Source organism: Rattus rattus, chromosome 1 (assembly GCF_011064425.1).
Source record: "Rattus rattus isolate New Zealand chromosome 1, Rrattus_CSIRO_v1, whole genome shotgun sequence".
NCBI lineage: Eukaryota > Metazoa > Chordata > Mammalia > Rodentia > Muridae > Rattus > Rattus rattus.
Genome location: NC_046154.1, coordinates 24,560,683 through 24,685,808, shown reverse-complemented (window position 1 = coordinate 24,685,808; position 125,126 = coordinate 24,560,683). Strand labels below are relative to the sequence as shown.

The following is a 125,126-nucleotide window of genomic DNA, read 5'->3' as shown; positions in this document are numbered from 1 at the left end:
GACAGAACACGTGGTCTTAAGATCAAACCAGGGAAAGGGGGATTGGAGAGATGGCTCAGAGGTTGAGAGCACTGACTGCTCTTCCAGAGGTCCTGAGTTCAAATCCCAGCAACCACATGGTGGCTCACAGCCATCTGTAATGGGATCTGATGCCCTCTTCTGGTGTGTCTGAAGACAGCTACAGTGTGATCATATACATTTTAAAAAGAGTTCTCTCTCCTCAGCTTTCTCCTCCTGAATTGGAAGGACAGCAACAACTGTGGTGTCAGTCTATCCTCAGGAAGCGCCCGAGTGCCCAAGGGCTTTTCATCCTCAAACTCCACGTTGAGACTGCAGACAATAAAGAAAAGCTCTGTCAAGCTTAAAAAATAGTTAGCTGGGCAGTACTGGCACACACTTTTAATCCCAGCATTCAGGAGGCAGAAGCAGGTAGATCTGAGTTCGAGACCAGCCTGGTCTACGGTGCGAATTCAAGAAGGACAGCTAGTTCTACACAGAGAAACCTTGTCTCAAAAAACTGAAAAAGAAAGAAAGGGAGGAAGGAAAAGAAAAATGTTTTGATTTGATTTTTAAAATAATTTTTAAATTTTATTTTATGTATGTTGTGATAGAATCACAGCTTGCTTCCGGACAGACCACACCAGGTCAATGTAGTTCTACATGGGAGAGGTTTATTGTGGGAAAGGGAGTGATGGAGACAAAAAGGGGGAAAGAGAGAGGAGGGAAGCGGGGCAGGACGGGTCTGCCTTTTATTTAGACTGTGATGTAACCACCGCTCACAGGTTAAAGGTAGGAGGTAAACCAAATGGACGCTGGGAAGGTATGGCCATTGCCATGGCAACAGATGCGCGGGTCCCGATCGCCTATGGGTGGTGTCATCGCTGGGTTCAGAGGTGAAAGCTGGTTCCTGATAGCACCAATGTAGCAGTGTTTTGCCTGCTTGGATGCCTGTGCACCATGTACATGCAGTGCCTGCAGAGGCCAGAAGAGGGCGCATGATTCCCTGGAACTTTAGTTACAGATGCTTGAGAGCTGCCCTGTGGGTGCTGAGAACTGAAGGCTGGTCCTCTGGTGCTGAGCCATCTCTTCAGCCCCTGCATTCATCTCTGACCTATATATGCTAAAGAAACGGGAGGCTAACCACCAATTCCCATCCAATGTAATGGGGTTTGTACTGGGTCTTTTTCCCTTGTGTATTTACATCTTCCATCTCCCAGAAATGTGGTTTCCATTATTCTCCCTAGCCCTCCTCACTTGTGTTAAGCATAGAGAACTGGAAAGATTGCTGTCCCGTTATAGCAGAAAACAAAAGGATTTCACAAAACAATGTGGTAGATCAGAAGGACATGGATGCCAGCTCGCCTGGGCTCCTAGCTGCCATTTGGGTGACAACATGGTCATTTGATCACCAGCACAGATGAGAGTAACACTTTGTAAGCTACTCTATAGGATGCTGTGAGTTCAAAGCCATATAAATTCGGACTCTGGGCCACTGAGATGGCTCAGCAAGTAAAGGTGCTTGCCGCCAAGTCTGACGATGCAAGTTCAATTCCTCAGGTGGAAAAAGAGCATCAACTCCCAGAAGTTATCCTCTGCTGTCTGTATGCATACCAGTATAAATGTCTTTTTTAAATCAGGCACGGTGGCACATGCCTTTACCCACAGTCTTTAAGAGGGAGAGGTGGGTGGGTTCTATGAGTTCAGGCTGTCTCTTGATGTACGGAGTTCTAGGACAGACAAGAGATCTTACTCAGGGTTACCATTAATGATTGTCTTAGGGTTTCATTCTGTGAAGAGTCACCATGACCACAGCAACTTATTTTTAAAGATTTATTTATTTATTTTAAGTATTAATGTACACCGTCACTCTCTTCAGACACACCAGAAGAGGGCATTGGATCCCATCACAGATGGTTGTGAGCCACCATGTGGTCACTGGGAATTGAACTCTGGATCTCTGAAAGAGCAGTCAGTGCTCTTAACCGCTGAGCCATCTCTCCAGCCCGACCATGGCAGCTCTTATAAAGGACAACATTTAACTGGGGCTGGCTTATAGATTCCGAGGTTCAGTCCAGTATCATCATGGCAGGAAGCATAGCAGCATCCAGGCAGGCACGGTGCTGGAGGAGCTGAGAGTTCTACCTTTTATTCAGAAGGCAGCTAGAAGACTGACTTCCAGGAAGCTAGGAGGAAGGTCTCAGAGCCCAACCCCACAGTGACACACTTCCTCCAACAGGGCTACACCTGCTCCAACAAGGCCACACCTCCTAATAGTGCCACTCCCTAGGCCAAGCAGATTCAAACCACCTCAATGATGAAACACCGTGACGTGACTGGAAGCAAGTTGGGAAAAAAAGGGTTGTTTTGTTTTTGTTTTTGTTTTGTTTTTGGGTTTGTTTTTTTTTTTTGGTTTATACCTCCAGATTAATATTCATCCTTGAAAGAAGTCAGGACAAGAACCCAAACAGGACAGGAGAGGATCTTGGAAGCGGGAGCTAATGAAGAGGCCATGGAAGGGTGCTACTTACTGGCTGGCACATCATGGCTAACTCAGCCTGCTTCCTTATAGAACCCAGCCCCTAGCCTAGAGATTGCTCCACCCACTGTGGGCTGGGCCTCCTCCCATCCATCACTAATTAAGAAAGATTCCCTATTGACTGGCTTACAACCTGATCTTAGAGGCAGTTTTTAAAGAATGTTTTTAATTAATTAATTAATTAATTTATTTATTTATTTATTTATTACACTGTACTCAGACACACCAGAAGAGGGCATCGGATCCCATTACAGATGGTTGTGAGCCACCATGTGGCTGCTGGGAATTGAACTCAGGACCTCTGGAAGAGCAGTCAGTGCTCTTAACCGCTGAGCCATCTCTCCAGCCCCCAGAGGCAGTTTTTTAATTGAGGTTACCTCCGGTCAAATGACTTTACTTTGTATCAAGCTGACAGACAACCAGCCAGTACACAAGGTTACATAGTAAAATCCCTGTTTCTGAAACAAAAAGCAAAAACAAAAAGCCATCCACCACCACTACCAAGTAGCTAGGGGATACAATCTTACAACTGTACAACTTAGAGGGTTTTGGGGAGGAGGATCCCAATTTCAAAGTCTGTCTAGCCTAGGAGAGCAAGATTAAGACCAGCCTGAGTGGGGTTGGGGATTTAGCTCAGTGGTAGAGCGCTTGCCTAGGAAGCGCAAAGCCCTGGGTTCGGTCCCCAGCCCCGAAAAAAAAAAAAAAAAAGAATCAAAAAAAAAAAAAAAAAAAAAAAAGACCAGCCTGAGTAACTGCATTTACTGCTCTCACAGAGGACCCAGGCTTGGTTCCTAGCACCCACAGGATGCCTCACGCTCATGTGTAACTTCCGTTTGCATAATGCCAATTCGGCAGTGTCTGCAGCCCTCTTCTGACCTCCTTATACACTTGCTGCGCATATATATATATATATATATATATATATATATATATATATATATATGCAGGCAAAACACATCCACAAATCTAAAAATAACTGATATGGGGGTGGTACACCAGAATACTTACCTAACATAAGCAAAACTCTAATGCTGAAAAAAAGAAGAGGAAGAGGGGAAGGAAGAAGAAAGGAGAGGGAGGAGGACAAAGAGGATGCTGAATGGAGCGTGGTGGTGCACACCTGTTATCTCAGCACTTGGGAGGGGAAGGCAGCAGGATCGAAGAATTAAAGGTTAGCCTTGGCTAACATAGCATTTTCAAGGTGAGTCTGGAATACATGAAACCCTGTCTCAAAACCCAAAACAAATAAATTTGTGGATAAAAAAGTGAGTGAGAGACATGGGTCAGCAGACAAAGGCATTTATCTTGGACAAGCCTGGATACCTGAATTTGATCCCTGGAACCCACAAAAAGGTGGAAGGTAGAACTAACTCCACTTGATACACACACACACACACACACACACACACACACACACACACACACACAAACTATTTTTATTTTGCCTTTTGTCCTCATATCCAATAAGTTAAAAGCAGCAGCAGCCTCCCGCAAGCAGGTAGGGTAACTCAGACTCGCAATCCTAGCACTTTGGAGGCTGAGGCAGCACAGTGCAAATGCAAGGCTAGCCTGGGCTACAACGTGAGCCATCAACACAAAACAAGCAACAATAAAAGGACGAACAGCAAAGCATCACCCTTCCGGTGACAGTCCTAGGGAAGAGGTGAGGCCTGAATATAATCTCTAGGACGCCTGCCCGAACCACCTCACTGAGCTCCGTCAGTCCATGTGCATCTGCGTTTTCTCACTGTGGCTGTTCCTTTCGCTCCCTGACTGTCCTTTCGTTTCCAACAGGACCTGAGCTGAGGATATCCGCCACTACAGTGAGAGCAGTGTGCCCACTTGTCTTTGGGGATGAAGAGAGTCAGGTGCCAGTCTCATAGTCTACGCAGGACTTTGCTCTGTCCTCAAATCAGTACCACAGGAAGGAAGACCTTATGGTCTCACCTAAGATACCAAGGCTCAGCTGGGGGTTGCGGGGAGGCATGGGCCTTTAACCTAAGTACTAGGGAGGCAGAGGCAAAATTTGAGACCAACCTGATCTACAGAGCAATTTCTTGGGACAGCCAGAGCTACACAGAGAAACCCTGTCTAGAAAAAAAACATAAAATTGGGGGGGGGGGCTCCCTGAACACTGGAGACGAGCTGACAGTCACACTGTGAGTGGGAATTGTGGAGCCTAAACCAGATGCCAGGGCAGAGGATGCCAGATCTCTCTTTATCCACAGCACCAGGTTGCCTAAGAATGTGGCAACAGGGAGCCTGCTAGGCAAGGCTAGCCAAGGTCAGGAACCCGACACAACTGAGGCCCTCCCATGTCCCTTGTCCCTCACCTCTGACCGCTTGAGACAAATGTCCAAGACAGAGGAGTCATGTGCTAGCAGAGATGTGTTTCTACCCATACCACAGGTGGGCCATACCTGCAGACCAGGTATGTGGTGGGGGGGTGCCTCTTAGCCACCAGTTCTGGGAAATTCACACTTCGGCTGCACAATTGATCCAGGGGAACAAACAAAGATGACTTTGAGGTCAGACGCACCTGTGCTCCATCCCCGTCGGAGTGACTTTGAGTAGGTCACTTCACCTCCAGAGTGTCACAGAGTTAAGAATGAAGTCTTCAGTGTTACAGTGGACCGAGACTCACACCAAGTGTGTGGGGGTGGGGGGGTTGGGGGGGGTCCTTACTAAATGTTAGCCATGTAGGCCCTCGGTTTTGCAAGGGCAGATCCAGCCTCTGTGAAGCTATGGGAATGCAGGGTGGGAGCAGGGGCTCTGAAAGGTCTTCTTCCCAAAGGGGTTCATGTCCTGGAGTCCCAGGAGGGCAGCCTCCTAGACTGTACAGTGAACAAAGTCCCCCAGGGACCTGGCTCCCTTCCCTACAGCCTGTTCCTTACCGACAACAGGAGCAGAGCCCCAAGGTTAGGCAAACAAAGCAGCGATAAGCCACTTCCAGGCTGGGTATTGTATTCAAGGCTTTAGCCAGCTCCCTGGCTGGCTCCTTGGCTCCGTGAGAACCCTGGTCTTGTGTGCATGAAAACGGCCACCAATAGAAACAACAGTCGCGGCCAGCCCCTGGCTGGTTGAACGCTTGAGACCTTGGTGCCCTGGTACAGCCTGGGTTAATAACCCTGTTTATACACTTGAGTCATCCGATAAAGGGCATCCAGGCAGTGGGCAGGTGGCCCTGTGCCCTGCAATGGCCACTTCATTGACTAAAGCGATAGCAAGGCCACGTGGAGCTTCCAGTGCCCCTCCCCCACCACTTCCCCACCAGTCCTGCCAGGGTCAGCGTGTATGCATTGTGTGTGTGTGTATGGTTTTTTTTTTTTTTTTTCAATGAACATGACTTCTGGAGTCAAGGTTGTTTGGCCAGTCCCCCTCCCGCCCATCAAGGATATAAATAGCACTCCGTAGAGAGGGCCACAGAGCCAGGAAGAAACGGGAACAAGATACCGACCATGAGCTCCAGCCAATCAGGGGTCTGCCCATGCCAGGGCTCTGCAAGCCGCCCCACTATTCTCTACACACTTCTAAGCCCCGGTCCCAGGACCAGGCCCATGCCCCCCGCATCTCGCAGCCACTGCCTGTGCCAGCAACACCGGCCTGTGCGCCTGTGTGCTCCACACCGCACCTGCAGGGAGGCCTTGGATGTCCTAGCCAAGACTGTAGCCTTCCTCAGGAACCTGCCGTCCTTCTGCCTCCTGCCCCATGAGGATCAGCGACGGCTGCTAGAGGGCTGCTGGGGCCCTCTCTTCCTGCTTGGGTTGGCCCAGGATACTGTGACCTTTGAGGTGGCCGAGGCTCCAGTCCCCAGCATACTTAAAAAGATCTTGCTAGAGGAACCCAACAGTGGTGCCCAGGGTGCCCAGCCACCAGACCCACCACAACCCTCACTGGCTGCCGTGCAGTGGCTGCAGCACTGCCTGGAGTCTTTCTGGAGCCTTGAGCTGGGTCCCAAGGAGTACGCATACCTGAAAGGCACTATCCTCTTCAACCCAGGTGAGCTTCCGGACACTCCTGGATGGTGGCCAAGGTGGGAGGGGACAGGGCCCATCCAGGAAAAGTGCTTTCTTGGGACTTGGCATCCATTGTACCTTTGGGTCCTTTTTAGCCTCAAAAATAGATACCTCATAGGAGAGGCACAGAGAGGTTAAGCCACTACCTGAAGGTCACACAGCTGGGACTGCAGACCAAGCTAATGCAGAGATTACTTTTTGCCATGGTTCCTGAGAAATTTGGCCTGCATCTTAGGGAGTGTGGGAGGGTAGACGGGGTGGGGACATGGCTGCTTGGCAGATATATCTTCAAAGCCAGGCTGCATAGTGAGGTTCTGAAGGTCCACCATGGGTTCAGGGAGGCCACTCAGAGAAGGAGAGAGAGAGAGTATGGGAGTGGGGTGAAGTCAAGCCAGGAGAAGAGTGATGGGGTGACAGGGAGAACTGGGACACAGTTTCACCATGTCACTCTGGCTGGCCTAGAACTCACTGCGTAGACCAAGATGGCCTAGCTTGGGAGAATATTCCTCGTGGCTTTGAGGAAGACACGAGACGGGCCTTGAAATTAAAGTACGATGTCACGTCATAGGAGTAGGCGTCCCAACTAGTCCCATGACATCTACCATATGTTAGGACTCAGTCTAAGGGCTTTACAAATATTGGTTTGCTTAAACCTCATAACAGGTGTGGGTGACCCGAACTGTCATTATCCCCACTTGACGGATGAAGAAGTTGAAGCACAAAGATTAAAGTACTCATTTAAGGAAGGTCACGCAGAAAGATTAAATTACTTACTCAAGGTCACTCAGCCAGTAAGTGGCTGCACTGAGATTCAAACCCCAGTTTTTTGGTGGTTTTGTTTTTGTTTTGTTTTCTGTTTGTTTGGTTTTTGTTTTTTTGTTTTTGTTTTGGGGTGGTTTGGTTTTTGGTTTTAAGATTTATTTAGGGACTGGAGAGATGGCTCAGCGGTTAAGAGCACTGACTACTCTTCCAGAGGTCCTGAGTTCAAATCCCAGCAACCACATGGTGGCTCACAACCATCTGTAATTGGATCTGATGCCCTCTTCTTGTGTCTGAGGAAAGCTACAGTGTAATCGTATACATAAAATAAATAAATCTTATAAAAAAAAAAAGATTTGGGGTTGGGGATTTAGCTCAGTGGTAGAGCGCTTGCCTAGCAAGCACAAGGCCCTGGGTTCGGTCCCCAGCTCCGAAAAAAAAAAAAAAAGGAAAAAAAAAAGATTTATTTAGCCAGGTGGAGGTAGCATTTAATTCCAGCATTGGAAGGCACTGGGATCTCTGAGTTCAAGTTCTCCAGCCAGAGAACTAGTTCCAGAACAGCCAGGGCTACACAGAGATGCCCTGTCTTTAAAAAAAAAAATCAAATGAAAAGTAAAAATAAAAAGATTTGGGGTTGGGGATTTAGCTCAGTGGTAGAGCGCTTGCCTAGCAAGCGCAAGGCCCTGGGTTCGATCCCCAGCTCCGAAAAAAAGAACCAAAAAAAAAAAAAAAAAAAGATTTATTTATACATTACTTTATGAGCTCCTACATGCATGTGCATATGTACACATCACCTGTCAAGGAGATGTCACAAAGATGTCAGAAGAGGGCGTCAGATCCTCTGAAACTAGAGTTCTAGGGACTTGTAAATCACAACATGGATGCTAGGAACTGAACTCAGGACCTCTGGAAGAGCAGTCGGTGCTGTTAACCACTGAGCCATCTCTCCAGCCTGTGTGTCTTCGTCATTACGTCCACATTATCTGCTTGCTCTCCATAGTGGATGGATGGATAAGTGGTAAATAGTGAAGGAAGCAGTGGGTGGGGCCTCCGAGGTGACAGAGGGGACCAAGGCATGGACCCATCAGTGAAGGGATTGCCTGGATTTGATTCCCAGCACCCACCACAAAACCGTCCTCTAACTTCCTGGCTTTAAGGGCTGAGGATGTACTTCCCTAATATACATTGTAGCTATCTTCAGACACACCAGAAGAGGGCATCAGATCTCATTACAGATGGTCGTAAGCCACCATGTGGTTGCTGGGATTTGAACTCAGGACCTTTGGAAGAACAGTCGGTGCCCTTAACCGCTGAGCTATCTCTCCAGCCCACTTCCCTAGTATGTTAAAGGGGCTATCAATGTGCAACCCAATGGTGGAATGTCTGCCTAGCGCACACTAGCATTCGCAAGGCCCTGCGTTGCATCCCAGCATATGAGGGAAGGGAACTGCTAACATTCTCCCACCCTGGGCGAGCCTCCACAGACTTAGATGCTCACCAGCCCTCTTCACCCTCTCTGCCACAGATGTGCCAGGCCTCCATGCCTCCTGCCACATTGCACACCTGCAACAGGAGGCTCACTGGGCATTGTGTGAAGTCCTGGAGCCCTGGTACCCAGCTAGCCAAGGCCGCCTGGCCCGAATCCTCCTCATGGCTTCCACCCTCAAGAACATCTCCTGTACCCTTCTGGTAGATCTCTTCTTCCGCCCTGTCATCGGAGATGTTGACATCACTGAACTGCTTGAAGACATGCTTTTGCTGAGGTGACCTGCAGAATGGGGTCCGGTGCCTCCAAAGGGGAGCCCGAAAGGCCGCACTCAGCTCCCCTGGAGCAGCCCTCGTCTCAGCCCCACCCCCAGCTTGGATTTCCTTGGTTTGCATACAGTGTACGACTAACTGTCCAGCAGGCCCTTGATGGCTCCCAAAACCTCCAGGCCAATATGCCTTCCCTTACCTGGGTAGGGATGGGAGCATGAGGCTGTGCTTCAGCGCAGAATTCCTCCAGACTTTATATAGAACTAAGTTAAGTTATTGGTTTTTGTAATAAAAGGTGTGAGCTGCTGACACTGTAGTTGCTTGTGGAAGGGACCGACCAATCTTCAGGGTGCACCTTAGTCTTGCTGGAGGGAATTCATGGAAAGGAGCTCCCTGATGGTTTAGGGACGGTTGGTGACACCAGTGATGGGGATAAAGTTGATTGTGCAACTGACTGTGAAGCCTGCAGAAAGCCCCTGCCACCCTCCTGCCTTTCTCCCCGAGCAGAGGTGTTTTCTGTCCTCGTCTCCAGAGCGTCATTGTCCACTTCCGGGCTACTGTTCTCTAGAGGCAGTCTGTCTCCTCAGAGAAATCAGGATTACAGCTAGCCACAGAAATGTCCCTTTCCCAGAACAGACAAGGCCACTTCACCTTCTAGAATTTCTGATCCTCCGAGTCCCCCCATTCTTGCAATTGGCAGAAGAGACCGGTCCTGTTACTTTCCCAGCACCAGAGAACAGAGCAGCCAGGGCTGCCCTGGAAGTAGCATGGAAGCAGAGGCAGGCAGAGTTCTAGCACATGGCACGGTCACCCTAGGTGCCTGAGAACACTGTGTCCCGAGCCCTGGAGTTCCCTTCCATTACCTCTGTGCCCTGACCCAGTCCTGGGTCCCCCCTCTCAAAGGGTCATTCCCACTGTCCTGGCCACCGGAGAGGCTGTGCTTGCTCAGCCCGCAGCCTCCAGCCCTGCTCCATTCAGAGCGTGGCTAGGGGTTGTTTTGATTGGTTAATGTCCGAGCCTCAGTGTTTGTTAAATATTCTGACCCGGTCACCGTGGGTCAGGGTGACTGACCTGAAGGCTGAGCAGGAGGAAATGACAACAGCAGTTGTCTCCAGGACTTTCAGACCTCCTCCTGCCCTGACCAGGCCCCACCCCTTCCCCTCCACAGTTTGGATCCTTCTCACGGGGCCAAGTTAATTATTGCTCAGAGAGGCCATCCTTTCAGGACAACAGCCTAGGAGTCACGGCTCAGGCCTGCCTCTAAAGCTCCCAGCTTAGGACCATACCTCCTCCCATTTATGGACACCCAGTGCCAGCACCAAGAACATCCCTGTGACTCCTTATTACAGAACAACACAGCACCAGATCCACAACAAGGACACACAGAACTCAAATGCATGGGTCAGGGTCACCCACATAGGCAATTCTCTCTCTCTCTCTCTCTCTCTCTCTCTCTCTCTCTCTCTCTCTCTCTCTCTCTCTGTGTGTGTGTGTGTGTGTGTGTGTGTATATGTTTCTATGTGTCTGTCTGTGTGTATCTGTGTGTCTATGTGTCTGTGTCTCTCTGTGTGTCTGTGTGTCTGTTTCTCTGTGTCTGTGTGTGTGTGTGTCTCTGTGTGTGTGCGTGTCTATGTGTCTATCTGTGTGTCTGTCTCTCTGTGTGTCTGTGTCTGTGTGTCTGTGTGTCTGTGTGTCTGTCTCTCATACACACACACACACACACACACACACACACACACACACCTCAACTGACACTCACATAGTACTGGAAAGCATGTTGAAGCAGACCCCTCACCCCAAAGGACACACATATACCCAAGCCACACGGCCACAGTACAGTGTGCCCCTGCACCCAAGAATGGGCGTATTGCTTCGGGATACCTTCACTCTGGACATAATCTTCTGCTCATTTTATTCTTTAATGTGTGTGGATGTTTTTGCCTGCCTATATTTCTGCATTACGTACATGCCTAATGCCCTTAGAAGCCAGAAGAGAGCATAGGCTCCCCAAGTACTGGAGTGGCAGAGGACTGTGCCCCACCATATGGGTGCTTGGAATTAAACCTGGGTCCTCTGGAAGAGCATCCAGTACTCTTAACTGCTGAACCATCTGTAGTGGTTTAAATGAGAATGGCTCCCATAGGCTCATATGTTTAAACATATGGTCCCTAGTTGGAAGAACTGTTTGGGAAGGATTGGGAGGTGTGGCCTTGGTAGAGGAGGTGTGTCATTGGTAATTGGCTTTGAGGTTTCATTCTTTCTTCCTCCCTCCCTTTCTTTCTTTCTTTCTTTCTTTATCTTTATTTATGGCATATGCTTTTTAATTTAATTTAATTTAATTTAATTTAAGCTGTTGGGAGACAGAGACAGACTGATTCCTGATTTCAGGGACAGCCTGGTCTACAGAGTTAGTTCCAGAACAGCCAGGGCTACACACAGAGATCCTGGCTTGAAAAACAAACAACAAAAAAAATCAACTTTGATCCCAGCACTTGAAAGACAGAAGCAGGTGGATCTCTGAGTTCTAGGCCAGCCTAGTCTACAAAGCAAGTTCTAGGACAGTGGAGAAACCCTGTCTCAAATAAACAAATAAACAAAAAAGTAAGAAAAATATTTTAAATTAGGGCTGGAGAATGTAGCTCACTTGGTAGAGTGTTTGGCCGCATAGACGGGGTCATGAGCGGACCTCCAGCCCTGTGAGTGACGTTTACCACTAACGAGGCACCTGAGAGTGAAGGCAGGATGGCCAGGAGGTCAAGATTGCTCTCAGCTTCATAGTAAGTTCAGGTCTAGCCTGGGCTATAAGAGATCAAGTCTCGGGGTTGGGGATTTAGCTCAGTGGTAGAGCGCTTGCCTAGCAAGCGCAAGGCCCTGGGTTTGGTCCCCAACTCCGAAAAATAGAAAAAAGAAAAAAAAAAAAGAGATCAAGTCTCAACAAATGGATGGATGCATGGATGGATGGATGCATGAATGGATGGATGCATGGATGCATGGATGGGTGCATGGATGGATGCATGGGTGCATGGATGCATGGATGGATGCATGGGTGCATGGATGCATGGATGGATGCATGGGTGCATGGATGGATGAACAAATGAATGAATAGGCCATTCCCTGAATCACCTTGGTCAGGTCAGGTGGAAGAAACACATCTCTGCTCTTGCAAGAGAAGCCTTGAGAGAAGAGCACTGGAGGCTCAATGAATGGCTCAGCAGTTAGGAGCACTGGCTGCTCTTCCAAAGGACTCAGGTTCGATTCCCAGCACCCACATGACAGCTCACAACTCTCTGTAACTCCAGTTCCAGAGGATCTGACATCCTCACATAGACACACATGCAGGCAAAACACCAATGCACATGAAATGAAAAGAAATAAATTTTAAAAATATATAGCTCTATGTCTATCCAGGCCAACCTGCTCTGACAGCATTTGGGACTTTAAGTAGACATCCAGTGACCTGGACATTCACCCTCTCCTCAGGCATTCCTCACCAGCCAAGCCCTAGAGAGTCTCCCAGGAGAAGTAACCTTTGAGGCTGAACCAGCCCCTCATCCCCCTACTTCCCAACAGACCCCCAGACCCTGGCCTGAGCCACTGACCTCTCTCCTGTCTGGCCTCCATAGCCTCTAGCACGTCCCCAGTCCCTCCCATACGGCTGACATAGGAGGCCTCTCTTGCAAAAGCAGCCGCATGTTTCCTCCACGTGACTTGATCAAGGGGATTCAGGGACTCGGGGTCATCCTCTCTCTCTTTGATGCCTTTCGTGAACGGCCTGTGAATTGACTGCAGCACACCATCTCAAATATTCAAGCCGTTTTCCTTCCTCTCAATTTCCTCTTCCAAGGCCACCAAGTATCACGGGATATTCTCCTCAATACCCCATCCTTTCATCATCCAAATAGCTTTTATTTATTTATTTTTGTCTCTGTGTGTTTTTCCAGACAGGGTTTCTCTGTGTAACCCTGGCTGTCCTAGGACTCACTCTGTAGACCAGGCTGGCCTTGAACTCACAGAGTTACAGCTGCCTCTGCCTCCCAAGTGCTGAGATTAAAGGTGTGCACCACCACAGGCCCAAATAACTTCTTTTTTTTTTTTTTTAAAGATTTATTTATTTTATTTATATGTTATTACACTGTAGTTCTCTTCAGAAGAGAGCATCCCATTACAGATGGTTGTGAGCCACCATGTGGTTGCTGGGAATTGAACTCAGGACCTCTGGAAGAGCAGACAATGCTCTTAACCGCTGAGCCATCTCTCCAGCCCCCAAATAACTTCTCTTATTAACTCTGCCTTGTTCTTTTCCAAGAACATTTGGTCTTTCCCTTTAGTCAGGAAGTGTGAACTCTCCTACCCCCTTACACACTTTTTTTTTTTTTTTAAGATTTATTCATTTATTATATATGAGTACACTGTAGCTGTCTTCAGATACACCAGAAGAGGGCATCGGATCTCTTTATAGATGGTTGTGAGCCACCATGTGGTTGCTGGGAATTGAACTCATGACCTCTGGAAGAGCAGTCAGGTGCTCTTTTTTTTTTTTTTTTTTTTTTTTGATTCTTTTTTTTGAGCTGGGGACCGAACCGGGCCTTGCCAGTCAGGTGCTCTTAACCGCTGAGCCATCTCTCCAGCCCTCCTACACACTTTTTATTAATTCTATGTGTGTAAATGGTGATGTGTTTGCATCTGCTGCCTCACCACCCATTTGGACATCCAGCCAAGCCCAACCTTCAGGAGTTGGTTCTTTCCTTGTACCAGGGAATGGGGGAGGGGTGGAACTCAGACCGTGAGACTTAAGTTGTCAGAGCTTTTATGAGCTGAGCCTTCTTTCTCGCCCTACTTCTGTTTCCTTATCTCTCTGGTCACTCTCTACACCCTCACGCAAACTGTTATGCTAAGAACATAAAGAGAACACGAGGGGGCTAAAGAGATGGCTCAGCAATTAAGAGCGCTGACTGTCCTTCCAAAGGTCCTGAGTTCAAATCCCAGCAACAACTTAGTAGTTCACAACCATCTGTAATGGGATCTGATGCCCTCCTCTGGTGTGTCTGAAGACAGCCACAGTGTACTCACACACATAAAATAGGTAAGTTAATTTTGGTGCTGGAGAGATGGCTCAGCGGTTCAGAGCACTGACTGCTCTTCCAGAGGTCCTGAGTTCAATTCCCAGCCCCCACGTGGTGGCTCACAACCATCTGTAATGGGATCTGATGCCCTCCTCTGGTGTGTCTGAGGACAGCTATGGTGTATTTATATACATAAAATAAATAAATCTTTAACAAAACATAAAAGAAAACATGTCCAAACCAATCATGTCCAGTGGCGCGAGGGTAGTGACACGCCTTCTCTGTGAGCTTTTCAGAGTGGGGAAACTGTCTCTCTGAGATCAGGTCTGTCTCTTGTTTCTAGCAAGAGGAGTAAGAAGCAGGTCTCACTGGGATATGGAACTTTCTTTTTTTTTTTTTTTTTTTTTTTTTTTTTTTTTTTGGAGCTGGGGACCGAACCCAGGGCCTTGCGCATGCTAGGCAAGCGCTCTACCACTGAGCTAAATCCCCAACCCTGATATGGAACTTTCTGAAGGGGATCGCTGTCCATATTGAGGTTTGATCTCAGACTCCTTGCCTTCAGCACAAGCTGGAGTGAACTGGTGTCAGTTCAGCCACTGTTCCCTGACCATCTACATCTAGGAGGGGGTCCTTGACCTCAGGCTCAGCCAGCATGACTCATTGGAGACTGACTGTGGTACCAGGCAGCTCGGGGTTTATGGATGATGGTTTATGGCCACTATTAGCTCTTCATCAGCCAAATCACGGGCTGTGGGTTAAGCAGCCAACAGCTGTCAGCTGACTGTGTTGTGCCGTGAGCCAGCCTCCCTCGGGGCCTTTGTGCGCCCTAGAACCTTTGATGATAGTGCAAAAAAAAAGAGGTGACGGTCCATGATTCCTCTTCCCAGCCACATACTGTGTCACTCAATGTCAGCCCAGATTCTGCTGGATGTCAGGGGAAAGGAGGCAATGAAGAGGACCCAGATCCAGCCCGGGAGGGACACTTCCCATGCAAATGAAGATTCCTAAGTAATTATAACACAGTGATCTGACTGTGTGACAGCAGTCAGAGGGATGATCTGTACCTGGTCTTTGCTAATTTATGGGTTCTTTTTCCCACCATTTAATCCCCATCCTTCACCCACTCTCACTAAGTAAAGAAGGATAGGATAGAGGGGAGGGAAAGAGAGAGAGAGGTCTGGATCTAATTTCTTTCTTGTTTCTTTTTTTTTTTTTTTAACTGTGAAGTGAATGTTTATTTGAATTTTTTAGATTAGTTGTACAACTAATTCATGACAAATTACCACATGGTTTATATGTTCCTCAGGACTGGGGTTTGTCGATGACTACAAATTTGGGATCCTCAAATTTGAAGGTAGGAAACTTATCCATCTCTCCTTTACCATACAATTGTTTAAGCTTAAAAGGCTCTCTGTCCAGATCTTGGTGATATTCTGGGCCAGTATCAACAGGTCCTCCAGGGGCTGGAGTGATGGCTCAGCGGTTAAGAGCAATGACTGCTCCTCCAGAGGTCCTGAGTTCAATTCCCAGCAACCACATGGTGGCTCACAACCATCTGTAGTGGGATCTGATGCCCTTTTCTGGTGTGTCTGAGGACAGCAACAGTATACTTATATATAATAAATAAATCTTAAAAAATTAAAAACAAACAAACAAAAACACAGGTCTTCCAGACACCTGTCGCTTTGTTTTGTACTCCCTTATCTTGTCCACGAAGAGTTTCTGTACAGGATCAAGTTCCTTATTAAACGCCACAGCTGTAACACCAGGGTTGCTCCTCAAATGCACAGAGACTGCTGACCGAAGGACAGAGGAGAGCCTGAAGATCCTCTGAACAATCATGATTGAGTCTATGGTACTTGCACTGAGTCCCAAGCTGCCAGAATCACCGCCACCGCCACTCTTCTTTTCTTGTTTCTTATTTGAACACTGAGTACTAACAAACCACCACCACCACCACCACCACCCCTGAGTGACTCCAACCACCAGCCCTACCTCTGGGGTAGCATCTGTACACCCTCTGAAAAGTTCCCCGAATTCTTTTTTTTTTCTTTTTTCTTTTTTCTTTTTTCTTTTTTTCGGAGCTGGGGACTGAACCCAGGGCCTTGCGCTTGCTAGGCAAGCGCTCTACCACTGAGCTAAATCCCCAACCCCAGTTCCCCAAATTCTTAACAATCACACAATTGCAGAAACCACCTGCAGCTGGCAAAACCGCGCCCCTGATAGAGCCTGAGGCAAATCACAATCAACTGCTGTGGACAGTCCCCAGCAGTCCCTGGGATTAAAAGGAAGGCACGTTCTTTTTTTTTTTTTTTTTTTTTTTTCCGGAGCTGGGGATCGAACCCAGGGCCTTGCACTTCCTAGGCAAGCGCTCTACCACTGAGCTAAATCCCCAACCCCAGGAAGGCACGTTCTTATAATATTTCTGTGATTATTTTTTATTAAGAAATCCAAACTCCAAAATCGTCACTATGATGATTAATCATGCCCAGAGGTGGGAAAGTGCTTCCCTGGACGACCGATGGCTCAGAATCACCTGTGTGTTTGCAAAGGTGAGGCTTTCCAGAGGGAGGAGAACATACAAAGGCACAGAGGTGCCACGGAGCAAGGAGTGCTTCTTGGGGGTGACCTAGAACCTATGAGTCTAAGAGCAGTGAGAGATGAACCTGGTGTGTGGCAGGGGACCGTGCCACCAGACAGAAAACATGGTAAGGTCGAGCAGATTCAGGAACTCCAGCAATTCTCATAATTGAGACAGGTAGACGTTTAAATCTACTCCCAACCAGGTTCCTGTCCTGGAACACATGACCATGTCACCCCATGGAGAGGACTGTGACAATCAGTCATGTAGGGGTAACGCCCGAAGCCCCTCCACATGCAGATGGGGCATCCCTAACCTCTCAAACCAAGGCAGTAGAAAGCATCTGCCTTTAGACCCCAACCCACCCCAAAATGAATATAAAACCCTATCTACAAGGACTAAAGTGCACAAGTAATTTCACCAGAGGCTGTCTGAGAGTGCCTGTCTTATCGAGCTGTAACACTCTGGGGAAGAGTATTCTCTCTCTAAGCTTTCGTTGTTGGAGGCTGCTCCAACCTATCTGCTACCAACTTCCTGCTCTGTGGCCCCAACCTTGGCTCCTAGCCACCTTGCCCACTGGGTCCCACTGCCTGCCACCAACTCCAGGGCAGTGGTGGCCTTGGAAGAAGCCTGACAGTCAGCCTTGCTCCGGCTCCCCCTCAGAGAGTTTTGTCCGGGCCAGAGATCCGCAGATCCCCATGGACAGCGCCTGGTACACAGACCGGCAAATAGGGCTTGTATCACAAAACAGAACAGAGACAGGACATGCCAGTGAATCTGGTGAAGAGCTCAGGGACAGTCTGAAGGGAGTCAAGGTCAACAAAGGGGACTTGATGTTCATGGCAGGGTGCCACTGTGCCAACTTTATAAGAGTCAGGGCAAACCAGGCGTGGTGGCTCGTGCCAGCAGTCCCGGAGCTGTGGAGGTAGAGGCAGGAGGATCAGGAATCTAAAGTCAGTCAGTCTTTACTACATAATAAATTTGAGGTCAGACAGGAGTATATGAGACCTTGTCTAAAATGGGGCCTCCCAATGCACTGTGACACATACACACACATACACACACACACACACACACACACACACACACACACACACACACACACAGTGAGTGTAGGGTGTAGATCAGAGGTAGCATAATAGCTTAGTGTACATGAGGTCCTGAGATAAAATCCTCAGCACAGACAAAAAACAAAAAAACACACAAAAAACAAAAACAAACAAACAAAACCCCAAAACAAACAAAAAAAAGAAAAAGAAAAAAATAAAAATCTAACTACAATATTCCAGGGTTTGGTGGCACATATCTCTGATTCCAGTACCAGGGAGGCAGAAGCAGGTGGGTCTTTGTGAGGTCAAAGGCAGTCTGTCTACATAGTGAGTTCTAGGACAGCCAAGGTTACCAAATAGAGATCCTGTCTCAAAACAAGCAAAACCCCCACCACCACCACCACCTACAACAACAGCAACAAAAGCCTAACAAAAATACCTCAGAAAACTTCAGACCACAATCCCTACCCTCTTCCTCAAAGTTTCCCACTACTCCACTTTCTAGAACCATAAAGGCGATGGCCCACATCAGTAGCCCAGCACTCGGGAGGCAGAAGGATCAGAAGTTCAAGACGGTTCACTGGGTAAAAGTGCTTATTGTGCAAACCTGATAACCTATGTTCAATCTCAGAAAGCCAGTGGTGGAAGGACAATCAATTCACGAGTTTTTTGACCTCTACAGTATGCTCACTGTAACACGTGCTGTGCCACCCCCCATGACAATAAATTAAAAACAAAACTTAAACTAAAAACAAAACTTACAAGCCATGAACAACACAGCGGTGGCCAAGATTAAGGCTCTGGACCTGAGTGGCAAGAAGGAGGAGGAGCTGTTGAAACAGCTGGATGATCTGAAGTTGGAACTGTCCCAAAGTGACAGGCGGCACCGCGCCCAAGCTCTCCAAGATACAAGTCGTACCCCAATCCATCACTCGAGTCCTTACTGTCATTAATCAGACTCAAAAGGAAAAACCTCAGGAAATTCTACAAGGGAAAGAAGTACAAGCCCCTGGACCTGTGGTCCACGAAGACTGGAGCCGAGCGCCGCAGGCTCCCCAAGCACGAAGAGAAACTGAAGACCAAGAAACAGCAGCGGAAGGAGCGGCTGTACCCACTGCGCAAGTGCGCAGTCAAAGCCTGAAACGACGACATACAAGTACGAGACTAAAAAAAAACAAAAACAAAAAACAAAAAAAAAAAACAAAAACAAAAACTTACCCCCCTCCCCACATACCCATGTTCATGCAGGGAACCCTAATAAATGCAATGGATCACAAATAAATACATGGACATGAAGAGAGGCCTGGGGAGAAGAAGGATTTGGTGTGTGTGTGGGGGGGTGATTGTGCACACTTGGGAGGCAGAGGCACGTGGGTCTGTGTGAGACCAAGGCCAGCCTGGTCTGTAGAGCAAGCTCCAGGACGGCCAGGGCTACAAAGAGAAACCCCACCTCACTACCACTACCGCTCCTGGCAAAAAAGAAAGAAAAGGAAGAAAGAGAGAAAGAGAGAGAAAAAGAGAGAGAGAACAATGGATGGACTTTACTCAGAGAATATTATACATGTATGAAATTGTAAAATAAAAAAATATAAATTTTAGAAAAGAAAACAACAGGGTTTTTAAATGGCTCAGCAGTTAAGAGAGAATGGCACTTTTTCAGAGGACCCAGGTTCAGTTCCCAGCACCAGGTCTGGCAGCTCACAACCACCTGTACCTCCTGTTCCAGGGGATCTGGTGCCCTCTTCTGGCCTCCACAGTCACCAACACAACATGGCATCCACAAGTACACATGCATGTGCACACGCATGCACACACACACACACACACACACACAAATACACATAAAGTTGTTGTTTTAGGTGGGTGTTATCACACCTTGCTATTTTATTTATATTTATGTTATTTGTTTTTTTTAAAAATATCTTTAATCTTTTTTTTTATTCTTTTTTTTTTTCGGAGCTGGGGACCGAACCCAGGGCCTTGCGCTTGCTAGGCAAGTGCTCTACCACTGAGCTAAATCTCCAACCCCCTTTAATCTTTTTTTAAACATTTATTTATTATATATAAGTACACTGTAGCAGTCCTCAGATACACCAGAAGAAGTCATCAGACCCCATTACAGATGGTTGTGAGCCACCATGTGGTTGCTGGGAATTGAACTCAGGACCTCTGGGAGAGCAGTCAGTGCTCTTAACCGCTAAGCCATCTCTCCAGCCCTTCACTCATTTTTTTTTTTACAGTCCAGTCATCATCGCCCTCCCAGTCTGACCTCCAACTGTTCCTCACCCCCTTCCTCCTCCCTGCCTCCAAGAGGATGTCCCCACCCCCTTGTTTATGTTGTTTATTTTTTGAAACTTTTAAAATTTTTTTTAAAAAGATTTATTTATTTTATGTCTGGGAGTACACTGTCGCTGTCTTCGGACACACCAGAAGAGGGTATCGGATCCCATTACAGATGGTTGTGAGACAGAAGTGTGAACATTGGATCCCCTGGAACTGGAGTTAAAGGTGGTGTGGGGAGCTGCTATATAGGTACTGGGAACCAGACCCAGGTCCAGTACAGGAGCAGCCAGTGCTCTTAACAACTGAGCCATCTCTCCAGATACTCAAAAATGATACTTTTTTTTTCCTTTCTGGCTTTTTTTTTTTAAGATTTATTCTATGTATGTGAGTACACTGTAGCTGTCTTCAGACACACCAGATGAGGGCATTGGATATCATTACAGATGGTTGTAAGCCACCATGTGGTTGCTGGGAATTGAACTCAGGACCTCGGGAAGAGCAGTCAGTGCTCTTAACCGCTGAGCCATCTCTCCAGCCCCCCCTTTCTGGCTTTTTAAGACAGATTTTTCTGTGTAGCCTTCACAGAGATGTGTCTGTGTCTGTCTCTCAAGAGCTGGGCTTAGGGCCATGTGCCCTTGCCTGACTTTTACAAATGGGTTGGTTTCTTAATCTTCAGAAAATTGTAAAGTCCAAAGTCTTCCTCACTTGCACAGTGAGTTTGAAGCTGGTCTGAGCCACACGAAACAATCTCAAGAGACAGAGAAGAAGCCAGGAGGTGGTGACACACACCTTTAATCCTGGCACCCAGGTCGGGACACAGAAGCAGGCGGATCTCTGTGAGTTTGAGGCCAGCCTGATCTACAGAGCGAGTTCCAGAACAGCCAGAGCTGCACAGAGAAACCCTGTCCGGAAAAACTGGGAAACAGAAAAAAGAAAAAGGAAAGAAAAAAATTTATAAATGAGATTGCTCAATATGGCTGTGTGTGAGTTCAACATGTGCTATTTCCTGTTTCTCATTTTATTTATTTTTTTTATTTTACTTATGTTTGGGTGTTCTGTCTGAATGTGTTACTTGAGTCCATGGTTTCCTTCAAGGCCAGAAAAGGGTTCCAGATCCCTGACAGAGAAAGAGGATTATAATCTTTGACGTGGGTACTGAGAATTGGACCCAGGTCCTCTGGAAGAGAAGCCAGTGCTCCCAACCTCTGAGCCATCTCTCCAACTCCCTGCTTATCTTTTCCACTCAGTGCTATGTCATCTGGCTGTTCTGTGCAGAAGCGATGCATTATTAACTGTCATCGTTGCAAAGTATCCCATGCTGTGACATGTTTATCTATTATACTGCTGATCAACATATGGTTTGCTTCACATTTTATGAATATTACAGACTCATCTGCTTGAGGGACTGCTGCTTACACATTTATTTATTTGCATGTATACAGGCGCATTCCACAGCACAGGTATGCAGAGGCCAGGGGCTAATGTTGGACTGTGCTCTTCTGTCTAGTCCACATTTTTTAATTTGGCTTTTCCAGATAGGGTTTCTTCTTTGCGTAGCTTTGACTGTCTTAGAACTAGCTCTGTAGACCTGGCTTTAAAAGACATAGTCTTTTGCTTTACCAGCACACTGGCTGGCCAGCCAGGCTCTGGGATCTGCCTACCTCTGCAGCGCTCTTATAGGTGTGACCTGTGACATCTACCTTTTATGTGGGGTTGAGGAGATGGACTTAGGTCCTTACATCTGCAGAGCGAGCTCTTAACTCCCTGAGACATTTCCCCAGCCTCTTTTTTTTTTTAAGATTTATTTATTATATATGAGTACACTGTCCCTGTTTTCAGACACACCAGAAGAAGGCATCAGATCCCATTACAGATGGTTGAGAGCCATCGTGTGGTTGCTGGGAATTGAACTCAGGACCTTTGGAAGAGAAGTCAGTGCTCTTAACTGATGAGCTATCTCTCCAGGCCAAAACAATGCATACTTTTAGTTCCAGCATCCAGAGGCAGATCTCTGATTACAGAGCGAGTTCCAGGACGGCCAGGGTACACACACAAAACCTGTCTCAGAAAAAGGAAAGGGGTGAGCTGGGGAGATGCTCAGTGGTTAAGAGCACTGGCTGGCTGCTCTTCCAGAGGTCCTGAGTTCAAATCCCAGCAACCACATGGTGGCTCACAAATGTCTATAATTGGGATCCGATGCCCTCTTCTGGTGCTTAGACAAATATGCAGACAAAGCACCCATATCATAAAAAACAGAAATAAATAAATCTTTAAAAAAAAAACAAAACACTGTTTATAAGCTGAGTGGTGTGTCACATGCCTTTAATCCCAGCATTTGGGAGGCAGAGGAAGTTCGAGACTAGCCTGGTTTACAGAGTGAGTTCCAGGATAGACAAGCCTACACAGAGAAACCCTGTCTCAAAAAAAAAACCAAAATAAATAAGTAAGAATAAATAATTAAAAAAAAACTGCTTACAAACTATATCTACTAGATACAAAAATAACAGCATAACACCTCTTGCCCTTGTGGCACCGGTAATTACCTCCGCCAACCTTGAGGGCTCTTTCTCAATTCCTCATTGCCCCCAAAGCCAATGACTGCCCTGGATTTCAGTTAATAATTTCTTTGAGTTTTGCTTTCTTTCTGTCATTCACCTTACCCGCCCCACCCCCTGTTTGAGACAGGTCCCTGCTCTGTAGCCCAGCCTGGCCTTGAACTTGTAGTAAAATTACTACCCCACCCTCCCGGGTGCTGAGATCACTTGCATGCCCTGGTTTTCTATTCTGATTTAAAAAATGTGTATTTATGCCTCCCTAAATTTTGTTTTCATTTTGCAAGCTTGAACTTTATATAAACGAAACAATTCTGGTTTCTGACTTCCTAGCCTGAGGTTTCTAGTACACAATGCTAATGTTTCACAAAACCGTGTGAACACATCTGCTGGCATACACTGGTAAGTGAAGAAAAAGAAAACAAATCTAGGGGGTTTAGGATTATTAACAAGGGGGAAAGGAGCTATTGCAATTACGGGGGCTCTAGAACCATTGCAGTGAGGAGGGCTCTGACCTGGCAACGACATCTCCAAGGTCTCATGGGCAAAAACGTTTTTTTTTCTTTCACAGGAGAGAGCGAACGGGCCAGGAAAAGCTCAGGGAGAGGGAATGGGGCAAGCAGCGGAAGCATGACAGGTCGATGGGGTCAGGAAATGGGAAATACTTGGCTCTGAATGCGGCCCATTCTCAGGAGGGGCTTTTGAGGAAGAAGAGGAAAGAGCTCGCTCAGGTCCAAAACGCAAGGGAAAAAGAAAAGGACGCTCGTTCAACGCTTGGTTAGCGGGGATAAGAAGGTCAACTAAGCTTTTATGAGGCAAAGAACTGGAATTTGGAATCTGTCTGGTTTCATCACAGGTAAACAAGGTGCACATGTCTCTTACATAAGTCCAGTGAGTAGAACTGATTCTTTGCAGTAAACTCTGTTCTGGAACACAGAACACAGAACAGAGTAGTCTGGGGTCCCTTTCTTGACTGCTGTGCGGGGTCACAGGGCTCTGGTCAAACTACACTGTCAAAACATCGAAACGTCTCAAACACATACAAGACTTTTTTTTTTTTTTTTTTTGAGAGTCTCATGAGCTCAAACCGGTCTTAAACTTGTTATACAGCTGGGGGTGGGCTGGGGGCAATCCCAGAACTGGAGAGGCAGAGACAAGTCTCCAGTCTCTGCCTGGTCTACAGAGTATCAGGACAACCGAGAAACCCTGTCTTGAAAACCAAACCAAACCACACCAAAGCAGACCAAAAACATATACAGCCAAGAAGGATACTGAACTTCTGATTCTCTTGCCTCTGAAGCACCAGGATTACAGACAGTACACGTGGCTTTTGCGGCACTGGGAACTGACCTCAGGGCTTCACGCATGCTAGGCAAGTACTCCATCAAATGAAGCCATGTCTCAGCCCTGGTTTTTGGCTTGTTTTTATGGGTTTTTTTTAAAAAGATTTATTTATTTACTATATATGAACACAATGTAGCTGTCTTTGGCCACAGGAAGAGGGTATCAGATCTCATTTACAGATGGTTGTGAGCCACCATGTCACCATGTGGTTGCTGGGAATTGAACTCAGGACCTCTAGAAGAGTAGTCAGTGCCCTTAACCACTGAGCCATCTCTCCAGCCCTTGTTTTTTTTTTTTTTTTTTTTTCTTTTTTTTTTTCGGAGCTGGGGATGGAACCCAGGACCTTGTGCTTGCTAGGCAAGCGCTCTACCACTGAGCTAAATCCCCAACCCTCCAGCCCTTGTTTTTATGTTTTATTACTATATGTAACTTACACATTAGTCTCGGTCTGACATTTTTACACATGTATATAATGTATTCTCATAATTCTCAACTTTTCTGTTGCCCTTTCTGTCTCCCTCCCACTCCATTGATCAAGAGTGTAGAATTGCTCTTTCTACTTTATCTGTAATTTTTTTTAAAGATTTATTTATTATATATAAGTACACTGTCGCTGTCTTCAGACACACCAGAAGAGGGCATCAGATTTCATTACAGATGGTTGTGAGCCACCATGTGGTTGCTGGGAATTGAACTCAGGACCTCTGGAAGAGCAGTCAGTGCTCTTAATCACTGAGCCATCTCTCCAGCCCCCTCTAATTTTGTTTTGTATGTATTGTTTTGCTTCCAAGTTTATCTGTGGATCATGTGCATAGCTGGCACCCTCAAGAGGACAGAAGGCAGGCTGGAGAGATGGCTCAGCAACCACATGGTGGCTCACAACCATCTGTAATAAGATCTGATGCCCTCTTCTGGTGTGTCTGAAGACAGTTACAGTGTACTTATAATAAATAAATAAATACATCTTTATTTAAAAAAAGAGAATAGAAGGCAGCATTAGAATCCTTGAAACTAGAGTTACAGGTAGCTATGAACTGTCCTGTGGGTGCTAGGAATTGAACCTGTGTCCTCTGGCTCTTAACCACTAAGTCATCTCTCCACACTCCATTGTTTACTGGAGGAGTCATAAGGACTATCCACCCAGGATAGAATGTTTCAATTTAATTGCTACACAATAACCCTTCCCACTGTAATCCCTAAACTGTGTTGCAAAAGCCCTCAAAGTGACCACCAGCTCCTATACCCCTTATACCCCCATAGGGCTGTCAAAATGGCGGCTTCTGTCAAAATGGCACCACGCTATCTCAGCTTGCAGCCATCACAGGAACTGTCCACATTGGAGCATTTCCTTTCCCACCTCAGCAGGTGTCACGGTGACACCTTTCCTGCCTCAGCCTCCTGCGGTTATGAGGAGCTGTCCACGGTGGCAACACCTTCTTCCCTGTCTCAACTTTGGTGAAACACCACTGCATGAGCTGTCCCCGAGAGCTGTTCACGGTGACAGCACCTCCTCTCCAGCCTCTCTAGGCATGGGACCTCAGCCAAAGCCAGCTGCGGCTGGGAAGGACTTCCCACCCTAATCCAGGGGCCTGATGCAGGGAAAACTGGATGAAAAAAAAAAGCCACCGATCTCTGAGCTCCCCAAGCTCAGGACTTGAAATTCCACCAATCCCTGGACCCTCCAATACTACTCTTTCATGAGAAGAAAAGAGGCCGTGAAGAGAAGGGAAGAAGGGAAGATGTGGACCAGGGCTGAGGTTCCTGAGCTCCTGAGCTCAGCTGGGGATACCCTCCCTTTGGAGCTGAAATGCTTCTGCTGAGAAGACTTCCTCTCGGAGATGTGTGGTTCCTGGGCTCCCATGGCCCGGGATGCTCTTCCACTGGGATACCTTTTCCCTTGGTTCTTAGGCATCTGAGTTCCAGAATACCCTTTCATCCGAGCAGAAACACACCACCCGTCAACCATCAACTGTATAAAAATTCTTAGAGAGGGGTGAGAGTCTCATGAACCTTTCCCTCCTCCGTGACAGGAAGTTGAAGGGCAAAGCTGCATTTGCTATAAATTTAAAAATGGATCCAGTCGACCCAACGCCCTCCTTTGGCCACTCTGAGCACTGCACACAGGCGTTGCACTTAGAACAATCACAAGAGCTATACTGTTTGTGAGGGACACAAACACCTTGTACGGAGGTAGACCATTGCTGGCAAAACGGTTTGGCTCTGGGAATAGTTTTCCATGTTTATGAATGGATATATATATATATATATATATATATATATATATATATATATTTGGTTAAAGATAATTTTATATGAGAGTTTTGCCTGCATGGTTCTATGTGCAACGTGTATGTGCCTGGTCCCTCTAGAGGTCAGAGGAGAGTATCCAACCCCATGAAATCAGTTACGGATGGGCGAGCTGCCTTGTATGTGGGTGCTGGGAGTCCAACCCAAGTACTCTTTAAGAGCTGCAAACGCTCTCAATTGCTGGGACATCTCTTCATCTCCCCCGTCCCCCGCCCCAAGACAGGACCTCTCCACATAGCCCTGTCTCAGTCTTACACTCACTATGTTAAACAAGCTGGTCTTGAACTCACGTAAATCTGTTTGCCTCTGCATCCCAAGTGCTGGGATTAAAGGCGGGAGGCACCACGCCCGTTTTTTTTTTCAACCTTTGTTTTATTTTAGAGACAGACTCATTATTTAGCCCTGGCTGGGTTGGTACTTTTAGTCCATTCTTGCATCAGACTCCCGCCACCTCCGGCTCAGCATCCCGGTTCTCCACACTGGTTCCTCCTTAGAGCCTGCCCCATGCTGGCTCAGCTATCACTGAGCTACAGCCCAGCCCATCGCACGAGTTTTCCATCTTCTATGGAACTGGACACACAGTTTCGGACCAAGAGCAGCTAAAACAAAGTTTGAAGAACCAAACGGTCACAGACTCCACGTTCACCAAACCCCGACTCCAGAGTCGGACGTGGTGTTCTCGCGAGAGTTGACGCCCAGCAGTCATGTGACAGTCCAAGATGGCGACGCCCAGGGAGCTGGACGAAGAGTCGGCGGTTTACCTGGTGGTGAGTGGGATCCCGGCTGTGTTACGCTCGGCTCAGCTACGGAGCTACTTTAGCCAATTCCGAGAACAGCGCGGCGGAGGTTTTCTGTGTTTCCACTACCGGCATCGGCCCGAGAGGGGCCCTCCGCAGGCGAGTCCGGACGCCGCCGGAGCTGCCCCGGACCCTGCTGCTGAGGATGCCGCCCAGCCTACAGCCTCCGATGCCCGCGCTGTCCCCGCCCGGGGCTCTGCTGCGGTCCAGACCCGAACCTGCTGCTGCATCGTCTCGGTGAGGGGAGTGGCGCAAGCTCAGCGACTGCTTCGCATGTACTCGGGTCGCCGGTGGCTGGACTCTCAGGGGACCTGGCTTCCTGGCCGTTGTCTCATCCGCAGGCTTAGGCTACCCACTGAGGCTTCAGGTAAGAGGGAGCAAGAATGGACTAGACTTAAGTTAGTTACGGACAAAGGTACAAGTTTTCAGCCCAATTTGCATGTTTAGTTTTACTCAGGGACTTAAAAGGCAAAACAAAGAAACAACCGAGACCTATATACATAAGTTTCAAATTTATCCCTTCTTAGAACCATTTCTCTGAGGGGTTGGTTTTGCACTGACATTTTTTTTTTTTTTTTTTTTTTTTTTTTTTGAGCTGGGGACCGAACCCAGGGCCTTGCGCTTCCTAGGTAAGCGCTCTACCACTGAGCTAAATCCCAGCCCCTGACATGATTTCTTAAAAAGGAAATTTGGAACCAGGCGCGCTAAGGCACGCCTTTGATCCCAGCACTCAGGAGGCAGAGGCAGAAGTATCTCTGAGCGAGTTCCAGGACAGCCAGGGCTACATAGAGGACTCTGCAGAGGAAAGCGTGAACTCTAGAGGTGAGGGCTTACTGCAGGTCTTAAGCAGTAGGCCGAAGGAGGCACAGAGGCGGGGGAGGCACAAATGTGCCCACTGGGGAAAAGGAAGCCAGGTGTTTTAAAATGCCAAATGGAGAGGTTTAAAACACTAGTTTGAAACAGTTCATCCTCGGCTTTAAGAGTCATTAACAAGATTGGTGGCATATGCCTTTTAGTCCTAGTACCTGGAAAGCAGAGGCAAGTACAGCTCTTTAATTCTTATCTAGCTTGGGTCTACAAAGTGAGTTCCAGGCCAGCCAAGACTATGTAGTCTGATCCTGTTTCAAATATAAAATATAAAATAAAAATGAAAACTGGTATCAGCTCAGGGTTGGACAGTTTCTGAGCAGCCGTCTTCCCAGAAGGAGGTGTGTGTGTGTGTGTGTGTGTGTGTGTGTGTGTGTGTGTGTGTGTGTGTGTGTGTGTGTATGTATGTATGTATGTATGTATGTATGTATGTATGTGCATACATGCTCAGGTTATGGTTTAGGCAGTCTTAGGAGCAATGTCCTTTCAAGGCATACAACATGAGCTGCCTCTGTGTGTGTGTCTCTCTCATGTAGTCTATGCTGGCCTCAAACTCTATGAAAAATAGAACGACCTTGAACAAATTGTGGTAGTGAGCCCCTTTAATCCTAGGACAGGCAAGCAGATTTCTGTGTTCAAGGCTAGCCTGGTTTCAGAGTAGACAGAGCCTGCCTCAAAAAATAAACAAACAAAAGAAATAGCCTTGGGGTCATGCCTGTGCCCCCCATGTTGGGATCATAAGTGTATACCACTATATCTGATCAGCCCATCATTTTCTTACTTCTCAAAACAATCCTGGGCTACCAAGAAAGATGGATTAACAAGTAAGGGTGCTTGCTACCAGCTCTGAAGACCTGACTTGGATCTCAGGACTTACATAGTGGAAAGAGAGAACCAACTCCAGCAAGTTATGTTCTGATTTCCATGGGTACACTGTGATGTGCACACACACAATAAAGAAACAAACCATCATAAATAAAAATTGGGTCTGGAGAGATGGCTCAGCATTGAGTGTTCTTCCCGGAGGACCTGGTTTCAATTCCCAGCACCCACATGGCAGCCCACAACTGTCCGTAACTCCACTTCCAGTGGATCCAACACACAGACATACAAGCAGGCAAAACAGCAATCAGTGCACATTAAAAAGAAAATGGTTGGGGTTGGGTATTTAGCTCAGTGGTAGAGCGCTTGCCCAGCAAGCGCAAGGCCCTGGGTTTGGTTCCCAGCTCCGGAAAAAAAAAAAAATGGTTTGATGTGTCTGGAATACCAGATATGTGAAGTGGGGACTGGAGACAGCGCGGGATTGGAATATAGTTCAGAGATGATGCTTCTATCCTAGTACCAATAAAAGCTGGTCATCGGGAAGCAAGTGTTGAAGAGACTTGTGTATTCCTCTAGGAATATACACCTAGGCATATACACAAACCGAGTATTTAGTTTACATTTATTTGTGGCGGGAGAGGATACACACGACACCAGTGTGGAGGTCAGAGGACAACTTATGGTACATTCATCTTGTTAGCCTTTTATTTTTAAGACTTCTTAGTATGTTTTAGCCTAACTGGCCTCTAACTCAAGATCCTCCTGCCTCACTTTGTTGCGTGTGCTGACCTCATAGATATCATCGTGATTTACTTCTGGCTTGAATATTGCTAAAAGTCATCTAGGGCTTAAAGATTTTTTTTTTTTTTTTTAAGATTTATTTATTTATTATATATTGAGTACACTGTAGCTGTCTTCAGACACACCAGAAGAGGGCATCGGATCCCTTTACAGATGGTTGTGAGCCACCATGTGGTTGCTGGGAATTGAACTCATGACCTCTTGAAGAGCAGTCGGGTGCTCTTAACCGCTGAGCCATCTCTCCAGCCCTCGTCTAGGGCTTTAACATCTAGTTTTTTCTCTCCTCTCTAAGATCTGGGGTCCTTTCCCTTTAAGACCCGGAAGGAGCTACAGAGTCGAAGGGTGGAGAATGAAGCTTTTACCCTGGCTGACCTGAGGCAGCTCCCAGAGCTAAATCCACCAGTGCTGATGCCCAATGGCAATGTGGGCACGCCCCTGCGGGTCTTTTTAGAGTTGATCCGGTCCTGCCGTCTACCACCTCGAATCATTACCCAGCTCCAGCTCCAGTTCCCCAAGACAGGCTCCTCCCGGCGCTATGGCAATGTGCCCTTTCTGTATGAGGACTCAGAGACTGTGGAGCAAGAAGAGCATGTGTACACAGCAGACGGGGAGGAGATCCCCCAGGGAGCCTGCGTGGAAGATCCAGCAGCAAGCTCCACGGATGAGCCTGAGGATGAAGGGCAAGAGGAAGAGGAGTCTGGCTCGGAAGATGTGAGTGTGTCTTCCGTACATAGGCTCCTTTTCATAGATGAAGGGACTGAGGGAGCGATGGGTAAGGACTTACCCAAGAGCATGTGAGGAAGCAGGAGTAGAGTCAGGGTGGGAGCCCCCTGCCTTCTTGAGGCTTCTCCACCCTCTGCTTTCATCTCCTTTCTCCATGAATGAAGTAAGATGGAGTGTGTTGTGAAGCCTTTTATTGATTGGTTGAGCTTCTGAGCTCTGGTGTCGTCCCTTCTGACTACACCTGAGACCTGGCCTTACCTCCTTTCCTTCCCAGCTCTGCAGCCTTGGTTCCTGTAGCACCTTAGGGTTTAACCAGGATGGGAACCCGAAGAGTCAGGCCAAGACTCATGCGGTCATTCCACAAGTGTACTTAGGCACGTTGTAGCAAGGATTAGTACTCAAATCTAAAGATAATCTCCTAGCCATTCCCTGCCCCTAAAGAGCCTGAATGTTGAAATGAGAAAGTGCAGAAAAGCTATTTGGGGTGACGTCCTAGGTTTGCCTGCTGGTTCTGCTGTCCTTGACATAGTGTTGTGGGGCAAGTCACCTTACGTCTGAACCTAGGCTCCCTCTTGTAAAATGGGAGTAATGGCACTTACCTCTCAGGGGCACTGGGGTGATTCCAGGAGCCCAGTTATAGGAAGGGCCTGACCAGCAGGAGATAACACTTGTCCTGTCCCTTCTTTTTCATGATGTAATTGAGAAAGGCTTAACTGTCATGGACAGATTAACACTGCTGGTGAGAGACTGTGTGTTAAGTAGGCCTTGTGTAGGCTGCAGAACTCAGCATGAGGCTGTAATCAAGTAGAGAAGCAAAGGGAGTGCGGGAGGAACTGCCTGGCCTAAAGCACAGCACATAAGAGTGAGTAGGGCGGCCAGGGTTTTAAGGTCTAAATGTGCTGCCTCCTGAAGGCACCCTGCAGAGGTCCAGGTCCCATGTCCCCTTCTGGGCCCAGAAACTCCTTCCTTTTAGGAAGTCAGGTACAGGTCACCTCTCCCTCCTCTTCTCCCAGGACGATGACCGGGGTGAGGAGTGGGAGCGACATGAAGCACTGCACGAGGATGTGACCAGGCAGGAGCGGACTACTGAGCGGCTCTTCGAGGAGGAGATTGAGCTCAAGTGGGAGAAGGGTGGCTCTGGCCTCGTCTTCTACACGGATGCTCAGTTCTGGCAGGAGGAAGAAGGAGGTAAGGCCAGGCATCAGTCGGCTTGTGGTTACTGGAACAAATACCGGAGATGGATTAGCTCCTAAAGAGAAAAGAGGGGTTGGGGATTTAGCTCAGTGGTAGAGTGCTTGCCTAGGGAAGGCAAGGCCCTGGGTTCAGTCCCCAGCTCCGAAAAAAAGAACCAAAAAAAAAAAAAAGAGAGAGAAAAGGGTTGGCTCAGTTGAGAAGTCTCAAGGCCTGGCAGTTGGTTCTTATGCCTGTGGTGAAGCTGCACATTATAATCAGAGCACGTGGTGCAGGAAGCCTGTTCACCTCATGGCTGGGTGCAGAGGAGAGAGAAGGAAGAGAAACTTGGGTCTCACAAACCCTAGTGAGGGCATGGATGAAGTTCCACCTCTTTTTTTTTTTTTTTTTTAAAGATTTATTCATTTATTATATATAAGTACACTGTAGCTGTCTTCAGACACACCAGAAGAGGGCATCGGATCTCATTACAGATGGTTGTGAGCCACCATGTGGTTGCTGGGAATTGAACTCAGGACCTCTGGAAGAGCAGTCAGGGGCTCTTAACCGCTGAGCCATCTCCAGCCCTCTACCTTTTTTTTTTAAAAGATTTATTTATTTATTTTCTGTATGTGATTACACTGTCGCTGTCTTCAGACACACCAGAAGAAGGCATCAGATCCCTTTACAGATGGTTCTGAGCCACCATGTGGTTGCTGGGGTTTGAATTCAGGGCCTTTGGGAGAGCAGTCAGTGCTCTTAATCACTGAGCTGTCTCTCCAGCCTGAAGTTCCCCCTCTTAAAGATCCGGTTACTTCCCACTGTACCTGGTACTACGCCTTTAACACGTGGGTCTGTGGGGATGTTTAGGATCCAGACCTGGGTTGGTGCCCAGGCAATGGCTGTCAAACCAAGGTTGGAGTCTCTGCTCCACATGATGTATTTCCTGACAGTCTAAAAAAGCTAGGAAATGGCTTCCCTCCTATGTAATGCAGCCTGGTCTTCCTATTTTGATGAGGAATTGGTGGAATAGAATCTGGAATATCTGCCTAACTCTAGATTTAGCTTGAAACACATCTGGGAGTCATTGGGATGGGACATAGAGTTTGGTGGTAGAGCCTTTTCAGTTTGTCCAAGGTCCTGGGACTGATCCCAGTCCAAGAACCAAAGAACTCAGAGTCGCTAACCCATGCCTCTGGATGCTTTTATCCCTGTAGATTTTGATGAGCAGACAGCTGACGACTGGGACGTGGACATGAGCGTTTACTATGACAAAGGTACTGAACCAGGGGTGGCAGTCCTGGGAGGATCTTGTGCCCTATTCCTGTATCCAGCCACATCTTGTCAGAGGCCAAGTCAGGGAACCAGGAGCAACCCACTGCACACTCATTCCCAGTGTGCTCAAGAGAAATGTTCTAGAACCCCTATAGACACCAAAATCTGCAAATGCTTTCTTACACGGTGGTCTAATATCTGATTAGACCTACACACATCCTCAAGCATACTTAAAATAATTTCTCTCAGAAAGATTATTGCCAGGCGGTGGTGGTGAACACTTGTAATCCTAGCAGAGACAGGCAGATCTTCGTGAGTTTGAGACCAGCCTGACTTATGAAGTGAGTTCCAGGGCAGCTAGGGCTGCACAAAGAAATCCTATCTTGGGGGTTGGGGATTTAGCTCAGTGGTAGAGCGCTTGCCTAGGAAGCGCAAGGCCCTGGGTTGGGTCCCCAGCTCGAAAAAAAAGAACCAAAAAAAAAAAAAAAAACATCTTGGAAAAAACAAACAAACAAAAAAAGTTATCAAGGGCTGGGCCTACAGCTCACTCCTACTTTCCTAGCATATGTGAGGCCCTGGGTTCAATTCCAGCACCAGGAAAAATATAGTTACTCAGCAGCCATGATGGTGTGACGAACACTTGGGATTCCCGCACTGGGGAAGTAAAGTGTGAAGATCACTGCAAAGTTGAGGCCATCCTGGGCTATAGAGTGAGGACCTGACTCAGAGGGAACCCACACATTATCTGCAATGCTTTCTAGAATATGGGTGCTCTGCAAATAGTATTACTTAGGGAATAGTGGTGGGCGTGGGGAGTCTGCATGTCGGTACAGATGCGGTTGGTTTCTGAGTACTTTCCAACTGTGGGCCTTCAGGCACAGAAGCTGTACAGAGAGGCTGACTGTACTCACCATCTCTGCCGAGAGTACTCCTACCTGTAGTCGAATGGAAGCACTGTTGTCGGCAGGCTCTTGATCCTCTCTGTGACAGGACTGTGAGAACACCCCTTGGTGGGTTCTGGCTGAACAGACTCTAAGTAGTCAGGACCTTGGCTTTTGGTCAACTCATAATTCTGAAGTGAGAAACAACCTGGAATTTTTGTTCTGATATTTGAGACATTGTGTAGTCCTGGCTATCCAAGAACTTGCTATGCCAAGCAGGCTGGCCTCAAAGTCTCGGACATCCATCCTCTTTCTTCTGCCTCTCAAATGCTGGGATTAAAGATGTATGCCATGCTTCCTTGTCCTTTTTTAGATTAGGATTTTTTTTTTTTTTAAGATTTATTTATTATATATAAGTACACTGTAGCTGTCCTCAGACACACCAGAAGAGGGCATCGGATCTCTTTACAGATGGTTGTGAGCCACCATGTGGTTGCTGGGAATTGAACTCATGACCTCTGGAAGAGCAGTCCGGTGCTCTTAACCACTGAGCCATCTCTCCAGCCCGATGATTTTTTTTTTTCTTTTTCTTTTTTTCGGAGCTGGGAACCAAACCCAGAGCCTTGCGCCCTACCACTGAGCTAAATCCCCAACCCCGATTTTTTTTTTTTTAATGGTTTTTGTTTGTTTGAGTCAGGTTTCTCTGTGTGGTCTGGCTCTCCTGGAACTTACTCTGTAGACCAGACTGGCCTTGAGTTAGAAATCCACCTGTCTCCAGGCATGTTGCCATCATTCTGCCTAGCTGAGATTTACTATTTTTGTCTTATACAAATATATGTTTTGCCTGCATGTAAGTATACCATGTGCCTGGTACAGTGCCAGTGCAGAAGAGGGCATCAGCTCCCCTGGAACTGGAGTCAGACCGTTGCGAGCTGCCGTGTGCCAGGTCCTGTGGAGGATCAGTGCACTGCTGAGCCGTCTGTCATTCTCTGACTTCCCTGCACTGCCCCTCATCTGGGAGAGCCGTGGTTCCTGTTCTTGTTGAGCTCACAAGCTTATAAAAGAGATTACAGGACATTGTGAAAATGAATCAGAGAGGGGACCCAGGAACCTTAATCTCCTGGGGAGAGGGACCCTTTTACAAGATGGGTTGTGGTCCCTCAGATGGTGGAGACAAGGATGCCCGGGACTCTGTCCAAATGCGCCTGGAACGGAGACTCCGTGAAGGTCAGGAAGATGGCTCTGTGATAGGACGCCAAGTCGGCACCTTTGAGCGCCACACCAAGGTAAGCGAGCATGATTAACCACAACGCCTTTCCCTCTTCCCCCATTTCTCCTCCTGCCCCAAGGAACAGGCCCCCCCCCCTTCTTTCCTTCCCTTCATTCCTTCCTCTCCTTACGTCCCTTATGCCCTTTGAGGCAGGGTCTCCATTGGTAGCCCAGCTTGACCTTGAACTCAGATCCTCCTGCTTCTGTCTCCCAAGTAATGGAACATGCGCCAGATGTCACACTTGAACCACTTCTCTGGACTCTCACTGCTTCCTTTGCAGGGCATTGGCCGGAAGGTGATGGAGCGCCAGGGCTGGGCTGAAGGCCAGGGCCTAGGTAGTAGGTGCTCCGGGGTGCCTGAGGCCCTGGATGGGGATGGCCAGCACCCTAGATGCAAGCGTGGATTGGGGTAAGTGCAGCTGAGACTCCCTAGGTCATAATCCCCCTGTGCTGCTATTCGGTTTCCCTCTTCCCATTGCATTTGGGATGGGATGGGCACCCCTAAATGAACAACTTCATAGCAGACATAGATAGATGACCCTGTTCTCTTTTTTTTTTTTTTAAGCCTCTGTCCTTAAGATTTACTTATTTATTATATATAAGTACACTGCCGCTGTCCTCAGACACACCAGAAGAGGGCATCAGATCCCATTACAGATGGTTGTGAGCCACTATGTGGTTGCTGGGAATTGAACTCAGGACCTCTGGAAAAGCAATCGGTGCTCTTAACCCCTGAGCCATCTCTCCAGCCCTTTATTTTCATTTTAAACCCAATCCTACAACTCAAAGGGATCATGGGGCCCCTAGGGAAGTAATTTCCTCAAATCTGAATTTGGGCTTGATAAGGGAGCCTGTTGTGGGAATGCAAATTCCCAGGTTCCTGACAGTTGACACAACTCTCTAGAGGTCGGAGACCCGAATCCCAGAGATACAGCTCTGTCTTTGGTGCTGGAGGCATGGCTCAGTGATGAGGGTTTGCCTTGCCTGGGTTCAAGCGCAATCAGCAGGAGACAGTTCTGTACAACCAGAGGTGTGGAGTCTCTTGCCAACCTCTTTACTGGAGTTTGAAGAGAGCAGCCTTCTCACCAAGAGCCCTGTTTTATCCAGATACCATGGAGAGAAGTTACAGCCATTTGAGCAACCGAAGAGGCCCCGTGGAACCGGCTTGGGGCTCATTTCCACAATCTATGATGAGCCTCTGCCCCAAGACCAGAGGGAGTCCTTGCTCCGGCGCCAGCCACCCACCAGCATGAAGTTTCGGACAGATATGACTTTTGTGAGAGGTTCTAGCTGTGCCTTGGACAGACCTTCAGAGCCTGAGTGAGGCTAAGTCCTTGGTCAGGATGACTCAGCTGCAAGGACATAGCCCTCTACCCGGGTCTTGCCAAGTGGACCTGAAGCAGCCAAGAGCTTGGGAGTAGCCCTTTAGGCAGCAGGCTCATATGTGCAGACCTGAGCGTGCCCACTGTTTCTCTACCTCAAAGATGATTTCACAAAAAGCCCCTCCGGCTCCTGGGGTGTTTGTGCCTAAAGACCTTTCTTTGGTCTCTGAACCCTCGTGCTTGTTTGGGTTTGCCCCAGAACCTTGAAGATCTTGATGGCCTGTGGCACAATCAAGTCTGTTTTGGGGGTTGTCTGAAGGAGGGCTCCATGAATCGAGGAAAAGGGACCAGAGCACTAATCCAGAGAGGGTCGGCGGTCCCTTACCACCTCTACCCTCTAGCTAGGAACGGATCTGCGCGAGAATAAACCAGTTTACCCGGCACGGAAATCTGCCTTAGTGAAGCCTGGGATATCTTGAGACTGACACAGCGGAGGGAGAAATGCGGCTGCGTGACCACAGCCTATGCCGCTGTCCTGTAGGCGGGACTTCCTCTCCAGGCAAGTTCCGGCGGAATCCGGAAGTTGGAGCATTTCCCTTCCTTGCCGGGTAGTTTGCTCGTTTTTCTGCTTGGGTTTCTTTGGCTTACTTAGGGAGGCAACCGTGGGCTGCTTATCCAACCATGGCGGGGGCCGCCCCGACTACAGCCTTCGGGCAGGCTGTGATCGGGCCCCCGGGCTCAGGGAAAACTACGTACTGCCTGGGCATGAGTGAGTTCCTGCGCGCGCTGGGGCGGCGCGTGGCGGTGGTGAACCTGGACCCAGCTAACGAAGGACTGCCTTATGAATGTGCCGTGGACGTGGGCGAGCTGGTGGGTCTGGGCGACGTAATGGACGCGCTGCGCCTTGGGCCCAACGGTGGCCTGCTCTACTGCATGGAGTACCTGGAAGCTAACCTAGACTGGCTTCGTGCCAAGCTGGAGCCCCTGCGAGGCCACTACTTTCTCTTCGACTGCCCTGGCCAAGTGGAGCTCTGCACGCACCACACCGCCCTACGCAGCATCTTCTCCCAGATGGCTCAGTGGGACCTGAGGGTAGGGTCTTGGGTAGGGCAAGCCCATTATGCAGATGGAATCCCATACAGAGAGGCAGATAGGTGCCACGCCCCCAAAGTACACTGCAAGATAGAGGCTGAGTTAAGTTTGAAACAGAACAAACTTTCTGAGAGAGAATTTTAGCTCTGCCACCAACTCTCTCTATGGTCTGGGAAAGTCCTTTCACTCAGTTGTGTCATCTCTAAAATGAATGTGTTCTCAATTGGGGATTTTTAAAAAACAGTGAAAGTGATTACACAGAAGTGGTTCAGTGATTGTTTAGTTGATGTGCAAAAGTGCAATGAAAGAGAGAGGCAGACGCGGCGGTGTAATTTGAACCCTTTGCCCACTGCGGGGCGGGGTTGAAACCCTCTATGTAAGAGACCTCTTGGTCTTGGGGATTTACTTAGCTCAATGGTAGAGATCTTGTCTAACAAGCAGAGACCACAGTCCCTGGGTTTGGTCCTCAGCATAGTAGGAAGGACAAAATGGTAAAATTGCCCCATATTTTCTGGGAGGAAGACGTGATGCGGGTTATTAAATTTAAGAGTCAGGGAAAGTGACACAAGCCTGGAACTCCGGCACGTGGCGTGTGGAGGCAGAAAGATCATGAGTTCCAGGCCTTAAAACCCTGTCTCAAGCACACACATGTACAAGGAAATAAAGGCAGAACCGTACTGAGGCATTCACTGGATCCGTAGGCTGCCAGTCTAACAAGGGACCCGTGAGCCCAGAAGTTTCCTCCCACTCCAGGTCAGTCTTCCTCTCACCCTGTCCCTTCTGCTCACAGTTGACTGCTGTCCACCTTGTGGATTCTCACTACTGTACAGACCCAGCCAAGTTCATCTCAGTACTGTGTACCTCCCTGGCCACCATGCTGCATGTGGAACTGCCCCATGTCAACCTCCTCTCCAAGATGGACCTTATTGAACACTATGGGAAGCTGGGTAAGCGACCCTGCCTGCAGCGTGAGGGAAGCTGCCTCACTGCACTCCTGACTCTTGACCATTTGTTTTGTGCACCATGAGCTACAGATGGGGCTTTAAGGGAGTTAGAACGAGGTGACAGTGCAGTGGGTGGCTGAAGGGAGTGGGTAACAGTTCACTGCTCTGAGGCCATGGCTCACGACTTTGGGTAACTGTTCTAGCCTGTGCAGTAGAGGCAATGTTGTCCTAGTTGAGCTGTTAGAATGAAACTACCATCAACCTAGTGGCTAAAACAACAGACATTTATCCTTCTATGTTCTAGAGGATGGGAAGTCTTGAGAACGAGGCAGACGCAGGGTCTGACTTGTAGCTGACCACCTTACTCCTGCATCCTCCCATGGCAAGAGGCGGGAAATTATTGGGAGTTGGGTGGTGTTGCAATGGCCAGCATATTTTTCTGCCAGATTCTCTCTCTGCTGTGCTAATAGCATGGGCTCCTTAAACTCTGCAGTCATAAAGGAATAGAGAGAAGAAAGCTGATGTCTTGTGGCCTGGTGGGGAAGGGGGTGGTGTGGCATGGAAGTGTCCTTGCCTGCGGCGTCCATGAAAGGATGTCAGCCAAGTCTCTCAGCTCATCTTTGGGGACTGCTGACCATGGAGCCCAGCGGCCGTCAGGTGTGTTTTCCTTTTATTAGGGAACTGCACAGTACGAAAGCCTGGTGTAAGAGCATCTGCTGTGGCCCAGGAAGGGAAGGTGCCTTACCCAGGAGACCTTGCTGCTGGACTGAACCAATTCAGTTTGACAGCATTTACTAAGTCCTTCCAGTGTGTAAGCTAAGCCCCCAGGGACTGACCAACCTTCGTGAAGCAGGGCTAAGCATCCTTCCCAGTACCTGTTTGACTCTGGTGTACACAACCAGTGAGTGTCTCTGTACAGGGCAGGCGGAGGGTTTACAAGGCTTAGTCCTCACAACAGCCCCGAAGGTAGACCTGTCCACATGGCTGCCTACTGACACGTTAGCCAGGCGTGGGGGTGCGTGTCCATAATCCCAGCGCTTGGGAGAGGGAGAAAGGAGGACTGGGTTCAAGGCCAGCCTCTTATGTGATATGCAAAGAGGACAACTGGTCCCCCTGCAGCTAAAGTACAGGCAATCGTGAGCCTCCCATGGAGATACTGGGGACTGAACTCAGGTCCTGTGAAGAGTAGCAAGTGCTCTTAACCTCTCAGGCTGCCCCTTTAAATTAATTCATTTATGGGGGTGGCATGTGCTTGTGTGGAGTTGATTCTCCTTTCCCTGTGTGGGTCCCAGAGATTGACCTCCTGTCAGGATTGGCTCCAGATGTCAGTGTGCATGGGCAATCTCAGCACATTCATTTTGATTAGGGTCTCACTAAACTGCCCAGACTGACCTTAAATTTACTATGTAGTCTAGGCTAGCCCTGAACTTTCAACCTTGCTGACTTGGCTGCTCTTGTACCTGGGATTACCAGCCTGCCCTACCAGGTCAAGAGAGTATTTTTCTTTGTTTTTGTTTGTTTGTTTAGAGACAGGGTTTCTCTGTGTGGCCCTGTCTGTCCTGGAACTTGCTTTGTAACGTAGGCTAGCCTTAAACTCTAGAGGTCCACCTGTCTCCCAAGTTCTGGGATTAAAGGCTTGTGCCACCACTGCCGGACAGTATTTCTCTTCTTAGTAAACTCATTTAACTGCACCAGCGAGTGTCTTGGTGGGTGTGAGGAATGGGAGCAGTGTGCAGCTCAAGCCCTTACTCTCAGCACACAGGAGCCTGAGGCAGAACAGCTGTGAGAGCCAGACTGGGCAGCTCACACAGGGAGTGGAAGGCCAGCCAGAGCGGAGGTGGGAGTCTCTGTCTCAGAGAAATAATGACCAAGAAATAGAAGACACAGCCCCAGGCTTTGGGTCTCTCTCCTCTCACAGGGCTGTCGGTAGTCCCGCACCGCATGTGTCCAGGCTAGCTCACCACTGCCTATTCTGTTCAAGCCAATTGGTTATGACACCCACCCCCCCACCTCCAAGAGCTGAGGACCGAGCCCAGGGCTTTACCACTGAGCTAAGTCCCCAACCCTGGGTATGGTTTTTAATCCCCCTTAGGATGCTAAACTAGAACTCAAGGTCCTACAAATGCAGTCGTGTCTGTCTGTCTCTGAGTTATGTCCTCAGCTGCTCCGGTCCTGAGCCCTTTAGCCTAGTGTCAGCGGCTCCTAACTCTGGTTCTCTTCTTAGCCTTCAACCTGGACTACTACACTGAAGTCCTGGACCTCTCCTACCTGCTGGACCACCTGGCATCCGACCCTTTCTTCAGTCACTACCGACAGCTCAATGAGAAGCTAGTGCAGCTCATCGAGGACTACAGCCTGGTCTCCTTCATCCCACTGAACATCCAGGTATTGGACAGTAAGAGATCTCTTCCCGGTCGGTGGCTGCAGCTCTGACAGGCCAAGAACGTAGACTTGATGTCCTGGGTCTGTCCTTGGCTTACTTTCAGCGTCGGGAGTAGTGAAAAGCAGTAAAAAGCAAAGAGCAGGCTTTAATCCTGCCAATTCTGAGTCACCAGGCCGTGTGTGTGTGTGTGTGTGTGTGTGTGTGTGTGTGTGTGTGTGTGTGTGTGTGTGTGTGTGTGTGTGTGTGTGAATGAACATGCCTGAGTCCAGAGTCACCACCAAGGTGACCCACGACCAACCAAGGGGTATATGTAGCTGAGCGGCTGTATTGAGTTTGCAGAGTGGCCCTTGGCCTCTGTGTCTCTCTCTCTCTCTTTTAAATATTTATTTATTACATATAGGTACACTGTAGCTGACCTCAGACACACCAAAAGAGGGCATCAGATCCCATTACAGATGGTTGTGAGCCACCATGTGGTTGCTGGGATTTGAACTCAGGACCTCAGGAAAAGCAGTCAGTGCTCTTAACCGCTGAGCCATCTCTCCAGCCTGTCTCAACTTTTTAAAGCAGAGATAACTAACCCAGGAGACATTGTGGTCTTAGATTCCTTCCTGCAGTGGGGGCCTGAGCTAACTTTCCCTCTAACTCAGTGGTTCTCAACTTGGGGGTTGTGACCCCTTTGAGTGTCACATAACATATGCCCTCCATATCAAATGTTTACATTACGATTCATAACAGTAGCGACCTTACAGTTACAGAGTAGCAACAAAATAATTCTATGGCTCAGGGTACCACAACATGAGGAACTGGATTAAAGGGTGGAATGACCAAGCCAGCTCAGTCAGCAGGTTCTCCAGCACGGGAGTGAGGATTAAAATTAGACAACATTGTAGAGTGACCCCAGCCAGTTCTGGGGCTGAAGCAGGTTTATTTTCCCCAATCTGCTTTTATACCATTTTAATTACATGCGAGTAATAAGGTCAGTTCTAGGTCAAGGGAACAAGCAAGGCACTAAACTCAAATAGGGAACAAGCAAGGCAGTAAACAGAGCCCTGAATCACTGTAACTAAGGGCTTATCAGGATGACCAAGATATCTGAGCCCACTTCCCTGTCCTAGCCCAAAGTCATACTCTTGCCTGAAGCCTACTTCTTTGTTCTACCCTAGAATCAGATTCCTGCCTGAGCTAACTTCCCTGTCCTGGCCCAATGTCAAATTCCTGCCAAGCGGCCCCAAAAGCGCTCCACAGTGGAAGGGTTAGGAAGGCTGAGAACCACTGCTCTAATACCACACCTGGCTCCTTCAGCATGAGAAGAGTGTGTGCATGCTAGCACATGCTAGCCCTCGCTTGCCGAAGGCTTTCCCTACTAGCACGGTACTGAGGGCTGAGCATGCGTTATTTTGGTCTGCATATTTCATTGAGATATATGGACTATTCTTACTGTTGTATATGGATAAGGAAACTGTTACAGGCCAAACAGCGTATTTGTCAGTGCCTCACTGAAACTGGTTCTGTCCAGACACTGAGGGTACATTGACCTTCACTGACTTCTCACCATAAAGGCTGCTTGGCCCAGGAAGAGAACAGTGAGTCAGTTTTCTGGATGGTAGGGTGTTCCCATAGGAGAAGACCCTAGGCAGGGACTGCACGGAGGAGCTGAGCTTCTAATCTGGGCCCCTGGGGAATGGAAGGTTGTCCTGTGTGGAAATACCGTAAGAGTCAGAGGAGGCCAGTTAGGTATGGCCAGCTCTCCAGGCCACTCTGCTCATTGAGTTACTTCTCTTCTCTGCTCAGGACAAGGACAGCATCCAGCGAGTCTTACAGGCCGTGGATAAAGCCAATGGCTACTGCTTTGGGGTTCAAGAGCAGCGAAGTCTGGAAGCCCTGATGTCTGCGGCAGTGGGAGCTGACTTCCATTTCTCCTCGTATCCTCAGGGATGGACATGGGAAGGACAAATAGAAGAGCCCAGACACAGAAGCTTAAAAACGAAATGGCGTGGGGCTGTTGAGAGAAGTGCAGTGTTTGCCTGCTGGCTTCCATTTAAAGGAAAAGAAGCGCTAGGGGAAGGGAAAGGAGGCGTGGCGGTAATGGAGCGCTGGGGTGTAGCCCAGGATAGCACCCTTGCCTTCTGCCCTTAGCTCAAGGGTAAGGATTTATTTATTTTGGTGTTTTGAGACAGGTTCTCTCTACCCCTAGCTGGCGTACGACAGCCTGTGTAGTGCAGGCTAGCCTTAAACTCTTGATCTTCCTCCCCGGTTCAATGAGAGCTAATGCCCATCTTAGGAAATGCCCTGAGTGTGGAAATGCACTTGGTGGGTGTAGTCAGGGCAGCAGAGTTCTTACAGTCTTGCTAGATGACATATGTAGTGGGAGAGAGAAGGAGCCAGGCATGAGGTTTCATGCCTGTTGGGAAACTGAGGCAGGAAGATTACTAAAAACTTGAGGCTAGCCTGGGCTACAAAGTAAGAGCCTGTCTCAAAAAATAACAAAGGAGAGTAATAGAGAAAGGAGTATTGGGTGAAAAATATGGAAGAGGTAAATTGGAACAGTTAGTGACAGTGACCGTGGAGTGGCGAGGGGACAGGTCTACCTTTAGAAGGGATGAGCTGGCAGAGGAGTTGGGATTAAGGGCACCACTGGACAACCAGAGCTATGTGAAGGGCAGCTGGGCCTTTGGACTTGGGATCTGACCAGTTTGTGTGTTCCTTGGGTCAGATGCTGTTGAGAGGCAGGAAGGAAGGGCCTGGTCCTTCGGGGCAATGGCCTTAGAGACACAGCATTTGCCCAGGTTGCTGGAGATGGGAATTTAGATATGTGTCAGGCCCCTGAGGACAAGTGTCCGGAATAGTGGCAGTAGGACACGTGATCCCTCCGGAGACTGCCAAGGCAATGGCTCATGTGCGGCCAGTGTCAGTAGTGTCTGCTCTTCTCCTTTTGTGATGCGATCTGTGTCCCGTCCCAGAGCGGGGGAGAGTAGGAAAAATGAGGTAACACTACATACTGAGCACCTATAGGGTGTGTGTGGTGGCGGGGGTGGAGGGGAGCGGGGGCTCTGTCCATTTTTTACGGTCGTAGGTCTCGTGACCTCACAGAAGAGAAAGGGAGTGACAGGGACTCTAGAGCATGTGCCACACAAGCTGGAGGGCCAGAAGAGATGTGTTTGTGTGGGCGTCAGAAGGGGGCAGCTCCTGTGGAAGCCATTCCCCCTTCTGCTGTGTCTAAGCCTTAACATGCCTTCCCTCAGCACCCTGGGCATCCAGGAAAAGTACTTAGCATCCTCGGACCAGACCGCAGAGCAGGAAGCCATGCAGCTGTAACATATGGGGCCTGGATCGCCGTGGGCAGCTCAGCAGGGTATGGACCCAAAAGCCATGTCCAGCCAGAGCAGAGGCTGGAAGAGAACCACGGTCCCTGCAAAGGACTTCTGAACAAGAAGCCACACACAGCAGCCTTTGTGGTGCCCACAAACTCAGGGCCCTGCCCCCAGGAGGTGGGGACCAAAGGTTGTGGAATGGCTCCTCGGGATGCAGTGGATGGGTGCGCTCTGACACAGGATTATTTTCTATTTTTTGTGACCTCAAACTTTCCTTCAACCCCATGGACCCAGGGACTCGGAGAACAAAGAAACGTCTTTGTCCCTCCAAATAGTCTGTTTCTTTGTTTTTATTTATGTTTATTTGGTGTTTGTGTGTGTGTGTGTTGCTCAAGAGTGTGTGTGCACGTATGTGTGCAGGCAGGCATGTGTGTGGAGGGCAGATGGTAACTTGAAGCTGGTTCTCTTCTGGGTTCTGAGGTTGAACTCAGGTCCTGGGACTTAGTGACAGATACCTTTACCTGCCTTGGTTCTTCACGTCAGTGTTGCAGACTCGGCTCAGGCAAATTACCTGTGCCCTGGCCAGGTGTCTCGTGATTTATTTGTTCTTCGGTGCTGACAGCTCTAAGTTCAAGCATCTGCAGGCAACTCCTAGCAGACCTCACTTAATACTTTTTTTTTCTTTCTTTCTTTTTTTCAGAGCTGGGGACCGAACTCAGGGCCTTGCGCTCGCTAGGCAAGCGCTCTACCACTGAGCTAAATCCCCAACCCCAACTTAATGCTTTTTTTAAAGATGTTATTTATTTTGTGTATGTGAATACACTGCAGCTGTCTTCAGACACACCAGAAGAGGGCCATTACAGATGGTTGTGAGCCACCATGTAGTTGCTGGGACTTGAACTCAGGACCTCTGGAGGAGCAGTCAGTGCTCTTAACCATTGAACTATCTCTCCAAACCCCTTTAATACTTTATTTTTATCCTATGTATTTTGTGATTTTATTCTGCTTTTGGTATTATTTTGCAAATACTAGTCAAATTTTGAAAAATTAACATAACTTGGACTGGAGAAATAGCTCAGTAGTAGCTAGCATGCACACAGTGCTGGGGTCAACCCCCAGCACTACAAAGAGAAGCAAAAGATTCCTTCAAAACTGAAGTGATGGGGCTGGAGAGATGGCTCAGCGGTTAAGAGCACTGACTGCTCTTCCAGAGGTCATGAGTTCAATTCCCAGCAACCACATGGTGGCTCACAACCATCTGTAATGACATCTGGTGCCCTCTTCTGGCCTGCAGTCACATATGCAGGCAGAATGCTGTACATAAAATAAATAAATAAATCTTTAAAAAAAAAAAAAAAAAAAAACTGAAGTGATGTTAATTGTGTGTGGTGGTAAATCCCTTCAGTCCCAACACGAGATGTGGCAGCATCAGGATCAGGAGTTGAAGGCCAGCCGGCTGTACAGTGAGTCTCAGACAAGCATGGGTTGTATGAAGCTCTTGTGTAAAGAAAATGTATGCATGGTGAGTTATTTAAGGAAAAATATTTAACTATACTACTAGGACGGTTGTCTGGGAACACTGGGGGACTGCAATTTAAATGTTCAATCAGTAGGTGGCACTGTTGACTTAGTTTTGCCCATACAACCTGACAGGAAGGGCCTGATGGCCATGGGGCTCTTGTGCCTTCTGGCTTTATCTGTAGCCCCATTGCATGCAGCTGCGTGTTTACAGGGCTTGGCATTTTGCAAAGAGCCTGCAAATACAGACTTCACATGTCTCTCCGTAAGAGATAAGGAATGTCAGGAGACAGCTGACTGGCGTGGCCCCTCCTGTGGTATACGTACTGGTGAAGCGTGCAGCCACCATCCCACTAGATCTGTAGTCAATCAAGAGGGGAAGTTGAGGATCTGTTCGTGGTTTACAAGAACTGATGGAATCGATGGTGGGTTCTGGTGCTGCAGGCAATGGAGAACGCTGGTTAGGAAAGTCTGTTCTGAGTGGATGGTGTTTGCTTCCCAGTGTGGGCTGCGGTAGCTGAGAGCAGGAGGGGCAGCCGGCCTCACTCCCACGCTGTCTCTGGAGGGATAATAATGGGGTGCTGCTTCCCAGCCCCTTTCATCTGAGGGGTTCAAAGCACCTCACCCTTATTAACACCTGAACAGTCGGGGGGAGGGGACCGACAGAGCAATCCAGGGAAACTGAGGCCAGGAGCCATACCCTGGGGTTTGTTGTGAGTCAGCTGTGGGGCCTGGAGCCCAGAAATGCCTGTCTGGGGAGGAGGGTGGGTTCTGTATTTTGAATAGCATCAGTGGCTGTGGCCACAGGTTCTGATGTTTGCCCATCAAACTCACCAGAGCAAACCACATGCAGGGACCGAAGGCATCATTTACAGCGTTACAGCTCGGCTGCACACCTTAGCACACACTCACTGCGGCACAGAGTGCAGGCAGGTAGCGAGCTATGACTTATTTTGAGACCTTGGTGTGGCCACAGTCATTTTTCCCCTTTGGTGAATATAGCTTTCCAACCAGACTCAGTGGTGCCCATCTGTAGTCCCAGTCGTTGGAGGTGGGGGTCCAGCTTTTGCTACGAAGCAAGTTCCAGGCCGGGCTGGGCTACATCGGATATGTCTCAAGTAAGCATACAAACACACACATGTAATGTATGGTGGCAAAAGGAGTTGCTCTGTGTTCCTACCCTGAGAAGATGAGAGAAACATTCACTACAGAAGGAAGGGACTGGCGGTGCCTAGTGGGGCTTCAGAGTTCCAACCAAGCCAGGGCCACATAGTGAGATCCTGACTCAAACAAACAAAAAGGGACAGGTCTAGTTCCAGTATGGCTACCATCTATAACCAACCATCAGGGAGCCAGAGGCGGGGAGATCTGTGGCCAGCATGGTGTACAGAGAGGTGCTAAGACAGCCAGAGCTACACAGAGAAACCCTGTCTTGAGAATCCAAAAAGGAAAAAGTTTACATGGTCTTGGGTTCCATTTCCAGAACCCATGTGATGCTTCCAGTTGTCTGTAACTCCAGTTACAGAGGACCTGACACCACTTCTGGCCTCCATGGGCACTGCACACACATGCTGCACAGGTACACACAGGCAACATACAAACACATAAATATTTTTAAAAGAAAAGATTTGTCCTCTCGAGAACATGGAGGCAAATGTGGAGGGTGTGATGCCTCTTCAAAACCATCTCTAACAGAACGGAGATGTTTGTAATCCCAGATTCATGGACATGTGAGGCAGAAGGATGAATTAAAGCCCAGGAGTAGATGAAACTGGGTAACGGGAGATTCCATCACAAACATACCAGTCAGGCATGGCTGCGCACTGTAACCCAGCACTGTGGGGTTACACGAAGTGGGGTGGAGAGGGCGAGGCCATGTCTACTTAGCAAATTCAAGGCCAGCCTGGGCTTATGAGACTGCCTCAAACAGGCCAGAGAACAAGGACGACGACCAAAGTTCAGATCTCCAGACCTCATGTGCAGTGGTAATAAATGTCGTGACCCCAGTGTAGTGGGGGACGGGACATAGGGGCTGGTTGAATCTGAGCCCCAAGTCCGAGGAGAGACCCTGTCTCAATAAGGTAGTGAACCAGACTTGGTGATTGTGCGCCTTAAAACCATGTTTAACTTTCCTAATAAAAATAGAAAAAAAATAATAATAAAGAAATAAAAGGACCAGTGAGATGGCTCAGGAGGTAAGGGTGCTTGCAGCGAACCCTGATGACCTGAGTTCAATTCCTGAGACTCACTTGGTGGAAGGGAAGATCTGATTCCTGCAGTTGACTGATTCAAAGAATTGTGGACCCACACAATTTTCTGTTTAGAAAGCAGAGGCAGGCATTTTGGTGTTCAAGGCCAGCCTGGCATACATAACTAGTTCTAGACCAGACAGGGCAACACATGAGGAGAGGCAAGTGGACCTCTGAGTTCAAGGCCAGCCTAGTGTAGACAGGACTACCAGGGCTACACAGAGAAACCCTGCCTTGAAAAACTGTGTGTGTGTGTGTGTGTGTGTGTGTGTGTGTGTGTGTGTGTGTGTGTGTGGCTGTGTGATATATACACGTACAGGTGCATGCAGGTATCTGAAGAAGCCAGAAGAGAGCATCAGATCCCCTGGAACTCAAGTTAAGCCACATTATGTAGGAACTCAAGTCCTCTTACAAAAGCACTAGGTATTTTTTTTTTTTAAAGAAATTTTACTTTTTTTTTTTAAAGGTTTATTTATTATATGTAAGTACACTGTAGCTGTCTTCAGACACACCAGAAGAGGGCATCAGATCCCATTACAGATGGTTGTGAGCCACCATGCTTGCTGGGAATTGAACGCAGAACTTCTTGGAGAGCAGTTTTAACAGCTGCTGAGCCATCTCTCCAGCCCAGCATTAGATACTCTTAACCCCTGACCTCTCTAGCCTTTGTAACTTTACAAGCATTTTGTGTGTGTGAGGTGGGGGGATGCACACACAACAATGGTGGAGATCAGAGGGCATCTTACAAAAGTGAGAGTCACAGTGATGAAACTCAGGTGGTTAGGCTTGGCAGCAGCTGCCTTCTGCCATTAAACCATCTTGCCAGCCCTCAGAACAGGGTCTCTCATTGTCCTGGGGTTCGCTGATTCTGCAGACTAGCTGGCCAGCAAGCAAGCCCCAAAGACCTTTCTTCTCTCTGCCCACAGCCCTGGGATGACAGATGTGCTGTGTAGGACTTTTAATGTGGGTGCTGAGATCTGAGTTCAGAGACTCTGGACAGAGTTGCGTTCCCAGTATCTCAAGTCCTCCAGTGTTCACATGGCTTTGTGGGTCACAAAACCAGCCAAGGAGATGGACGCTTTTCCCGTCTTCCACGTCGACCCTTGAGTCTCTAAGATCAGGTGGAGATCACAGGCCAGCTTTACTCTGAGAGAGATTCGGGAAAACGAATATGTCTTCCGTCTTCCCACCCCACCCCAGCTCTTTTCAGCAGCTCAGCACAGGAGTGTAGAGCCCTAAGCAATCCCTAAAGGTTCTCCTTGCTCACAGGTTTAAGAACTCCGCTTCCCAGAGTCCAGGGTTGCTCTCTTATCTCCAGACAGACTTCAATTTCCTAGCCCTGTAAGGAGAAGGTTGTGTGGAAAGGCGAGATGAATCAGCCCTGGACACCCCCAGGGTGGCATGCCGGTCTGCTGCCCCCACAGACATTCCTGGCTCCTGACTCAGTGGGTAGGTGGAGCGAGGGGGGCTGGTGGGAGGGAGACATACTTTGCAGAAACCTGCCTTCCCCACCCCACACGGAGCCGAGGTGGGGGGTGGTGTGGGTCCTGTGAACCAGGTGAAGAGCAGCAGCAAAGAGGAAGCAGGTTCAGGAGACCTAAACGCCGTGTGAGAGCTGGAAACCCGTCCACCCCAACAGGACTCTGAGAGCTGGCTCCCCTCTGCCGAAGGAGGCAACTAGACGGAGAAAAGGGTATTTTGGTTTGGCTTGGTGTTTGAGTTTGTTTTGGTTTTTGTTTTTTTAGGAAGTCCAGAGCAGGAGCAATTTAGCACAACATAATACATGTTTCACGAAACCCTAACACACAAAACAGACATATGTGTGGCTATTTTAGCCATAGTGTGTGGAAACAGGACGCCCCAGCCACCTGGGTCCTGCCTGAGACCTGGAGGCAGCCTCGGAACAGTTAGAAAATAGCTGTTCCAAGACCATGGGCCTGAGATTCAGATCCTGTCCCACTGCATAAGCAGTGGTCTAACCTTGGGTAAAGTCCTGAAGGTGCTCTGAGCCCCAGATGCTTCATGAGTGAAGCAGATACATGCGATGCCATGGGTGTCACCTGTAACCTATACCTTCTGATCGACAGGGCCAATTTGACTTTCTTGCAGTCACAGTTGCATGGAAGGGCAGTCTTGGTGTGGGGCCACATACCTTTCATTCCAGTACCTGGAGGGTGGGCCATTCGGGGGAGGAGTTCAAGGTTACCCTCAGCTGCATACCAAGTTCAAGGCTATCTAGGCTAATGAGACCCTGTCTAGAAAAAGTCAGAAAAAAAACCAGACCTGGGGTTGGGGATTTAGCTCAGTGGTAAGCGCTTGCCTAAAGGCCCTGGGTTGGTCCCCAGCTCGAAAAAAAAGAACAAAAAAAAAAAAAAACCAGACCTGATGGCTCACACTTGGGAGGCTGAGTCAGGAGAATGATAAAGTCCAGCCTGAGCTACGTAGCTCAGGTCAACCTAGGCTTCAGTCTGAAACCTTATCTCAAAAAGCTAAAAAGTAAAAAATAGGCATACTTTCTTTTTTTTTTTCTTTTTTTTCCGGGGCTGGGGACTGAACCCAGGGCCTTGCGCTTACTAGGCAAGCGCTCTACCACTGAGCTAAATCCCCAACCCCCATTCCTTAAATTTTTATTGTGTCATGTGACATATGTGTGTGTGCATGTTTTTGTTTGCTTTGTTTCTTTTGAGTCGGGATATCTCTGTGTAGCTTTGGCTGTCCTGGAACTTACTCTGTAGACCAGGCTATCCTCCTGAGTGCTGGGATTAAAGGCAGTTTGCCACCCAATCCCCACAGACCCTTGACTGACGCAGGGTCTCTTGATCGAATTCAGAGCTTGCTGATGTGGTCAGCTCGCTCCTGGGAAGCCCTGCCTCTGCCTTCCCATGCTCCAATCACAGGCAGGCCACCGTGCCCACTCAGCATTCACGTGGGTTTCTGGGGTTCCAAGCTCCAACTGCCACGGAGCCATCTCCCTAGCCCTTACATTTTACTCAGCGACCATGCCTCACCAACTTGCCTCGACTGACCTCAGATTTCCAGACACTTGGGAATGTTGGTTGACACCACAGTTCCTGGCTCAGATTTCCTGTTTTCTGGTGTTCGGGTCTGAACTCAGGGATTTGCACATGGCGGACAAGCTCTCTACCACTGTGCTACCCAGCCCTAAGGCAGACTGTAAAAACCAAGACGTAGGGGCTAGAGAGAGGGCTCAGAAGCTAAGGTTCGAAGACCTATGTTCAACTTCCAGAACCCACATGTGTCCCACAACTGTCTGCAACTCCAGTTCCAGGGGATCTGACGCCCTCAGACAGACAGGATATGCAAGCAAAACACCAATGCATATAAAATAAAAACGAATCTTAAGAAAAATAAACTGAGATGTAATTGATGTATCCTAAAATTTATCCCCATACAATGTGCAAGTCCTATGATTACCACAAAGCAATTTAATCTTCTACACTACTTAAAACTAGAACACTTCATTACCCCCAAAGACACTGTACCCATTGGTGGAAATGGAGATTTTAGATATTTTTATTTTAATATGTGTGTGTGTGTGTGTGTGTGTGTGTGTGTGTGTGTGTGTGTTGCCCATAGTTCTCAGAAGATCCCCTAGAGCTGGAATTACAGTGAGCCTTGGCTATGGTACTAGGAACCAAATTCAGGACCCCTGGAATAGCAGCAAGGACTCAACTATTGAGCAAGCCAGACAGCCTAGACTGAAAAAAAAATTTCTTTTTTGAGACAGCGTTTCCGTAGATGGTCCTAGCTGTCCTGCTGAGTTCACTCTGTAGACCAGGCTGGCCTAGAACACACAGAGATGCACTTAGTCTGCCTCCTGTGTGTGCATGCACCAAGCCCAGCTGGACTGAAAGATTTGTTTGGTTTTTGTTTTCAAAACAGGGTTTGGGGGTTGGGGATTTAGCTCAGTGGTAGAGCACTTGCCTAGCAAGCGCAAGGCCCTGGGTTCAGTCCCCAGCTCCGAAAAAAAGAAAAACAACAACAACAACAACAACAAAAACAGGGTTTGTTTGTTTGTTTGTTTGTTTTCATAGTCCTGGCTTTCCTGGAAAGGTGGGGATCCCTTCCTCCAGCTTGATTTTAAATATCAAACCTAGACCTTTTTTTTTTTTTTTTTTTTTTTTTTTTTTTTTCTTTTTTTTTTTCTTTTTTTTTTTTTTTCGAGCTGGGGACCGAACCCAGGGCCTTGTGCTTGCTAGGCAAGCGCTTTACCACTGAGCTAAATCCCCAACCCCAATTTAAAACGTTTTTAAATTGGTTTTTTATCGCATGGGTGACTAATTTGCATCTGTGCTGTGTACTACCCGTGCAATATATGGTAAGTGAAGGGCATCACATCCCGCTGGGATTGGAGTTGCAGACAGAAGTGAGCTACCATGTGGGTGCTGGGAACCGAACAGCCAGTGCTCTTAACTGCCAAGCCATCTCTCTACCCCATCATTTTTTTTAACCACGTCACAGACAAAAAAGGTCTGAGACCACTTTGGTACAAATACAGCCTTACCCAGCTACGATCTGGTGCTTATTAATAAACAGCGGGCTTCATGACCCAGGGCATCTCTTGATTACCCTTAAGCCCAGCACAGTACCTTAGGACAGCTCCCATCCACTCATACGTGGTCTGGGGCCAACACACAGAAGGCAGACGCTGAGAGATGCAGAAGGAGTTCCTTTCCCAGGACCTACCCCATTAAGAGAAAGTCACCGGACCAGTCTAGTGGAAAGAAACCGGGTCACCTAAGCTGCGGGGAGTTGCCTGTCCTAGTCCAGATTCTGTGTGGCTTTGGAATCTTGAAACTCAACACATCACCAGGAAATGAGAAAACAGTACCCTGAATCCTCCAAAGAGGCCCAGCAACTTCCCTGAAGAGTTAGGGGAGATTACCATAGGTGTGGCCAAACGTGAAGAATCCAGTAAATTTGGGCTGAGTTCCTATCCTTCCAGAAAGAGTTCTCTTGCTGTCAAGCTAGAGAGCCTTCTTAGGTGACCCAGTGAGTACGCAGGTCAACTTTAGCAGTGACTTCTTGCTTATTCTGTCTCGGGTTCAGAAATACTAACTAGATAAATCCCAGATGGACTGACGCTGGTTGGAATTAATCAGAAACATTTTGGAGGCTGTACCCCCAACTCCCACACCGTTTTCTGCGCTGGGGACCAGTCCTTGGACCTTAGATAATCTGAGCCACACCCTGGCTCACGGGAAGGATCGGCCCTGCCTCAGAGTGCTCCGGGTAAGGGAATCCGCCACCATGCCCTGCCTAGGAAGCAACTTATTCAAAGGACGACCCAAAAGTTAAGAGCCTCCAGTAAGGTAGCCGAAGCCTTGCACCTAAGCAGAGCCCCGCTTTTTCACTTTCTCTAACTGTTAAGTCTTAGGGGTACAGAAGGGAAACTGAGGCCCTGGGAGGTGCTATGGTTTTTCCGGGCTGCAAAGCAAGTCAGGGACATAACCAAGCCCTTTTGGCGACCGGCGCTGCTCTGCCTCCGAAGCTCCGGAGAGGAGCGTCTTGGCCTCTTCCCAATCGATTTCAGCCGCGGGCCTGGTCTAGACACCGCCAGGTGAGTCGGTGACTCAGAGGGCGGAGACTAAGTTTTGCGCGCGGCCCCTCCCTGTCCCGCTGCTCCCGGGGGTGGGGGACGAGCTCCCGGGTCGGGCGGGTGGCAACTTGTCTGAGTGAAACCGGGAAGACGCCGCCCCGCTGCGCTCCACGGGCGACGGGGACGCAGCTACGTCTTTTCGCGAAAGCCCGGCTGGCGGGGCGGGAGGATTCTTCTTTCGCTCTCCCATTGGCCAACCGGGTTCCAGGGGCGGGGCTCTGTGGAGAGTGCGTCCTGATTGGGCCATGGAGGCGGCGGCGGGCTGCGGCGGGCTGGTGCGTGTCGCTGCCTGCCGGGAGAGCCGGCCGTGGGCTGCTCAGCCGGACTCCCCGCGGCCCTTCCCACCCAGCTCGCTCCGGCTCCTCGCCAGCGGGTTTCTTTTTTGTCTGGGCATTGGGGAGCGTTCCCTTATTAGATCTGTTTTGTTTTATGGAGGCACTACGCCCCTGCCTCGGATGCACCCCTCGGCTCAGATCTGAGCACTTGATGTGCCCAATTTCAGCTTTTCAATGTGAGGTCCTCAGTGCCACTCGTGAAGCGCGTCTAAGGCCACTTGTGCTCAAACTTCACTGACTTCGCGGCTCCCGCCGCATCTGAACTTCCCCATCCCCAGCACCCACTCTGCTCTGACCTGCTGGAGCTTAAGCGCTGCGGGGACTTCCTGATGGCTTCTCACCTCAAGTCACCCTACCCAAAAATTTCCAGGTCACCACCGACACCGACCCAAAGGTTCGTCTCACTTCCAGGACACCCAGACAGCCCCAAGGGACAGCCCTAGCTCAGAGTTTCAGAGTCCAGTTCTCCAACTCATTGCCAATTCTACTCGCAGCCCATAAACAAGAACTGAAGAAGACCGAGTGTCACAGGGCAACTTTATTGAGTGGTAACATGGTCACACCCAGTAAACGTGTTCCCTCTCGTTCACGCACACACACTCGCACACACTCACACACACACACCCAGCCCTTGCCACAGTCCAGTTCTCAGCCACAGGGGTGGGGAGCCTCCTCGACTCCTAGGATCCAGAAGCAACAGGTGCCCGAGGAAGGCACAGAGGACAGGCTCAGGAGTGGTGGTAGGAAGTGGGGGTGCAGAGAGCAGGGGGTGGCCAGGGTTGGGAACACCCACCACACAGCTGCACGAAGAGTGAGATTTCCCCAGCCCTGGTGGCCTCAGCTTGGCTGCACCCCGTCCAAGGAGCCTTCCAAGTGTGGCAAAACATTCAGGGTTTGGGAGGGGCAGAGTCCTACTCCGTGTAAGTCCTCTCTGCAGGCTGGGGACTGGAGGGCAAGGCGGGACAGGGAGGATGTAGGCTGCTTCAGCTCTGGGGCTCCTCTGGAGCCTCGCCACTCTCTTCCCCAGCATTGTCGGCTGTCCACAGCGTCAGGTTGTCTCTCAGCAGCTGCATGATGAGGGTGCTGTCCTTGTAGGAGTCCTCACTGAGGGTGTGCAGATCGGCCATGGCCTCGTCGAAGGTGGTCTTGGCAAGTGAGATGGCCTCCTCGGGGCTGTTGGCTATCTCGTAGTGGAAGACGGAAAAGTTCAGGGCCAGGCCCAGGCGTATGGGGTTGGTGGGCGGCATCTCCTTCTTGCTGATGTCCATGGCCTCCTGGTAGGCGGACCGGGCAGAATCGATGATGCGCTTCTTGTCATCACCAGTGGCCACCTCAGCTAGGTAGCGGTAGTAGTCACCCTTCATCTTCAGGTAGAAGACGCGGCTCTCGGCCTCTCCAGCCCCTTTGATGAGGTGGGAGTCCAGCAAGCCTAGCACGGTATCGCACACACCTCTGAGCTCGGTCTCTACCTTCTCCCGGTACTCTTTCACCTCGGGGCCCTTCTCTTCAGACCCCTCCTCGTTGCTCTTCTGCTCGATGCTGGACAGGACTCTCCAGGCCGCTCTCTGGCCGCCCACCACGTTCTTGTAGGCCACGGAGAGCAGGTTCCGCTCCTCGCAGGAGAGCTCCTCACCCTTTTCCACGGCACTCTTCATGAAAGCTGCCATGTCTTCGTAGCGTTCGGCCTGTTCGGCCAACTTGGCCTTCTGGATCAGACTGGCTCTCTCCATGACTCCGAGGATGGACAGACAGGCGGGCGAACTGGCTGCCTTGAGACCAATGCTGGATTCTGCGGCTCCCTTGCTCTGGGCCGGCCTTTTGGCTGGGGTGGTGTGGCCCTGAGCAGGGTTGGGCGTGGCCTGGGCGGGCCTGGGTCCTGCCTCCTCCTCTTCTCTCCACACCCTTTCCGGCTCTACCTTAAAGGTAAAAGGGCTGGGATGGGAGGGGTGGGATGAGTCATCCGGACAGTCAGCAGGAGAAACCTGGCCGCGGGTCCCACCTGAACAGGCACCTTTCGGCTCCAGACTGCCCCCTGCTGCTCAGAGCTGCATTGCAGGAGCGTTTTGGATTACCAAATCAGATTGTCTTTCAGGGTGCTATTTCCAGGCAAGAATGGCTTCAGTCACTGGGTTGCTTTAGCCCAGGCGGAGCCCCGTGAGCGGGTACAGAGGGCGGGATAGTTCAGGCGAGAACTCATGTATGGTAGGGCTGTACAGTTTCCCAAAAACTTGAGCATGCATGATCTGAGGCAACCCCACCTCCACCCCCACCCCCTCAAATTGGCTCTGTAGGACTGTAGAAGCGAACTATCAAGTCTTGAGGGGTGAACCAGCTTGAGGTCACAAGCTGCCAGCTCCCTTAAACCCCTCCCCCTCCTTGCGCCCTCTTTATTTTGGCTCTTCTTGGGAGCCATTAGCTGGAAGTGAGAGCTGGACTACTTTCTGAGTCAGCCTGAGGACAGCGCTGTCCCTTGGTCCCTGTTGTCCCTCAAGATGCCCTATGAACACCCGGAATGCACAGGTGGCATTTCAGGGTGCCACTTAATGAAGTGTTTAACGAGCGGCCTCTGACGCTCCGGCCCAGCCTTTGTAATTAGTCACCCAATACGTTTGTTGGACACCTTCCCCCTTACAGCACAATTTTCCCTTTCAAGTTGGTGGCCTGTTGACACTTGTCTGAGATTTTACTCTCTGGTTCTCCACATCAAGTCACCTGTCCCTTCCAAGCTGCCTGTCGTCATGTGTCGGCAGGGCTCCCAGAGGGCGGGGGCCTAGCTCTTTGACTGTCCCACTCCCCTGCCTGACTCAGATTACCTGTGTCAGAGGCTGGGAAGCAGGCCACTTGGGTGCTCAGTCCAGTTTGGTCCCCCAGGGGGGACGCTATCAACCTGGGGAGGAAGACAGGGCCGGAAGAACGGAGCCGGTAATGACACATACCATTTTGTTTTATGGAGCAGTGAGTGATTCCAGCTCAGTGAGATCCCCCACTTGGCTCCCAGAGGTTCTCCAGTCCCTTCCTGACCCCTGCCTCTGACCCCTGAGAGAAACCTCCTCAGAGATGGATCTCACTTACTTGGTTCCCAGCCTTCCATACCTGCTTGGTTGGGCCCTGTTTTCAAGCCCTATTAAAAGAATGGGCATTGAGGGTAAAGTTCCTGCTTATGTCTCCCCCACTGCAACCCCCCTACACCCAAAGTTTAGATGGGAGCCCAGGGTCTCTTCTAAAGAACTTTCTCCCTGGGACCCAGGCAATTGAATCCTTGAACCAGGCCTATTGCACAACCGTGACGGTCTCCTCCCAGCTTCTGAACGCTCACCTGGCCTCCGGGAGGGATGTAGGCCAGAACTCTGAAGACAGGCTGGGGAATGTGTTTGTGTCACAGAGTAAGGGACTCTTGAGAGACTTCAGGGTTCTGGCTAATTTTATGGGTTTTCCCAGGAAGCGGATGGGATTTCCATCCCGAGAGCTTGAGGGCTTTGCTTAATTCACAGCAGAGACACAGAGCTATACTAAACATCAAGTTAGGGAAGGGCTTGGTGGTGCCCAGTAGAGTCTTAGCATTTAAGCTCACACAGGAGACACTCCAGTTGGTGACTGGCTCTGCTATAAGGGAGTCATGCTGCCCCAGCCCTGGGAGAAGAGGCTATGAGTGTATCTTGGTCAGTAGAGTTCCTGCCTAGCGGGTGTGGAATGTGAGATAGTTGACGGAGTCCTGCATAGACTGGTGCACATCTATAATCCTCACACTTGAGAGGCAGAAGCAGGGAGGAGGATCTCTCTGAGTTCGAGCCCAGCCTGGTCTATGTAAGGGTGGCCACCATGCTTGCTTTAGCAGTGCAGTGATGCTGGGGTTGTACCTAGGGGTTCCAACTCAACCAACTAAATACACCCTCAGCGCCCCTCCCTGGTTTTGCTTTTGAGCTGGGTTCTATGGAATGAGGAGTGATCATAAACTATCTGTCCCCTGTGGTCTGGCCAGGTGTCCACAGAAAAGAAGGGGTCCTCAGTCCAAACTTTCCTCTCCAGACTTACAAAACTGTTAGGTATAATAGGCACCGACTCCTCCCTTTCCAGCTGGAGAATTCTTCTCGGTCCTGAAGGGCCTTCCTTGGCTCCCAGCCTGGCCTGGGCTTCCCCCAAGTCCTGGGGGGCAACTTGGAAATCCCAGGACACTAGGAGCCTGGACGGTGGGGCTTGGTAAACTTGAAGCTTCTAAGTCCAAAGAAGGGTGTGTTCTCCTCACGCCTCTTAAGCCGGGAGCCTGGTAGGGGTTTAGAGCGGGGTTAGACCCTCAGCCCAGTCCTTATCCTTCCTCTTCGACTGAAGCCAGGCCTTGACACTCCTACCAGCTCTGGCCTGCACCTCCTGACTCAGTTCCTGTTTCAGTTCCCTCCCTTTGCCTCCAGGCTTCCTACTTCCCAAGTCCAGGAGCCCAGGCAGGCAGGAGGCAGCAGGTCCTGGCAGAGCTTGGGACCGCAGAGCCTACCTGAGTCAGCAGGACAGGAGGCAGATGGGCTCGAGGTCCAGTGAGGGGTGGGCATGGGGGGGGTGTTCCTCATCCTTTCTGGAGCACCCGATTGTAGCAAGAGGGATTCTTCTTAGAGTTAGAAAGAAGCGACCACAACTGCCAAAACGTTTTCTAGTAATTTCCTAGGTAACTCCTGTCTTTGGAATGCTCAAATTCAACGGTTTGACCAGAGGGGTCTGTGTTGGTTGTGAGTAAGAGCGCAGTGGCTCAGAGCTGTGCACCCGTTGCCTTTGGGAAGGGACAGCAGAGGAGGCTTAGGTGATTCAGATCTTTGCCTTTTTCTTCTAAAGCAATGCTGTGCGAGGTAGCCCCCGTCTACGACCGTCTAGGGTACCAGACGGTGTGGAATTTATGGAACCAGAACAGAATGACGTCAGGGCTGCATTCCAACTGAGTTATAAGAGGCCTTGGGCAGGTCCCTTCCTGCCCCTGGGCTTTGGTCTCCCCACTGGTAGCAGGAGCTTGGCAGCCCCCTCCCGGGTATGGCATTCTCCAAGTTTAGGGCTCCTCCAAGTCCCCACCCTCCCTTGCTGGGGTTCGAGGCAGTTGCTCTCACACACCCACAGCAGACCCCACCCAGGACCCCAAAGGAAAGTGGCTCAACACACTCCAGGCTACGGCGAGAAGGCAAGAAGAAGGGGGGAGGTCTTTATTTCTCTTACAAAAGGTAGTGGACAGCAGGTGAGCAGCCCCTGGGCTGGATGAAGCTGCTCTCCCCGGTCTGACCCGGCTTCCTTTGGGTCCTCGGAAGAACACGGGAGCTGTCTAGCCCTTGGTGCCTGGGGCCAAGGATACAGGCTCACGCTCCACATCCTACTGGGGGGGATGGGGGCGTGGGAACAGTGTCAAGCCCATTGTGCTTAGAGCAGTTGCCAAACTTGTTCAGCAGCGTCATCAACACCCAGATAGCTCCTGAAGGAACCTGCTAGGCTGGCCTATGGCTCTGCTGACTGGGGGAGGCTGCAAGGCAAGATTCCTAAAGAGTCTCACAGTTCACAAATCTGGGGAAGGGGCATGAGGGCAGGAGGGGAGGGCGAGGTGCAGCAGTGTTACAGTGTATGGCTTTCTACATTCTGGCCAGCAAGGAGTTGGGGTCGGGGACTAGAGCCCAGTGCCTGCCCACGGTTGGTGGGGAGGCTCTAAGAGCACATAAGTAGGACAGGCTGGGGGACGGACCCTGTAGGCACAGACGGTGGCAGATGGGCCACAAGTTAGGCAGGAGGAGGTGCTGGGTGCCTGGCTCCCCCCAGGCCACTCCTGAAGGGGCAGAGAGTGGCGGTCCTCAGGAGCTCCTTAAGCCCCCGCACATACTGGATGGTCCCGGCAGGAAGCAAAGAAGGAGAAGAAGAGGGTTAGCAGACGGGCAGAAACGGGTAGCCTATAGGGCCCTGAGTGGGTCAAGGGCTACCACAGTACCACAGTACCTGCCTCTCTCCCAGAAAAGGGCCAAAGCACAGGCAGCAGGCAGCAGAGAGCTTGCTTGGCAGGGACGTGAAGGGGATGCAGATGTTAGTGGCCTGACTGAGGGCTTCAGAGCAGGAGGACCACTCTTCCCAGCCTTTCTTCTAGAAAGGAAGTCCTTGGGGGAGGTGGGACAAGGCTAAGAGCCTTCTGTTTGGGGGTGAGGGGCACCCCGGGACCTGCCGTTGTCAGCACACATGCCACACCACACACCAGACACATGGATGGACCGACTCCACGGGGTTGGTGAGGCATGCGATGACGATGACGGTGGGATGGTGAGGAGGGGAGGGGCGGGCACTGCTGGCTGACACGTGACACATGGTCTTACCAGCTAACCCTCTGCAAAGAGGCCTGTTAGCTCCCCTCAGGCTGTGCAAGAGATGGCAAAGTCCTGACAGGTGTCCTCCTGGAGGAGATACCAGAGAGGTGGACCCGTGTTACCGTCCGTCTGGCTACTGTGGCTGCCTAGGAGGTTGGTTGGGGCTAGGAACAAGAAGCTCGGACTGGGACCTCCTGTCTCACACATGCTGAGCAATCACTGGGGATCAGGGTGGAAAGTTAGCAGGAAAGAACTCAGGGGGCACAAGCAGGTAGACAAGATGAAGGCGGACAGGTGCGTTAGCCACAGCCCCTCTACTCTGCAGAGATCCCAAAATCACTGGGCTGCCCACCCTGCCCGCCTGCCCTCTAACTCCCAGGAAAGACCCAGGCCTGCGTGAAAGAACCCCAAGGCTAAGCTGCAGGCCAGGGACTCAGCAAAATAAAAGCGAACAAAAACTAAACAAAGCAAACCAGCTCTTAAAAACAAGAGGCTTTATTACAAGCAGGAGCAAGGACACTGGCTCAAATAAAAGGCGGGCTAGGGAGCCTCCCAGCCCCTTCCTATCTACCTCCCAGGGCCACTCAGGATGGCCCAGGGCTCTGAAGCCATCTCCCAGGGGCCCCCTGGCACCCACCACTTCCCAGCTCTTCCTGGGACCCACTGGCCTTGGGAGCAAGGAAGGGACTCTGTGGTGACTTCCTATGTTATGACCCACAAGGGCTTCAGCCCACCGAAGGGCCAAGGAGAACAGGACTATTTCCATTAGAAACTACAGCTGCCAGCATTCTGGACAAGCACGCATGCCTCGGCTCCACTCTGCCCCTTCCTCTTCATTCCTGATTAGCAGAAATGCTCTGGGGTTCAGTCCCTAGCACTGAGGCCTACACTCAAAGCAGAACACCTAGGAGGGGGTGTGGCTTGCAGGGCAGCCGCTCCCCAGAGCCATCACCCCACCCACCACACCTAGCCTCTGCCTGTTGGGGCAGGTCAGAGCTGGGAGCCTGGCCTGAGGGCTGGGTGGCAGAGTCTTAAAGGCCTTGGTGAAAGGCAGGGGGGCAGGAGCCAGTGGTCTCCGTCCTGGGACTAACGCCCAACCTCCCACCCAGTCCCCCATACAGTGGGCTGCTTCTGGACTCAGGGCAATGGGGAAAGGGAACAGCCCAGGGCACACGTGAGTCAGCTGTATCTGTTCACCGGCATGCATGGACACATGTGTGAGCATACACACAGTCCCTCACAGCGAGATCTGCTATAATAAGTGTATTCAACTACCTGGCCTTCTGAAAACCCTTGCCTTGGCACTACACGGACAGTAACACATTAACTCCTATTTTTAAAGGGCTACGTAAAAAAGAAGTCTATAAAATTGTGCAAAATACCCAGCATTAATAAACCCGTTTCAAGTATTGCCTGCATGAGCTAACCCACCCGCCTCTAACCCTGACCTGGAAGAGGGATTGGGGGGTACAGAAAAGGATCCTTTAGAGAGTCTCCATGGGCAGGGGGAAAGTCAGGTCCCCATTCCCACTGTGGTGCCCAGGACTCTACAGGAGCTGAGGTTCTGAGGCCTGGATAGCTCGTTTGGCTTCCTCTGACACAGGCTGCTCCCCACCCTCTGCCCATGCTCTCTACCGGTACCCCGGCTCTATCCTATTGGCTAACTCCACACACCTCCCCCCCAAAAAACCCCCCGTGGTCATCAAACAGAATGTAGGAGCCCCCAAAACAAAGCAGTTCCGGGAGGGTCCCCATCTGTTGCCCGTGGCCTCTTCCAAAAGCCCCTGGCTCACCAGAGTCCAAGCCTCCAGCTGGGAGGCTGCCCCTTCAGTCCATACCCTCTCTCACGCTGGGCCTCCCTGGGCAGTGACTTGGCATGGTCTCCTTAGTGGCCTCCAGAGGCCGTGACTTTCCTGTCACTGACCAGCTGGGGACCTAGGGCCTAAACTGTGGGCCCCTAGGTTTGGGAGCAGAGGGCACAGCCATGGGACAGTTCAAAAAAAAAAAAAAAAAGACCCAAACCACACAGGGTGGGAAATAAATAGGAAAAGACTGGAGTCTTTGGCAGCTCTGCTTCCCTCAGATGGCACGGGGAGGGTCCCGGCAGGCGTGGAGGGCGGCGGGTGGCAAGCACTCAGTCACATTCAGGGGTGGCCTCCTACCATGCTGGCGTCTGGCTTGGCTCCACAGGCTGCCTCATCACTTCTGATGGGCGAGGGCAGCACAGTGTCAGACTGCACGAATCCCCTCCGGTCGATCAGGCTTCCAAGACACAAGGACAAGACAGCTATAAGCTCTAGGCTAAGGGCTAGGCAGTGCTGTCTGCCAGTCCTCCCGGGAAGGACCCAGCCCTAGAAGCTCAGGGAAGCTGCTTTCCGTTCAGGAGATTAGGTCTGTCCCTCTGGGGCTGGGGTTTGCCACTGCATCCTAGGGACCCATAGATGGAAGGAGAGCCGTCTGTCCTTGGACCTCACACACATCCGTGTGTCACGCAGTAGAATTTCACTCACACGCATGCCCTGGTGTGTGTGTGTGCACACGCTTGAATGAACTTCACTCACCCACACGTACAGGTGAGGAGAGGTAAATACACTTAAAACAAGACCTTCTGGGGCAAGTGCCAACAGGACAAAGTGTTTTCGTTTTCTTGAGGCCGGGTCCCAAGCACTTGAAGCCGACCTCGAACTTCCCACAGGCCTGCTTCTACCTCCCAGCCTAATTCAATGTTAATCCAAAGTGACTCAGCTGTCTGGGTGCCAAGAAGCCAGGCAGTGAGAGAGAACTAAGTAACAATCACTACCTGGAGGCAGTCAGAGGCCCAGTGTCCTGTCTCCTAGACAGGGCACAAGTGTGTAAGGAAGGTCTTGTCCCCACAGCACCCATGCCCAGCCAACGCCTGTTCTGGAGCTCTGGCGCCCCCTGCTGTCAGAACTGACACAGAGCTTCCCAGCAGGGCTGAGCCGCTGCAGACACCCCACCCTGTACAGACAGAACACGGCACCCACGTGTGGTCCTGACAGTCACTGTGGCATCTCTGAGGAGTGGGATTAAACAGGATGCCCAGTGCTTTTTAATATTTTGTACTCCCCCCCCCTTGAAAGTTTCTGTGTCCTAGGGTGGTCTTGAACATGAAGCAATCCTCCTGCTTCGGCCTTTAAGTGCTGGGGTTGGAGGCTTTACTTTTATTCTACAAATGAGTACAGGTGATACGTGACAGCCCTCCTCAGAATTCCCGAGTCTTTCGGCAGAGGATGGTGGACAGAGGGAGTCTGAGCGCACACAGGGAGAAAGACCTGCTAAGGTCCAGGACTCCCATGAGGGCTCCAGACACAGGGCCACCTCCTGGGACTTCTCCTCCGTGCCCTGACTTACCTGGGAGGCAGTGGGCCACAGAGCACAGCACAACAGTTGGTGATAATACTTTTATGGCTGTAGGGGTTGACAGAGGCCTCACCGCCCCTCTTGCTGGACCAAGACCCTTTGATCTGGAAAGAGGAAGAAGCCCAGGTCAGCTACCGTCTCCCTCCGCAGAGCTGGGCATTAAACCCCAGGGCTTGTATATGCTAGCCATCTACCACTGAGTCCCACCTTCGGCCCCTCCCCCTCCTCCATGGAACTACTCCCCTGTCACAGCTGCCTCCTGTTTCTTCCACTTTCTAGAAGGGCAACCTAGAGGCCAGGGCAAGTAGACCCATTTAGAAACCAGTTCTGGGTAGATGGGAGGAACAGCTCTTCAGGGGAAGCCTTGCAATGAAAATAGGGGGACCACTGGATATAGGGATCTCTCTCCAGCAGAGGTCAGCAGGCCCCCCTAGCACAGAAGACAAAACCGAAAGGAAGTCTACAGAGGAGAATGTTGGGGAGGACCATCCCTCCCCGGGCTGTCCACCTGTGACGAATAGTTTCACATCAACTTGACACAAGCTAGAGTTATCTGAAAAGAGGAAATTTCAACTAAGGGCTGGCAAACCTGTAGGGCATTTTCCTAGTGGCTGATGGGGGAGAGTCTAGCCCATTGTTGGTGGTGACCCCTAGGCTGATGGTCCTAGCTTCTCTAAGAAAGCAGGTTGAGCAAGCCGTGGGGAGCAAGCCAGTAACATTCCCCCATGGCCTCTGCATCAGCTCCTGCCCCCAGGTTCCTGCCCTGCTTGAGTTCCAGTGCCGACTTCCTTCAGTGATCGACTAAAATGTGGAAGTGTGGGCCAAGAAACCCTTCCTTCCCCAACTTGCTTTTGGTCATGGTGTTCTGTCACACCAACTAAGGGGACAGATTGGAGGCACAAACCAGCCCGAGCCACTCTGACGCTGCTACTCAACTGCTGAGCTTGGACAGGTCTGGATGGCGAGGCTCGCTGCACCGAGAGTCTGCCACTGGGAAGTCCCCTGCTGAAGGCACTGAGGTCCTCCGCAGGAAACACCTGCTGGACGTCACCCAGAACTTTCTACCCTGGCTGGGCTGCAGAACCCAGAAAACCGGGTGGGGAGAGGTTGCTGGCTGATGTCATTTCTGCCCTTATCAATGACAAGCACACATGTGTTCAGGTTTGTTTTCCCAAACGAGAGCAAGAGGTCATGGGATTTTTATTTTTAAAACAGGGTCATGTGTTCTAGGGTGGCCTCCAACTTTCCCTGTAGCCAGGGATGACCTTGAACTCCTGAATCCCCTGCTTCCACCTCTCAAGTGTTGGGATAATATGTGTGTATCACCTTAGACGTGGCTCCCTTCTCCTTATTCTTGTTTTCAAACCTTTATTATTTATTTTATGCCTATGGGGTCTTGCCTGGTAGATGTCTGTGTACCATGCGTGTGCAGTACCAGAGGAGACCAGAAGAGGGCACCGGGTTGCACAGGAGGAGGTACCGAGAGCTGTATCCAGAGGACACTAGATACCCAGACTGGAGTTATAAGCTGCTAGCAGGGTGCTGGGAATCAAACCTGGATCCTCCAGAAGAGCAGCCAGCGCTCTAACCACTGAGCATCTCTCCAGTCCTCCCTCCCTTTGACACCAAGGGTGAAGGCAGGGCCTTGGATACGCCAGGCAAGTGTTCTACCACTGAGCTACGTCCCAGCCCTCTTTTTAGTTTTGGTTTGAGACCTTGGATTGGCAATCCACCTGTCCCAGTCTCCAGAGTGGCTGGGGTTACAGGCTGTGCCACTGCACGAACCGAGCTTCTTTCTCTTTCTTCATCCCCTGCCCCTTTTTCCTTCCCAAGTCAACATCTCTCCACACAGCCCAGAGGAGCCTCAAATGACGGCTCCTTTTGCCTCGGTCCCCTGAGTGTTAGGATTGCAGGTGTGCACCACCATGGCCAGTCTGGCGTGGATCCACTTTCTCGTGGATGGGGGGTCTCTGATCAGCCTTATGCATCAATTACAGGACAGGGAGGGGAGGTCATATCTTGACAAGGGCAGTGACGCTCAGATGATCTAGCTGTGGACCGCTTACCAAGGGAGTCACACTGTTCTATTCTAACTGTTCTCACTGTTCTCAATGGATACACCCCAGTCACGACTCTGTGCCTACAGGTGTGGAGTGGATGTGAGGCTTGGTCATGATTTCTGGCATCAGCCTCGGATTGGCCCCTTCCCAGCATTACGACCCCAGGCCATGTCTCTTCGTCATGCCACAGGCAATATGCATCCCAGTTCTGTCACAGCGGGATGCACTGCCCCAAGAGACATAGGGCATCCGAAGGTCCCTAAATGGCAAGGAGCTGGCTCACAAGCCTGGTGTGCTTACTACCTCTGTGGAGCTATGAGAAAGGCGACTCAGGTGCTACACCAAGGACCTGCCTCATGTAGGAACCCCGGGTTCTGCATGACTTTAGGCCTTGGATCCCCCAGCAGGCTGCACTTAGCCACCCCAGGATCCCCGGGGTCCCCTGCTTTACTCACGTCTTCATTAGTTGTCAGGTTGGAGGCCACGAGGTAAGTGTGGAACCCTGAGAGGCCCAGGATGGACCAGATTGAGAAGAAGCAGATGACCAACTCCAGCACAGTGGGCCCTGTCAAGGACTTGTGCGGGAGGGAGAGGGTGGAGCCCCCTGGGCCCTGAGCTCTGCCTTTGTCCCTTACCCTTCCCTGGAGCTATAGCCCTGAAGTGACAGGTTTGGGGACGTTCTGTGATCCATCATCCTTTCTCAGTAGATCACTTTCTGAAACCCGGAAGGGGGAGGGAGCTCCTGAGGGACAAGGCAGGACCTGGCCAAGGGAATTCCAACCACAGGTTCCTGGCATGGTCCGGGGAGCTTGGCATCCTAAGGAACATGCGGCTGGTGACGTGCTGTCACCATGCCCGATGACCTGAGTTTGAACTTCAGGTTGTCCCCATCTCTATTTGTGTGCTGAGGCACATGCATGTTCCCCGATGCCTGGGGCAGGATAAACAAAACTTTAATTAAGAAATGCACTCTCTGCCAAGCCTTTGCAGTCAGAGATGGTTTCCCGAGATGGCTTACTCAGCCCCTCTCCACGAAGACCCATTTGGGATCAGCTCTAGTGTGGGTTTTGACAAACTAGCTGTAGAGTGGGTTCTAGAGAACAGAAATGGCCCTAACACCCCACTCTGGAGACCCAGCCCACGAAGAGGCCTCAATTCCCACCCAGGGCGACCAGCTGGCAAAGGATATCTTGCTGGTGTCTTTTTTAGAGCGGAGAGGAAGTTGCTTCCTTGAGAAACTAGGAAGAAGACAAAAGAGACACAGCTCAGGGGTAATGGGGATGGGGTGATGGGGGTGGGGTGATGGGGGTGGGAATGATGGGGGGGGGTGATGGGAGGGAATGATGGGGTGGGAGTGATGGGGTGGGGTGATGATGGGGTGGGAATGATGGGGTGGGGGTGATGGGGGTGGGATGATGGGGGTGGGGTGATGGGGGTGGGAATGATGGGGGTGGGGTGATGGGGTGGGGATGATGGGGGTGGGGGTGAGCATGGCCCTTTGCTAGGGATGAGCTCACTGGTTAGCCTTCCTCCACCCCTTTGTCCCCCAACTCACGCAGGGTCAGGTGGGTGACCACACAGGCGAAGATGAAGGCCGTCAGGAAGGAGAGGGAGAGAATAAATGCATAAAAGAAGCGGTAATTCCGTCTCCCCACACAGTTGCCCACCCAAGGGCAGTGATGGTCAAACCGTTCTAGAAAAGGAAGGAGTCAATGGAGGTCTCCAATCAGCACTGCTGGGTGGCTAGCTAGCCTCCCCCAAGGCTGGCACTAGCCCTCCCCCCCAGGCTGGCACTAGCCCTCCCCCCAGGCTGGCATTAGTCCCCCAGGCTGGCACTAGCCTCCCCACCCAGGGCTGGCATTAGTCCCCCCAGGCTGGCACTAGTCCTCCCTCCCAGGCTGGCATTAGACCCCCCAGGCTGAACTAGCCCTCCCCCAGGCTGGCATTAGTCCCCCAAGGCTGGCACTAGCCTCCCCCCAGGCTGGCACTAGCCCCCCCCAACAGCTGACTACTGGCCTTCCCTTGGACACACCCTGCTTCTAGTCCTTGCTCATCCACTCCCACCCACTGCTTGACACATTCCCTGTCTATTCTTTTAGCTCCATGGTAACTCCTTCAGATGTCAACTACAAAGCCACTCCCTTAAAAAGTCTCCTATGGCCTCAAACTAGGCAAGGGTCTCCTGGTCTGCTCTCTTACTCTTCTTCTATACAGTTTTGCCCTTGAATGAGACATGCGCTGGCCTCAGACCCCTGCCATCTCCAGAGTCCACCGGTGTCTGCTTCAAAGACTCACAGACCATGGCCTCTCACTAGTTACATGCCAACAGCTCTGGCCCTAAGGTCCAGAGAGGGCTGGGCCGCTACCTAACTCATGCAGAGCTGACACCAGAGGCCGGGGCAGAGGACTGAGCTCATACCATTGCTAAGTCCCTGAGGGTGGGAGTCACACCCTGGTGAGGAAAGTCCCTGTGGGAATCTGGGTCATGAGCCCGTTGCGGGCCTTATGCCAAAGGCTGGTGCCTCCAAGGCAGAGGGTGGGGCAGACTGGCAGAGATGAATAACAGCCATTGAGTCACTCACTTCAGGCCTGCCGTGCCCGCTCTCCACTTCAGGGAGTGCTGAGCTGGCACCATGAAGTCACTGCCCTGGGAACGGTGCACTGTCACCATGGCTCAGCTCACTTGAGTGTCATACAGACCCTCCCTTATGACAGCCTCCCAAGGGACTGTCATGGGTCTCCATCGAGCTGTGTAGCATCTGGGGAGCAGGGTGATGGGAACAAACCATTGGGAGGGGGTGGTCAAGAGCCAACTTTCAGCTCTGGTCCATGCCCTCCTCCTCCCTCTTCCGGACTCCCACCCTCCCTGCCTTCTTTCTCAGCTAGATCACCGCGTCACTGCTCCAGGCTTCTGGGATCAGGGGGCCTATTGGAGCACACTGAAGCCGGGAGACAAGGTCAAGTTCTCAGCCTCAATGCTCAGGGATCAACGGGACAGGATATAGACCTGCGCTGGGCCAAGAGATGTCAGACGTCCGACTCAGCCCTAAGTACTTCAGACGTTGCCTGACCCACATGTGACTTCCTGCATCCGAGACTCAGTCTCTCGGGGCCCTTTGAGGACCCCTACTCACCCACACAGTTGTCACAGACACTGCAGTGTGAGGTCCGGGGCGGACGGAACATCTTACAGGTGAAGCAATACTTGAGCTTCACCATTTGTCCGTTGATCATCACCTCCCGAGTCCGAGGGGGCGGGCGGTATGTGGAACTGCCTGTGTTATCTGAGGGTGTGAAGAGAGAAAATGAGGCTCTCTGAGAGAGCTCACGGCCCTCGACAGTGGGAAGCCACGGCTGCCTGGCTGGGACGGGAGAATGTGCCCAGGAACAAGGGGAGATGCGGCACCAATGCCAGGACAAACGCTAAGAACCCAGCACTCCCCTTCAGGCATGGGACTGTGCTCAAACCTCACACAGATGCTCACACTCTGGCTGGCCTCACCCTGAGAAGTCATCAGGGACAGAGTTCCTAGGAAGGGTTAGGGAGGTTGTACATTTAATTAAGCCCAGATCCAACTTCTAATACAGGGGAGCTTCGGGAAGGAGATAAACTTCCCAGGGAAGCAACTGAATCCACACCTCTGGCGTCTACACACCACTGGCCTGACCTCTCACCAGAGCCAGCATTACTTCTAGAGAAGACAGCCGCCAAGAGTGCTTCCTGCTCTCCCAGGAGAGCTGAGCTCTGTTCCCAGCATCCACCTCAGGTGGCTTATAGCCTTCTCTCAGTCTAGCTCACTTCCGGCAGTGTGTGCACACCTCCCTCCCCTCACATACAATTAAAAATAAAATCTTGTTATTTGGCTTTTTTTTTCCCCCGGAGCTGGGGACCGAACCCAGGGCCTTGCGGTTGCTAAGCAAGCGCTCTACCACTGAGCCCGGTTAAAAATAAAATCTTAATAAATATGTAATAACAAAAAAGAATGTCAGAGCTAGGAACGGTAGCACATGCCTGTAATCCCAAACCTTGGGATGCAGGCAGTACAACTGTGAGTTCAAGGCCAGCCTAGATACAATGTCTCTTTCCCTCCTCTTTCCTTTTAGAAAAAGGCATGTTCGTTGACCACACTGCAAGACAGAAAGGCAACAGAAGATCCACCTGTTACAGTTACCTTTTCCTTTCTTGTTTTGTAATGGGAGAAATAACAAGTTTACTCAAGGTCCGCAAACTCTCCGTGTTCTATTAGACAAATAGTATGCAAGCCGAACCCACGTGATCAGAACAGTATGGAGCCGGGTGTGGTGCACACCCTTTTAATCCCAGCACTCAGAAGGCAGAGGCAGGTGGATCTCTGCAAGTTCACGGGTCAACATAGTAAGTCCCAGGGCAGTCAGGGCTGTGTAAAGAGACCCTGACTCTTCTCAAAGAACCAAAATAAAAATAAATAAAAAAGAAAGAAAGAAAGGAAGGAAGAAAGAAAGAAAGACTCTCACTGTAGCCCTGGCTGGCCAGGAACTCACTCTGTGGACCAGGTTGCCCTTCAACTCATGGATCTCCTGCATCTACTTCCCCAGGGTGGTGCCACCACCCTGCCTATTTATTATGTTTTGATGTGGACACCGAGCTCCCAGGCACCCAGGGAACATCCATCAAACGCACTCCTGGCCACTGTGTGTACTGCACAATGTCTATAATGTCTCCAGTTCAGGTGCCTTCCTCCCCGTCACTGGTGTCTGGGTGCTTCCCAATGAGCTTACCCACCAGTGAGGGGAATGGATTTTGGCCTCACATTTCCAACCACCGGAGGTGCTCTTAGCATAACCTTGACACATTTTAAATACGTTAAAATGCAGCTCCCTGAGCATTTCCTCTAGATCAGGAAGCAGAAGAAGGCAGGGGGCTGTGGGCCGAGGAGGCTGACAATGGAACTCTGAGTCTTCGCTCGCTGTCTAGTTTGTAAAATAGGAATAGCGAGCAGAATGGTTTGGCCAGGCTGGCTTTACACCTCTCACCTCTCACATGACATGTAGCTACCACGTCGAGTTGGTTCTGATGGTGCTGGGGACTGAACCCAGGGCTTCATGAATGCTAGGTATGCACGCTACCCACTGAGCCACATCCCTTGTCCTGTTTGTTTTCTGAGACAGGGCATTACTAAAGAGTTTAATCTGGTTTTCAACTTGAAATCCTAACCTCCCTCAGGCAGACATGACTTCTTTACTATTGGCCACAAGTTCTATAGGTAAGACCATCTCGGGCTGGAGAGATGGCTCAGTGGTTAAGAACACGCACTACTCTTCCAGAGGTCCTGAGTTCAATTCCCAGCAACCACATGGTGGCTCACAACCATCTGTAATGAGATCTGATGCCCTCTTCTGCTGTGTCTGAAGACAGCTACAGTGTACTCATACATAATAAATAAATAATTTTTTTTTTAAAAAAAGGCCATCTCTCAGTCTTACAATTAAGATTTGCTCAACAACTTAAGTGATTTACTTGCCTTAGGCCATGAAGCATACTGCAAAACCAGGATTCGAACCCATGTCATAGTGGGGTTACAGTTCAATGTTAGAGCACTTTTCTTGGGTTCAACCCCCAGAATCCCTCCCTATGTAAACGAATAGAGATTATCCAATTTCAGTTGGATATGTCTGCAATCCCAATGGTTGGAAGGCAGAAGCAGAAGAATCAATCACGAGTTCAAGGCTACCCTAAGTGAAATGGCAAATTTGAGGCTAACATGGATTACATAAAATCCTGGTTTTTTTTTTTTTTAAAAAAAAACAAGGGGAGCCAGGCACTGGTAGCATGTGCCTTTAACGTCAGCATTCAAGAGGCAGAGGCAGGGGGATCCCTGTGAGTTTGAGGCCAGCCTGATCTACCGAGTGAGTTCCAGGGCAGCCAGAGCTGTATAGGGAAACCCTGCTTCATAAATAAATTAAATAAATACATAAATGCTAAAAACAAACAAGGCTGGAGAGGTGGTTCAATGGTTAAAAGCATAGAGGACTAGAGTTCAGCTCAATTCCCAGCACCAACATGGTGGTTATGAGTATTCCTAAGTCCAGTTCCCGAGGACCCAACACCCCATTCTGACTTCTGAGGACACTGCATGCACGTGGTGTATAGACATACATGCAGGGGCTGGTGAGATGGCTCAGAGGTTAAGAGCACTGACTGCTCTTCCAGAGGTCCTGAGTTCAAATCCCAGCAACCACATGGTGGCTCACAACCATCTGTAATGGCATCTGATGCCCTCTCCTGGTGTGTCTGAAGACAGCTACAGTGTACTCATATATAATAAATAAACCTTAAAAAAGAAAAGACATACATACATGCAGGCAAAATTCCTACATACATTAAAGACCTAAAAATAAAAAGGACTGGAAAAGTGGGTAAAGGTGCCTCCTGGTATCTGGGACCCACACGATGTATAGAAAGAACAGATTTGGGGGCTGGAGGGATGGCTCAGTGGTTAAGAGCACTGACTGCTCTTCCAGAGGTCCTGAGTTCAAATCCCAGCAACCACATGGTGGCTCACAACCATCTGTAACAGATTCTGGTGTATCTCAAGACAGCTACAATGTATTCATATCCATTAAATAAATAAAATATTAAAAAAAAAGAAAGAAAAGAAAGAACAGATTTGCACAAGTCATTCCTCTGACCTTTAGAGTGCTGTGGTGTGATCATATATGTGTAGGCACACACATGTGCAGGCACACACACAAAACTCAGGTAGGTGTATTCGAGGCCTTGCAACCTTTCTCCCTCATCCCTTCCCTAACACGATACTGTGGTCTTCCTGTCCCTAACCCATGAACCCCTAGCCCCTTCCTTTTTCTTCTTTCACCAGGATTCACAAGGCCCAACCTCATCTACAGTCATCCTCCATCTGTTCTCAGGCAGACTCCTGTTTCTCGCGCCACACCGAGCACAGCTGCCATGGCTTGATGCCGTGATAGGACTTCTGGGTGTGCCTCCTCCCACTGGCTAGACTGTGACATCTCCTGAGAGGGGACAAGTTGACCCAATGGTGGGCCTGGGGCTAAGAACTAGGAGGTAGCAAGCAGAGGAAGAAGGCAAGTTTTAAGTCTGAGGCGGGCTAGAGGTTCAAGTACTGCCCCTTCCACTTTAGAGCGGGTGCTTTGGATAAATTACTTAACTGCTGTCACACCCAGAGAAGCAGAGGAACGCCAAACGCTCGCGGCCGTATAAAAGGGCAGGTACCTACCTGGTTCCATTTACAGGAAGGCCAGGGCAGAGGCTCAGAAGTCTGAGAACACTGAGTCTGAATGCTTAGTGGAATTCTGCTTGTTACCTAGGAATCCCTTCACTTCTGAGCCTCAGTTTCTTCCTCAGTAAATCAGGTGGTCCCAGCCTGTCTGCTAGTGAGCCTTGGAGTCCCAGGAACCACGGACCTCAGTCCTCACCAACGGGTCCTAACATTCCAGCAGGCAGACTGCCTGGCCCTTTCCAAGCTACTGGCATCACTCTATACCAGACCCCAAGTCCCCTGCCACTGTCCCCATGGCCCCAGTCTTGGCTACCTGCCCACCACTCTTCCTGTCTGTACGGGGGCTTTTGAGCTGGTGAGACTTATGGATGTGCATCTCTGCCCAAGTGATTACCGAGGGAGGCCAATTAAATCATTCGGCTTCTCTACTAAAAATAACCGAATAAACCAGGGTAGGGGATCGTGGTGCCCACTTTAATCCCAGCACTAGGGAGGCAGAGGTAGGCAGATCTCTGAGTTCGAGGCCAGCCTCGTCTACAGAGTCAGTTCTAAGACAGCCATAGAAACCATGTCTTGAAAAACCAATAAAATAAAATAAATAAAATGGAGCGGAATGGAATCCACCCCAGACTGTTGTTGGGAGAATCAGCTAAGAATTTACCAAGTGGGTTTAACACAATGCCTAGAATTTATTTACCAAGAGCACAGGGAAGGATGCGTATCCCTTACCTGAAATACTGTGCACCAGGAATGTTTTAAATTTGGGCATTTTTCAGATTTTGGAATAACTGCCTATCAAGTCTAGACAGTGGTGCCCCAGACACACATGAAATCTCCTTATGTTTCACACAGGCCCTTTACACATAACTAGGAGGTATTTTTTTTTTCATTATTGTTTTGAGGCAGGGCCTTGAACTCACAGAGATCTGCTTGCCTCTGCTGGGATTAAAAGTGAGCCCCCGGGGTTGGGGATTTGGCTCAGTGGTAGAGCGCTTGCCTAGGAAGCGCAAGGTCCTGGGTTCGGTCCCCAGCCCCGAAAAAAAGAAAAAAGAAAAAAAAAAAAGTGAGCCCCCTCACCTGGCTGCAGAAGGTAACTTTCGTAGCATTTTTAGTGCGCCTGTGTTTTGACTGCAGCGTGTCAGGTGAGGTATGGTGTGGAAAAACAAGCAAAAGAGGCCGAGCTGTGGTAGCTCACACCTTTAATCCACGCACAGGGGAAGCAGAAGCAGGCAATTGTCTGTGAGTTCGAGACCAGCCAGGGTTATACAAAGGAACCATGCCTCAGAAAAAAATCATCAAACAAGTCTCAGATTTTGAAGCATTTAGGAGTTTCAGATGAGGGATGCCTAACCTTGTAAATAATAGCTAACACTGTTACTGTTGCTATAGGAACACTACAGACACTTACTGAGTTACAAAGACACCTTTGGAATACAACCATCTGGGAGTGAAGGGCAGAGACAGCCCCTCTCCAGTGTTGAGAGAACCTTCTGGAAATCTCACCGGCCCAGAGATCCTCCTCAGGTCACAGAGAACCTTGGTCTCTCCCACAAGGCAGGAAGGGAGCCCCTTGAAGCCTGTTCCAGTCTCTGGTGGGAAGTCCTCTCCCCACAGAACTGTGACAGAGGAAGCGAAGCTGCCAAGAAGAATCAGAGGAAACAGAGAGCTGGCAGCCAGGTGCCACTCAGGTGCTTAACAGAAGGGGTCACAGTTTGGCCAAAGGAGGCTTGGAGGGGTAATACCCAGCTAGTCTACCTGCCACCCTCTCTGCCCAGCAGCTACCATCAATGACAGCTTGGAGCCTACTCCTGACTAAAAGCTCGGTCTTTTCAGGCTCCACAGGGAGGCAATGTGACTACTGAGGTGTACTGAGACTCCATGGACCACAGCACACTCAGGCCAGGCAAGGAAGGACGTATCCTGAAGATGGCCAACCAAGATAATCCATAGCATAAGGTGAGGCTGAGATTCGAACCTGTGTCTCCAAAGGCATCCACTTGTTCATAACTTCACACAGGAGCATCCGCTACACGCAAGATACCGTACGAGGCCTGGGTGTGGTGGGTAAGGGGCCCATACATATAGATGAGCCAGAAATGTAAGCTCACTATGCCTGCTTGGCACACCACAGTAATATATATTTTAAAACACCTAGAGAGGAATCTCAATGGTTAAGAGCACCCACTGCTTGTCCAGAGGACCTGAGTTCAGTTCCTAGGACCCATGGTTGCTCATGACTTTCTGTAACTCTGGGCCCAGGACATCAAATCCCTCTTCAGATCTCCATGGACACGAGATACACACGGTACACAAACATCCAGGCAGGCAAAGCATCCCTCCCTATACATAAAAAGAAAGAAGTGAGCTGGAGAGATGATGGCTCAGTGGTTAAGAGCACCGACTGCTCTTCCAGAGGTCCTGAGTTCAATTCCCATCAACCACATGGTGGCTCACAGCCATCTGTAATGGGGATGCGATGCCCTCTTCTGGTGTGTCTGAAGACAGCTACAGTGTACTCATATACATAAGATAAATAAATCTTAAAAAATATTTTTAAGGGGCTGGAGAGATGGCTCAGCGGTTAAGAGCACTGACTGCTCTTCCAGAGGTCCTGAGTTCAATTCTCAGCAACCACATGGTGGCTCACAACCATCTGTAATGAGATCTGATGCCCTCTTCTGCTGTGTCTAAAGACAGCTACAGTGTACTCATATATGTAAAGAAAATAAATATTTAAAAAATATTTTTTAAAAAAGGCTCTTTTTTAAAAAAAGGAAAGAAAAAAGTTTGTTTTACAGGTTGTGTGAAACGAGGCCTTGCTATGCATAAGATTGGCTTCGATTCCCCCTAAGTCTGTGAGGGAAAATAACCCTTGCTAAAGGCATGAGGGAGTGGCTGCTAAGAACTGCTTCACGGTCTGGGATGCATTTCGGGGCTTTCTGCTATGACCCCCACTCTTCTTCTAGAAGAAAGAGAGATGCCCAGGAGGTGGTGAGCACTCTCACCAGTGTGCCTTACAGACAGGAAACTCAGAGGAAGTCAGTTCAAGAAATGGGGCTCAGCCTCTCCCCAGGCATGTATGGCGGCGAGAGGCAAATGACTTTCCCCACACCCTCTTTCTGCCTGAGCCTGGAGCCTCCCTGCAAAATAGCTTCTCTGGGGGCTGGGGCTGCCACTGGGAGCCAGTCCTGGTGTGGAACAGGATTTCATCCCACTAAGGCTCGGCTACTGAAGAGGCTTTTCCTTTCGCAGAGCTCGGGATAGGATCGCATGTTAGGCAGGTGGTCAACTACTGGGTTCCACAATTGTCAGCACAGCTAAACCCACCTTCAAGTTCTGCTCACTGTAATGCCCACCTGAACACTCTGTCCATTCCCAGAGGTTGATGGAGCCCCTGCCACCTACCAGGTTTAGTGCAAGGCCTGGGGACACAGGGGCACACTCACACATAAGCTGTAACTGTATGGTCACATAGAAAGCAGTGGGAATCAATGCCCTTGCCACCATGGGATGACTTGGGACCAGGCTGACTTCATTTTGAAGCGTGGCTGCATGTCAGCCTTCTAAAGCCTCAGTTTCCTCACCTCTAAAATGGGCGGCATGTAAAACTGCATGCAGATAAGAGATGATGTTTTATCTCCTAACACACAGCTACTCAGTTACTGATGTTGGTGTCTGTGCTCTTAATACAGAAGCCAGACGTGATAATGTGCACCTTAAACCCCGGCATTGGGCAGAGGAAGGTTGGTCTGTGAGTTCGAGGCCAGCCTGGTCTACAGAGCGAGTTCCAGGACAGCCAGGGCTACATAGAAACCCCGTCTTGCAAAACTAAAAACAAACAAAATAACTCAAACACTGCCACCAAGAATACATATGAGGGCTGGAGAGATGGCTCAGGGGTTGAGAGCACTGATTGCTCTTCCAGAGGTCCTGAGTTCAAATCCCAGCAACCACATGGTGGCTCACAACCATCTGTAAAGGGATCTGATGCCCTCTTCTGGTGTGTCTGAAGACAGTGACTGTACTCACATACATAAAATAAATATATTACTCTGGACGCTTGGGAGATGAAGGTTGAAGGAGAAACAGCTCAAAGGCTTCTTTGCTGAGCCCGAGCTACACAGGCCCAAAACATCCAAACCAAAATTTAAAAAGTGGCAATATGCCAGATACCGGCTCAGCGGGGATGGGAAGCACCCAGAGGGGGTGGGGGTGCGACGGGACAAAGAAAGGTGAAGACCCAGAGGAGCTGAGGTCCCACGCACCTTGGGTATCAGGAGTGGAAGGAAACGGGGTGGGGGTAGGGGGAGGGTGGCTGCTGCTGGCCTCACAGCTCTGCCCCCCCCCCCGCAGTAGGCAAGTGAATCGTGGTCTGAGAAAGTTCTTCCCCTTTAACTCCCTCCCCAGCCTTTTACTCCAGCAAAAGGGAGGTCTCCTTGTATACCAGAGGGTCACACAGCTCCAGGCACCTGTCGCAACAGCCACAATGGCCAGGGACCCTGCAGCCTGGCTCTCCCCTAAGCGGTAAGCTTCAACGGGGAGCAGGCTAGCCCGGCTTTGTCCACGAGAGGCTCACAAACATTTCTCTTTTGAAATACACGGTCCCATGTCATGTAAGGGGAGTTTCAAGAATTGCATCCTGTGATTTCCCCAGAGTACTTACACGCACTAGGAAGGCTCTGATGCCATTAGGTGGTATGATCTGGGACCACAATTATATATGGGGTTTGTCAGCCACTAAAGCACCATTATATAGCATATGGCTATATTTCAAAGTGATTGTTGATTTTTTTTTGGGGGGGGGGGCTACACAGGGTCTTGCTACAGTGCTCTAAAACCTGCTGTGTAGACCAGTCTCATAAAAAAAAGTGAACCATTTAAAGGGAAACGCGAGGGGAGAGACCGGAGAGATGGCTCAAAGGTTAAGAGCATCTGCTAGTCTTGCGGAAGGCTCTGTTTCAGTTCCCAGCTCCCACATAGTAGTTCATGACCATCCCAGTTCCAGGAGTCCCAATGCTTTCTCCTGATCTCTGTGGACATCAGGCATGCACGGACAGATGGCGCACATACATTAAATTCTACAAAGAAAAAAAATGGGAAATTTTTTGTTTGTTTGTTTTTTTAAGACAGGGTTTCTCTTTGTATCCCTGGTTGTTCTGGAACTGAGAGATCCAAATACCTCTGCCTCCTGAGTGCTGGGATTAAAGGCCTGCATCACCACTGCCTAGTGGGGGGAAAAAAAGAGGACAGGAGTTAGGTAGGCCAGGAGCCTGCAGCCCTAGCACCTAGCAAAGACAGAGGCAGGAAGAACACCAGCTTGGCCCAAATATATCCAGGCCAGCCAAGAATACATAGGGAGACCCTATTTCAAAACAACTAACAAAGAACAGAAAAGAACAGAACAGAAAAGAAAAGGAAAGAATGGGGTTGGGGATTTAGCTCAGTGGTAGAGCGCTTGCCTAGGAAGCGCAAGGCCCTGGGTTCGGTCCCCAGCTCTGAAAAAAAGAACCAAAAAAAAAAAGAAAAGAAAAGAAAAGAAAAGGAAAGAAAAGGAAAGGAAAGAAAAGAAAAGAAAAGAAAAGAAAAGAAAGGAAAAGAAAAAGGGCTGGGGCTGGAGAGATGGCTCAGCGGTTAAGAGTACCCGACTGCTCTTCCAGAGGTCATGAGTTCAATTCTCAGCAACCACATGGTGGCTCACAACCATCTGTAAAGAGATCCGATGCCTCTTCTGCTGTGTCTGAAGACAGCTACAGTGTACTTATATAGAATAAATGAATAAATCTTAAAAAAAAAAAAAAGAAAAGAAAAGAAGGGGCTGGAGAGATGGCTCAGTGGTTAAGAGCACTGACTGCCCTTCCAGAGGTCCTGAGTTCAAATCCCAGCAACCACACGGTGGCTCACAACCATCTGTAATGAGGTCTGATCAACAAGTGTGTGCTCATATACATAAAATAAATAAATAAATCTTAAAAAATAAAGTCAGGATGAATGATAATGACACACACCTTCTTTAAAAAAAAAAGATGAGAAGAGAACAGGAGAGAGAGAGAGAGAGAGAGAGAGAGAGAGAGAGAGAGAGAGAGAGAGAGAGAGAGAAAAGCCTGAAAGCTGAACTCCAGGGACTTCTCTTTAGGAAAGCATGCTGAGGGTGCTAGGGTTGTCTCTCAAACTCCTAAGCTTAAGGTGGCCAAAGGCAAAACTGAGTCTCAGAGAGACAATTACAGCTGAGGGGAGAAAGAAGGAGGGGTAGCCTGGTGGGCAGGGCCCTGAACCTGCCTGGGAAAGAAAGGAGGCAGCCTGTCCTGGAAAGGGTCCTCAGGTCACCAGGGGCAGACACACAGTGGCTGATGGGACAGGCTGTGAGCATCACAGGATACCGCCGAGGGCAGACCTTGTACTGTCCTATGAGTGCAGCCGGGCCTGGGTGAGCGCCTCAGAGTCTCTCATCTCCCATCAGACCAAGAAAGTTTGTGACTAGTGCAGCTACCCCAGACCTTGGGAAGATCTAGTCAACTGCCTGCCAGTTGACAAGCCCAGACCTCGGAGGGAGGTGACCAACTGCCTCAGTTTACTTCAAGTGGTTTCCCAAGACAAGGCTTTCAGTCCTGAAACTTTTCTGGTTTAGTGCTGGGCAAACTGGAAGGAGCTGGTCCCCTGCCTCAGGCTGTCTCTGTCAGAACTGAGGCTGAGGGTCCTGCACATCCGTTCCTGTTCCTATGAATATTCACCCCAGAACCAGGAAGGCACAGGGACCTTAGTCCCTTTCAGGAAAATGTCACCTCTGAAAGAAACTTCCTGGCCACACCTCAAAATCTAGGCTCAATTTAAACTTGAGTGCTTCAAGGTCCCAATGACGGCACTTTCAGACATGGCTGTTCTCAGGGCAGTCTTAGGCCCTAATTCCATACCGCCCTTCAGTGCCGCTTCCCTTCCCAGTATATGCCTGGCCCCTCTCTTCCCCAGCCCCAACCGCTTCGCCCTCCCATCTGCCTGGAGGACTCCCTTCATGCAGTTTCCTGTGCTTGAAGTCAGATAACCTCACAGGGTGGCATCTGTTACCTCTTAAAGCCTCACCCATAGAAGATACCAATTCCCCAATTATCTTCCAAGGCCTCTTAACGCCAACCATCTCCACCTAACACGGACCTGACCCCACGGGCTTTGGATCACATTCCTGTCACCAGACTGTCGTCCCCTGGCTGCCAGGGGTCAGTGTGTAGAACCAGCACTGGACTGCATGTACCCGCCATGTCCTCCCTGGGAGATAGCAAACCCTCTCACAGGTCCCCAGTGCAGCAGGGGAGCCTCTGGGAGCCCCCATGCCTCCTCATCCTTCCTTGCACCCCTTTCTTTAGCTAATGCCACTGAACTTCCTGTACACTGATAAGGTGAACCAGACACCCCATCTCCCTTGCCCACACACCCCAGCGAAGGACAATTTCATCATGACGGCCACGGGGCCCAAGAACAGAGAAGGAAGAAGGCACATGGGGCTGTGTCATTAGAGGGTCTGGCCCAGGATGCAGGACACTAAAGCATTGATAAAGGATACAAGGAAGGTGTCCTTTTGCCATCCCTACACACAGAGCCCCAAGCGTGGGAAGAGGCCCTCCTCTCCCTTCACCTTTGGCCCCCTGTTTGGAGTCTACATTGGCACATCTGGCCAGTGGGCTCACTGCCCCACCCCCACACACGTGGACAGATGCGAGGATCTACTGGGATAGCAGTGGACAGTACTGGACACACAGTCAAGCGCTCCCCAAACATGGGGATTACTGTTGTTTCTGAGCCAAGCAGTTCAGAAGCCAGGGGATTCCAGGCAGCCAAGCCTCTGTGTCTGGCTGAGCTGCACAGTAACCGTGTCTCAGGATTAGCCTGACTGAAGGGAAGGGGAACCCAGTGGGGGCTCTGAAGTTCAGGTCATCCTCGGAGGATGTGAACTGGGGGTGAGGGTGGCGGGGCAAGCGGCAGTGCAAGGGGAAGGAAGCCAGCGTCTAGAGGAAGGCAGTGGGTGTGGCTGCCCCGCCTCACCCCTCCCGGGTAGCGGAGGTGTTCTGAACAGGCAAAGCTGAGAGGTATCCTCTCCTGGGCCCACCCTGAGCTGCTTCAGACTCAGCACAGATGATTCCTGCGGATAGACGTGGCTGGGCTCCGACATCTGCACGTCACCAGATCTCACCAGGCCGGCGAGGTGGTTAAACGCCTGTGTGAACACTGCCTTCTTAGGGCAAGGAGCCAACCATGACCGGAAACCCTGGAGGTGTGCAAACATCCGAGTCCCTTCTCAGCAGGAAGGAGGTGGGGTGGGGCCAGCGGAGTTGAAGTCTTGACCAGGAGCTCAGCTCTCTCCTCTGGGAAGAGTAGCTACCCAGAGGCCTAGGAAGGCAGGGTCTTTCTGGGTACTCAGGCTCTCCCTCCTCTATGCTTTTACCTCTGTGGATGGACACTTCTTACCACAGCATCCAGGGCTTATCCTGACCTCCTAGGCCTTGTCTGTGGCGCTGCGCCCTCACCTGTTCCTCTGCCCAGGCCTGGGCCTCTTTGCTCATTGGCCACCTCTGTCCTGGGCCTCCCCTAGTCCTGTGTCTCTTCCCTGACATCCTACTTACTTGTGTACTGTCTTCCTCATACCCTAGAATGTCACCTCGACCTCCATGAGGAGGTCTCCAGGTAGCAGCATCTGGAAGAGCTCATGGCCCACAGCGGGGTTCAACAATTGTCTCGTGACTGAATGATTAAAGAGTACATGAGTGTAGGGGAGATGCCCATAACCCCAGCACTTAGGAGATGGAGACGGACAGGGCAGAAATGAAGGCATCTTCAGCTACATAGTGAGTTCAAGGCCAGCCTAGACTACAAGAGACCTGGTCTGAAAACAAAAACAAACAAACAAACAAAATCTATAAATTTCTAAGAGCGGGAGCTGAAGCCAACAGTCGCCTGAAAGTGCACCCCAGCTCATGCACTTTCCACGCCATCTTTGTTTATTTGTTTGTTTTTCTGAGACAGGGTCTCCATACGTAGCTCGAGATAGCCTGCAACTCACTCTGGAGGCCAGGCTGGCCTCAAACTCCCAGAGATCCACGTGCCTCCTCAGTGCTGGGATAAAAGCCACCACTGTCCAGCCTCTGTTTTGTGTGATCTTGAACCATGCACTTAACCTCTCTGTGTCTCATTTCACGAATGAATAGGAAGAGAGTAACAGTACTGACCTCACCGGCTTATGCCAGGGCGCCGGAAAGCATTGACCGGAAGCACTCAGCTCTGTGCCAGCCGCCAGCATCTCTTGCTTACTTATTTACCTGCTTGCTCACTGTCTCCCCTCTCACAGAGTCGGCTCCAGCCTGCTTTGTTCCTAGCCAAGGGCTAGGAACTTTCTTAATTCCTAGCTTTGGGCTGTTAAGAGAAAAGCAGGCTGCAGGAAGCTACAGGATGGACTAGGAGTAAGAGCCTCACCGATCTGCTTCTCCAGGGCAGCTGCCTCACAGATGGTGGCCCGGGGTAGGATGCCGGGGTCAGTGAAACTGGTCTGCAGGAGACAGCTCATGACGAAGAAGAAGAGGATGGCGGCGATGATGGGGATGGCCAGGGTCAGTGTGCGGGCCAGGTAGGGACAGCTAGGAAAGAAGAGAGTTCCGATTACCCCAGGCTCCCTGGCACTGCCCCAGATAGGACATTCCAGAAAAGAGCCTCTCCCTCAAGTGCAGCTGGAGGTGAGTGCAGCCACTCCCCATAAGTGCCCAGGGCAGACATTACTAGTCGATCCTGGACTTTTTCCAGTGGCAGTTGAGATTTATAGATATTCTCCCTCACTCCACCCTGGCAGGCAGGCCCCTCTTCTTCCAATCTTTTCTGCCTCCAGAAACTTGCCAGAGAGCCCAAACTGGCCGGAAACACACAAAGTAGCTCAGGCAGGCCTTGAACTCTTCATTTTTCTGCCTCCACCTCTGAAATACACACACACCACCATACTTAGCCTTCTTTTTGCAGGCCCTGGGTTTGGTTTAGAAGGCCCAAGCAGGAAAGTCATCCCTGCTACACAGTGAGTTCGAGGCCAGCTTGGGTTATATGAACCGCTGTCCCCAAAATACAGAAACAAAACAAAACAGGCCAGTGAACTGTCTCTGCACTACCAATCCTACTGGCTTGAGTGTGGTCCTGGAACCCACATGATGAAATGAGAAGAACGACTCCCACAGGTGTCCTCTGACGCACACGCACGCACACGTGCACACACCACGGCAAACACACATACATACAAAATAAATGGAATGTAATTAAAAAAACAGACTGACAGACAGACAGACAGAGATGGAAACAGAAAAAGACGGGGGCTTCCTGGGCTGGTTCTGAACCCCTGGACTCAAGCCATCTTCCTACCTCAGCCCCAAGAGCTAGGTCAGCAGCATGTGAAGACCACACTGTGTCCAGCTCAGTACTCAGCCATTTTTAAAAAATATATTATTTTAATAATTTCTGTGAATGGGTGTTTGTGTCTGCACGTCTGTCTGTATGACGGATGACTAAAGCAGCCAGAAGGTGTCCGGCATCCTGGAATGAAGTCAGAGGTGGTTGTGAGCCACCATGTGGGTGCTAGGAATTGAACCTGGGTCCTCAGAAAGAGTAGCAGGTGCTTTTAATCACTGAGATCTGGGATCATCTCTCCAGACCTGATCCCAGCATTTGCAGCAGCCTCAGAATCCCATTAGTAGATACAGCACTTCAGGAAGCCGTTACCAATCACGGGGGGCTGCCCCTTGGGTGATGTTGCAATGTCCACTCTGTCGGTCGGTTGGTTAGTCAGTCACTCAGTCACTCGCTCAGTCAATCCTCCAGCCAGCCAGCCAGTCAGTGCATCAGTCCATCCATCCATCTGTCAGTCAGCCTCACCACAAATATTTACCGAGTTCTTTTTTTTGTGCCAGGCAACACTCTGAATAAACAGCAGGAATAGTGGCTGTACATACGACAAGAGTCACTACCACATGGCTTGTAAACTAAAAACAAGGGCTAGAGAGATGGCTCAGCGGTTAAGAGCACTGACTGCTCTTCTAGAGGTCCTGAGTTCAAATCCCAGCAACCACATGGTTGCTCACAACCACCTGTAATGGGATCTGATGCCCTCTTCTGGTGTCTGAAGACAGCTACAGTATACTTATATATAATAAATAAATAAATCTTTAAAAAAAAAAATAAGGGGTTGGGAATTTAGCTCAGTGGTAGAGCGCTTGCCTAGCAAGTGCAAGGCCCTGGGTTCGGTCCCCAGCTCCGAAAAAAATAAAAATAAATAAATAAGAAAAATAAACTAAGTAAGTGGGGAAACAGGAAACAGGAAACGGGACAAAATAACAAAAACTTAATTTTTGGTGTGGCAGCTCACACCCTTAATCCCATCACTCTGGAGACAGAAGCAGGCCTGTGAGTCCTAGGCCAGCTTGGTCTATACACTGAGCTCCAGGCTAGCCTGGACATGGAGAAAGAGCCTGTCAAAACAAAACAAAACACCGCTTGTCTGTGAATATGGTGCTTGCCTTTCCCCTGCTAAGTAATGAGCTTCTCTTTGGGCACAGACATCCCCTTCCCAGGAAATATTATCGAATGAATGGCGCTTCCCTCGTGGAGAGGAAGAGATTCTATTTTTTTTTCAGTATTACAGACCAAACCCAATGCCTTGTGCATGGTAGGTAAGCACTTTACCACTCAGTCGTCTTCTGCTATCTTCTGAAGATTTACTAGGTGCTGCCCTAATCGATAAGTCGTTATAAATAATACTTACAGGCTGGGGATACAGCTCAATGGTAGAATGCTGGCTACCACGCATAAAGCCCTGAGCTTGATCCCCAGTAGCACAAAGTAATAATAATAATAATAATAATAATAATAATAATAATAATAATAATCACTATCAAATCAATATCTGACGTGATTTGGGCAGACATGATGCTACATGCCTATAACATTAGCACTTGAAAGCCTGAGAGCTTGAGGCCAGCCTGGGCTACAAACAAATAACGCTGCCTTAATAGTACTAATTCTGTTGGGCATGCTGGCACACGCCTTTAATCCCAGCACTCGGAAACACAGGCAGGCGGATCTCTGTGAGTTCGAGGCCAGCTAGGACTGTGTGGTGAGATCCCGTTTCAAAATCAATCAAATGTCTGACATAGATAGCTACTGTGTGCTAGATACACGGTGTGCACTTTATGTGCTTTCTCGAATCTTCACCGTGACCCTCTGACCTTGCTCCAAACCTCACAGATGAAGACGATTAGGAGGTTTAAGCAATGTGGGCAGTGCAGGTCAAGAGTGTTCGCTGTGATGTTCGTGGCACCGACTGCAGCCAGCCGCTGCCTTCCCACCGAAGCCAGAGGGGATTCGACGGAGTAGGGGCTGCAGCTTGAGAGATGTATCAGGAGGAGGGGGACCAGCCAATGTTTCAGGGATCCACAGAGGCAGGAAGCGAAACCAGGCCATCTGCACACTGCTTCTGAACCCCGCAGAGGCCTTCCCTCAGGACCAGAGCCTGCCAAAGTCAAGGGCTCCTAGTGGGCTACCCTCTGCCCAACACACTTCTGCATGTCCAGCCTTCCAACAGAACCAGCCAGGTCCTAGGTGATCTGCTGGATAGCTCACCTAGTTCTCCCATAAGCTGAGCCTGAGGAATGAAGCCTGGGACTTGGAGAGCCCTTGGGAAATACCAACATCAGACCTAGGCTCTGATTTCCACCGCTAGATTCAAGGTCACCCAGTCAGGGTGCCAATTACAAGCTGGCCTCCCCACACCCCTAGCAAGTGATTCGTCCACTCATTCATTCAACCAGCATTTGCTGTGTTGAGCGCTGACCCTTGTACTGGCTCTAGGCACGAAATACACAGCAGTGTGGAGACTTCCTATGCTCTTGAAGAAGAGACAGGCACGAAACAATCAAACAAGTGTGTACATACAGTACACGCAGAGAGAGACTGAAATGAGTGGACCATGATGAGGGTGCTCCAAACAGAACAGAAACCCTGAGGTAGGAGCAAACCAGCAGGCTAATGCGTGTAAGAGGACGACTCAGTAGAAGACGACTGGGCAAGAGGACTAGAGGATGCTGAGGCCACAGGAAGCCATTATCAGAGCTGGGGCTCTAACCCAGAGAGAGAACCGGGGAGCCTGCAATCTGATGTCAAAGGGTTATGTCTGCTGTGTAGAAATAGGAAGTGGGCTAGAAGCTGGGAAGCCTGGTGGGTTGTGACGTAACTTCCCAGCAAACAGGGAGGCAAAATGATTTGCACCAGGAAAGGTCTCCCCGCAAGAGCCAAGAACCTCGCCCAGAGCAGTGGGGAGAGCATCTCTTTTTTTTTTTGGTTCTTTTTTTCCGGAGCTGGGGACCGAACCCAGGGCCTTGCGCTTCCTAGGCAAGCGCTCTACCACTGAGCTAAATCCCCAACCCCTGGGAGAGCATCTCTTAACAACCCTGTCCTCACTAAAGGTGCGTCCACCACTATGGCTCCTCTTCTGAGTTCCCCAAGCACCCCCAAAACACCCAGCAGACCAACCCTGCCCCCAAAGTCACCACCCAAGTAACAAGTGTGGAAGAAAGCCAAGGTGATTGGTCTATCCTCCCTGAGCGCAGGAATTCCCCCTTCTGGGCTCGAGGCAATGCAGTACCACGGTGAAGATACCCACCCTGAAGTCCAAAAGCCTCTGAGAGCAGTCGGCTCTACTTCCTCCTGCCTGGGTCATAACCCAGGGTGTGAGCACCACAGAGAGTGTTCTAAGGGCTCTGGAAAAAGACATTTCCACAGCACCCAGGAAGCCACATAACAGAGAGGTGGAAATGAAACTCCGTCCAAGGTTCAGGCTGGGATCCCAGCGCTTCTCTATGTAAACCACCCTGAACTTTTCCCGACCCAGTGGAAGGGCAGAGCATTTTGGGGAAGGGTGGCAAAGAAGGAAGTCTTCACCTTGCAGTTACGGACACATCATCCAGGTCCCGGAAAGTTCTCTGAGAACTGGTCGTTCAGACATCCTCACCGTGACACGCTCCCCCCCACCCCCACCCACGGGGAAGTGATTTTTGCCAACATCAAGTGCTAGAGGCTTACATGCAAATAATAAAAAAAAAAATGATGAATAAATCTGAAGAAATAAAAACTAAAGGCTTGCAAGCCATGACCGGGTACCAATCTCCATAGACCACCGCCGGAGGTGCGTGCCCATTCTACAGATGAGGGCACTGGGACTTGGAAAGGTAAAATGACTGCCCCAGGCCACACAATTAGTGGGAGGTGGAGCTGGGATTGGAGCCAGGTCCCCTAGCTCCAGAGATGGAGTTCTTAACCACACTGAATAATAAAAGAAACCAAGCCCAAAGAATAGGGAGAAGTAGGAGGGAAAGGGGGGGCTCGCCGGGTGTGCATTCGTGTGGGGGAGTGTGTACCTGCAAGGAATCACAGGCAGGTGACTCCAGCTAGAGGCTGAGGGTGGGTGGAAACTTTGGATGCATGAGTGGTCCCGAGAAAGCCACAAGCAGACACCCCTCCATCCTCCAGTCCTAATATGGAGGTGCAGTGTAGGCCAACCCTAGGTCACTGGAAAGCAGTCTGAAGCCCATAGGGGCAAATAAGACATGTCACACGCAGGCACTCAGGTCTCTTTCCTGAAGATCGAAGTCGCTGTCCTGGTGGTAGAACGTGACCAAGGGATGCTCTAGAGTGACCGGGGGAGAGAAGAGGTCAGGGGGTGGGAGACACCTAGAGGACTAGGGAGCTAAGAGGGAGACGGGAAGCTTTGGAGAAACTAAGGAAAGTGTTGGAGAAAGAAGAGCCTAAGAGGCCCAGAGATGCTTTAGGGAAGATTGCCTTGGGGCCTAAGGTGACCGTGACTGAGGGAAAGCGGGTATGGGAGTCAGGACCCTGTAGAACCTTGGAGGGACCTGAAAAGACGCCTAGGAAATCGCATGGTACGGTGTCCACAGCCAAAGGACACAAAAACTTATTTGTCTGAGGAGAGGAATGAAAGATGCCTAGAAGGGTCAGAAAGAGCCTGGGATAGGCAAGAACCGGCCAGTGAGTGATAGAAGGGCAGGCGGACCTGAGGGACCCGGCAAAATCTGGTGACCCGGGCGGGGCGCCCCAGGTCCGGGTGGCGAGGAGGGTTCCGGGGATCCAGGGCGGGCGGAGGCCCGAGGGCACACGGATGCGGGCGCGGAAGGAGCGGCGGCCCGGGACGCAGCGCCCGGGTGGGGGTTGGGGTGCGCGAACTCACTCGAAGATGAAGAAGAGGATGGTGGTGCTGAGGATGAGCAGCAGCGTGAGCGCGAAGACGCCGCCGTGGCCGGCCAGCATGAGGCGGCCGCCGCAGTAGAAGCGGTTGCGGCCCGGGAACACCTCCCACTTACGCCGCGGCCGGCGGCCCAGGCTCCCGCTGCCGCTGCCGCTGCCACTGCCGCTGCCGCTGACACTCCAGCGCGGCGCGCCAGGCGCGGGCCCGGAGCTTGGAGCGGGGGGCGCGGCGGGGCCCGGGCGATGCGCCCCGGGGAAGCGGGTGGCGGGGCGGCCCGGGGCTTATCTGCTGATACTCGCAGTCCTTCATGCGGCCGGCCGCGGGCCTGGCTCCGCGCCCGGCCGCTCCGGGACCGGGCAGAGCAGCGGAGGTGGCGGCGGCGCGCGCGGCGCTGGAGAGCGGGCTCGCTCGGGTTGGCCCCTCCGCTGCCGCCCTGCCCCGGCTCGCTCCGCAGCGCCCCTGCGCCCCGCCTTAGATCTGCAGATGCGGCCTCCAGGGCTCCCTAGGCTGCCGGTGCACTCAGACCCTGCCTTAGGAGTCCGAGATTCAGGGAACAGCCCAGGCGCTCCAGGCTCGCCCACCTCTGAGGGCAAGCCGGTAAGAGTGCTTTGAAAGTGTCTAAAGGGGGTTGGGGATTTAGCTCAGTGGTAGAGCACTTGCCTAGCAAGCGCAAGGCCGTGGGTTCGGTCCCCAGCTCCGAAGAAAAAAAAAAAAAAAAAGAAAGTGTCTAAAGAGGTGTGAGTGAAATATCCTTTAGTCTTGCCCTTCCTGCTCTCCTAGGTCCAACCCTGGGTTCTAGATAACCCCTAAGTGGAGATGGGTCCCAGAGATTTTTTCAGGTGGGTGTAGGCATAACTACTGGGGTGGCCTATGACTCCGAGTGACTGAGACAATCAGGGTTCAAGGCTAGCCTGAGGTACAGGGTGAATATGCACCCAGCTTGAGTTACAAGTGAAACCCTGTCTCAGCTGCAAACACACACACACACACACACACACTTTATTTCATAGGACTCAGGTGATATTTTAGCAAATTTTTTTACATGCATCCCCCACCCAAAAGATCACAGGGCTAGATCAGGCAGTTTTGTTTTTTGTTTTTTGTTGTTTTTTTTTTTCTTTTTCTTTTTTTCGGAGCTGGGAACCGAACCCAGGGTCTTGCGCTTGCTAGGCAAGCGCTCTACCACTGAGCTAAATCCCCAACCCCTAGATCAGGCAGTTTTAATTCTCATCTGGAGCTTCAAATGGGGACCAGCCTCCTTGGAGCCACTCAGGTTGTTAGTGAAACTCATTTCTTATAATATGACTGGAGGCCTGGGAGTTTTGCTGAGACTCCACCCAAAGTTACTAGAGCTGATCACCATGACTCACCACAGAGGTTTCTCTGAAGGACTCGTGTACTTCATGAACCCGACAAAGAGAGTTGAGTTTTCATTTGCTAAAACAGAGATTGCTTTGCTCTTGGGATACTTGGGCATCTAACCCAGAGCCTCACACGCTGGGTAACGCCTCTCTCTCTCACCAAGCTGCTCCACCAGCCCCAAGACATCATCATTTGTGTTTGTGTGACTGAATGTGCACATGGGGAGACAGAGAGGGCAGGCCTATTCGTGCATGGGAGGCCTGAAGAAGGTATCAGATCCCTCAGAGTCAAACTTCCTAAATTAGTGGTAAGTTTAGCTATCCGCTCTGTCCCCAGTGGTTTGCATGCGTGCAACAGCTGTCTGGATTCTCAAAAGAAAGACACACACACACACACACACACACACACCCACACACACACACTCACATCAGTTAATTTTGATATGCCTTGACTAGCTCAAAGGTTGGGCATTTCCAATCCTCCCCAAGGCTATATTTCCCTCCCTCTAATTCTTTTTTTTTTTTTTCCTTTTTTTTTTTCGGAGCTGGGGACCGAACCCAGGGCCTTTCGCTTCCTAGGCAAGCGCTCTACCACTGAGCTAAATCCCCAACCCTCTAATTCTATATTTTATCTTTGTCGTCTTGGCTCTTCTTGTGTGGCCCCATAGTCTTTGTGGCCCAAGATGCTTCTGGGCAGCCCTCTTGGGGGCCGAATTCCTTCTCACCCACATTTCAGGTGATTTGAGGCCTGAAGAATATGTCTCAGATCCCACAGAGCCTAACTCCGCTGGCGTATGTAGGATGCCTAAGTTGTTAGGTGGGTGCTGGATGTGCACCCATGATTGTTCAGCAAGTACTCTTAACCACTGTGGTGGTTTGAATACGCTTGGCCCAGGGAATGAGGGCACAGTTAAATGTTTTCCTTTCTAAGAGTTGCCTTGGTCATGGTGTCTCTTCTCAGTAATGGAAAACCCTAAGACAGAAGTTGGTGCCAGAAGTGGGGTATTGCTGTGATAGGCCTGACCATGCTTTTGTTTGGCGGGATGTGGATCTTGGAACTTTGGAAAGCAATGGAACACTTCATGTAGAATTTAGTGGGCCACCCTCGTAGAAATATGGAAGACTTTGTTGCTGAGGTTGATTTGAATTGTGGAAGACTGGCTCGAAAGGTTTCAGGAAAGAATGTTAACATGTGGCCTAGAGACTGCTTTTGTGATGTTTTGGTGAAGAACGTGCTGCTTTTTGCCCTTGTCTGAAGAGTCTGCCCGAGGTAAAATGAAGAGATTTAGATTAATCGCATTAGCAAAGGAAATCTCAAAACGGCCTGGTGTTCCGCTGAGCGGTGGGAAAAGAGCAGACTTAAAAAGAAAAAATACAAGGGTTATGGTTTCAGGAAGTGAAATGAACCTGAGTCCTGTGTTCCAGGAGATACACAGATTAAGGGAGTGGTGATTTGGGGGCAAGATCCCACCCACCAAAACTTCCTGTTCATGCTTTGACAGTTGAACAAGGGATAGTTCTTTCTTTTTTTTTTTTTTTTTTCGGAGCTGGGGACCGAACCCAGGGCCTTGCGCTTGCTAGGCAAGCGCTCTACCACTGAGCTAAATCCCCAACCCTACAAGGGATAGTTCTATGCAGGCATTATTACCTGGTTATTGTTATCATTTGGACATGAGATACGATTTGCGTCAAGTTGACACAGGGTGGATGGTGATGGCCATTCCCAGTTGTCAACCTGACTAGATCTGAAGTGAACTACCATCCAGAAATGGAGGGCACAGCTATGATTCAGATCCTGAGGTTTAGATCCAAACCTTAAGGACCAGTGACCATGAAGAGCTTAGGCCCAGGCATGGTGGAACACGCCTTTAATCCCAGCATTCAGGAGACAGGGCCATGCATATCACTGAGCTCAAGATCAACCTACAGAGCAAGTTCCAGGACAGCCAAGCTTAGGCAGTGAAGGAGTTGAAAACAGAAAGCCGGTGTTAATAGAACCAGGGGGCTATGTTCCAGCCCCAGCAAGCAGCAAGACTCGGCAACATGGCTCTGACTTTAGAATAAATTGGAGAAGGAGACTATTAGGACAGTTGATGATGCTGGTTGGCTGGAGCTGAGAAATTAGCTGTGATTACAAAGAGACCAAAATCACTGAGGTGAAATTGCCTGGGAAGTGTTTTCTGAGAGCACAGAGAAGCTGTGTTCCAGAGATAGCCAAGGTTATACCTCGTGCTAAAGCTGGACCTGGCAATGTATAAGGTGGTACTGGTTTTGAAGGCATGAAGGGGTCATGAAGAGCAGCTGAGGCCTGGCACTGTGAGAGGCCAGGGAAGGCTATTGGTACAGGTCCAGCCTCAGTTGCAGTTGATGGCCCAGGACTGAAGCGGTCATGCAAAGTTGTTGAGGCTTGGCACCATGAAGAGAGCCTGTGAGAGGCTATTGGTGAAGCCTAGTTGCCATGGGAGACCCCAGTGTATTGGAGATGCCAGTGCCATGGGATGACCAACAAGAACAGCAGTAGCAGTGGAGTGGATCAACCTGAGCTTAGAGTGCTACAGAGGGCAGAGCTGGGGAAGTGACCCAAGTCCTTTGGAAGAGCCCAGAAGATCATGTGTGGATCCCAGACATTGGGACAAGAAGCTATAAAGTTGAAGTTGCCTTAGAGACCTTAAGATGTTAGAGATGTCAGAGCCGTGGGACTCCTGTGGAGGAAAGCCGCTCACAGGAAGTGGTACCAGCCCAAGAGAAAGAAGTGTGTAACAGCCATCAGAGCTGAAAGGAGTTGGACATCAGACATGGAGATGCAGACTTTAAAGCTTGCCCACCTGGTTTTTGGTCTTGCTTTGGTCCAATATTCCCTCACTAGGATGTTTTGGGGTGATAATATATACCCTGTGATGTTGGGGGTATGTGATCTGTTTTTCAATTTTGATTTCTTAAGGGATGACATTTAAGAGATTGTATGAATATTGGAAAATACTTTGAATTTCAGACTTTTAACATTGTTGAGACTGCTATAGATTATAGGAACTTTTGAAGTTGGACTAAATGCGTTTTGCATTATGATATGGCTAGGTATGGTCCCAAGAGACCCATGTGTTTGAAAAAGCCTATGGGGAGCCAGGGAGTGGAATGTGGTAGTTTGAATGTGCTTGACCCAGGGAATGAGGGACACTATTAGGAGGTGTGGTCTTGTCGGAGTAGATGTGGCTTTGTTGGAGGAAGTGTGTCACTGTGTGTGTGGGGGGGGGGGTATTGAGACCCTTCTCCTAGTTACCTAGAAAAGTCTTCTCCTGGCTGCCTTAGGATCAAGATGTAGAACACTCAGCTTTTCCAGCATGCTACCGTGCTTCCTGACATGATGATAATGGACTGAATCTCTGAAAGTATAAGCCAGCCTCCATTAAATCTTCCCTTTGTAAGAGCTGCCTTGGTCACGGTGTCTCTTCACAGCAATAGAACTCTAAGACAACCACTGAGCCATCTCTCCAGGGTTCAGGGCAACGCTTATATAACTTCTTATATGTGTGGCAGAAGTAACATGTTATCACATCTGCTCTATCCTATGATGGGATGCAAGTCACATGTGCTATTCTACGAAGGTGTGACTATCAGGATCACTGGTAGTTATCATTGGTAGTCATTACAGGGTCTGTCCATCAAGCTAAAGTTACTGTAAAACCTGAAGAAAAGAGACCTGGGACTAAAACTGGAGAGATGAAGATAGGGATCCACATGTACAACAGAGTGGATCATGGTGGATCAAGCCTAGAGTCTCTTCATGTGGGAAGCTGAGGTAGGAAGATTACCAAATTTAAGGCCAGCCTAGACTACAGAGCACGACCCTGTCTATAAACAAAGAAAAGGATACAATGGAAAAAGGTAGGAAGCCAACAGCTGTGCTACAGTTTTGCAATTTGGCCCTTGAGGTGTAGAGGCAGGATGATAGGGAACTCCAGCTACCCACACACTGTTGTATGGCAGCACAGGCTACACGAAACCTTGTCTGCAAACGAACAAAGAGAACCGTTAATCAGAGCCAGACATGGAGATCATGCTGTCCTCCCAACACCAGGAAGCAGAGGCAGACAGATCTCTGTGAGTTTGAGGCCAGCCTGGTCTACACAGCAAGTCCCAGGTCAGGGACAGCAGGGCTAGATAATAAGACCTAATCTTACCCACCCACCACCACCATCAAACAATATGGTGGCACACATTTGTCATCTTGTCACTTTGGAAGCTGAAGCAGGAGGATCATGCATTTAAGGCCATCCTTAGGGGCTGGGGATTTAGCTCAGCGGTAGAGCGCTTACCTAGGAAGCGCAAGGCCCTGGGTTCGGTCCCCAGCTCCAAAAAAAAGAACCAAAAAAAAAAAAAAAAAAAAAAAGGCCATCCTTAGCTACATATCAAATTTGAGGCTAACCTCAGCTTCATTCCAAAAATTGAAGAAAAAAAAAAGATAAATAAACCCCAAACAGAATCACTTTGAGGCCCATGTGCCAAAGGCTGCTGAGCCAAGCTCTTGGTGCTGGAAGGTCCTGGGTCTATGACCTTTACCTTGGAATGAACCACACTATGGTCTCCCTTTCCTCCTGCAACCCAGACCTGACAGTCACCAAACTAGACATGCTGGTCCTGGTAAGTAGGTCTTCTTGATCCTTGTCACTTTACAGAAGCCTGGACTGTCCCGCTTGTCACTCAGCTTCTCTCCCGTCTATATCTTGTCTCTTTGCGGGCAGCCTTTCTGCTTATATTTTTTTAAAATGAACTTAAGCAGGGACGGTTACACACACCTTTGATCCCAGCACTAGGGAGGCTCTCTGAGTTTGAGGCTAGCCTGGTCTACAAGGTGAGTTCCAGGACATCCAGGGCTACACAGAGAAACCCTGTCTTAGGAACCAAATAAACAAAAGAGAATTTATTTTTAATTACGTCCATGTGGTGCGTCTTCATGCATGAGTGCATGCGCCCACAGAAGCCAGAGGCTTTGACTTTTCCTGGAGCCAAGTTACAGGCAGCTGTGAGCTGGCCAGTGTGTGTAGAGGAATTTTACTCCACCAACATGGCTGCTCTGGCAAAGGATTAAATCCAAAGACCTCCTAGGTTTGGGTGATCCTGCTAGAATGAAACATCTTTTTTTTTTTTTTTTTTTTTTTTTTTTTTAAATTAACGAGTATTTCTTATTTACATTTCGAATGTTATTCCCTTTCCCGGTTTCCGGGCAAACATCCCCCTAACCCCTCCCCTCCTCTTCTCTATTGTTTTTCCCCCTCCCCTCCTCCCCCCATTACCGCCCTCCCCCAACAAAATGCGTTCACTCGGGGTTCAGTCTTGGCAGGACCAAGGGCTTCCCCTTCCACTGGTGCTCTTACTGGGTCATTCATTGCTACCTATGAGGTATGGTCAGTCCATGTATAGTCTTTGGGTAGTGGCTTAGTCCCTGGAAGCTCTGGTTGGTTGGCATTGTTGTTCATAAGAATGAAACATCTTTAATCCCTCCGGCTGGACGTACCCTTAGTACACCTTTTTAATCCCAAACAATAAAGGTGAAGTTAGTGTGTAGAAGGAAGCAGCCATGTTGGAAAGTGACATCTAGCTGGAGGGCAATTCAGTAAGTGGAGTTCAGTTAAGTGCAGGTGAGTGTATGGAATTCAGAGGCAGAGCGATAAAGTGAGAAGCCAAGAGAATCCAGTTTGAATCAGTCAGTTTGGAGAGAAGTTTTGAGCCAGGACAGCTGAGTTGAACCAGCCAGCCATAGTTCAGAAAGGGTGAACTTATTCAGCAGTAAGCCTCTGTCTGAGATGACAATTAATCAGGCGAATAAAAGTTAACTTTTACAAGCGTCAGTGCTGGGAACTGAACTCAGGTCCTCTGGAAAAAAAAGAGTAAATGTTCTTAACCACTGAACTCTTGCAGGATATTAAATCACACTGTGAACCCCAAGATTGTATTATTCACTAAAAATACCTGTTCCTAGTTGTGTGACTCAGTCCTTCATACACACCTTTAATCCCAAACACTGAAGGTAAAGTTAGTTTGTAGAAAGAAACAACCAGGGGTTGGGGATTTAGCTCAGTGGTAGAGCGCTTGCCTAGGGAAGCGCAAGGCCCTGGGTTCGGGTCCCCAGCTCCGAAAAAAAAGAAAAAAAAAAAAAAAGAAACAACCATGTTTAAAAAATGATGTCTAATTGAGTGGCAGACAAAGTGATGAATCAGGGAAAGATTTGACAGACTAGGATCCGCCCAACTCTCAGGAGAGTGGAAAGGGAAGCTACTTAAGAGAGCAGTGCAGAGAAAGGAAGAGGCAATTTTCCTAGGAGAGTCTTACAGAAACAGGTTGAGAGGTTGAAGAGAGAACAAGCTAGACACGGTAAAGACAGAGCAAGCCAGGGAATGAGAAGAAGCCAGAAGATCAGAACAGATTGACAGAATTAGAGGCCAAGCAGAGCAATTCAGGAGTAGCCCAGAGAAGCCGGTTTGAATCAGCCAGCTTGGAAGGAGTTTGAGCCGGAACAGCTGAGTTGATCAGCCAACCAGAGATAAAAAAGAACTGGAGGGAAAGCGCCGCAGAGGCCACTGACAGGCTGGATGCAATGCAGCAGAAGGAGCTGGGCTCCTGGGCCTCCTGCGTGCATGGGAGCATGGGAGCATCCGGCGGCTGTCTGAAGAGGGCGAGGCCAGCAGAGCTCAAGACCTTGAGCATACGATGCGTGGCCATGGCGACCGGCACTCAGCAGAAGGAGAACACGCGGCTGCTGCTTCTTTCTTCTTCTTTCTTCTTCTTCTTCTTCTTCTTCTTCTTCTTCTTCTTCTTCTTCTTCTTCTTCTTCTTCTTCTTCTTCTTCTTCTTCTTCTTCTTCTTCTTCTTCTTCTTCTTCTTCTTCTTCTTCTTCTTCTTCCTCTTCCTCTTCCTCTTCCTCTTCCTCTTCCTCTTCCTCTTCCTCTTCTTCCTCTTCTTCCTCTTCTTCCTCTTCCTCCTCTTCCTCCCTCCTCCTCCTCCTCCTCCTCCTCCTCCTCCTCCTCCTCCTTCCTCTTCTTCCTCTTCCTCCTCTTCCTCCTCTTCCTCCTCCTCCTCCTTCTTCTTCACATGTCCACTAGAAGTCATTAAGGTGAGACTGCAGTCTTCGAGACGAGCTCTTCGGACGGTGTATTATCCTAAAGTTCAACTGGAGACCATTAGTGGAGCTGGAATGGTGAGACCAACATCTGTGACGCCTGGCCTCATGCAGGTTTAGAGGTTTGGGTCCAAGCTTGGTCGGAGTTGAGCATCAAGGGCTGTGTACTTTGCATGTTACTCCAAAGAACAGTTCAATGGCCTCTTCGGACCCAATAGCAAGACTGCAGATTTTCTCAGCTGGCTGCTGGCCCGGCAGCTTTTGTCACAAATACCTTAATGAGTCCTGTTTGGATGGTTAAAACGATGATGCAGCTAGAACGAAAGGTGAGAGGCTGCAAGCAGATGAAGACACTCCAGTGTTCTCCACATGTTACCGGACAGAAGGCATCTGTGGCTTCTACAGAGGGCTGTCTGCGTCCTGTGCCGGCGTCTCAGAGACGATCATCTGCCTCGCTATTTATGCAGTTTAAAGAAGTGTTTGAAAGAAGCCCTGATAGTCTCCTTCACAGACGGAACTGAGAAAAGTTCCTCCAGCTTCTTTGGATTTACGGCAGCTGCGGCTGTTTCTCAGGGATGCGCCTCCTGCATTGCTTACCCACACGAGGTCATCAGGACGCGGCTCCCGGAAGAAGGCAGCAAGTACGCGACATCCGGGCAGACAGCGCGCCTGGTGTTCCGGGAGGAAGGCTACTTCGCCTTCTACAGAGGACTTTTTTGCTCAGCTCTTCCAACAGCTGAAAAACCCTAGAGATTTTCTTTTCCCTTTATGTTTAGTGTTCAAAAATGAAACAGCAGGGGGTGGGGATTTAGCTCAGAGGTAGAACTCTTGACTAGGAAGCGCAAGGCCTTGGGTTCGGTCCCAGCTCCGAAAAAAAAAGAACCAAAAAAAAAAAGAGTAAAAAAACTGAAACAGCAAAGGCCATAGAATACCCGGCTCAAGTCACCTGTTGGATATTTCCTTTTGGATCCATGTTTATGGAAGGTTTAAATTCATAAGCGTTAATGTTAACGCTTATGAATTTAATGTTAAGTTAGTTATAACTTTCTTTTTTAAGAGGATTGAGGATTAAGCAGCAAGTAAATTAAATCACGCTACTTAATTTAAAAAAAAAAAAAAAGGAACTAGAAAGGGGCGAGTTTATTCAGCAGTCAGTCTTAGAAGCTACAGCATTCTAGGCCTGGATTGGATTGTACCTGGGCTAGAAGCTTCCAGGACTAGACCTAGGTTAGCAGAAGAAGGCAGTAAGCCTCACAGACAACAATTACATTATATATATATATATATATATATATATATATATATATATATATATGTTACTTTTAACAGAACTATCTCCCTGTTCCCCTGAAAAGATGTGGGACTGGGGATGTAGTTCAGAGGTAGAACCATTCCTGAGACCCTGGGTTCCACCTCCAACACACACACACACACACACACACACACACGGAAGATAGAACAAAGAAAGGAAGAAAGATGAAGGGTGGTTCTTCTGTTCATGCCCACTTATCTGAATTTCTTTTCATTGAGGTTACAATTACTTGCTCAATTCTCAGTCAATTAAAAAAAAAAATGGTGGGCTGGAGAGATGGCTCAGTGGTTAAGAGCACTGGCTGCTCTTCCAAAGTTCCTGAGTTCAATTCCCAGCAACCACATGGTGGCTCACAACCATCTGTAATGAGATCTAATGCCCTCTTCTGGTGTGTCTGAGGACAGTGACAGTGTACCTATATATAATAAATGAATAAATCTTTTTTTTAAAAAAAAGGCGGGGGTTGAGGATTTAGCTCAGTGGTAGAGCTCTTGCCTAGCAAGCGCAAGGCCCTGGGTTCGGTCCTCAGCTCCGGGGAAAAAAAAAGGGGGGGAAGGGGGGGAGGCACAAGCCTTTAATCCCAGCAATAGGGAGGCAGAGGCAGGAGGATCTCTGAGTTCAAGGCCAGCCTGGTCTACAAAGTGAGTTCGAGGACATCCAATGCTACACAGAGAGACTCTGCCTCAGAAAGCAAAAGACAAGCAAACTAACAAACAAACCATGAACATCCCACGCACAGAACAACAGGAGCAGGGGTATTTATTATGCACGCTCAATGGTAAAATATAGACTTGACATAAGTAAGGCCCTACGTTCAATGCCCAGCACCAAGATAAGAAAACCTAAAATCAAGCAACAACAGAACAAGGACTGAAGGGGTTAAGAACACTGGCTGTTCTAAGGGTCCATGTTCAATGCTCAGCATCCATATCTACAGTGGCTCAGAACCATCTGGAACTCCAGGTCCTGGGGATCAGCTGCCGTCTTTTGGCCTCCACAAGCCTTTAATCGCAGCACTTAGGAGACAGAGGCAGCAGGATCTCTGTGTACTGGAGGACAGCCTGGGCTATATGGTGACACCGTGTCTCGAAAAAAACAAAAAACGAACAAACGAAAAGTTAATTTTCAACAAAAATTTGCAATGATATGAAGAGAAAATGACATGCATTATTTATGCGTTCTCAACTATAGTTACAATTCTTTCACCATTAGTCTAATATTTATAAATTATCATTCCATGCACACACAATAACAGATGAAGGAAGGACACGTTGCTTTCTCGGTGCTCCTCTCTGTGAGTGGTCGAAAGGCAACAGCTGATATTTATAGCTTTTTCCCCTGCTATTCATCCCGAATTCCCTTTGCTCTCTGCCAGAGCCTCCGCTGTAGAGTCCATTCCCTGATAGGGGAATCCAAATCTCTTTTCTGAGGGCTTTGAATCTTCAAGGGGAGCCCACTGCTGTCTCTCAGTAGCACCTCTGGGTGGAACTGTCATGTGACAGCCGTCCCCTCTCACGCGGTGGCAGCGTGTGGTGCAGAGCCATCTGTAACTGGGCTGTAGACAGAAGGAGCTCATCAGGGGGCAGCAGTGCACGGGGAACAGAGGTGAGGAATGATTACCAGCCCATCAGCTTACTCAAGCACCCACCTTCCACACGTCCTGTTTCTTCCCACTCCATCCCTTAGCATTTGTGTGCACACTTGCTATAGCACGTGGAGGTCAGAGGACAGTTCGTGGGAGTCAGGGCTCTCCTCCCCACGGATGGGTGCCACAGATGGAGCTCAGATCAGCAGTGGTCGTGGCAAGCGCCTTTACGCACTGGGCTACTTCATGGATCTCAGGTCAGGCCACACGGTTACTTCCTAGTCCGTGGCCAGGCTTTCAATCGCTCCAAAAGTACAGAAGAAGTAAGGATGGAGAGAGACATCATCTTCAGAAAGGGTATGGGTGGGCTGGAGAGATGGCTCATTGGTTAAGAGCACCGACTGCTCTTCCAGAGGTCCTGAGTTCAATTCCCAGCAACTACATGGTGGCTCACAACCATCTGTAGTGAGATCTTATGCCCTCTTCTGAAGGCAGCTACAGTGTACTCATATGTAATAAATAAATCTTTAAAAAAAAAAAAAAAAAAGAAAAAAAAAAGAAAGGGTATGGGCTTGCTCCGAAATCTGAGAGTCCTGTGTGGTGATTCACCAGCTAGGGCTGTGAGCGACTCCATACAGCGTCTCTGTTTGACTTGAAGACGTTAAATACCCTGAATTTGCTGGCTGCTTAGGTTCAAGAGCAACTTGGGATGCAACTTGGGATTTGGGGCCCCCAGATTCTTCTCTGAAGGAGACTCATTAGATTTTTTTTTTTTTTTTTTTTGGTGGCATTTATTTCTGACACTTTTATTTTGCATCTGAAATACCCACTTCTTCCATTTTCATCAGACTCAGCAAAACGTCACCTGCATAGTGATATGTTAAGGTCTAGATCCAGATTTCTATGGATTAGGGGTCAGGGGTACAGCTCAGAGGTAAAGTGCTTGCCCAGCAAGCCCAGGGCCTAAAACAACCTCCCCACCCCCGCACTAAGGAAGACAGGAAAGAGAAGGGACAGGCGCAGCTGCCCAAGCCTATAATCACAGAATATGGGAGGCTGAGGCAGGGGCCCCTGTTCTGGGGGTAGCCTGGTCAACAAGAGTATTTGTCACATTAAGAAAGGAAAGGTTGATAAAAGGAACTTTACAGATTTCAAAAAAAAAAAAAAAGAAAGGAAAGGTTGGGCTGGAGAGATGGCTCAGTGGTTAAGAGCACTGACTGCTCTTCCAGAGATCCTGAGTTCAAATCCCAGCAACCACATGGTGGCTCACAACCATCGGTAATGAGATACGTTACCCTCTTCTGGTGTATCTGAAGACAGCTACAGCGTACTTATATATAATAAATGAATAAATCTTAAAAAAAAAAAAAAAAAAAAGAAAGGTTGGGTTGGAGTGATGGCTCAATGGTTAAGAGCACTGACTGCTCTTCCAGAGGTCCTGAGTTCAAATCCCAGCACCCATATGGTGGCTCACGACCATCCATAATGGGATCTGATGCCCTCTTCTGGTGTGTCTGAAGACAGCTACAGTGTGCTCATATACATAAAATAAATAAAACGATTTTGAAAAAAGTAAGGAAAAATTACTGGGTAGTGGTGGCACAGGCTTTAATCCCAGCACTTGGGAGGCAGAGGCTGGCAGAGCTCTGTGAGTTCAAGGACAGCCTAGTTTACAGAGAGCTAATTCCAGGACAGCCAGAGCTTAAAAAAAAAAAAGAAAGATTTTTATAAAATCTTTTTATTTTTCTGATTTTATTTGTTTTGTTTCTCTTTGTAGCCTTGGCTGTCCTAGAACTTGCTTTGCAGTTTGAAATTGGCCTCAAATACATAGAGATCTGCCTGCCTTTGCCTCCCAAATGCTGGAATTAAAGGTGTGCACCACCACACCTGGCCGTTTTTTTTTTTTTTTTTTTTTTTTTTTTTTTCGAGCTGGGGACCAACCCAGGGCCTTGCGCTTGCTAGGCAAGTGCTCTCTACCGCTGAGCTAAATCCCCAACCCGGCTCGGTTTTTTTTAAGACTTATTTATTTATTCTATATAAGTACACTGTCGCTGTCTTCAGACACACCAGAAGAGGACATCAGATCCCTTTACAGATGGCTGTGAGCCACCATGTGGTTGCTGGGAATTGAACTCAGGACCTCTGGAAGAGCAGTCGGTGCTCTTAACCTCTGAGTCATCTCTCCAGCCCCTCAGATTATTATTATTTTTTAATTGTATGTGTGTGAGTGTTTTGCCCACATGTATGTCTGTGCTCCGTGTGTGTCTGATGCTTAAGGAGGCCAGAAGAGGGCACCAGATTCCTTGGGATTGGAATTACTACAGTCAGTCTGTGGGTGCTGGAAATCAAACCCCGGTTCTCTGTAAGAGCAGAAAGAACTCTTAACTGCTGAGCCATCTCTCCAGCCTCATAACAAGACAGAAACCCAAGGACTTGATGGAGCTCTGAGCGCAAAGGTGAGCATTTGGCCCCGTTCATGGTCTTCAAGGTAAAAAGCAAATAGCTCTTGCCAATGCTTGTAATTTATACGGAGAAAACCAGTCCTTTGCCTGTCAGTGTCTGGACTTCAGACAGCAGGGGAGTCACGGCACCCAGAACAGCAGCTGTAACTGGAGTCACTGTTATTAAATTCATGGTAGCTCACAGTCCTCTCCTCCCTACAGCCGCCTCCTTCTCAGACCAAACAAGCGGATAAAAGACGGACACGATAGGCACCATCACCTGGAGTCTCACCTGCGCAGCTCCCCTCTGCAAGAGGAGCACGTGACCTGCCGTACCACAGGGGGCGTGGCTTTGACAGGCACGGATCCTCCCTTAGTTCTAGGGCTTCAGGTGCCGCAGAGGTGCTTTCTGGTGGGGGGTCTCTCTGGCTGTGTCTCCACCAGGCCTGTGCACACATGCCAGCCGCCTCCTCCCTTGTGAGGATCTCAGAACCATTGGATTCCGCCGCCTCCTAACAACCTAATTTAACAATAATTATCTCCTTCAAGGTCCTAGCTCCAGACACACATGGGAGGGATGGATTTAATACGTGAATTAGTGAGAGACACAATCCAGTCTGTAACATCTGGAATATCGTGTACTTCTCGTTTCATAGTTTCATCGAGGTGTTCTGGGGGGATCCTCTTGGTTTTTCCTACCATACAGACCTTTCTCTACGGGCCAGAGTCAAACGGCCTAGATCAGGATTTTGTGTGGGGGTGATGTGCACATACATGTACTCTGCCTGCATGCAAGTCTGTGCACCACTTGTAAAGAGGCCAGAACAGAGAGAGTCAGAGCCCCTGGGACTGGAGTTACAGATGGTTATAAGCCATCATGTGGGTGCTGGGATCAATCCTTGGTCCTCCGGAAAAGCAACCAGTGCTCTTTTCGGTTCTTTTTTTTTCAGAGCTGGGGACCGAACCCAGGGCCTTGCGCTTCCTAGGCAAGCACTCTACCACTGAGCTAAATCCCCAACCCCGCAACCAGTGCTCTTAAGGGCCAGCTCTTTAGCACTAGACTAGCTGCTAAATGGAGTCACTTATCACTTAATTATGGCAACCCATTCTTAGAACTTAGCAAACATCAAGTATACTGACAAGAGATAAATGAGCAGACTGGAGAGATGGCTCAGCGGTTAAGAGCACTGACTGCTCTTCCAGAGGTCCTGAGTTCAAATCCCACAACCACATGGTGGCTCACAACCATCTGTAATGAGATGGGATGCCCTCTTCTGGTGCGTCTGCAGACAGCTACAGTGTACTTATAATAAATAAATCTTTAGGGGTTGGGGATTTAGCTCAGTGGTAGAGCGCTTGCATAGGAAGCGCAAGGCCCTGGGTTCGGTCCCCAGCTCCGGAAAAAAAATAAATAAATAAATAAATAAATCTTTAAAAAAAAAATAAAAATAAAACAAAGTCACCAAAAAAAAAAAAAAAAAAAAAAAAACCCAAAAATCAAAAATAGAGGGAGGGGAGGAGAGAGGGGAGAGGGGAGGAAGGAAAAAGATGCACGTGTGCCTCTAGTGGGAACTCTGCTGCTCTCTGACCAGGGTTTGCACTGAATGACCTGAGCTGCTTGTCTGTCTGTCTCTCTTTTTCTGTCTTTTTGAGCTATGCTCTGTGTAGTCCAGGTAGGCTTTGAAAGCCAAGCTTACCAACGAGTGTTGTCACTGTTCCTGGCTTTTTTTTTTTTCCTGTAAGGATTCAGACGCCTCAGAGGCCTGTCCTCAGTGCTTACAGTTGTCATCACTGCCAACGACAACACATGAGCTTCCGTCGGCACGTGGTCACAAATAAGCAGAGCTGACGTTTGGTTACTTGTGCGGCAGGAACGGAGAGCATCGAACGCTGCGCTGGAACGGATCTTAGTGTGTTCAGAGTCCAGCCAGGCCGAACCTCATCTGTCTCCCCGAGACCCTTTCTAATATCCATTTTCACAGCCACTGGGGCCTCAGTAGTTTACAGAGCCAATGTACTATAGCAACTGATTAAGTACAAAATTGTTAACTATAAGCCAGGTATGGTGGCCCACACCTCTAGTCGCAACACTTCGGGAGGCAGAGGCATGTAGATCTCTGTGACTTTGAGGCCAGCCTGGTCTATACAGTGAGTTCCATGCTAGCCAAGGATATATAGTGAGATCCTGTCTAAAAGAACACTACTACTTATGGTAGTAATAACTGTACCTGATAACTACAGAGGAGGGTAATGATGGCGAACTCTTTAGGAGAGCCAAGGACACCGCTCAGTTGGTCGCTGGAAGATGGTGGCACACTCCTTTAATGAAACTGGGTAGCCTCTCTTTAATTGTGACTATATCCTGGCGATTCCAAATAACGTTGGTTTAAAAAAAAATAGTCCTTTCTTCAACCCGGGCATAGTGACACACACCTTTAATCCCGGCACTCTGGAGCCAATAACAGATGGATCTCTGAGTTTGAGTCCAGCTTGTTTTGTGTGTGTGTGTGTGTGTGTGTGTGTGTGTGTGTGTGTGTGCGCGCGCGCGCGCGCGCAAATAAATCCCCCCACAATTAAAAAGACACGAGCAAGCAGGAAGCATCTATACTGTTTAGACCAGAGAGTAAAGCCAAGAGTTTGGCGTTTCTAAACCCGGGACACCTGCCCGGGCTGGACAGAGCCCTTCGGACATTGGAAACATGTGGTGTGCTCTTGCTTACTGCTTCTTGTCTCTGCACTTGCAGGGGACACAGACTAGCTAGTTGCTGGTATCTCCGGGTGGGATGCTACGGAGCTGCTTCTGCGACTGTCACTGGGGAAACACACTTCCGAAGTTCGTGCTACAGCAAGGGCGGGAAGGACCTGCAGCTACAGGAGAGGAGTGTTTAGGACCCTAGCCCTCACGGGAACAGGAAGCCGGTTGAAGGAGCAAATTCCTCCCTTCTTCCTCTGGCCTCACTATCGCCCTCTGGTGGCCTTTGTTGGCAGAGCCCAACACTGAGGCTCCCGGCAGCAGTTACAAGATTTTCTGCACAGCGCACCACCAGTATCTGTCTCATATCTGGGAAAGAGAAAGCGGATGGGGAAAAAAGATTTTGGAGCATAGAGCTAAAAAAACAAAAACAAAACAAAACAAAACAACAACAAAAAACCAGTAATTAGCAGCAGAGATGTATTTATAAGATGCATATGGAGTTGGACAATTGGCTCTTCATGCGGGCAGAGGTTCAATTCCCAGCACCTACAAGGTGGTTTACTACAGCTGTCTATAACTCCAGTCTCAGGGGATCAACGCCCTCGTCTGGCCTCTCTGGGCACTTGCATGCCTATGATGCACATGCAGGCAAAATACTCATATAATTAAGATTTAAAAGAATATATATAATATATATTAATACATATTAATATATATTTGCAAACAAAGATTACATTTAATGGGGCTGAAGAGATGGCTCAGCGGTTAAGAGCACTGACTGCTCTTCCAGAGGTCCTGAGTTCAATTCCCAGCAACCACATGGCGGCTCACAACCATCTGTAATGGGATCTGATTCTGATGCCCTCTCTGGTGTGTCTGAAGACAGCGACAGTGTACTCATATGCATGAAATAAACAATATTTTAAAAATTGTATTTGATTATTTATTGTGTACCTGCATCTGTGTCCTTCACATTTGTGCCTATGTGGCAGTTGGGGGACAGTTTACGGGACTTGGTTTTCTCCTTCCATCACGTGGGCTCTGGGGACCAAACTCAAGTCAGCAGGCTTGGCTGCAAGTGGCCACTGAGCCATCTTGCCGGCCCTAAAAAGCAAATTTTTTTTTTTTTTTTTTTTTTTCTTTTTTTTTCGGAGCTGGGGACCGAACCCAGGGCCTTGCGCTTCCTAGGCAAGCGCTCTACCCCTGAGCTAAATCCCCAACCCCTAAAAAGCAAATTTTAACCTCGTTCCCCACACAGCCTCCAAGTGGCTGAACCTTAAAATTAACAGTGGAGCCTCCTATAGGACACCACTGGCAAAAGTTGGGCATTTCCCAAGGAGTCCCTACTCCTCAGTCCCATGTCCAAGGTGCTTATGAGGAGAGTTGTCAAGGAATAACTTCCAGAATCCTGTGTACAAGAAGGAGGGGAGCCCAAACAGACAGTGGCCAAGGACTCCTTCCAATAGGAAATCCAGGTCTGATCAATCTGGTCCCAGGAACAGTTTTTGCTCTGCCCTGGCAGTGAGGATTAAGGAGGTTTTGACCAGAAGCCCCACCTTTCCTTGCTTCCCTTTTCTGAATGGAAATCCGACCCAACTTCACCCTTTCTTGCTCCGCCCACGGGCACTGGGTGTGTCTGTGAAGGGCGGACAATTTGTTTAATGCGTCAATGCCACCAGTAACTGCCTCTGAAGCGGGACTGCGAGCTTAGGACTACGTGACACGGGACTCGGGGTGAATGTATTCTGTAAGGAAAAACAGGTATTTGGCTCAGAAAGACACTGACATACAAGGATCTGAGACTTCTTCCTGAGCGCTGGGCCAAGCTTTACTTCCTCATAGGGACTGCCAGGTTTAGCTAGTAAAAGTGCAGGATTTGAATTTCAGATAAACAACCGAGAATTTCTCAGTGTAAGTTATGTCCTGTGCAATATTTGGAACATGGTTAAAGGAAGAAATTACTTATGATTATCTCTTTCCCCTCCCTTGCTGCAAGTGTGGCCACATGACAGGCCTGCTCAATGGAATGTCCTCTGGGCTGACCTGACCCCTCCTTGCTCCTCAGCAAGTACAGGAGTCTGGGAAGCCAGGCAGGCCTAAGTCACTCAGGAAACAAGGTATGGCCTCCCCAGGTCTTGACAGGACGGGTCCCCGTTCTCAAACCTGCACTGTACCTACAATGGTAACGAGATAGAAACCTCTGGGTTGGAGAGATGGCTCAGTAGGGCAAGAGATGCTTTTTGCCGCTAACCTCATGACAAGCTTTTGATCCCTGGAATCTAATGGTATTAGAAGAGAGCCAATTGGGGTTGGGGATTTAGCTCAGTGGTAGAGCGCTTGCCTGGGGGCAAGCGCAAGGCCCTGGGTTCAGTCCCCAGCTCAAAAAAAAAAAAAAAAAAAAAAAAGAGGAGAGCCAATTCTAGAAACTCTCCCCCCCTGTGTGTGTGTGTGTGTGTGTGTGTGTGTGTGTGTGTGTGTGTGTGTGTGTGTTTGCAGGTAGAGAGAGGGAGGGAGGGGAGGGAGAGGAGAGAGGGGGAGGAAAAGGGGAAAGGGAGGGGAGAGGGGAAGGGGAGGGGAGAGAGGGGGGGAGGAGGGAGGGGGAGGAGAGAGAGGGGAGGGGGGAGGGGAGAGGGGGAGGGGAGAGAGGGGAGGGGAGTGTGGTAGCTCAAGTGGCTCACTGCTATGATCCTAGCAGGGAGACAGAATAATCAAGAAGAGCTCTGTGAGTTCTGGGCCAGCCTGGTCTACATACTAAGTTCTAGGCCAGAGAGGGCTACAAAGTAGATCCTGTCTCAAAAAAGGCCTTGTTATAAATGAACCACTGAATTTTGGGAAGTTATTATATGGTGGAAGCTTACCTTCACCTTCATTCCCAACACCTGAGTTCAGTCTCCTTTACTCTCTTTTCTCTCCCTCTTCCTCCCACCCTCCTTTTCTTCTTCTTGGGGATTGAACCCAAAACCCTTTTAAAAAAAATTACTGGGGGCTGGTGGGCTGGCTTAATGAATGAAAGCAGCTGCTACCTGACCAAAGACCCGAGTTCAATCCTCAGGCGGTGCTGAAAGAGCAACTGATCTCCACTCGTGTGCTATGGCACGCACACACCCCCAAAACGAAATAAAAGGTTTTGAGGCTTTGTTTGTTCGTTCGTTTTTAAGTGCTCACCGTGTGGCCTAGCATGGCGGCACACACTTCAATCCCAGCACCGGGGAGGTAGAGGCAATTTGAGGACAGCCTGATCTGCAGAGTGAGAATTCGAGGATAGCCAGGGCTACACAGAAAAACTGTCACAAAACCACGGTGGGCGGGAGGAGTCCTCATTGTGTAGCCCAGGTTAGCCTGCCTCTCGTCAGTCCACTTTAGCCTCCTGAGTGCTAGGATTGGAGGACGCCAGTCTTGCTGTGAGCATGCTCGATGCACACTTCCCTACCGGCGTTGCTCCGCCCCTGCCAGCCTCCCCGCAGCTTTTCTTCCCCTTTGTGTCACTTGGGCTGTTCGATTACCTGTGCTTGTGTGTGCGAGCGCTGAGCCACACACCTTCATGTGGAGGCCACGGGCCAACCTTATTTTATTTCAGGTGGGAGTGACCAGGCTGGCAAGATGCTAACCACACAGGAGGAACAGAAAGGATTAACCCACCCAAGGATATGAGGATGCCTTCTCTCCTTCCCTCCTCCCCAACCTCTGGTTTTTTAAGATAGGGTTTCTCTGTGAAGCCCTGACTATCCCAGAACTCACTCTGTAGACCAGGCTGGCCTTGAACTCAGAGATCTGCCTGCCTCTGCTCCCAAGTGCTAAAGGTGTGCAGCCTCCAATGCCTGGTTGGTTCTTCCTTCCTTTCTTTCTTTTTCTTTTTCTTTTTTTTTTTTTTCCGGAGCTGGGGACCGAACCCAGGGCCTTGTACTTGCTAGGCAAGCGCTCTACCACTGAGCTAAATCCCCAACCCCTGGTACTTTCTTTCTTAAAGATTTATTTATTTTCATGAGCACATTTTAGCTGTCTTCAGACACACCAGAAGAGGGCATCAGATCTCATTACAGATGGTTGTGAGTCACCATGCGTTTGCTGGGAATTGAACTCAGGACCTCTGGAAGAGCAGTGCGTGCTCTTAACCGCTGAGCCATCTCCCCAGCCCATAAGCATCTTTCTAAAGGCTAGCCATGTGTCGGAATGTAATTTTTACCATAATTCTGTGGGACTATGTTATTCCTATCCATGTTCAATGCAGTCTTTCCTCAGTGACCCAGAGAACTGGTCCCAGGGTCTATGAAGGGAACCCCAGGCACAAAAATACAAATGACATAGGTCTTGTAAATAACCTATGTAAGTAACCCTCTTATATCTTTCAAATACATTATACTATGCAAGTGGCATATAAACAGTTGTACTGTGTATTTAGGAATAAATAATAATAAAAAATAAATATACTCAGTACTGATCAGTTTTTTTTTTAATTTATTTAATGTATATGATTACACTGTAGCTGTCTTCAGACACACCAGAAGAGGGCATCAGATCCCATTACAGATGGTTGTGAGCCACCATGTGGTTGCTGGGACTTGAACTCGGGACCTCTGGAAGAGCAGTCAGTGCTTTTATCACTGAGCCATGTCTCCAGCCCTAGCTTCTTTTTCAAAGTTTTGGTTTTTTTGTGGTTTTTGTTTTGAGACAGTCTGTTTAGGCCTGGCTATCCAGATACTTGCTATGTAGACCAGGCTGGCCTCAACTTCCTAGAAATCTGCCTCTATCTCCCAAGTTCTGAGAGTAAAAAACCTGCCCTGTTCAGCTATCTCTGCTGTGCATGGTGGTGTACGTGTACAATCTCAATCCGGGTCAGCCTGGGGATGTGGAGTTTAAGGTCAATCAGGAGATGTCGCAAAAACCCCAAAGTAACATTTACCCTACCACGAGGGGTGACTGAGTTCATGGGTTCTGTAGCTAAGGGGACCGGTTATTTATAATGCACAGGTGAGAAAAGTCAGCTGAGTTCCGTGTGTCTCAAGTTCACACAGCTCTGGTACGCAGTGAGCTGGCTCTGAAGCCAGATCTTAGAGTAATTCCTTGGCTCCCGTCAAGCTGAGCGCTCTTCCCTGATTCACTTCCCATCTGCTGTAGTCACTCTCTGGCTGGGGATGTGGCTCACCCGTACAGTGCTTACCTAGCTGGAGTGACAGGTTTGCCCCCAGCACTGCCAACTCTACCAGGGGATGGGGTGGGGGAAATAATACACTCATTCACTGCTGTGAACGCTTTGAAGTTTTTATTCTTATGTGTTCAGGAATTCATGGAGGCTAAGAGAATGTCAGATCCCCTGCAGCTGGAGTTACCAGAGGTCTCGAGCTGCCCAACAAGGGTGTTAGAAACCCCACGCTGGACCTCTGGAAGAACAGTAAGCACTTTCACCCACTGAGCTATTTCTCTAAGGTTTGTTGGTTTGTTTTTTTTTTTTTAAATGTGTTTATGTGCGTTCCTATGTGGGAATGTGCAGAGCAGTATAGGTTGCCAAGGTTTCTGGGTGTTGGATCTGCCAGACTAAAGTTACAGTTTGTTGTACTTGGGGGGTCTTCTGCAAAGAGGACTCAGGGATCTTAACCACTGAGACATCGTCCCAGTCTCTCTTTTTTTCTTTTTTGAGACATGGTGATGTGTTTATAAAAAGATAAAGGGAGGAGGGGATATGTTTGGTGGAGGTGTGGTAAGGTCTGGGGAAGGGGATGCCTCAGCAGGCCCATGCAGAGGCATTCCTGCCCCTGAGGAACCAGCCACACACGACAGTATAGTATAGAATAGCATGTATTCAGGGCATGGGGAGGGGAGTTGAGAGGGTAGTAGAGGCAGAGAAAGACAAGAGGTGGGGGGGGGAGGGAAGAGGAGGAAGAGGAGAAGGAGGAGGAGGAGGAGGAAGAAGAGGAGGAGGAAGAGAAGGAGGAGGGAAGAAGAGAGAAGTAAGTCGAGGCCAGCCGTGAGCATGTGGAGAGAGAGTGGGGAAGGGAAGGCAAGAACAAACAAAAGCAAGCAGCCCCTTTTATAGTGAGTCAGGCATACCTGGCTGTTGCCAAGTAACTGTGGGGCGGAGCTTAGACAGAATACTAACACAGGGTCTCACTATGTAGCTCTGCCTGGAATCACTCTGTAGACCAGGATAGCCTCCAACTCATAGAGAGCCACCTACCTCTGCCTCCAAAGTGCTGGGATTGAAGGTGTGCATCGCACAGGCTGGTCTTGATTTCACAATCTTTCCGTCTCATAAGGGCAGGGACTGCACGAGTGCCACGCATCATCTTCAAATTAAATCTTTAATTCATCCTTGTTATAAAAAAAATTTAAGTAGAGAGAGATAGCAAAAAAGTGGCCTTTATGATTCAGAATTTGCTACTTCTGGGCCAGCAAGAGGGTTCAGTGGGTGAAGGTACTTGTCCTCAAGCCTAACATGCCTAGTTTTATTCCCAGGACTCACATAATAAAAGAACTAATGCTCAACAAGAGGACTTCCACATGTGCTATAGGGTGTTGGTGTTCACACACACACAGTAAACTGTTGCTTTTTAAAGAATTTACCACTTCCCTAATGAATGCTCCTGTGTACTGGGCCAGCATCTCGATAAAGACACTTGAGGACAGGAGGCGTGGCTTGGCCTTCCTTAGTCCAAAATAGGCATTAATAAACAACTGGTGAAAAGAATCCATTTAAAATCTCTTAAGCCTCCACACTTTACATTTTTAGATCCAGACTTCCGCTCGCCCCACCCCAGTGGGACTACTAGAGACCCGGCAAAGCTTCCTCTTTTCCCACCTTCATTAAAGAACAAAAAGACATCCATTTCTGCGCCCTCACAGTGTCTGGTTTGTATTTTAGCAGGGTCTTAGAAGGAAATGACTTTTCTCTGAAACTGTGGCCGCCCAACCCAGCTGTGGCATTCTTAGACCTAGAGTAAACAGGAAGCTTCCCGCCTTGGGCCCTTCATGTTCCTCCCTCAGACTATTAAAGACTGTTAATAGGCCGGTAAGAGGACAGCTGCTGGCCATAAAGTCAGCCCACTCCTTAGATCCTCGGCGGCTAAGCCTCCCAGGCCAGAGGCCCGGCTCCTCCAGGTGTGCGCACCTAGCAGGGGTCCCCAGGTGTAGGGTATGTAGCGAGGAGCTCGGGGGACAGAACCGGGGAGACCGCAGCAGCTCTGTGGGGGGTGAGTCACCCCTCCCAGGAGAGGAACAATCGCTTCTGGTTATCCCCCAAAAGGAGGCAAAGTGCAGTAAAGAGAGACCAAAGGGCCCCGGCTCCTCCCACACCCTTTGCGGGGGAGGAGGGGGAGTCCTAGGATTTGCAGCTGCTGGTGAAGCAGCAGCAGTGTCTGCCAGCTGGAGGGACACTAGGGGAGAGGTGTTGTCTTTTGCCAAGAAGGGCACTTGGTGTCTTGGCAGAAGGCAGAGGGCTGCCCCAATCTGTGTGTACATTTTCAGTAGCATTTGACTCTGGACCAAATGCTTGGCTGTGCTAGTGCTGTGGTGATGGGTGGGAATGCTCGTTGGCCAGGCGGGCTGGAGGCTCCCACAGAGGGTGCTGGGCCTCGGCCAGGAGCTTCCCTTCAGCTGGCAAGTAGAGCTTTCTGTCACGGTTGGAGGGAGTGTGTCCAAATTCCAACTCTCAGCTTCCCAGAAGCCACTGCTGACTGCCATCTGTTTTGAAGGATGCTGCTTATTGGAATTTTTGGCCCAATGGGGAGTAAGAAGGATGACGACAGAGAGCCAAAATTTTTACCTGGCTCAAGAAATGCACAAACGCTGCACAGCAGGGATGCTGGTTTTTTTGTTTTGTTTTGTTTTTCTCCATTTATACAGGGTCGTATTCTGTAGCTGCCCTCAAACTCACCTCCAGCCTCAGCATCCTGGAGTGTAGAGATAGGTGGGAGTCACCACATTCCTCAGGGTCAGTGACACTACTATTAGTAACCAAAGGGAGCCAGGAAGCAGCACATGCTACAGTAGACAACCTTGGGCTGACTTCTCTGCAATGTTCCCCCACGAGTGCTGCGGTGTCGGGGCCTCTGACTCACACCTACCAATCAAGCATCTTTGAGAATGGAAAACCCGCCATCCTGGGTTACCTTTCCCACCAGGTGTCAGGACTCGCCCACAGCTTCTATTCAGAGTGGTTCTCAGGGGTGGTGGGGAGGTTCTTTCCGATTGATCAAAGGAAATGGGTGAGCCTCCGGGTACTTAGACTGTGATCTCTTGTTTAAGGTAGCCTCAAGATTTAAGGCCTAAACCACACCCCAGGGAAGGAGTCTCCTCCTTAATTTCAGAGACGGGGGAAAGGCTCTGAAGGTACCTTTAGATCATACAGCTGGAAAATGAGGAACCAAAGCCGGTGCTCTGATCCAGGTGACATTTATTACTGAAATAAGTACCTCACACACTTTATGCTGAGTTCTACCCCCAACCCACTGTGGTTTATAGAAACTAGTTCCATAGTTCCAAAAGTGTGGAGTATACTTTTACTCCCAGCCCTCAGGAGGCAGAGGCAGGAGAATCTCTGTGGTCAAGACCAGCCAGAGCTACACAGCAAGTTCTAGGACAGCCAGAGCTACACAGCAAGTTCTAGGACAGCCAGAGCTACACAGAGGGACCTTGCCTAAATCCCATGACCACCCTCCTCCAGAAAAAGGTAGTTCATTGCAAAAAGGAGTTTTTAGATTTTCTTAGTCTGTAAGACACACACACACACACACACACACACACACACACACACACACACACACATCATAAAGAAAACTTCAGAAACCTCTCTTTTAGAGCAGGCAGTTCCTTTTTCCTTCAGTCATTACACTGCACTGTCTCCATCGTCATGAATGGACTAGGCTGTTGCCTGTGATTTGAGCAAACATTTAAATTTACCCACCAGGCCAGGCAGTGGTGGCTCATGGCTTTAATCCTAGCACTCAGGAGGCAGAAGCAGGTGGATCTCTTGAGTTCCAGGTTAGCCTGGTCTGCACAAACCTGGTTTACAGAGTGAGTTCCAAGACACCAGGGCTAGGCAGAGAAACCCTCTATGGAAAAACAAAAAGATGAAGACTTACACATGGATCAGAGGTAGGTTCAAGATTGCCTCGTACTTGTTGACCAGAAGATTTGAGACAGATCTACTGAGCAGTGAAGTTACTCCCCTAAATTCACCCCGCCCAGGATGAGAGGCTCCCATTTTCCCTTCTTAACTGGCCGCCAGAGAGACATGGGGAAATCCCACTGGACAGTGCTCCAGGAGTGTGCAGGCAGTCCTAGTCGGGGTGTCTTACAGCTTTCAGACCAGGCTTAAATTAGCTTCCAGCTTGCCCTAGAGTCCAGGTCAAGTCCAAGGCAGGAAGTTGCAATGCAGAATTAGTCCCAGGAGCCAGTAGGTCAGGAAGTAGACTAGAATGCATTTTGTGACTGGAGAGCAGGTCTTCCAGTTGTATAAGAGTTTCATGACACAGTTTCTGGGGGCCTTTTGTCCTGGTGGGGAATTCTCCTCAAGAAGCTTCTGAGGGGCTGTGTCTACACATCTCAACAGTGGTTCTCGATCCTGAAGCAGGTAAGCTGGAAACCAGTACATGATGGGAGTGGAAGAGCCCAGAAGTCGCGTGAGAACCTGGAAAAGCCATGTTGGTTGGAGCATCAGTGATGTGGCTGGGTAATCATGGCCTGACAACTAAAAGTCACACTGGAAAGCAAATGCAGCAAAAGCTGTAGATCTGCCTAATAACGACGTATACACGTCAGCCAGACCAGCCTTGAGTTACCGACAATCAGTCTAATTACCACGATAACCGGCCAACCACTACAGAAAACTCCATGGGCTCTAGTTTTCCCCAAGGTCTCTACATGTTATTCTGCGTTGGAGGTGGGAACCTGAAGAGGCTCCTTAACACAAGGGGCGAGAGCAGAGAGTCTCGTTCTTCTTTGTTCAACCTTTCCCATCTCACAGGAGTTCTGATCCAAGTCTCCAAGGGCTCTCACCTCCTTGCAAAGTCTGAGCTTGCCTGGCACTCCCTTCAAAGCTGATCCCTTTGTAGACACAAATTACAATTCTTTTATTTCCCCTAACTACATGGCTCAAAGAACATCACAAATTGTCACAAGTGGTCAGTGTAGGAACTTCCTTGGAGACAGCCAAGAACTTCAAAATTGGAGATAAAATCAAACCTCTGGGGTTGGGGATTTAGCTCAGTGGTAGAGCGCTTGCCTAGGAAGCGCAAGGCCCTGGGTTCGGTCCCCAGCTCCGGAAAAAAAGAATCAAAAAAAAAAAAAAATCAAACCTCTGAACCTGTACTGTCACCACCACCCCTATACCCTGGACAAGACGTCTACTGCCTGTGCTCAAGACACCCTAAAAGGCCAACATGGGCAGTCTGTATACTGGGGAAAGTTCCTCAAGAGAACTGATAGCGTGTTTCTCCACCAAAGATGAAATGAGCCAGTTTAAGTCACATTAGATCACACTAAAGGCAGGCGTGTGCAGGGAAGCGGAGAAGAGGAAGAGAAACAGACACACACATCCAAAAGAGTCTGGATTATAGAGGGAGGAGCCTCTTGGGAAGGCAGGGTAAGCCAGACAGGGACTGAGGGATGCTGGGAGAACCAGGAAACCTGGTCTGTTCTGGTATGTAAAATATGCACCTCAGTCCCTTGTCCACGGTGGAAACCAAACAAGAACCTCCTTTATCCCTACAGTCCCCTGAACTAAAGCCTCTCACAGCCTTCACACCTTTGCTCATGCCCCCTCCTTCCCACCTTTTGTTTTGGAGACAGACTTTTATGTTGTGCAGGCTGACCTCAAATTATGTATATGAGAACGATGATATTGAACTGATTTTTTTTTTTTTTTTTTTGGTTCTTTTTTTTGAGCTGGGGACCGAACCCAGGGCCTTGCGCTTCCCTAGGTAAGCGCTCTACCACTGAGCTAAATCCCCAGCTTGAACTGATTTTTTGAGACAGTTTTCCACTGAACCTGATTCATTGCTAAACCGGCTGCCCAGCACAGTGGTCCTCCTGTCTCCCCAGCACTAGCACAGGTGAGCACCATCACCCCTGACTTTTTATGTGGGTGCTAAGTTGAGGATGCAAAGTCCGTACTGTAAGCGCTTCATCAGTTTAGCCATCCCTCCACTCTACGCGCCTCTTATATATGGGAGGTTGTTTTGTTTTTCACTCTTTAGAATCCATTTTAGATGTAATACCTTCGTCCCTTAGTGAGTTAAGAACTTTTCCACATCCACAATAATTATTACACTGTGTGTGCGTGTTATTTCAGAGCTAGGGATTGAACTCAGGGTTTCGCACATGCTAGGCAAATAATTATGTCCCACTAAGGGATCCTCTCAGCACGACTGTACCAGCCAATCTGGACTTTTGTTTCTTGAGCAGGATAGCAGCCTGCAGTTCTGTCTGAGAGCTTACTGTAAACACCAGGCTGGCCGCCTTCGTCTGACAACGACTTCTCTGCTTCCCGACGCTGGGATACAAGTGGGTGTCACCATGTTAGGCACATTTTATTTTTTGAGACAGGGTTTCACTGTGTAGTCCCAGCTTGCCTCAAACTCAGAGACCTATCCACTGGGATTAATTTTTTGTTTTGTCTTTTGAGAGGGTTTCTCTGTGTATCCCTGGCTGTCAGGGAACTCACTCTGTAGACCAGGCTGGACTCAAACTCAAGAAATCTGGCTGCCTCTGAGTGTTGGGATGAAACTATATATATATATATATATATATATATATATATATATATATATATATATATATATTCATCTAACGGCAGTACTATAATTTGAAACAAACAGGGTTTCACAAAGACCCAGGCTGGCTTCAAACTCACTATGTAGTCAAGACTGAACTTAGTCTTCTCTGTCTTTTTGAGGGAGGCAGGTCTCATTATGTACCCTTGGCTGGCCTGCCTGTAACACAGAGCTCCCCTCCCAGGTACAGGGACTGCAGGCAGTCTCACGCAGTATGGGAAGGACCTGAGGTCTTCATGCATCCTAGGCCAGCAGTCTACCAACTGAGTTTCCTCCGTAGCGTCTATGTTATCTGTCTATTATGCCTGTCTCTGTGTTCATAGCATGAGGCTCACTAAGGAAACACTTGTGTCTTACTCGGGTTCTCATTTAGATTCTGGAACAAAGAAAGCCTCAGGTTCGTGTTCCTCAGGTTACTTAGCCAATGTGGGTCTGAGGATTGCTTTGTAGCCCAGGCTGACCTTCATTTAAACTCTTCGCCCATCCTCCTCAGTGAGGATTACAGTGTATCTGATCTCATCTGTCTGCTCTAACACCTGATGACTAAATGAAGCATGGGTCACTGAATGAGAAAGTTACCTGTCCTCCCTGATCTTCAGCTTCTACCTGTACCCACACAGCCACCGCAGGCAGAAACCCAGCTCACCTGGACATGCATGCACAGACCTCCAAAGGCCAGCAGCGCTGCAGCGTGGACCAGGTACACAAACACCTTCGGACTGAGGAAGCCAGGATGGGGCTTCTCCAGGCTCTCCCTGTCCTTGGTCCTTTGCAGCCCAAGGGTAAGGCAGAGCCAAGGGTGGGCGGTCACATATGTCCAGGTTGCCCACACAACCAGTACAGTCACTGGTGTAGCTAGGAGAAAATTCGGCACCTGTCTGAGCTCATAGTATCGCAGAAGACCGACGTTCCAGTAGACATCCTGAATATAGCTGTATATTAGAGGAGGAGCCCGGGAGCACCACGGGGGCTCACTGTCTCCTGCAAGCCGGTAGCCTCTGTCCGAAGCTAGCCGCAGCAAGGGCTCAGGGATGGCGTGGGCTGAGCCTGGTAAGCAGAACTGGGTGTAGGCATAATACTGAAAGAGGGCAAAAGGAAGGCTGACCGTGAGCACTGACAAGCACAGAGAGGCCATGAGCTTGACCAGCCCTTTCAAGGGGTTCAGCACCACCAGAGAAGAATAAAAGCCTCTGCACTGAGAATGCAGGAGGAAGCCCACGCTGACCAGCCCGTTGGAGCGCACCCCAGCGGCAAGAGCAAAGAGCAGCCCACTAGCCCAGCCTCGGCCCCTCTCCAGCTGCCCCATGGCACTGAATGTCAGGAAGGCAAACAAAGCTTCCGAGTAGCCAGCTGCCAAGAAAACACTGGCAGGGCTGAGGCAGAAGAGCAGTGCTGCACAAAAGGCCTGACGAGGACACTGCAAAACCAGACAGCCCAAGTCATGAAGTGCAACCGCGGCCAGCACAGAGAACAGGGAGTTGACAAGTGCTACCGAGACCAGCAGGCAACTGCGCTCGCTCAAGAGGCCCTGCAGGGGCCTCAGCAGTTCAGTTCCCATCAGCAGGGCCAAGGGGAAGCCAGGGAAGAAGGCAAAGTTGTGCTCATAAAGGTAGCCGTGCTCAGCAATAAACAGGAAGTGTTCAGCATCCCATCGAGACAGACCACCCAGAAGACCTTCCACGAGCTGATCCACAGAGCCCGAGGGGGCGAGGCGGGGAGGAGAAAAGGCATCGGCATGGTGGTCTGGGATGATGATATTGAAGAGTGCCTGTGGGTGAAGAACCAGGATGGTGGTGAGTAACTGCAAGAAAAGAATTACCCTTACTAAATACAAAGAGCAGACTTGCTGGCCTGTGCGTGTGCGTGTAGGAAGGGGCGCAATGCTAACTTTAACCCTAAGTCTGACACGAGTGCAGAGGTCAACAAACAGGAGATGCCTGAGTCTACCATAGAAGCTGGGTCAGGATCCGTGCCAACTAGAGATGGACGCAGGAATAGTTCTCTCAGGGGTGAGACTGAAGGAGCCTGCCCGGGGAGGAAGTAAGGGCAGAGAAGAGCTCTGAGCATGGCGCCCGTCAGCGATGAAGATGGAGTTCTCCTGGAAAGGACTGAAGGATCCAGTATGGAGAGGAAGCAGGAAGCCAGCCATGCTGGCATAAGCCTTGACTCTCTGAACTCAGGAGCCAGAGGCAGGCAGATATATCTGTGAGGTCCAGGCACACAAGCAGGAAGGGGGAGTGAGGAGTGAGGTGCAGGAAGCCCCGGGGAGAACAGTGTCTTAGAACCAAGTGAAGGCCATGACTGAGAAACTGTTGAGTGCGGCTCACAGGCCTGGTAAGAGGAAGTGAAGCTGACCACAGACTTCAACAACGTCTCTAAAGGTGACTGGTGACTGATTAAGAGCTATTTCTGCAGAATGGGGGTAAGTGAAGCCACCTAGCCTACAGAAAAGGGAGATTGAGTTTTGCTGTAAGGATGAAGGGAAAAATGGGGTAGTAGGTCCACTGATGTACAGTAAAAAGGACAGTCTCATGTATGGGGGGAAGGGAGTTCAACCTGCATGAGAGCAGAGAGTAAACTTGCCCTGCACACCTAGTGCTGGTTCTGGGTGGCTGGGATGTGGAGGGGCTCAGGGATACATTTTTGCACATCACTGGAATAAGGCAGTGCGAGCAGGCAGGAGGCAGGAGAAACTCGGGCAGGTGAGCTGAGAGAGGGTCATTCCGCTTCAGCAGTAAAGGCGCATGGACACAGTAGGTCGGGGATTTTCCTGAGTGTTAATTAGTACTTCAAAGTACTGGGAAAAGTTGTTACAGATTTGAAACTGCTCGGCAAGCCTGGAAGGTAAGGGGCCCTGCTTCTATGCAGAGGACCTGGGTTTGGTTCCTAGAACCTACAGGGCAGCTCACAGCCGTCCGGGCCTCCAGCTCTAACAAACCAGCTGCCCTCCTTTGGCACTGTGTACCGTATGCAACATGCACACAGACAAAATACTCACGCACATAATAAAATAAATATTTTTTTAATTGTGGAAAGAGGAAACCACGAAACTTAAATGCTGGCTGTAAAGTCGAGCTGTGTACTAGAACTACCCATAGTTTACACAACACCTACAGAATCTAGGTCTCTCTCTTAGTGACTTAAATTAAGATTGGACAGAGCCTGGGCATTTGACTTAAAGAAGAAGTAGACTTTTGTTCATTGTGTGTGGTGTGTCCACATCGCACTGCAAGATGGCTGGTGCGAGTTGGTTTCTTCCTTGTACTACATGGATCACAGACCAAACTCGGGTTTGGAGGCATGTGGCTATCTACTGAGTCATCCTGCCAGTACTGGATTTTAGAATTTTAAATTGGATAATACGTTTTATATATTTATTTTTTTGTGCTAGAAAATAAAATCCAGAGCCTCATATGTTAAGCACAAATCTACCTTTGAGCTACATCCCCCTCCAGCACTGCATCTGTAAAAAGTGCCCCAGGTAACTGATGTGCAAAAACCATTTGAGAGATCAGGAGGGTGAGTGGGATATGGAAATTCATCAGGACTTCCAGGTGGCGCTAAGGACTCACTTTATCTTGTATTTTTTTTTTCTTTAGAAAGGCGAGTTAATATAGTTGATACACTTGTGTTGTCCTTAGGGGAAGCTGTAGGCATGGAGGAGGCAGACACTCTATTTACCAAGACTAGACTTCTGTCTCATGAGTAAAACAGGAGTAGCGGGACAAGAGAGCTGCACGGATGCCTGGGAATGCTTACCACAACAGAGCAGACTCAGCTCTGTAACAGAGGAAGCTGAAGGCCAAGAAACATGGTGGGTTCCACAGATTACAAAGCCAGAGAGAGTGAAAACCTAGATCTGCAGGAAGAGGAGTGAGCTTCAGAGACAGGAGAACGGTCAAAGAAAGGTGCAGGACAGATTCTCTGGGAGCAGTGAACCTAAGCTCTCTGAAGGGAGGCAGGACGGTGAGGCGGGGGATCAGGCACAGGGCGTATCATCTTCTCACTGTTGATACCACAGACATCAACAGAAGCAGTGCCAGAAAGAAAGGGTGCCGGTGTGCGGGGAGTTAAGGCTTCAGAGAGTAACTGTCATGGCTAGGGATGGCAGCAGCAATGGAGGGAGCTCGGGCTACAATGTGACAGCACTGGCTTTATGGCTGGAGGGTGAGAGAGAATGAGACCAATTTATTGTTATGTGTCTTTCTGCCTCATTAGCCTGTCAGCGACTTGAGGGAAAACATGACCTTTCCCTCACAATTTAGCGCAGTTTGGGGAATAAGTACTTACTATAATTTTGGTGGCTGAACTTCAGGGATTTGAGGAAATATAGTGTTTCCAAGCTCACACTGACTGCGAACCCAGCTGCCCTGGCTCCCCTTCCCAGATGCTGACTTGCTGTCCTGCTCCTTGGGTTCTGCCAGGAGCTCAGCTGACACTGGTTCAGAGCCATCACTGAGTCAGGCTCCCCAGCCAAGCAACAAGAGCACAGCTCACTCAAAGATCTTTCTCTTTTTGTCAGTTTCTTCATCAGGCCACTCCGGTGAAAAGACCAGGGACCAGGTGACAATCACAGGTAACAGCACCGGCCACCCAGTTGAAGACCTTTTAATACCCAAGTTGGCAGAACCTGAAGTGGTTCATACAACAGGGGAGGAACGATCAGAGCCAGAAGCTCAGAGGGGTTAAAGAGGGGAGACAGAAAGGGTTTCTACAAAGGAAGCCGCTAGGAGCCCCGGACACGAGATAGAAGCACACGCACGGCATTACATCAACTCAGCCAATCTAGGGTGGTGACCTCTGCTCATTCACAATCATAGACAGAGCAGGACGCTAGGCACCAAATCATTCATTTATGTGCGGTTTTATTAAAGTATGTATCCAGGAAGCCTGGGAGAAGGGCTTGGTAAAGGGGCAAACATACTGAGGACTGAGTGCCTGGGACAGCAAGGAGAGGGTGTCAGTACTGTGGATGCGCATAGGTGGTGTCTCCACTCAAGTCACTAAGAACTCCAACTCCAAGAGAGAGAGCCCTGGGCCACACCCTGAGCTGTCACACACACCTTACAAGCATCTCTGTTGGTAAGACCAGCAGATGCCTACAGCTGCTGGGAAACCCTCAACTTTGGGTAGGGAGCTAGGGAGTGTGGGGGCTTTAGCCTGGGCCTCTACTGCTTCATGTGTAAGACAATGCACTGTTTAAGGCTCTCGCTCACTTCTCCTCAGCATGGGTTCAACCACATGCTGAGGCACACCGAGAAGCGGAGATGAGGACCACTTACTCTTCAGTCCCAGCTCCGGCATGGCAAGAGCACGCTCAGGGGAGGGCTCCAGACTGACCTGTAGCACTAGAGTCAGGACGCGGCAGCTCACTGCAAATCTCAGCACCTCTTTCTGGGACGGGTCCAGGAGCCCCATCCTCACACCATCAGGACTGAGCTTCCTCAGGCTTCCAAATTCTGACACCCAAGGAAGAAAATGTCACACACAGGCCAAAAGCAAATCAATAGCATTTCCTCCAGAAGGGCCACCCACTTCAGCATCGCTATGGCAAACATAACCACCTGACTTCGGGCGGAAGGCAGATGGAGCACTGATGTCACTCTGAGGCCGTGGTCTAGTCAGAGAAGTAACACACAGACAAGCACACAGCTGGAAAGCTAAGCCCACGGAACTTAAAACCTATTCAACTGCTTCTATGTAGGACTCAAAAGACTGGGGTTCAAGGCCCAATTCTGTCACTTGCAGGTTCTCACTCAGTGCCTGAGCCTCAGCGCCGTATGTGTAAACCCGCGCACTATCTGCAGCCCTCCAATCCCACCAACATGTCATCATGGTAAACTCAACTCAACTCCAAGGCACTGCGCAATCCATGCTGTGGCTTTTATTATTCCTATTATTTGGCTGTGCGGTTCCCTTTTGCCCAGAATAATAAACGAATTCCCAAACCAGAGTCCCCAAAGCGGGGCACTGAGCCGTCCTAGAAGTCTGTAACAACACATGCCAGCTTAGCTCTCTGATGTGTGTTCAGCTGGTCTGTTAAAATTAAGTGGAGAAGGAAAAGAAAACCACTGCTCAGCAGGACTTCGGCCAGCTCCCACTGCTAAAACAAACTTAGGGGGAAGACAGCGTCTACCACTAGCGAGGGAATAAATAGCGATTTCCCATCTCTGTGGGCGTGGCAGCAAACTCCTACAAAAACCGATGCCATTCCGAGGCACAGAATGCACACCAAGGCTTTTTTTAAAAAACAATTTAAAAGCAGTCATGGCTCTTACTGTGTGTAAGCCAGAGCCCCTCTTTCTTCTCTCACATGGCTAACCCCTCCAAACTTTTAGGCTTCACTGGCTTTCTGGAATTTTCGGATCCCACTGGACAGCCTTATGTTCTCACTGCCTCTTGCCTGCCATCTTTATCTCCCTATCTGTACTTATGACGACAGGAGTTTTGCGTCTTATTGTTTTTCCGGCATGTTTTCTAGCATGTAAAGGGATATCTGTTCTGGACAGCGTAGAGAATCACCAGTTCTCTGCCTCTAGAACTGAAATCACCGGGCCAAGCACTCCTCCCATCCTGTTTCCTGCAAAAGGCCCATTTGCCACCACAGTGACCCACAAGGCTGAAGGAGAGAAGACACACCCACAAAGTTGTTCTCTGTGCTCACTTAGGTGTGCCACGGCTTACCTGTAGCCACACACATATAAACATGTGCACGCAAAATAGAATCAAAACAAATGTTAAAAATCACAGAAAGCATGGGAGAAAATAAAAAATTCTCTGCTAAGCGAATGGCTGGTTAACTGCGGCAGTACCCCTTCCTCGGCACAAGGGGGAGCCTGCTGCTTACTTCATCACCAGGGGACGCGGAGAAAAGGAGGCTCCTCTAACCTCCCAACTCCATGTAGGCTTACTTATGACAACTCCGTTTAAAGTTAAACTTCTGCACACCGCCAGGAAACAGTATTTTCTGACTACACACGGTATCTCCAACACACGGTATCTCCAACACTGGACTCACTAAACCTAAATGCATCACAGGAACACGCACACCCAATTCCTCTGCCCTAGGATGCCTTTTTTTTTTTTTTTTTAAAACTTCCCTGGCCTCCCATCCGCATGTACAAGGGAGGCAGGGAAAGGAAAAGTACTGAATCCACCTCTACATCTTGATTCTCACTCCCTCCCTCTTTCAAACTCCGGCATCAGTGGCCACAGGAGACGCAACCCACACTCAATTTACAGTTAAACCAAGTAAAATCAAGACAGTTAATGATCTCTCTAGCTATTTTGCCAACTCCCCTTTGAAAGAAGCCCCTTGCCAAATCAGACTCTTAACTGGCCGGATGCTTAGAACCAGCTAGTTTCATTCTTTTAATTTTCCTGTGAGTTAGGCTCCAGAGATCTCATTAGACACCAGTAAGACCGTGTAATTACCATCGCCATTTTATGGATGTGAAAACTGAGGTTCACTGGAGCCAAGTGACACTCCCACCACTTAAAAGCGCCTCTTGCACTGCTTTCTAAAACCTATGCCCACAGTCATGAGAGCCTTTTGCCATAAACACAAAGGGTCTGCATTCCTTTCCAGCTAGGACATCCAAGGCCTAGCCCAGTACTTTCCCTAACGATAGCGCCTGTTGTTGCTGGAAGCTTATGGTGATGGGCCCTATCTGGGAAAATCTGTTAACTCTCTGGCTAAGGCTAATATATCAATGGGTGATGCGTTCTGACCCAGAGGCCTCGCGAAGCGAGCGGCCTCCTTCTCCTAAGTTCCGCGGTACTGGGAGCCCGTTCCAGCCTGCTCTTTTCGGACACAATTCCTACCCGGGACGGGGTAGTGACCCTCACCCCAAGGGAGCCGCGGCCCAGGGCTTCGCCCCTAGGGAACGGCGGGGCCGGGCCAGGCAACAGGGCCGGAAGCAGACGAGGGCCGGAGGCCGCAAAGGAAGAGGCGGCGCCGGTGGCTGCTATGGCGGAGGGGCGGGGCTCCTCGCTTCTTTACAGCCTCCGCCTAATTTCTCTCGGCCTCCGTTTGACAGTTTCCCTCCCCGGAGAACTCCAGAGTTCCAGAGCTGGCGCCGGGTCCTCCGCGCCCGCGCGTCCAGACCACCCCCGCGGAGCTCCAACCTCAGCGCCTCCATCCGGGTCCCGTTCGTCCCGCGCCTGCGCGCTGGCCCCGCCGACGGCGGCCCCGCCCCGCTCCTGCCCGGACTCGGAGCACACCGCCCCCCTCCTTGGCGGCCATGTTGACCCCGGCTAGGGCGGGGGCCGAGGCTGAGCGTCGCACCTTCCCGGCGTGGTGACACCTGAGGAGTTTGCCTCTTCGCTCGCCATCAGTTTGTGCGCGGGCGCTGCGCTCCCAGTCGGGGCTCTCGCCCCAGTCCCCCTTCCGTAAACAGCCTCTGACTTCTCGGTGTGGGCCGAGGCTGGACCGGGTACTGCCCCAGGCCTTTTCACTGCTGCCTGAGCCGCGTGTCCTCTCCTGTCCCGCCACACCAGCTCAGCACAGGACCTGGCACACAATTGACAATATGAATAGGCAAAAGAAAGCCTTCTTGGGGTTTTTGTGGCAAGCAGCGGTACCCAGCGCCTGGGTGAGAAGAAAGTAGGGGAATCCCCCTGACTTTCCCCTCCTCTGGCTATGAAGGACCTCTGCCCTGCTTCATTCAGTTCACAGTCCCACCTCAGGTGACTGTATGGGACGAGGAAGGAAACCTCAGAGAACACCCCCGAGGACTCCTCCCTCAAGCAGTTTCTGTCGCAGGAACTGGCGCCAAAAAAAAAAAAAAAAAAAAAAAAGGAAGCTAATTCAACTAAACCGTCTGTTGGGGAGGAGCGGCCAGTTGGTACCCCTCTAACGGAAACTGTTAGAACAACTTTGCACCCTCCTTAAAGGAAACAGATAATAAATCCTTCTCCGTTGGTGGATTTGTTTCACAGGATTCCAAAGCCTTCTGTGGTTTCA

At 49.7% G+C, this 125,126-nt stretch overlaps 7 protein-coding genes and 1 pseudogene across 9 annotated transcripts; 5 read left to right on the top strand and 3 right to left on the bottom strand.

The window, feature by feature from the left end:
• The first annotated feature begins 5,964 nt into the window (after positions 1-5,964).
• Positions 5,965-9,373, top strand: Nr0b2 (nuclear receptor subfamily 0 group B member 2). Its single transcript, XM_032888274.1, has 2 exons — positions 5,965-6,535; positions 8,837-9,373. The coding sequence occupies exons 1-2, from the start codon at positions 5,995-5,997 to the stop codon at positions 9,076-9,078; spliced, it is 783 nt and encodes a 260-aa protein (XP_032744165.1). The 5' UTR covers positions 5,965-5,994; the 3' UTR covers positions 9,079-9,373.
• Positions 9,374-18,526: 9,153 nt separating this feature from the next.
• LOC116906660 (60S ribosomal protein L35-like) lies at positions 18,527-18,900 on the top strand. Its single transcript, XM_032913033.1, has 2 exons — positions 18,527-18,615; positions 18,717-18,900. The coding sequence occupies exons 1-2, from the start codon at positions 18,527-18,529 to the stop codon at positions 18,898-18,900; spliced, it is 273 nt and encodes a 90-aa protein (XP_032768924.1).
• An 8,051-nt stretch (positions 18,901-26,951) lies between these two features.
• On the top strand, positions 26,952-36,403 carry Gpatch3 (G-patch domain containing 3). The gene is made up of 7 exons (XM_032896520.1): positions 26,952-27,409; positions 29,825-30,243; positions 31,269-31,443; positions 32,643-32,702; positions 34,746-34,867; positions 35,132-35,259; positions 35,958-36,403. The coding sequence occupies exons 1-7, from the start codon at positions 26,965-26,967 to the stop codon at positions 36,172-36,174; spliced, it is 1,566 nt and encodes a 521-aa protein (XP_032752411.1). The 5' UTR covers positions 26,952-26,964; the 3' UTR covers positions 36,175-36,403.
• Positions 36,404-36,502: 99 nt separating this feature from the next.
• On the top strand, positions 36,503-44,237 carry Gpn2 (GPN-loop GTPase 2). The gene is made up of 5 exons (XM_032896519.1): positions 36,503-37,264; positions 38,055-38,211; positions 40,433-40,593; positions 42,386-42,516; positions 43,837-44,237. The coding sequence occupies exons 1-5, from the start codon at positions 36,854-36,856 to the stop codon at positions 43,907-43,909; spliced, it is 933 nt and encodes a 310-aa protein (XP_032752410.1). The 5' UTR covers positions 36,503-36,853; the 3' UTR covers positions 43,910-44,237.
• A 9,910-nt stretch (positions 44,238-54,147) lies between these two features.
• On the bottom strand, positions 54,148-55,559 carry Sfn (stratifin). The gene has a single exon (XM_032896518.1). It carries the CDS (start codon positions 55,355-55,357, stop codon positions 54,611-54,613), a length of 747 nt encoding a protein of 248 aa, XP_032752409.1. The 5' UTR covers positions 55,358-55,559; the 3' UTR covers positions 54,148-54,610.
• Positions 55,560-61,940: 6,381 nt separating this feature from the next.
• Positions 61,941-88,295, bottom strand: Zdhhc18 (zinc finger DHHC-type palmitoyltransferase 18). The gene is given in 9 exon segments (XM_032896517.1): positions 61,941-62,200; positions 63,311-63,423; positions 65,835-65,937; positions 66,569-66,617; positions 66,935-67,072; positions 68,514-68,663; positions 82,074-82,234; positions 87,871-88,161; positions 88,163-88,295. Coding segments are annotated over 9 exon segments (1,158 nt in total). The 5' UTR covers positions 88,198-88,295; the 3' UTR covers positions 61,941-62,082.
• Positions 88,296-96,321: 8,026 nt separating this feature from the next.
• LOC116898120 lies at positions 96,322-97,113 on the top strand (annotated as a pseudogene).
• Positions 97,114-113,180: 16,067 nt separating this feature from the next.
• Positions 113,181-124,856, bottom strand: Pigv (phosphatidylinositol glycan anchor biosynthesis class V). Of its 3 annotated transcripts, none has more exons than XM_032896515.1 (4): positions 124,449-124,856; positions 121,502-121,620; positions 116,808-117,929; positions 113,181-114,018 (listed from the first exon to the last, which is right to left on the bottom strand). In XM_032896515.1, the coding sequence occupies exons 2-4, from the start codon at positions 121,577-121,579 to the stop codon at positions 113,737-113,739; spliced, it is 1,482 nt and encodes a 493-aa protein (XP_032752406.1). In that variant the 5' UTR covers positions 121,580-121,620; positions 124,449-124,856; the 3' UTR covers positions 113,181-113,736. The 3 variants fall into 3 exon arrangements, with proteins under 3 accessions (XP_032752406.1, XP_032752405.1, XP_032752407.1); XM_032896514.1 differs by lacking the exon at positions 124,449-124,856 and adding an exon at positions 124,010-124,361 and having other exon boundaries at positions 113,215-114,018; XM_032896516.1 differs by lacking the exons at positions 121,502-121,620; positions 124,449-124,856 and adding an exon at positions 119,921-121,474 and having other exon boundaries at positions 113,215-114,018.
• Between the last annotated feature and the right edge of the window lie 270 nt (positions 124,857-125,126).

Excerpts from the sequence above, each read along its gene's own strand:
- Nr0b2 (XM_032888274.1), top strand. The coding sequence starts at position 5,995 with ATGAGCTCCAGCCAATCAGGGGTCTGCCCATGCCAGGGCTCTGCAAGC. Across the intron at positions 6,536-8,836 it reads CACTATCCTCTTCAACCCAG|ATGTGCCAGGCCTCCATGCC; the intron begins GTGAGCTTCCGG and ends TCTCTGCCACAG.
- LOC116906660 (XM_032913033.1), top strand. The coding sequence starts at position 18,527 with ATGAACAACACAGCGGTGGCCAAGATTAAGGCTCTGGACCTGAGTGGC. Across the intron at positions 18,616-18,716 it reads AAACAGCTGGATGATCTGAA|ACTCAAAAGGAAAAACCTCA; the intron begins GTTGGAACTGTC and ends GTCATTAATCAG.
- Gpatch3 (XM_032896520.1), top strand. The coding sequence starts at position 26,965 with ATGGCGACGCCCAGGGAGCTGGACGAAGAGTCGGCGGTTTACCTGGTG. Across the intron at positions 27,410-29,824 it reads GCTACCCACTGAGGCTTCAG|ATCTGGGGTCCTTTCCCTTT; the intron begins GTAAGAGGGAGC and ends CTCCTCTCTAAG. Across the intron at positions 31,444-32,642 it reads CTGGCAGGAGGAAGAAGGAG|ATTTTGATGAGCAGACAGCT; the intron begins GTAAGGCCAGGC and ends TTATCCCTGTAG.
- Gpn2 (XM_032896519.1), top strand. The coding sequence starts at position 36,854 with ATGGCGGGGGCCGCCCCGACTACAGCCTTCGGGCAGGCTGTGATCGGG. Across the intron at positions 38,212-40,432 it reads TGAACACTATGGGAAGCTGG|CCTTCAACCTGGACTACTAC; the intron begins GTAAGCGACCCT and ends TTCTCTTCTTAG. Across the intron at positions 40,594-42,385 it reads TCATCCCACTGAACATCCAG|GACAAGGACAGCATCCAGCG; the intron begins GTATTGGACAGT and ends TTCTCTGCTCAG.
- Sfn (XM_032896518.1), bottom strand. The coding sequence starts at position 55,357 with ATGGAGAGAGCCAGTCTGATCCAGAAGGCCAAGTTGGCCGAACAGGCC.
- Pigv (XM_032896515.1), bottom strand. The coding sequence starts at position 121,579 with ATGGGGCTCCTGGACCCGTCCCAGAAAGAGGTGCTGAGATTTGCAGTG. Across the intron at positions 117,930-121,501 it reads TCCTGACTCTAGTGCTACAG|GCACTCTTCAATATCATCAT; the intron begins GTCAGTCTGGAG and ends CTTCACCCACAG. Across the intron at positions 114,019-116,807 it reads GTCTGTGCATGCATGTCCAG|GTTCTCACGCGACTTCTGGG; the intron begins GTGAGCTGGGTT and ends TGGCTTTTCCAG.